The 139,085-nt window shown below is 50.7% G+C and overlaps 7 protein-coding genes and 1 pseudogene across 7 annotated transcripts in view; 6 read left to right on the forward strand and 2 right to left on the reverse strand.

Annotated features, from left to right (window-relative positions):
* LOC129785670 (T-cell activation Rho GTPase-activating protein-like) overlaps window positions 1-16 on the reverse strand; it is a gene marked incomplete at its 3' end in the record, with an annotated part of 4,115 nt that extends 4,099 nt beyond the window's left edge. The window contains exon 1 of the mRNA XM_055818973.1: window positions 1-16. This exon is cut by the window's left edge and continues 103 nt beyond it. Coding sequence (XP_055674948.1) covers window positions 1-16 — 16 coding nt within the window.
* Window positions 17-6,518: 6,502 nt separating this feature from the next.
* On the forward strand, window positions 6,519-11,662 carry LOC129785671 (E3 ubiquitin-protein ligase RBBP6-like). Its single transcript, XM_055818974.1, has 3 exons — window positions 6,519-6,731; window positions 8,961-9,060; window positions 11,605-11,662. Exons 1-3 carry the CDS (start codon window positions 6,566-6,568, stop codon window positions 11,660-11,662), a joined length of 324 nt encoding a protein of 107 aa, XP_055674949.1. The 5' UTR covers window positions 6,519-6,565.
* A 229-nt stretch (window positions 11,663-11,891) lies between these two features.
* Window positions 11,892-19,128, forward strand: LOC129785672 (E3 ubiquitin-protein ligase RBBP6-like). The gene is given in 9 exon segments (XM_055818975.1): window positions 11,892-11,907; window positions 12,867-12,943; window positions 15,139-15,227; window positions 15,336-15,432; window positions 16,244-16,383; window positions 17,297-17,466; window positions 18,251-18,354; window positions 18,804-18,932; window positions 19,084-19,128. Coding segments are annotated over 9 exon segments (867 nt in total).
* Window positions 19,129-24,735: 5,607 nt separating this feature from the next.
* Window positions 24,736-27,402, forward strand: LOC129785673 (E3 ubiquitin-protein ligase RBBP6-like). The gene is made up of 3 exons (XM_055818977.1): window positions 24,736-24,954; window positions 27,185-27,284; window positions 27,393-27,402. The coding sequence occupies exons 1-3, from the start codon at window positions 24,789-24,791 to the stop codon at window positions 27,400-27,402; spliced, it is 276 nt and encodes a 91-aa protein (XP_055674952.1). The 5' UTR covers window positions 24,736-24,788.
* Window positions 27,403-43,524: 16,122 nt separating this feature from the next.
* Window positions 43,525-44,516, forward strand: LOC129785634 (T-cell activation Rho GTPase-activating protein-like; the record flags this gene model as incomplete). Its single annotated transcript, XM_055818576.1, has 4 exons — window positions 43,525-43,584; window positions 43,816-43,977; window positions 44,062-44,171; window positions 44,381-44,516. Coding segments are annotated over 4 exons (468 nt in total), but the record flags the coding sequence as incomplete, so codon positions are not given.
* An 8,926-nt stretch (window positions 44,517-53,442) lies between these two features.
* Window positions 53,443-120,942, forward strand: LOC129785675 (hydrocephalus-inducing protein homolog; annotated as a pseudogene).
* A 5,663-nt stretch (window positions 120,943-126,605) lies between these two features.
* LOC129785623 (T-cell activation Rho GTPase-activating protein-like) lies at window positions 126,606-127,597 on the reverse strand (the record flags this gene model as incomplete). The annotated part of the gene is made up of 4 exons (XM_055818564.1): window positions 126,606-126,741; window positions 126,951-127,060; window positions 127,145-127,306; window positions 127,538-127,597. Coding segments are annotated over 4 exons (468 nt in total), but the record flags the coding sequence as incomplete, so codon positions are not given.
* A 9,796-nt stretch (window positions 127,598-137,393) lies between these two features.
* Window positions 137,394-139,085, forward strand: part of LOC129785677 (E3 ubiquitin-protein ligase RBBP6-like) — a 5,149-nt gene continuing 3,457 nt past the window's right edge. Inside the window, exon 1 of the mRNA XM_055818979.1 lies at window positions 137,394-137,612. Coding sequence (XP_055674954.1) covers window positions 137,447-137,612 — 166 coding nt within the window. The 5' untranslated portion in view covers window positions 137,394-137,446. The remainder of the gene's footprint in view (window positions 137,613-139,085) is intronic.

Here is a 139,085-nt window from a genome sequence, read left to right on the forward strand (position 1 = left end):
GGTAGGCCATGACCATGGCAAAGAAGGGGAAAAGTAGTCAGCTTTTGATGGCCCGTGTCTCGTTTCACTGTTGACCCTAAGCAATGCCTTGCTTCAAATAGAAGCGATTCAGAGAGTTACACACCCGCCCTGTTCAGGAAAAATGCAGGAAATCAGAGACATCTAGCAAATTCTCTTGTGGCTGTTGTACACTGCAGCAAGAAGCAGCGTGGGTCCAGTGGCTAATGCTGGAAGGGGAATTCAGCACTTCTGGGAAAGGGAGATAAAGGCACTCTTGTGGGCCAGGCTGGGATTGGAGAGCCTGGGTGGGTGTCTGGGGTCCCAGCTTTCCCGCAGTGCTGACTGTGGTGCCTGCTGCTTGTTCTTCCCTGCAACGCCGGTTGCATCCACCTGCTGGGGCTGTGCTTGGGAAGGGCTCCGGGGGTGAGCAAGCCCATGGGAGAGGCCTGGGGAGAAGCTCTTCTCCAGAGATCTACCAGAAACTGTCCAGAGCATCCGAGAGGATGCTCTGTATGACAAGGGAAGGTGCCCGTTGGTCCAATGCATGAGAGCCTGCAGGGCTCCCATCAGGGTCCTTTGACCTACGCATCCTCCAGCCAGCAATCCAGGTGCTGGGGGGTCCCATGTAGGTCTCCTGAGGTACCCTTTAGCCCCGGGCAAGGTGTCGTGCCTCAGTGTGTGCTTGCAGGGCATGTTTCCTTCCTGCTGACAAGGGCGGAATTGCAGTTAAATGCCCCTGGGCGATCCCGAGCCAAGCAAACTTTTTTCTATGGGTCACACTGCTTTGCAGTCCATGTGTGTGGTTCAGCTCCTGCATGGGAGCTGAGGACACGAGGTGACCTAGCTCGGAAGCTGGCCACTCTTGCTCCAGGCAACTCCAGTTGCTTGCGTTTTCCTTCAGCTTCCCCAGCCTGATCATCTCCACTGTCACCTCCTCCCTGTCCTACAAGAAGTATCCCTATCCCAGCCATTAGGACAGTGGCACAGCACTCAGAATCCAGATCACTGGTAGAGAAGAAGGACAGAGGAAAAGAGACGTTCTCCTTTGAAAGAAATCCTTCTTTGTCCTCCTTTAGCTACTAGTGGATGAAAAAAAGGGGGACAGAATTTCAGGCCAGCCACAGCACTGGCTTTCAAGCCTGAGCTTGTCATCTCATGGCTGTTCTGGAATGCGGTACAGTGAAAGGAGAGATAGAAATGGCAAATTTTCCCCCTCGGGGCGATCAAATGCTGGCAGAGGTTGCCCAAGGAGGTTGTGCAGTCTCTGTCCTTGGGGATCTTCAAAGGCCAAGGGCACACAGTTCTCAGCAACCTGCTCGAGGCGAGCGTGCTGGAGCAGAGGGCTTGGCCCAGAGGACCTCCACGGGTCCCTTCCAACCCCCCCTCCTGTGTGGCTCTGTGCTTTGCTTTTGCCCTGGCGGAGATCTTCAGGGACTTTGTGCTCCGTTTTGTGTTGCCTTAGGGCTACGATGTGCTGTGGTTTGGGGGCAACAAGGTCAAGTATGTCAGAGGTCAAGCGAGTTAGTGTCAAAGTGTGTTACTGTTATGGACAGAATCTGTGTTTGTTGGCCCTGTGTTCCTGGGGTTATGGCATTTTTATCTTATCTTGTGATCTGTGTGGTTGTTTTTTTTGTGGAGAGTGCCTTTTTTCAGCTATTTTGCCTTTGTGGGGTTTGGATGGGTGCCTTTGGTTTGTGTACGAAGTTTCTTCTCGTTGTTTTTCTGCTGTGCTGGTGGATGGTGGTGTTTTTTCTGTCTTGAAACCATCGTTACTGGTCTAATAGATCTCCTGCAGGTCAGGCAGTGTCACTTCTGGCGTGGTCTGACTATTTTCTGGTGAGCTGGTAGGTAGGTGTGGAGGACTTGTGGTCCCTCCATGGGGAATGACTGCTAGAGGACTAACAGGCAGATCTGTGGAGGGGTGAGAGGACCGCTGGCCCATAAGTAGTGACTGTCAGAGGACTAAGTGTACTTGAACTAACGTGGGCTTCCAAATTCGTGGTTATCTGTCCTGCCTTGTGGAAGAGCCATGGGAAGTCACCAGCCACACGGAAGGACAAGGGGGTTCCCAGGGGTACGTGGTTTCTTGGGTTTTGCTTTTGAGTAAGAAAGTCTTATCTCTACATCAGTGCAACTGTGGACAGTCAATTTTGCTGACTTTAGAAAGCAGGGAGTAGCACTTTTGTGCTGTGCCTCACATGGCTGCCAGGGCAGGGTGAGAAGCAGCAAGAGAATTCCTTCCTGGCACCTTCTCCAGGGGAGCCGTGCTGCACTTGTCAAGGTGAGGCTTTTTTTGGCTCTATATGATTGAAAATGTGAGGGGTTAATTTTCTCACCACAGAAAGCAGGGAGCAGAACTTTAGTGCTGACTCACATGGCTGCCCGGGCAGGGTGAGAAGCAGCAAGAGAATTCCTTTCTGGCATGTTCTCCAGGGGGGCAGGGCTGCACTTTCCCAAGATGATTTTTATTGGCTCTTAACAACTGCAACTCTGAAGGGTCAATGTTCTCACCACAGAAAGCAGGGAGCAGCACTTTTCTGCTGTGCCTCACATGGCTGCGCGGGCACGGTGAGAAACAGCAACAGAATTCCTTCATGACACCTTCTCCAGGGGTGCAGTGCTGCACTTTGACAGGGTGAGCTCTGGTTCTGCATGAGTGCACAAGGTTTTGGTCAGTTTTCTCACCACAGAAAGCAGGGAGCAGAACTCTTGTGCTGTACCTCACATGGCTGCCAGGGCAGGGTGAGAAGCAGCAAGAGAATTCCTGCCTGGAACCCTCTCCAGGGGAGCAGCGCTGCACTTTCCCAAGCCATGTTTTTTGCTTCTGTATGAGTTCTAAAGTGCTGTGTCAATTTTCTCACCACAGAAAGCAGGGAGCAGAACCCTTGCGCTGTGCCTCACATGGCTACCATGCACGGTGGGAAGCAGCAAGAGAATTCCTTCCTGGCACTTTCTCCAGGGGAATTTCCCAGTTCCCGAGAGACTCCTGGCACCAGCTGCAAGGGGGCTCCCAGCCGAAGGGAATTGGGGTGGGAATTGGTGATGTCTCCTTTCCTTAGGCATGTTAACACTTTGGAATAACAATTGGATGCTTCGCTTCTGTTGCTCTTTTATCATATTGCTCACAGTAACTGCTACTGGTTCCTTTTATCATATTGCATGCTATTTTCTTTTATTGTAATATAAGAAACTGCGTTTGATATATTCCATCATTTGATAGATTTGATAGATTTGATTATATTTGATGTAGAGTTCAGCTTTGCTGTGTATCCAGTCAGTCAGCAAAACATAATTTGGCGTAGTCGGCATTGTGTGAAGTAAAACTCTCTCTATTTAAGAAGAAAAAATGTTCCTCGACTTGCTATTGGCAGGTGGGAACCATTGCCTTACGGTGTTTGGGCCAGAGTGGTCTGGTGGTGCTGGGCAGTTGGGCCGTGCCAGGGACAGAGGGACGGGGGCAGGGGAGGGGGCGGGGGGAAGGGGTTTAGGGACGGACGGGTGGGAATGGATGAAGGTGTTTAGGGATGGAGCGGGGTGTGTGGGGGTGGGGCAAGGATGTGTGTTTGTGGGAGTGGGTGTGGGGGGGGTGGGGGGTGGGGGGAGGTGGGTGTGTGTGTATTGATAAACCGGGGGTGGGGGCGTGGGGGGGGTTGAGGGTGTGTGTGTTATTTAGAGAACAGATTGGGGGGCCTGGGGGAAGGGTTTTAGGGACGGACGGGGGGTTAATGGAGGCCTTTAGGGAAGGACCGGGGGGTTGGGGGAAGGATTTTAGGGACGGGCCGAGGGTGGGGGAGGGCTGGACCAGGGTCTGGGGGAAAAGGTTTTAGGGACAGGGCGGGGAGGTGGAGGTGGGGGATGATTTCAGGAACAGCCAGGGTGGAGGAGGGGGTCAAGGGAAGTCTTTCAGGGTTGTTTGGGGGGAAGGATTTTAGGGACGGATGTGGTGTCTGGGCGGACGTTTGATGCCACCGTATAGATTCCACTGTATATACGTTTATGTCCAGGGATTCTGTTAAGGGAAGGCTGCTGGCTCGGCAAAGGGACAAGATGTCTGAGCTCCCCAGTTACCACACTGATTTGGTGTGTTTAGCTCTACGTTAAACACACCTGCGCACAAAGGTTAGGCCAAGCTGACTCTCTAAAGCTGTTAGAAGTGACAAATTAAGGGACCTCTCATCCAGGGAGTCAGCCTTGGGAAGGATGGGGAACAAAGAATGGATGGGGAAAAGATCTCCGTTCTCTTCAGTGATGCAGAAAGAGCCTCTGGGTGAGGACGTTGTGGCCACAGGAGGAGACAAGCCGATAGAGTGCTGCGATCCGCAGAATGTTGGTTGGAAGTCGGGCAGAGGTAATTGTTGTGGGGGGAGATCGCGACCTCTGACTCAGATAGCCCCCCGAGAGAGGGCAAGGCCCCGCTTGGGGAGCATGGGGAGCTAGTAAAAAACCTCAGCAGTGCTGTCTGAGGGTGTGTGCTCATTTGTATTAAAGCAAGAAACTTGTAACCCACCCCGTGCCTGACTGAAAATGCATGTGTAATGCGCTATGAGTGTGCAAGTGCTCTGCTGTCCGTAGTGCGTGCCCTCGAGTAACTGGGTGAGCACGCTCAGAGGAAACATTCCCCCGTGCTCCCAGCACTGCCATAAAGAATGCCTGCCTTCTGAAACTTGCAAGCAAGGCTTAGAGGGTTTCTCTCCATGACCGACTTTATGGCATCATTCCCACCATACTGCAGAAAGCAAATCTTTTATTGTTTGGTGGTGAAAGCAGCTTGGGCAGTGTCACTGATGTGCAGCACTTTTTTAACCTCAGGTCTAAAGTGCCACCGGTCCCACCGTGGGGTACATCCTTCCTCAGGCTTTCACCAAACAGAAAGGATGCATCAAACCCACCCCACAAACACGTCCTGCACTTTTTTTATCTTTCCTGGAACGTGGGGACATGACCCTGCTGGGCCATCAGTGCCACCTGCCTGGGAGCCAAGATGGTGCCTTTGCATTCCAGGCTAGGAACTTACCTTCTTTTTTTCCTTTTCAGTGACTTTAGAGCCATCCTTAGGGAGGCTGGTTAAGCTGGTTTACTGCACAGCTGGTCGCCAGTGGAGGGAAATGGTAAGCTCCGCTGTTGCCTTTGGTGTTTACTTGTTACTGTGTCGCTCATTTGAGTGATCTTCTCATGCCCCGGCAAGCAGAAGCTATCACTCCACTTTAGGCCTTGGTCTAATAGTCATGCAAAGCAATATTGAAAGTCATTCTGAGGTCTGGAACAGGCCCCAATATGCATTTTATAAAAGTGCTTCTTGGCTGCTGTTTCTCTTTGTATGGGGTTTTTTCCCATTTCTCCAGACTGTTGAAGCTCTGAAAGGCACCGATGAGCTGCTCTCCCTCAGTTTGCTCCTTTGCCTTTGGGGAGTGCGGTTCATGTTTTCTTCATGGCTTTGCAGAGGAGAAAATCCATGAGTACACCACCTTGGTTTTTTCACCTAAGCTAATTTCAGAAACTGCCTCCTTTAACTTAAACATGAAACTCTTCTTCACCTCTTTGTGCACTTGTAGAAAAGCAGGGTGGGGTGGGGGGTGGGGGTGTCTTCAGGAAGTGCCTGCAAAAGAGCCTTTGGGAGATCCTGTCCCTTGACTCACATGTGGGGTAGTGAAGAGTCTGAGAAAGTCGTGGGTGTTTTGGTGTTCACCTAAGCAGGTTTTCGTTTTGGTTTTTTTCTTTTTTCTTTTTTATCTTATGTAGCTTATGTCACCAGGTAGTGACAGCCTGGGGATGACAGGAGGGGACAGCAGGCAGTGGCAGTGTGGAGTGTGACCAGAGGGGACAGTAGGCAGGGACAGGCCTGGGGGTTACCGGAGGGGACAGCAGGCAGTGACAGCCTGGGTGGTGACAGGAGGGGACAGCAGGCCATGACAGCCTGGGAGGTGACAGGAGGGGACAGCAGGCCGTGAAAACCTGGGGATGACAGGAGGGGACAGCAGATTGGGACAGCATGGGGGTGACAGGAGGGGACAGCAGGCCATGACAGCCTGCGTGGTGACAGGAGGGGACAGCAGGCCGTGACAGCCTGGGGGGTGACAGGGCACGGGGCAGTGATGTGCCCAGGGCTGTTGGGAGAGCCCCCACAGGCGCAGGGGCTGACAGGTGACGCAGGATGGTGAAGGCCCCAGGGGGTGACAGCAGGGACACCGGAGCCCTGGGGGGTGACAGGGCACGGGGCGGTGACAGGCTGGGGGACAGCAGGGACACCGGCGGCCCAGGCGGGGCTGATGAAGGCCCCTCCCCCAGGGGCGCTGAGTGGCCCCCTGAGCCCCTCTGTCACAATGCGGAGCCGCCTGGGTTGCCATAGCGAGCAGCTTGGCCTGGCAGCGCTGGTGCGAGGAGGGAGCGGAGGCCGAGCCAGGGCCTGTCCCCATCGTCCTCCCACCGGGGCTGCGAGGAGGAGCCGGCGGGCTCAGCCCACGCTGCTGGCCCCGGCCCCTCGGTGGGCCCTGACCTGCTGTGGGGGCCGCGAGGCCAGCTGCTGCGTGAGGTGCCATCGCGGAGCGGGCACCGCCTGGCCCCGGCCATGTCGTGTGTCCACTACAAGTTCTCCTCCAGGCTGAACTCCGATGTGGTCACCTTTCACGGCCCCCACATCTCCCTGCGCGACCTCAGGCGCCAGATCATGGGCCGCGAGAGGCTGAAGGCGACCCACTGCGACCTGCAGGTCACCAACGCCCAGACCATGGAAGGTGCGTGGGGGCGGCGGGCGCGGGGACCGGGGACCGGCCGGCTGGCGATGGCGCAGGCGGCCAGTGAGGCGGTTGGGCCACGGCCGGCAGCGGTGACTTGTGCTGGGGCCTCAGAGCTGCTCTTCCGTGGTTGTGCGCTGGCAGCTGCCGTCAGGGCTGTGTGCGCAGCCAGGCACAGCAGCGTACGGGGCCCGTGTGCGACACCGCGCGTGGAAGGGGTTTGGTTTCTGGGAACCCTTCTAGCTAAAACGATAAGGGAATGTGGGACAATGCCTTGTCATCACAGACCTGCCGGATTTCTTTGAAAGCCGGCAGAGAAGGCTGAACGTGATAGAAAAGGAGTGGGTGGCTAATTTAAAGGGGAAAAAAAAGTGGGTTTGGTGACTGAAATTTGTCTTCAGCTACTTTTACTCCACCGCATTGGAAAAGCGGTGCTTGGCTGCTGCAGAAACTGCTCAGTAGCAACGTTTTGGATCAAGAGTGTATCTGTGAGTGAGAATCTATGCAGACCCTGGAAAGCCATCTTGTAGACGAGTGTTCTGTCTAAAGTGTACTTGGCATTTCTTGCTAATACAGCTTCTTTGCTGCACCATGCTACACATTCATTCAGATGCTATTGAGCATCATTTCTTCATTTCTTTCAAACGGTGCATTTTTGTCGTGGTACTGCGTGTTAAACGGTGTCAGGGGAGTACTGAAGTTTTATGGCAGATCAGTTATGGTGAATATACCTAGAAATGTTCTTAGAGAAACCCTAAGTTCTTTTGAATCTGAGAAATGGTGCTTGATTCTCAGAGACGGTAATGGTTTTGTATTACTTAGTGTGCTGTTTCAGTTTGGTAATCTACCGTCTGGCAAAGCTTGCATGTGATTAAAGACTTTGGATATGACTTGTCAGAAATACAAAGACTTGGAAACCATCTCCATTCCTTAAACATTCAAATTTTATCGGTTGGGGTTTTTTTTCTTTTTTCCTGTGGTTCTGTGACATTCCCACAACAGTCTTGTCGTTACAATGTGTACTCATAGGATTTTTTCCTCTCCCTCTTTGATGTATTAAAACTTAAACAGAATAACATGCCTGCTGCGGTAACTGTAACTTTGGCCCCAGCCTTTCAAGTGGTTGGACCTAAACACGCTGTTTACCTACAGATAGGTAAAGCATGTTCAGGAGAGTATCTGTGAGGAGACTTAACAGCACGGTGTTAGGGGTCTTGGGGGTGTTACAGGATCGCGTGTCATATACAGCAGTAGAGACAGACATGCAGGTAGAGGCAGACGTACAGGTTGTGACACAGATGCTTACTGGAACTTTTGTAAGGGTGTTTTCCCCGTGAAAATGCAAAAATCCCCCAGCGGTTGTCAGAGCAAAGCTAAGGAATACATTTTGGTGTCATTTATGTGTATGCCAGATTTTGGGGTTTTATACATAACCGTGACTTTCCGTTTTTATTGAACAGCATCTACGTGTTTAAAGTCACCTTCAGAAGATGAAGGAAAGAACTAGGCCTGGATGTCCTGCCTAAAGGGGGTTCTTGGAGATCCTCCCTGTGGAGATATGGTAGTGGGTTTTATAACTTTGTGCAGGAGTCCTGACTAAGTGTTGGCATGATCTTGGAAAGACCCTTCAGTGAACCTTGAGTGAAGATGGCCAACTTGTTCAGAGTTTTCCGAGCCGCGTGATCACGGAAATCTCGTAATAGAAGCAATGCTAATAGAAGCTAAAAGTAAACAGGATTTTACACATCACTGGGGGGAAAAAAAAGAGATGGTGGACTCTTTTTGAAGATGGTGGGAAGGCAAAATGGATGGTTGGGATGTGTTTTAAAAGGTGGGAGGCGGGGTGGGGGTGTCCTCTTCCGTGCTCGCTATTATAGAGACATGTTCTAGGGTTTTGTAAGCTAACAGGAGCAAAAGCAATGAAAGTTAGATCAGGAAAGAGCCTCATGTTTTAGCAGACTCTGCTTTAGTGACTTTAGAGACCATTTTGCTGTTGGCATGGAAACGATTCAAAACAAATGGAAAAGATTTTGCTGCTTGTGTTTGACTATCAGACCTGAAGATTTCTGGAAAGGTACCGTGAGTGTGTGGACATGATAAAAGCATGACGCTGTGTGTAAAATGTTGCTTTTCTATCCGTAAAGGGTTCCCTGAAGTGCTATGTCATGACATGTTAATATCACTCTTACGAACTGACTGATGCTTTCTCTGTATTGATGTTGTTTTCAGAATACACAGATGACAATGCCCTGATTCCAAGGCACTCATCGGTAACTGTTAGGAGAGTCCCTGTTAGAGGAGTTAAAGCTACCGGCAAGACAGACCTTGGGTAAGTAGCCATAACGCGTTGTGTTCTGTGGGAGGGGTTTCAGTGCGTTCACCTTCTTTGTGCCTGTTGGGTTACGGAGGCATTCCGGTTGTCTCTTTCTTGTTAAAGCTGCTGTTAAATTGTGTTGTGACAGGGCAGATTTGAATGTATCTGTCCCAAAGCAGACTTAGATTTTTCAGCCCGCTGGGACGTGGCATTCAAAGTCCAACAGTGGTAGCTGTTCAGACGTTTGAATTGGGTTTGTTCTTGGGGTTGGTTTTTCTGAGAGTCAAGTTCTCCATCCTGTTTCCTCTATGCAGAGAGATTCCTTATTTTATGCTTTTGCTTGTATTGCTTTTAGAGTAAACGGAGAGACACATTGCAGTGTGAACTGGTAATTGCTTCCCATCTGCCAGCAGTCCGAGTCCCAGTTTTTGACTGCTTCCTTTGTTTGGGGGCGGGGGGGCAGGGTATTCTTACACCCCAGAGGGGTGGGGGTGGCGGGGCTGCATGCTGTCTCCAGAGGAAAGACTGAGAGTGGCCAGCTGGCAAACCGTGCGAACAAGAAGTTTCATTCTTAAGTGATTCCTATTAGTTTCCTAAAGACAATGCCTGTGTCGGGCAAGAGAAAAAGAGCAACGTCCTAAAGCGTATTGCCTTTTGTGCCAGGACGGTGAAGGAGCAGTTGATCTTTTCCAAGCCTGAAGCTCAGAAAGCAGTTGGGCACATTCCCAAATGTTGGTAGTTACCTTTCTAAGTTTGATTTCACCCTAAGCTGCTCTCTGTGCTCCAGGTATTACTGCTGTATTCCTCAGATTTATGGAGGACAGAGAATCTGATTACAATTGCAGATATTCAAATGTAAGCCTGACTACAGCATTGTTGCTGTCATCGATGTATTCGTCCAGTCCAGTTCTGTATCAGCTGCGTCAGCATGGTTTGAATGGTCATGTTTTCCAGCCTTCTTCAAGACAGACCTCTCCTCCACCATTAGTAGATATTATTGACTTGTGGTTATGCCGTGTCTTTCTAATGTTAGTTCTCAATAAATAAAGTATACCGGCAAGTTTCAGCGTGTCTCAAACAAACAGTACAGCAGCATCCTAGTACCCATGAAGCATCTGCAAGCAAACCCCCCTGAATTTATGTGGCTCTCCTGTAAGCTTTGGGCATATTAGTGCTTTCAGGCACTACCAAGAGTTTCTGGATGCCACAGCACTGTGCTGCTAAGCATGGCCTTGTTTGGGGGGTTAATTTAGATGGGGATGCTTAGTGCTGTCTTGTCAATATAGCCTCCATTTCTGGTTGGATGACGCCCTCTCCTGGTGTTGGAATGCTGCCCTAAAATGAGAGGCTAGGTGCCACTAGCATCAAAGATCCAAGAAGCACCTGCACGTGGGGATAAGGGATGAATGCCGCTGCTCTGCTAAAGTTGCAAATGGATCAGGCAGGTCAGCTTTCTATTCCTTCAGCTGGAACCATTGTGGAAACAACTGGTAGAGCTGTTAATGTTTGGGAATGGTGAATGCATGCTGTCATGGTGGAGAGGCCTTCAGGAATGTGTTAGTCACCTTGTAGTATCTTCCTCAAGGCAAGTGGATGAAGAAACCATGGTGTGGTAATCTAAAGCTTTTCCTCGCGCTTCCTCATCTTCAGGAGGTACGTGGCTGTACTCGCGAGCCTGGTGGTGGTGTAGCAGTGTCAGGAAGTATGAGCCTTTCTATTTGTGCAGGACTTGCACAGCAGCCTTTGGGTTGCCTCTGCTCGTGGGACGCTTTGGATGAGGTATGAGTTGTTTGTTAACTAGATGGGCGGTTGCATGTTTGATTCATGAGTAGCATGCAGGTACAGACCAATGAGTATGTGGAATCTCGGCAAGGGCTTGTGTGTCATAAGTGTTCCCTAAAATATTGTAGCATGTTCAAGATGATCTTAAAGGAAGTTCTGGTAATCAAGACTTTTTTTCTTATTTTTTTAACACAGGCCTCCTCGATCTCAGAAAATCCTAGGAACTGCTTTCAGGTGATGTTTCTACTGCTATTTGTAGTCACTTTAGGCTAAGTATGGTAGGTACCTGAACACAGTGCTTGGGCTTCCACCAAGAAACACTTTTCTACAGACAACTGTTCTCGTTTTGTCAGAGGAGTGTAGAAACCAAAGTGCTCTATCTGGTACCTATTTGTGGTAGTGGGGCTATACAGATTGCCTGAAAGTGCCTTCGTATTTGGATGGCTGACTATTTAAGAACAGAAAAATGTAGCACAGTCTTCACAGTTTTGGTACTTAGAGAGCAGAAAGAAAATATGTGAGGACTTCTTCTTGCACTGCTGTATTCTGTACCTTAGAGTCATTGGGGGCAAAGAAGGAATGGGATTTTGGGTTTTATTTCAGTTGCACTGAATGCACCAGGAGAGCACACTTTATGTATAGAAATAAATTTCCGTATTCATAAGACTACCAGTACACAATGTTTTGATGTTCAGGTTTTATAAACTGTTTTCCCTGCTTTATGTTGGTTACGAGTGCTTTATTTTAAGTTCTGATCATCTTTCTTTCTTCTTCTAGAAGTCGAACTGGGCCAGCGAGTAGAACATCAAAAGAGGTATGTAAAAACACAAGCTGAAACTTTTTGCTACATGCTGCACCTAAGTCTAAGAAATGTAGCCTTGTACTAATTTTTTAATATATATAAAAATATATAAAATATATATGTTTTATATATAATATTTATAATATATATATCTCAAACATATTTTCCAGTGAAACATAGTGTATGCTGTAAATCCAATGTATTTGATTCAGCATAGTGAAAACTGAGCAATGCCAACATTTGCGCGGTTCTAATGTGAATAATGGTATTTGTGCCTAGTAACGCATTGCATTTCGTACTGAATAGGCTAGAATATTTCTTGTGTGACTGTGTGTTGTACCGATAATGTATGCTCATTTTTAGAGCTTGTAGGTTCAAGGTTTGCACCACTGAACTTGGTGCCACTCTTCAGTACGCCACCACTTTGAATTTACATTTGGAAAAGGGGCAGCATTTTTCTTCCGGTCAGAAAACACTGTTGTTCTGCTGCTAAGACATGAATAAGTAACTCGAGGAGACACTTGACTAGTAATGGCCTAGATCTCCACTTGGCCCTTGGGGGGTATGCTACGTGCAACGATGCATTTCAAAATAGCCCTCATAGTACAAACATTACTTTGTGGTGGTGGTTGGTTTTCATCTGTAAGTATAACTGCTTGTTCTTCACTAGAATGGAGTGAGGCATTACATGAGCTCTAGGTCACTGGATCTGATCACTTTGTAAGCTCTTAGGATAACTTAATCTAGAAATTCGTGAACTTGGGGTCTAATTAAAGTAAATGAAAGACAGCGCAAAAACTATACTGCATTCATGAATCATACTTGTGTGCATTTAGTAGATGATGAGCTATTAACTGATTAATTTATAAACTGCACTGACAATGTTTCCTGTAGTGACACTTCCTACTCAAATAAACGGAAATAATTTTTTTAGATCCTTTCGAGCTGCAAATGGACAGCTTCCTTAACCCTCCGTCTTTTAAGCAGTTGTGAGCATTTGACAAGGGTCCCCCTCTGAGGTATTCTGAGCAATAGGTTGATCTCAGGAGGGGTTGGTTGCTTTAGTTTCTTCTCATTAACAACGTAGGCCTACTTAAGCTGTTTAAGGTTTGGACTTTGTTTTGAACAAGTATAAATTCCACTGGCTTGGAGGTGGCTCTTCCAGTGACACTCAGAGGATATAGCGCAGGCTTTCATACAGCAGTAGGGGTGAACTATTGCTCTGTTTTGATTGTAGAACTTGAGTATGTGTTTAATTTTTCTGAATAGATTGGCGACCCTTCCGCACCTCTTTCTCTGGCCCAGCTTATTAAGGTATGCTTAGATGTACTTGCTTGTGAAATCGTGTTAAAAAGAAAGGGGTGGGTGTGGGTGTGTATCCTTGTATTTTCAAACCTTACACTGTGCTCTCTAGCTGGATAACTGCTGTAATATGAGCAAAACATTAATTGTTAATAATTCAGAGTGTTTCTCCTAACTTTAAAATGTTACTTTGATACTATCCTGTAGAGAGTAGTTCCCAGCTTGGGAAGATGGAAGGGGAGCACCTTATTGGCCTCAGTGTAATGCTGCAGTGTTACTCATCTGCGAGACACAAAGAAGCAGCACTTCAGAAGCTGTTTACCATTTTTCATACGTCCCGCTCATTGTTCATTGGAAACTAACACCATTTTTACAGCAGGATTTAATTGGCTGTAAGTCATGGACATTTCTAGGGCCTTTGCAACAGCCGGAACAGACGTGTTTCTGGAACATGGACAATTGCATGGCTGTTTTTGAATTTTTAGTCATTACAGTTACAGATCCATTCTTTGAATGGTGCGGGACTGCTTGAATTGTGGCATACAGATAGAGGACGACGCAACCTAATTTGTTTACATGCAGACTGTGAAAAGTGTGCAAGTGCACCTAATTGTTGATAGGACTGTGCCAGTGTTTATGCGAGGCACATCAGCAGACGTGACCGCCTGAAAGCATATTTTGTAATGGAACTGCTTGTATTTTGTGCTCAGCAACGTGTAACGTTGTCTGGGGAAACACTAGTGATTGCACTTGGTAAAGAGGCGTAGTGCTAGCCACAGAAGTGATTAAAAGCATAGTCTTTAAAGTTACAAAGACTAGAGAAGGCAGGGCCTAACGCAGAGGAGCTAGTTCTTTCCTCTGAAAATGAAGGCCAGAGCTCATGTCCAAGAGAAAGAAATCCTTCCCACTGGGAACGTCTTCCCTCGCTCGCTGCATTTATTTATTTTCTTAATAAATTTAATTGTGTTAATTAACATTTTGCGGCAGGGTGGGGGTGGGGGTGGAGGTGTGTGCAGAATTAGTTTGGGAAGCAGCCACCAAAAGACATTGGTCTCCCTCAGGGCTGTCCCTTGGTTCTGTAAAGTCATGTGAAATTTACTCTAAAATGTGGAAAACTGTCCAAGCTTTTGAGAAATTCAAAGATTTCAGAAATACGGAGATAGGTAACAAAGCAGCTCCGAACTGTTACCCTAGCCTCTTTAGTGCAGGCTGGCACAGGAGGCAATGTGTAGTAAGAACTTTTCTGCTTTGTTATGACTATGTATTGAATGCCATATTTGAATGGTGGTCTGTTCCTAGAAATGTGTTGTGGGTTTTGGATGTGTTTTGTAAACCATTTGGGTTCAGACAAATCAGTCAAGTGTCTATAAAAGTTCTCTGCAAATGTTACTGGAAATGATTTCATAGATGGAGATCTGGATTATGTTCCTGCATATATGGAACAGCTAGATGAAATAACATGTGGAAACTAGTTGGTTGCTTTCGTGAGTGAATGCATGTAAAAAGGAAAACATGAGCAGTTGGTCTGTAGGATAGGTGCTTGAAGTTCCAAATAATTTACAGTCACCCCCTTTGACCCTGCTTGTATCTGGACTAGTGTGTAATAGAAACATTTGAAGAAGTACTGTGTAAAAAAACCCATCTGGCTTCCATAGTTCGTAGATCTAGTTCTGCGTAAGGTTTATATTACAATTTGCGTGTTAAAAGGACAGTGCCAACTGGAAAAAAATTGTAGTTCAGTCACTTCCTATGAAGAAGCGAGTGGCGGTGGGGGAGGGGGCGGAACCGTGCGGTTTGGACTGCCTACAGCACATGATGGTCAGATGTCTGCTGAAAAGAATCTTTTCTCTTGCTGAGGGATTATAGAAAGCTTGATTCCTTTTAATGCTTCTGGGTCTGAAGCTGAATTTCAGCAAGCAAAACCAACTGCCACGACTCTGAAGTTGTGTGTCCTTTTGACACTGCAGAATGTAAATACTGCTACTTGCACACATCTTTCTCAGTTAAATGTACCATGGCTAGCTTCTTTGACTAGTCTGGAGCTTAAAGACCAGCTTCAAAATGCTGGCTGGTGGGCTTTTTTCTACACATAGCTTCAGTCCGCTTGGACAAAACTTGGATTGGCTTCACAAGTCTTTATGTAAGGTACAAAGAGAGCCTATTTGTAGCCTAATGTGTGTGTCAAATAACCATTACCTGTTAAACAGACTGCCAACCTGGCTGAAGCCAATGCTTCCGAAGAGGATAAGATAAAGGCGATGATGATACAGTCCTGCCATGAATACGATCCATCCAAGTAAGTATCAAATGTGATCTTCAAAGGTTATGGAAAAAGTATGGAGATGTTTCTTTTAAGAAGAGAGACACATGCATACCTTTTCCTTTTTTCCCCCAAACCTTCTAGTTACTTGAGGGAACCCTTGGGTCTGCCTCCACCATCATCCAGTTGCTTTTGCTGTGGAAAACCTGGCCACTATGCCAAGAACTGCCCGGTAAATAGGGTAAGATTGGGGCAGGCCTCTGGTGTTACCGAGCTCTTAGGGTTTTTTACCTTGGCATTTATGTGACAAAGACATGAACACTCCCAGTAAGAATTGTTTCTCTCGGGGCGAAATGTTACATGGCAATGTTGCAAAGCCCTCCCAAATTCAAGGGAAACTTGGAATTCTAAATGTGAAACTTTTTTTTTCTCTAGGTCACAGACATTAAAGATGTCCATGGATCTTTCTCAGTGAACTTTCATAGATATTTGTATCTATTTCAATAGTACTGGAAATGTTCCTGGTTCTAACTCTTTCTAATGACAGTTCAAAGTTGTTGGCATTTCCTCTAAAAACAAGAGGTTTCTGTCGACCCCGTCTATTGAGTATCTGTCAGTTTTAACTACAGAAGCCTCTGGCTGAATATTCATGCCGTTTAACATCAGTCCCTGAATGTACGTGCAGGAGGGATGAATTCAGCCTTCCTATATAGATGTGAATGTAAGTTTCCATGGGGGCTGATTTGGAGACCCTGAATTAAGCTCTCACACGTTGCCCAGGGGCTTTGGAGGGGGAACAGGTTTGTGCCTCTGCTCTGAGCGGACGGTGAGCAAAGGGCTGTTTCACCCTGAAGGGTCCTGAAGTTAAGCCAAAGAATGACGACTGGGTTCAAAACTCTGCTCAAACCTGTGGTACGTCCTGGCTATGCTCGTTGGGGAAAGCAGGAGTTTGAGTCGAGCAGCCATTATGTTAGGTAAAAGGAGGGGATTAAAGGCTTTCGCTGCTTAAAATTATCTCTGAAACGTCATTTTAAGTGTGCTGTTCTCAACAGGACAAAAATGTGGAGCCTGTTCGCAGAATTAAAAGGAGCACCGGAATTCCAAGGAGTTTCCTGGTGGAGGTGAAGGATCCCAACACAAAAGGTGCCATGCTGACAAAGGCTGGGAAATACGCGATACCAACTATTAATGCGTAAGTATGGAATTAATCGGACCGACCAAAATGCGAATGAGAGCAACCATGCGTAAATGTCTGAGTGGCAATGCAGCTGAGGTGGCCAGCCTCTAATTACGAGGGAGGAAGCACTACCGTCGTATCTTAACCTTAAAATCTGCGATACTTTCCCATATTGAAATAGAGTAGTCCTACTGTTCATGCCCCGGGAAGCTGGCTGACCTTGGGGTATGCTAAGAACCTGTATTTCTGCAAGGCATTTCAGTAGTGTTTCCAGCTGGCATCATTCTCTCTGAATGCTCATTTTGCTTCTGGTTTATGTTTCAAAGGCTTCTTGCAAAATTTAACAAATAGCCCTTGGACTGAGATTTCCTCCTCCTCTGACTTTTAACAAATCTCATGTGTGAAACGGGCTGAAGTGTTCCTGTTGCTATAAACTAAGAAATTACTGCTGTGTGCTGACAGGAGTGGCTGTTGGAAAGTGCACTCGGTAGCACTTCCCTTTTTCTGTCATGGATCTCCTGTTGTAGAAGCTGTAGCACAGACTTCTTTCATTTACAAAATGAAATTACTTGGGGACGAACTTTACCCTGATCCAGCAATTTGCACTTACCCTCTGGCAAAGGAGAGGTGGGATTCCTTTCCCCTGCTCTCTAGCTGTCAAGCAATTATTTTTCTAGTCTGAGCTCATTTCGTAGTTGATCCAACGGATGGGAGAGTTCTGCAGAAGGAAAAATGTTCCCCCCTCCTTCTTCTTCTGATAGTGTGGCTCTAGAGAAGTCATTTAGCGTAAATGCCTACGTTGTAGAAAGCCAATGTGGAGTGAGAAGACTTCCATCTATTACCTTTGTTTGATAAAATCCAAAGCTTGGAAAATTTTTCCTTTCCCATCTTTCACTTTTTTCTTTTTCCTTCCCCACCTGCCCTCCAGGGAAGCTTATGCTAGAGAGAAAAAGGAAAAGCCACCCTTTTTACCAGAGGAGCCCTCCTCCTCCTCCGCAGACAGGCCTGTTCCAAACGAGTTGTTATGTCCCATTTGTAAAGATCCAGTGACGGATGCAGTGCTTATTCCATGCTGTGGAGCAAGTTATTGTGACGAATGTAAGTGCGTAATGTAATGTAAGGAGTAAACTCCCCTCCCGTGTTTTTTAATCCAAAACACCACATCAGATCTTCTGAAAGCAGGAATAGGAGATCACCTGTGCTACCAGGTCTATTTCATACTTCAGTACGCCCGGAGTAGGAAAGGCCTCTTCTCCGTAATGGGGGGGGGGGGAAAAATCAAACCCAAAGGCCAAAGAGCTTTTTTCCCTTTCTGTGTATCTAGTCAAATCTTCTTCACATGCGGAAGGTCGAGTACGAGAAGAGTGCATAATTGTGCAGGTGAATACAGTATTAGATATGGAATGCACGTAGTTTGTCCACAGCTCTTTCTCTCATACACAACTATAGAGCCAGCTCTGGTGACTGACTCTGCTCCGCCACAAACAGGCAGTCGGGCATTTAATCTACATTCTTTGCCACAGGAGTTGGTTAAACCTTCAAAACTCGAACCGACTCATGGCTTTTTGAGATGTGCTTTGTTCATTAGCCTTGATGTTGGTGGCTTCTTGCTGTACTCGGTAGTAGAAAAAAGACTAGTCCAAACATCAGGACACAGCCCACTCTATGGTCTTCAGCTGTTACAACAGGGAAATGTCAAAACTGTATAGCGATTTGCTGCATACTGGGCATTTTTTACACTAATGACCATTTATAGCTTCATGCTCTCCATTCAAGACCATATCCAGCCATTAATCGTCTGTGTGTTCTTATAATTGATGAGAACCCCAAAGAGTTCCCTACTTTGGCTGAAACCTATTTTGACGCTTCTAATTACACACAGGTATTAGAACAGCTTTACTGGAATCGGAGGAACATACTTGCCCGGCGTGTCATCAGACAGGTGTTTCTCCTGACGCTTTAGTTGCCAACAACTTCCTGCGCCAGGTAACGTGGTGACTTTTTCATCAGCTGTTTGTAAGGTAAGTCTGTTTGTAAAAAGCTGAAAGGGAGGAAATTATTGACATCTCCTTAAAGAAGGATAAACTGAATAAGGCTGCATTTACTTTTCAAATGCATTGTCTGTTGTTACAGAAGCTGACAACTCTTTAGAGATAATCAGGCAAACTCAGGTCAAACTTTTGTCTAAACATGCTTGCCTGCCTCTCAGATTCGCTGTTAACACTGAAGTCCTTTAACTACAGATACTCTGAGCTACCAGTCCTTAATAGCAGTGTTTCATGTGATGTGTTCCTATCTCTGTGTGCTGCTTTACTCTAGGCTTGATAGCATGCACAGGACTATACAAGTCATTTTACCCTGTGGAGGCTTTTCTTCATCTATTGTCATCATAATCTGACACTTTGATCTTTTTGTCCATGTTCTTCTGCCTCTAGGCTGTGAACAACTTCCACAATGGAACCGGCTACACAACAGGGCTCCATAAGGAGATTCAGCAGCAGCAGCAGCGACAGCCGCCGTCACCGCCTGCACGACCACTTGTGACTGTGACACCTGCTGCTCAGGTGACTGCCACCAAACTTTCTAAATCTTCCTCTCTGTCAGTCAGCGGTCTGTTAAGTTTTATTTCAACATATGCTTTTGAAATACAGTATTTATTAGAGCTTATTTTCCAACTGTTTGCATTTATTCACAAGGGCTTTCCGGTTCCTGTAGCAAGACAACCGGCAGTACCATGTCTTCTGGGCCCCCAAGAGCTAAAAATACCCACACCTGGTGAGTGACCGTAACTTTAGAATTTCTTCTAAAAAAATTATCTTCAGATGAACTGAATGGGATTTATTTCTTTTTCCTCTCCCCACTCCAAAAGGTCATCCGATGAGAGCCAGTGCAGTTCGCTCAGCAGGTGGCAGACCAGGCTGGGGACTGTAAGTATTTCACCGAAATTCAGTCTCTGACGACTTGTAACCTGTTAAACCAGGCTGTAACACCTACATTACTTCTACAGTAGCTGATTTATAATGAAATGCGTATGCACAGATAGCTGTGGAGAATACAAGTGGCAATTCATTTTTAAGTGGCTCAACTTGAGTTGGCTCTAACAAAGGGGATCTGTGCTTGCAGTAAAACGATTACAAATAAAACTCCAGTATGTGACCCAAAAGTAGACTCTGAAAAAGAAACGCTTTTGGAGGAAACCGTAAGTATATATCAAAATTAAACATAACGACAGGATGAGGTGCAAAGCCACCCTTTCGAATTACTTACTGGCTGGATAGGGCTGAAGAAACTGATTTCCCAATTGAAGTCAGCCTCCAACATTTGATTCTTAATGACTTAGTGATGGAGCAAATTGTTGGAAGAGTCAGTGCTGTTTTTTTATGACCATTTTGAATTTCTTTAGTCTAGTCATCTCAAATAGCCAAGCTGCTTTCTCTCCGTTGGAGAGAGAGGAATCTCTTTTTGCTGTTATTGCCCTACCAGTTAGTTCTTCCTTTTGGTATGTATTTGTTATGGATAGATTATAAGTGTGCATCGTGTTTATAAAATCTTAAAGATAAATCAAAAGAAAACACAGCAATCCGTCCCAGAGATACCTAAAATTCTCAGGTTCAGTAAGCAAGGAAAGAACAGTTCAGGGACAAGACCAGGCCAAACAGATCATCACGAGGCAACAACCTAGGAAGTTTGTGGGGAAGAACTGAAAGGAAGTTGGAGAGAAGCTTGGTTAATATCTGTGCAGTACTTTGAAGCTCGGAAGTGTGAAGTAGGAAGTGTATCGAGGAGTGGCAGAGGAGCCGTGGGCACCTGGCACCTGGGAGATAGGAGTCTCCTTTAAGCATGGGCAGCCTCTGCCCACAGTCACAAAGCTGAATGTAGGGGGAGAAGCCTGAGGCAACTACTTGGGGTGAGGATGTGGAAGGCAAGTGTGAGGATCCAGAAATGAGGGTAGGCTCAAATGGACAGGAAGCTGCCAGAAAAATGCTCAGGTTGAGAACAAGAAGGGCTCGCCACCGTGCTCCCGCTTCATTCACATTCCTCTTTAAAATCAGGGCAGAGTGTGACAGTGACACGCGGGTTTGGGTTTCTCTGGAAGTTCAAATGGAGGACATCCACGTAGCACACGTACCCAGAGGACTCAGGCCCCGACACTGCCATCATCAACAGCAGCCTCTGTACCTGTGCCTCCACCTCCCTTGCATCCTCCCCCACCCCAGGCGCTTCCTTTCCCGCTGGCGGTACCACCACCACCACTACCTCCTCAGTTTCCACCTGGTCAGCCTCCATCTGCTGGGTATACCCCCGCCCCGCTCCAGAATATCCCCCAGCTCCTGCAAACATGTCATCAGCCAACAGCACGGCCAGCGACTCATTCAAATACCCTCCCAGCGACACCAGCACTTTCTTTATAGAATCACAGGGTCATTTAGGTTTAGTTGGAAGAGACCTTTAAGATCATTGAGTCCAGCAGTTAACCTAAACCTACAAAGTCTGCCATGACAGCAGGTCCCTAAGCGCCACCTCTACATTTCTTTTAATACACCCAGGGATGGTGACCCAACCGCTTCCTTGGGCAGCCTGTTCCAACGCTTGACAAACCTTTTGGTGAAGGAATTTTCCCGAATATCCCATCTCAAGCTCCTGTGGCGCAACTTGAGGCCATTTCCTTTCCTCCTATCAATTGTTACCTGGGAAAAAAAGAGACCGACCCCCACCTCACTACAGCTGCCTCTCAGGTAGTTGCAGGGAGCAGTGAGGTCTCCCCTCAGCCTCCTTTTCCCCAGGTTAACCAACCCCAGTTCCCTCAGCTGCTCCTCACAGGACTTGTGCTCCAGAGCCTTCAGCAGCTTTGTTGCTCTTCTCTGGACACGCTGCAGCACCTCAGTGTCTTTCTTGTAGTGAGGGGCCCAAAACCGAACCCAGTGTTGGAGGTGCAGCCTCACCAGGGCTGAGTACAGAGGGACAATCCCTTCCCTGGTCCTGCTGGCCACCGTATTTCAGGCAGAAGCCAGGATGCCGTTGGCCTCCCTTGTCTAGGGAGGAGTTTTACGGGAACAATGGAGGCTTCAAAAGGAGTAAGTGTTTGGCTCCAGGAAGTTGCACGGGTTTGCGCTTTGGTATTTCGTTAGCACCTTGGACTGCAGTTACACTAAAGTGCATCTGGCAGAAGCAAAAATGGCATCGTGTTTTATCCAACAGACCTTTTCATTGCAGATGGTAAATGTGCAAAACTCAAGCAAGACAAATGGAGTTGTAGAACTTTCCCTGAATCCTGGGGGAATTCTAAACTCGTTTTGCTTGACTAGGATGTTCGTGTTTGGCATTACATGCAGTAAACATTTTCTCATCTTGGCCGTGTTTTGTATTTTGGTGTCTGTTTGGAATAAATATCCAACTATAATTGTAATAATGGTCAAACTGATTTTAACAGGGAAGAGAAAAAGCCCAGACCCGAAGCGTTCACAAACACTTCTTCTATGGAATTGGTGGCACGTGAGGAGTTTCAGGAGGAGCGCAGGCATTCATTTCCCAGGTAATTGCGTTGCATGTCCCTAACGGAGAAGCAGATTGTCTAGAAGAATCAGGAGGAGTTCCAGTCCACCTCTCTATCCTGAGGTGGGTTGGATGGTTCAAGGGACGAGCAGTGATGGGAGCTCCACATGTAGGTCACTAGCTCAAAGATGGCAGGGATTACAGGTGACTGATAGTTATAACTGGGCAGCAGTTGAGAAGGAACGGGTGTCTCTTTTGCCAAAGCTTCTCTGTAGTGACATCCTTCGCCTCCTGACAGCCCTGAGGAGGCTAGAAACTGGACAGGTGTGGATTCCTGTGCCTCCGTGCTCTGACTGTAACTGTTACCTCAAAGCACTTTGGAGGAGATACGTGAGAGGAATTGCCTTTGTTGCCTCTGTCGTCTAATCTCGCACAGACGGATTGCAACCTGGACTGCAAACTGGCGCCTTTTGCTCAGATTCTGCTGACATCCTTAAATTTTTCTTACAAATTAAAAGATCAGACTTGCGTAAGGAAATCTTAAGTTGGAGGAGGAATGAACATACGTGGAATAACTCGTGAAGAAAAATCTAAAGATAGCTGCTGTCTTCTGTCCTTAAAAAGCCCTTGGGCAGGAATCTGAAGAGCTCTCTGTAGTAATGCTGTCAGTATCTTTCCCAGAGTAGTGGCATTCCGTCAGCTTACTGGAGACTGAGTTTAGAAGCTTTTAGCTAGGATTTTTCTTGAAATGCAGTCACCGGCCTTGGTTGGAGCTAGAGGTATGTGCAGAATTTGGCTACCACTGGCTAGAAGTGGGGCATTTTGCATGCTGTACAAATTGCCAAATACGTAGTGAAGTTAAATAGACTAAGCTGGCATTTTCAAATGGAGCTTTACTGCCTCCAGGCTAAACCCTGCTTTCCTGACAGTTGATACTGCGCTGTAGCCATTGAGACTCACTTGTTTTGCATCTTACGGCAACAAGAGTGATTTGCGCTGCAGGTGGATGCTGGGTAGTGAGACATCTGCATGTCCATGTACCAGCAGAGACCAGTAGACACCCCTGAAATCCATCCATAGCTAGGGCAGTCCATGCGATAGAAGTGAGTGGGAACAGACTTACCCTTCCTGCGTGTTTTTACACTACCACAGCAGCAGCCGTTCTGGCTCGTAAGCAGAAACCTTTACACGCCGCCATGCTCTTCGGTTTGCAGCAGCAGTATATCAGCAGCTGAAAGAAGCTTTGACATAAGCGTATGGAGAGGAAAAAAACCCAAACCCAAACAAATTTGGGAGAAAAAAAAATGGTGTGAGTGACTGTTTTGAATTAACTTCATTCATTTCCTTTGTGTTGCGTTTTGTTTTGTAAGGTCCAGGTCTCCCTATGCCAGTTCTTCTCGCTCTAGAAGTTGGCATACCTACTGCAAGTCAAGATCAGGTCCTTCCCACCCTCGCTGCTGCTCTCAATCATCTAGTCATGCCCCCTCTCATTCCTACCCACGATCACCACCATATCCAAGAAGAGGCAGAGAGAAGAGTCGGGGCTGTCATTCTAGGTCAAGGTCACGTGGTTATCCCCGCTCAAGGTCAAGGTCACATGGCTCTCCCCGCTCGTGCTAGCGGACTCACCCTTTCTCTCGTCTTCCCTTAGCTGAACATTTTTGGAAAAAATACTGCAGATACAGAATTTAAATAAAAGCTATTTTATGAAGCATTACAAAAGATGACAGTCAGTGTGCACCGCGCCCGTTGCGACTGGACTGCGCCCTTTTTCCCTCTTGGCACTGGTTCTACCAGAGGAAGCCCCGTCAGACAGAGTGAATAAAAGCCAGTTACAAAAGGAACCATCATTAATACCATGGAGGAGTACAACAAGGACAACACTGCGACACCCCGAGATGTCCCCTCCCTGCGCTGTCCCTGCGGTGCAGGCAGCCAAGTGCCACTCGGCAGAGCCCCAGCATCTCCCCCAGGCTGCCTTGGGACAGGAGGGGACAGCAGGTGGGGACAGCCTGGGTGTGACAAGAGGGGACAGCTGGTAGTAACAGGCCTGGGGGGTGAAGGGAGAGACAGCTGGAGGGGACAGCCTGGTGGGTGACAGGAGGGGACAACTGTTGGGGACAGCCTGGGAGTGACAGGAAGGGTCAGCGGCTGGGGACAGCTTGGGGGTGACAGGAGGGGACAGCAGGCAGTAGCAGCATGGGAGTTGACAGGAGGGGACAGCTGGCCATGACAGCCTGGGGGGTGACAGGAGAGGACAGCAGGCCGTGACAGCCTGGGAGGTGACAGGAGGGGACAGCAGGCCGTGACAGCCTGGGAGGTGACAGGAGGGGACAGCAGGCCGTGACAGCCTGGGGGGTGACAGGAGGGGACAGCAGGCCGTGACAGCCTGGGGGTTACAGGAGGGGACAGCAGGCCGTGACAGCCTGGGGGGTGACAGGGCACGGGGCGGTGATGTGCCCAGGGCTGTTGGGAGAGCCCCCACAGGCGCAAGGGCTGACAGGTGACGCAGGATGGTGAAGGCCCCAGGGGGTGACAGCAGGGACACCGGAGCCCTGGGGGGTGACAGGGCACGGGGCGGTGACAGGCTGGGGGACAGCAGGGACACCGGCGGCCCAGGCGGGGCTGATGAAGGCCCCTCCCCCAGGGGCGCTGAGTGGCCCCCTGAGCCCCTCTGTCACAATGCGGAGCCGCCTGGGTTGCCATAGCGAGCAGCTTGGCCTGGCAGCGCTGGTGCGAGGAGGGAGCGGAGGCCGAGCCAGGGCCTGTCCCCATCGTCCTCCCACCGGGGCTGCGAGGAGGAGCCGGCGGGCTCAGCCCGCGCTGCTGGCCCCAGCCCCTCGGTGGGCCCTGACCTGCTGTGGGGGCCGCGAGGCCAGCTGCTGCGTGAGGTGCCATCGCGGAGCGGGCACCGCCTGGCCCCGGCCATGTCGTGTGTCCACTACAAGTTCTCCTCCAGGCTGAACTCCGATGTGGTCACCTTTCACGGCCCCCACATCTCCCTGCGCGACCTCAGGCGCCAGATCATGGGCCGCGAGAGGCTGAAGGCGACCCACTGCGACCTGCAGGTCACCAACGCCCAGACCATGGAAGGTGCGTGGGGGCGGCGGGCGCGGGGACCGGGGACCGGCCGGCTGGCGATGGCGCAGGCGGCCAGTGAGGCGGTTGGGCCACGGCCGGCAGCGGTGACTTGTGCTGGGGCCTCAGAGCTGCTCTTCCGTGGTTGTGCGCTGGCAGCTGCCGTCAGGGCTGTGTGCGCAGCCAGGCACAGCAGCGTACGGGGTCCGTGTGCGACACCGCGCGTGGAAGGGGTTTGGTTTCTGGGAACCCTTCTAGCTAAAACGATAAGGGAATGTGGGACAATGCCTTGTCATCACAGACCTGCCGGATTTCTTTGAAAGCCGGCAGAGAAGGCTGAACGTGATAGAAAAGGAGTGGGTGGCTAATTTAAAGGGGAAAAAAAAGTGGGTTTGGTGACTGAAATTTGTCTTCAGCTACTTTTACTCCACCGCATTGGAAAAGCGGTGCTTGGCTGCCGCAGAAACTGCTCAGTAGCAACGTTTTGGATCAAGAGTGTATCTGTGAGTGAGAATCTATGCAGACCCTGGAAAGCCATCTTGTAGACGAGTGTTCTGTCTAAAGTATACTTGGCATTTCTTGCTAATACAGCTTCTTTGCTGCACCATGCTACACATTCATTCAGATGCTATTGAGCATCATTTCTTCATTTCTTTCAAACGGTGCATTTTTGTCGTGGTACTGCGTGTTAAACGGTGTCAGGGCAGTACTGAAGTTTTATGGCAGATCAGTTATGGTGAATATACCTAGAAATGTTCTTAGAGAAACCCTAAGTTCTTTTGAATCTGAGAAATGGTGCTTGATTCTCAGAGACGGTAATGGTTTTGTATTACTGAGTGTGCTGTTTCAGTTTGGTAATCTACCGTCTGGCAAAGCTTGCATGTGATTAAAGACTTTGGAATATGACTTGTCAGAAATACAAAGACTTGGAAACCATCTCCATTCCTTAAACATTCAAATTTTATCGGTTGGGGTTTTTTTTCTTTTTTCCTGTGGTTCTGTGACATTCCCACAACAGTCTTGTCGTTACAATGTGTACTCATAGGATTTTTTCCTCTCCCTGTTTGATGTATTAAAACTTAAACAGAATAACATGCCTGCTGCGGTAACTGTAACTTTGGCCCCAGCCTTTCAAGTGGTTGGACCTAAACACGCTGTTTACCTACAGATAGGTAAAGTAGGTTCAGGAGAGTATCTGTGAGGAGACTTAACAGCACGGTGTTAGGGGTCTTGGGGGTGTTACGGGATCGCGTGTCATATACAGCAGTAGAGACAGACATGCAGGTAGAGGCAGACGTACAGGTTGTGACACAGATGCTTACTGGAACTTTTGTAAGGGTGTTTTCCCCGTGAAAATGCAAAAATCCCCCAGCGGTTGTCAGAGCAAAGCTAAGGAATACATTTCGGTGTCATTTATGTGTATGCCAGATTTTGGGGTTTTATACATAACCGTGACTTTCCGTTTTTATTGAACAGCATCTACGTGTTTAAAGTCACCTTCAGAAGATGAAGGAAAGAACTAGGCCTGGATGTCCTGCCTAAAGGGGGTTCTTGGAGATCCTCCCTGTGGAGATATGGTAGTGGGTTTTATAACTTTGTGCAGGAGTCCTGACTAAATGGTGACGTGATCTTGGAAAGACCCTTCAGTGAACCTTGAGTGAAGATGGCCAACTTGTTCAGAGTTTTCCGAGCCGCGTGATCACGGAAATCTCGTAATAGAAGCAATGCTAATAGAAGCTAAAAGTAAACAGGATTTTACACATCACTGGGGGGAAAAAAAAGAGATGGTGGACTCTTTTTGAAGATGGTGGGAAGGCAAAATGGATGGTTGGGATGTGTTTTAAAAGGTGGGAGGCGGCGTGGGGGTGTCCTCTTCCGTGCTCGCTATTATAGAGACATGTTCTAGGGTTTTGTAAGCTAACAGGAGCAAAAGCAATGAAAGTTAGATCAGGAAAGAGCCTCATGTTTTAGCAGACTCTGCTTTAGTGACTTTAGAGACCATTTTGCTGTTGGCATTGAAACGATTCAAAACAAATGGAAAAGATTTTGCTGCTTGTGTTTGACTATCAGACCTGAAGATTTCTGGAAAGGTACCGTGAGTGTGTGGACATGATAAAAGCATGACGCTGTGTGTAAAATGTTGCTTTTCTATCCGTAAAGGGTTCCCTGAAGTGCTATGTCATGACATATTAATATCACTCTTACGAACTGACTGGTGCTTTCTCTGTATTGATGTTGTTTTCAGAATACACAGATGACAATGCCCTGATTCCAAGGCACTCATCGGTAACTGTTAGGAGAGTCCCTGTTAGAGGAGTTAAAGCTACCGGCAAGACAGACCTTGGGTAAGTAGCCATAACGCGTTGTGTTCTTTGGGAGGGGTTTCAGTGTGTTCACCTTCTTTGTGCCTGTTGGGTTACGGAGGCATTCCGGTTGTCTCTTTCTTGTTAAAGCTGCTGTTAAATTGTGTTGTGACAGGGCAGATTTGAATGTATCTGTCCCAAAGCAGACTTAGATTTTTCAGCCCGCTGGGACGTGGCATTCAAAGTCCAACAGTGGTAGCTGTTCAGACGTTTGAATTGGGTTTGTTCTTGGGGTTGGTTTTTCTGAGAGTCAAGTTCTCCATCCTGTTTCCTCTATGCAGAGAGATTCCTTATTTCATGCTTTTGCTTGTATTGCTTTTAGAGTAAACGGAGAGACACATTGCAGTGTGAACTGGTAATTGCTTCCCATCTGCCAGCAGTCCGAGTCCCAGTGTTTGACTGCTTCCTTTGTTTGGGGGCGGGGGGGGCAGGGTATTCTTACACCCCAGAGGGGTGGGGGTGGCGGGGCTGCATGCTGTCTCCAGAGGAAAGACTGAGAGTGGCCAGCTGGCAAACCGTGCAAACAAGAAGTTTCATTCTTAAGTGATTCCTATTAGTTTCCTAAAGACAATGCCTGTGTCGGGCAAGAGAAAAAGAGCAACGTCCTAAAGCGTATTGCCTTTTGTGCCAGGACGGTGAAGGAGCAGTTGATCTTTTCCAAGCCTGAAGCTCAGAAAGCAGTTGAGCACGTTCCCAAATGTTAGTAGTTACCTTTCTAAGTTTGATTTCACCCTAAGCTGCTCTCTGTGCTCCAGGTATTACTGCTGTATTCCTCAGATTTATGGAGGACAGAGATCTGATTACAAATGCAGATATTCAAATGTAAGCCTGACTACAGCATTGTTGCTGTCATCGATGTATTCGTCCAGTCCAGTTCTGTATCAGCTGCGTCAGCATGGTTTGAATGGTCATGTTTTCCAGCCTTCTTCAAGACAGACCTCTCCTCCACCATTAGTAGATATTATTGACTTGTGGTTATGCCGTGTCTTTCTAATGTTAGTTCTCAATAAATAAAGTATACTGGCGAGTTACAGCGTGTCTCTAAGACTTATCTCTAAGACTTAACCTTGAGACATAACCATAAGTCTTAACCTAAAGACCTAACCTTAAGACTTAACCCTAAGACTCAACCCTAAGACCTAATGGGTAGAAGCTCCCGGTCAATCTGGGATCATCACTGGGAACCACGGAACTTGGCCAGCACAAGGTCTGTGAGGTAGCAGGTTAAATGAGGCAGAGGAGAAGCCCACCACTCTGATGAGCTGGGTTCTTGGCACCAAGGTACCTCTGTGACATTTTCACTGTGCTGCAGTGTAAAGACGGCCTGTGATTTTCAAAAACTGAAGATCAGTCTTTAAAATGCAATTCCTTGGACAATAATAACATTGTGTCAGGTAAATACATACACCCCTCACCAACGGAGTTTTGGTTTTTTTCTTTGTACCTTTGCTGCTTCTGCAGAAGCCAGTAGTGCAGAGGGCTGAGGGTACAGCTACACAGAGTGGCTTCTGTTCTGTGAGCTCTAACTAGACGTGCAATGGACAGCCATTAAGATTGGGAAAGCTCACAAAAAGCTTAAAAACAGATAAACCACAACATTTCTTTCTTTTTTATAGAACTCCTTAGACTACTCCTTTTTTTATAAAAATGAGAAATCAGGGGTTAGTCATGCTTTGTATGCTATCTAAAGGCTTTAATCAGCAGTGCCTCCCCTGTCCATGCAGAGGAGGTCATGTCCATCTTTTTTCAGATTTTCTGTAGCTGGAAGAAGTGTTTTTGCCAGCCACCACAGACAAGTTTTCCTAAAAGGCATAATCTGTCCATTTAAGTGTTCCTTCAGCCTGATAATGATTTAAAAACTGTGCCTGCTGGTCTGAACCTGGATTTCATGTTCTAGTTCCCTCCTAACCAAATAAATAGAATGTTCTTTGCTGTAGATGCCCCATTGCAACGGGGTCTTCAGGAAGGGATTCTGCATCCAGCCCATCATAAATAATCACGCAGAATTCCAGAGAATATTTTAAGACCAACACGCTCTGCACTGATATACGTCTTCACCACTGTCATCTACAGTGGTGAAGATGACAATGAGGAGTACAATGAAGAGGAAGAGAACTGTAAACAGTTTTTTTCTCTTTTTTTGCAAGGAAGAAGAATGAGGGGCTTTTCAACTCTTGCAATGCACCGCGTGAACGATTTCTTAGAAAGAGCATTACAATTCTAGGAAAGACTTGTCAACAAGTTTTTTGAAATAGTTTCCTAATCTTCAAAATATTGGAGCTGGTAGTCACCAGCTGTGGCTGACGCACCATTTTCTGACTCCTGTGAAGTGCCTAACTGTCTGTTTCCATAGTGGTATCATTCCCATACCTCCTTTTCCTTAAATAGAGTTTAAAATGGGGTCCACAAATCAGATGATGCGGTCCACAATTCAGATGGCCATCAAAGAGTCTTCAAAATTTCTCAAAATTCAGGTACTTCTTTTCTGGGAAACATACTCTTTGCGACTTTAACAGAACGTGTATGTGTATGTATGTGTAGGTATTTACAAAGAGGCATTTTGTAAAACATTAGTTAAAACGTTGACTGTCTCTCACTTAGAGGTGAGAGATTCCGGGGGAAGGAATGGATTGCACATTCCCAGCGAGTGAAAGCGAGAGAACACCCTGCTCCCGCGCGTTCCCTCCGTAAATGCCTGTGCTAGTTCTCGGGCAGCCCCAAGCTGCTTTTCACATCCCCCCTGCCCTTCAGGCTGGCTGGCAGGGCTGCCGGTTAGCGCTCCCTCACCGCCTTTCAGGCTGAGCACGCCTGTCAACAAGACAAACAGGAGGGCTTTGCTAACCTTAGTATCCTCAGCGGAGACGGGGAAGGAGCACTCGCGTCACCAGCTCTGCTGGCAGGCATCACAGGACAGCAGGTCTGCGCAGAGGTTTTGTGTCGAGCCCTCCCTGGGGACACGCTGATCCCAAAGGTTTCCTTTTGGGTGTCAAAGGGCGATTGTTTTGAAAAGGAGTGCTGAGGATGGTTTTGGAATGATTTAAGATCAACAAAGAGCAGCTTCTGAGTACGTGTTGGACCTGCAGTTCCACTGCACTTGGCAATAGCTGCTGTTAAGGACTCCTTTTCCTGGCCAGGAGCAGAGCTTGTGGGCAGACAAAAGCCAACAGAAAATCCAGTACCAACAGAAAATTCTTAAATCCCTTGCTAAGGGATTATCAAAAGCTTGATTCCTTTGAGTGCTTCCGGGTCTGAAGCTGAATTTCAGCAAGCAAAAGCATCTGCCACAACTCTTAAGTTGTGTGTCCTTTTAATGCTGCAAAACATAACTAATGCTACTTGCATGCATCCCAGTTAAATGTACCGTGGCTAGCTTCTTCAACCAGTCTGGAGCTTAAAGGCCAGCTTCAAAATGCTGGTGGTGTGCTTTTTTCTACACATAGCTTCAGTCCGCTTGGAAGAAAACCGGATTGGTTAAACAAGTCTTTATGTAAGGTACAAAGAGAGCCTATTTGTAGCCTAACATGAGTGTCAAATAATCAGTACCTGTTAAACAGACTGACAACCTGGCTGAAGACAATGCTACCAAAGAGGATAAGGTACAGGCTATGATGGTACAGTCTTGCTGTGAATACAACCCAGTCAAGGAAGTGTCAGGTATGTTCCTTGAAGGTTATGGGAACATTGTAGAGATGTTTGTTTTAAGAAGAGAGATGCATGCATACCTTTTCCTTTTTTTTTTTTTCTTTTTCAAAAAACTTCTAGTTACATGAAAGACCCCTGGGATCCACCTCCACCATAGTACATTTGCTTTCGTTTTGGAAAACCTGGCCACCATAAGGTTAAGTCTTAGGTTGAAGTCTCATTGTTGAGACCTAGGCATAAGTCTTGGAGCTAAGTCTTAATGTTAGAGTCTTAGGGTTAAGTCCTAAGTTTAAGTCTCAGGGTTAATTCTTAAGTTTAAGCCTTACGGATTGAGTCCTAGGGTTAAGTCTTAAGTTTAAGTCTTAAGTTTAGGTCTAGGGGTTAAGCCTTAGGGTCGAGTCTTGGGGATAAGTCTCAGGGTTATGTCTTAGAGTTAAGTCTCAGTGTTAAGTCTTATGGATAAGACTTAGGGTTAATTTGTAGGGTTAAGTTTTAGTGTTAAGCCTTAGGGTTAGATCTTATTGTTAAGCCTTAAGGTTAATTCTTAGGGTTAAGTCTCAGGGTTAAGATTTAGGGTTAAGTCTTAAAGGTTAAATCTCACGGTTAAGTCTCAAGGTTAATTCTTAAGGTTAAATCTTATGGTTAAGTCTTAAGGTTAAAACTTAAGGTTAAATCTTAGGGTTAAGTTTAGGGTTAAGTCTTAGGGATAACTGTTAGGGTTAAGTCTTAGGGCTAAGTCTTAGGGTTAACTATTAGGGTTAAGACACAGGGTTAAGTCCCATGGTTATATCTTAGTGTTAAGTCTTAGGGTTAAATCTTACCTTTAAGTCTCAGGGTTAAGTCTTAAGGTTAAATCTTAATTTAAGTCTTAGTGTAAAGTCTCAGGGTTGAGTCTTAAGGTTAAGTCATAAGGTTAAATCTTAAGGTTAAGTCTTTGGTTTAAGTTTTACGGTTAAGTCATAGGGTTAAGTCTTATACTTTAAATCTCACGGTTAATTCTCAAGGTTAACTCATAAGGTTAAGTCTTAGGGTTAATTCTTGTAGTTAAGTCTGGGGATAAGTCTAAGGGTTAAGTCTCAAGGTTAAGTCAGGTTTAAGTCTCAGTGTTAAGTCTTAGGTTTAAGTTTTAGGGTTAAATATTAAGGTGAAGTCTTAAAGGTAAGTGTTAGTGTTAAGTCTAAGGGTTAAGTCTTAAGGTTAAGTTTTAAATTTAACTCTTAAGGTTAAGTCTTAAGGTTAAATCTTAAGGTTAAGTCTTAGGGTTAAGTCTCAGGGTTAAGTCTTAAGGTTAAATCTTTAAGGTTAACTATTCAGGTTAATACTTACGGTTAAATCTTAAGGTAAAATCTTAAGGACAAGTTTTAGGGTTAAATCTTAGGGTTAACTCTCAGAGTTAAGACTTAACATTAAGTCTTAAGTTTGAGCCTTATGAATAAGTCTTAGGGCTAAGTCTGAACGGTGAGCCTTAGGGTTAAGTCTTAGGGTTCAGTATTAAGATTAAGTCTGAAGGTTAAGTCTTAGGGTTCACTCTTATGGTTCAGTCTTAGGGTTAAGTCTGAAGGCAAAATCCTAAAGGTTAAATCTCAGGGTTAAGTTTTGCGGTTAAGTCATAGGATTACATCTTATGGTAAAGTCTCACGGTTAAGTCTCACGGTTAACTCTTAAGGTTAAGTTTTAGGATTAAGTCTTAGGGATAAGTCTTAGGGTTAAGTCTCAGAGTTAAGTCTCAAGGATAAGTTCCAGGGTTATGTCTTAGGGTTAAGTCTCAGGGTTAAGTCTTAAGATTAAGTCCTAGGCTTAAGTCTTAAGTTTATGTCTTAAGGTTAAGTCTTGGGTTAAGTCATAGGGTTCAGACGTAGGGTTGAGTCTTAAGTTTCATCCTTTAAGGTTAACCCTTCACCTTAATTCTTAAGGTTAAATCTTAAGGTTAAGTTTTAGGGTTAAGTCTTAGGGTTAATTCTCAGGCTTAAGTCTTAAAGTTAAGTCTTAAGGTTGAGCCATAAGTATAAATCATAGGGTTAAGTCTTAAGGTTAAGTCTATAGGGTTAAGTCTTTAGTGTATATCTTATGGATTGAGACTCAGGGTTAAGTCTTTAGGTTAAGTCTTAAGGTTAAGTCTTATGGATGAGTCTTAGGGTTAAGTCAAAAGTTTAATTCTTAAGTTTAAGTGTTAGGGTTAACTCTTAGAGTTAAGTCTTGGGGATAAGTCTTAGGGTTAAGTCTTAAAGTTAAGTCTTAAGGTTGAGTCCTAGGGTTAAAACTTAATGTTAAGTCTTGGGTTCAGTATTAGGGTTAAGTTTTATGGTTAAGTCTTAGGGTTAAGTAGTCTTAAAGGTTATATCTCAGGGTTAAGTCTTAGGGTTAAGTTTTAAGGTTAGATCTTAGGGTTAAATCTTAGGATAGAGCCTTAAGGTTGAGTCTTGAGGTTAAATCTTAAAGATAAGTCTTAGGGTTAATTCTCAGGGTTAAGTCTAAACGTTATATCTTTAAGTTTGAGCCTTAAGGTTAGGTCTTAGGGTTAAATCTTAGGTTTAAGTCTTAAAGGTTGAGTCTTAGGGTTAAGTCTTAGGCATATAGTCTTAGGTCTCAGTCTTAAGGTTAAGTCTTAAATTAAAGTCTTAAGGTTACGTCCTAGGGTTAAGTCTTAGTGTTAAGTCTTAGGGTAAAGTCTTAACATTAAGTTTTAAATTTAAGTCTTAAGGTTAAGTCTCAGGGTTAAGTCTTAGGTTAATACTTAGTGGTAAGTCTTAGGGTTATGTTTTAAGGTTAAGTCTTAGGGTGAAGTCTCGGTGTTGAGTCTTAGGGTTAAGTCCTAAATTTAAGTCTTAGGGTTAAGACTTAAGGTTAAGTCTTAAGGTTGAGTCTTAGGGTTAAGTCTTAGGGTTACTATTATTACCGGGAACAGAGGTGTATTTCTCAAGTTCTTGCAACTTAGTCTTCTGCAAGATTGATCGATAGATAGATAGTCAGACGGACAGAAAAATTACGCAATAGCTGCCGTAAATGGTTCAGAGATTTGTTTCCATCAGGGTAGGGCGCAGAACTTCCTACAGTGGTTATCTACTTCCTCATGCGGCCAAGAACTCCATCGTGTTTGCCATCACTGCTACCAGTTGCTCTGTTCCTTGCTTCTTTGGGCAACTTTGGAGCCTTTGCTGTGGAAACAGGCTGGTGTGATGAAATTTAGCACATAGGAATACTTCATGGTTTGCTGGCTCTTCAGCAGGGGTTTCCTTCCTCCACTCCCTGCCCAGCTCCACCCCTGTTCTCTTCATTCCTCTGTCCCTCTCCTGTCCCTCTCCTGCCACCACACCGCCCCATCTCACCCCCCTCTGCTGCTCGAAATATTAAGGGAACTAGACCTGTATTGAAAAAAGTGGGGTTTCTCTTTCCTCTCCTGAGGATTTACCACCCAGAGCAGGCTCAGGTTCTGATCCTGCCAACTGCTCCCCAGCGCCTGGATGCTTGCTCTGGGAAACAAGGACAGCTGCTCTAATTCTTTTGCAGGCACAATCTTTGCTTAAATTCTAGTTGAAATGAAATAAAGAGCTGTCATCAGTCCCACCTGTGGCACAGAGAGACACCTGTGTTTCATGCACATGTCTGCACAGAAACACACACAGAGGGAAAAAAGCCCAGAACCGCTTTGTGCAAGGAAGTACGTAAACTCTCCCTATCAGCATTGCTGCTTTGAGCAACTGAATTGTTCTACAGTCAACTGACAAGCCGACACGCTGCCCATCAAATGAGAACCAGAATGTATGCCATTTGCAAGATGGGGCAGCAATAAGCTTTCGACCACTTTCCAGCAAGACCATGTCAAGCAAGGTGGTGTATTCATGGATTTTCTCCTCTGCAAAGCCATGAAGAAAACATGAACCGCACTCCCCAAAGGCAAAGGAGCAAACTGAGGGAGAGCAGCTCATCGGCGCCTTTCAGAGCTTCAGCAGTCTGGAGAAATGGGAAAAAACCCCATACAAAGAGAAACAGCAGCCAAGAAGCACTTTTATAAAATGCATATTGGGGCCTGTTCCAGACCTCAGAATGACTTTCAATATTGCTTTGCATGACTATTAGACCAAGGCCTAAAGTGGAGTGATAGCTTCTGCTTGCCGGGGCATGAGAAGATCACTCAAATGAGCGACACAGTAACAAGTAAACACCAAAGGCAACAGCGGAGCTTACCATTTCCCTCCACTGGCGACCAGCTGTGCAGTAAACCAGCTTAACCAGCCTCCCTAAGGATGGCTCTAAAGTCACTGAAAAGGAAAAAAAGAAGGTAAGTTCCTAGCCTGGAATGCAAAGGCACCATCTTGGCTCCCAGGCAGGTGGCACTGATGGCCCAGCAGGGTCATGTCCCCACGTTCCAGGAAAGATAAAAAAAGTGCAGGACGTGTTTGTGGGGTGGGTTTGATGCATCCTTTCCGTTTGGTGAAAGCCTGAGGAAGGATGTACCCCACGGTGGGACCGGTGGCACTTTAGACCTGAGGTTAAAAAAGTGCTGCACATCAGTGACACTGCCCAAGCTGCTTTCACCACCAAACAATAAAAGATTTGCTTTCTGCAGTATGGTGGGAATGATGCCATAAAGTCGGTCATGGAGAGAAACCCTCTAAGCCTTGCTTGCAAGTTTCAGAAGGCAGGCATTCTTTATGGCAGTGCTGGGAGCACGGGGGAATGTTTCCTCTGAGCGTGCTCACCCAGTTACTCGAGGGCACGCACTACGGACAGCAGAGCACTTGCACACTCATAGCGCATTACACATGCATTTTCAGTCAGGCACGGGATGGGTTACAAGTTTCTTGCTTTAATACAAATGAGCACACACCCTCAGACAGCACTGCTGAGGTTTTTTACTAGCTCCCCATGCTCCCCAAGCGGGGCCTTGCCCTCTCTCGGGGGGCTATCTGAGTCAGAGGTCACGATCTCCCCCCACAACAATTACCTCTGCCCGACTTCCAACCAACATTCTGCGGATCGCAGCACTCTATCGGCTTGTCTCCTCCTGTGGCCACAACGTCCTCACCCAGAGGCTCTTTCTGCATCACTGAAGAGAACGGAGATCTTTTCCCCATCCATTCTTTGTTCCCCATCCTTCCCAAGGCTGACTCCCTGGATGAGAGGTCCCTTAATTTGTCACTTCTAACAGCTTTAGAGAGTCAGCTTGGCCTAACCTTTGTGCGCAGGTGTGTTTAACGTAGAGCTAAACACACCAAATCAGTGTGGTAACTGGGGAGCTCAGACATCTTGTCCCTTTGCCGAGCCAGCAGCCTTCCCTTAACAGAATCCCTGGACATAAACGTATATACAGTGGAATCTATACGGTGGCATCAAACGTCCGCCCAGACACCACATCCGTCCCTAAAATCCTTCCCCCCAAACAACCCTGAAAGACTTCCCTTGACCCCCTCCTCCACCCTGGCTGTTCCTGAAATCATCCCCCACCTCCACCTCCCCGCCCTGTCCCTAAAACCTTTTCCCCCAGACCCTGGTCCAGCCCTCCCCCACCCTCGGCCCGTCCCTAAAATCCTTCCCCCAACCCCCCGGTCCTTCCCTAAAGGCCTCCATTAACCCCCCGTCCGTCCCTAAAACCCTTCCCCCAGGCCCCCCAATCTGTTCTCTAAATAACACACACCCCCTCAACCCCCCCCACGCCCCCACCCCCGGTTTATCAATACACACACACCCACCTCCCCCCAACCCCCACCCCCCCCACACCCACTCCCACAAACACACATCCTTGCCCCACCCCCACACACCCCGCTCCATCCCTAAACACCTTCATCCATTCCCACCCGTCCGTCCCTAAACCCCTTCCCCCCGCCCCCTCCCCTGCCCCCGTCCCTCTGTCCCTGGCACGGCCCAACTGCCCAGCACCACCAGACCACTCTGGCCCAAACACCGTAAGGCAATGGTTCCCACCTGCCAATAGCAAGTCGAGGAACATTTTTTCTTCTTACATAGAGAGAGTTTTACTTCACACGATGCCGACTACGCCAAATTATGTTTTGCTGACTGACTGGATACACAGCAAAGCTGAACTCTACATCAAATATAATCAAATCTATCAAATCTATCAAATGATGGAATATATCAAACGCAGTTTCTTATATTACAATAAAAGAAAATAGCATGCAATATGATAAAAGGAACCAGTAGCAGTTACTGTGAGCAATATGATAAAAGAGCAACAGAAGCGAAGCATCCAATTGTTATTCCAAAGTGTTAACATGCCTAAGGAAAGGAGACATCACCAATTCCCACCCCAATTCCCTTCGGCTGGGAGCCCCCTTGCAGCTGGTGCCAGGAGTCTCTCGGGAACTGGGAAATTCCCCTGGAGAAGGTGCCAGGAAGGAATTCTCTTGCTGCTTCCCACCGTGCATGGCATCCATGCGAGGCACAGCGCAAGGGTTCTGCTCCCTGCTTTCTGTGGTGAGAAAATTGACACAGCACTTTAGAACTCATACAGAAGCAAAAAACATGGCTTGGGAAAGTGCAGCGCTGCTCCCCTGGAGAGGGTTCCAGGCAGGAATTCTCTTGCTGCTTCTCACTCTGCCCTGGCAGCCATGTGAGGCACAGCACAAGAGTTCTGCTCCCTGCTTTCTGTGGTGAGAAAATTGACCAAAACCTTGTGCACTCATGCAGAACCAGAGCTCACCCTGTCAAAGTGCAGCACTGTTCCCCTGGAGAAGGTGTCATGAAGGAATTCTGTTGCTGTTTCTCACCGTGCCCGCACAACCATGTGAGGCACAGCAGAAAAGTGCTGCTCCCTGCTTCCTGTGGTGAGAACATTGACCCTTCAGAGTTGCAGTCGTTAAGAGCCAATAAAAATCATCTTGGGAAAGTGCAGCCCTGCCCCCCTGGAGAACATGCCAGAAAGGAATTCTCTTGCTGTTTCTCACCGTGCCTGGCCAGCCATGTGAGGCACAGCACAAAAGTTCTGCTCCCTGCTTTCTGTGGTGAGAAAACTGACCTCTCACATTTGCAATCATGCAGAGCCGAAAAAACCCTTACTATTGGTAAGTGCAGCACAGTTCCCCTGGAGAAGATGCCAGAAAGGAATTCTCTTGCTGCTTCTCACTCTGTCCTTGCAGCCATGTGAGGCACAGCACAAATGTTCTGCTCCCTAATTTCTGTGATCTGAAAATTAACCCCTCACCTTTTCAATCATATAGAGCCAAAAAACCCTCACCTTGTGAAAGTGCAGCACGGCTCCCCTGGAGAAGGTGCCAGGAAGGAATTCTCTTGCTGCTTCTCACCCTGCCCTGGCAGCCATGTGAGGCACAGCACAAAAGTGCTACTCCCTGCTTTCTAAAGTCAGCAAAATTGACTGTCCACAGTTGCACTGATGTAGAGATAAGACTTTCTTACTCAAAAGCAAAACCCAAGAAGCCACGTACCCGTGGGAACCCCCTTGTCCTTCCGTGTGGCTGGTGACTTCCCATGGCTCTTCCACAAGGCAGGACAGATAACCACGAATTTGGAAGCCCACGTTAGTTCAAGTACACTTAGTCCTCTGACAGTCACTACTTATGGGCCAGCGGTCCTCTCACCCCTCCACAGATCTGCCTGTTAGTCGTCTAGCAGTCATTCTCCATGGAGGGACCACAAGTCCTCCACACCTACCTACCAGCTCACCAGAAATGAGTCAGACCACACCAGAAGTGACACTGCCTGACCTGCAGGAGATCTATTAGGCCAGTAACGATGGTTTCAAGACAGAAAAGCCCACCACCATCCACCAGCACAGCAGAAAAACCACCAGAAGAAACATCATACACAAACCAAAGGCACCCATCCAAACCCCACAAAGGCAAAATAGCTGAAAAAAGGCACTCTCCGCAAAAAAAACCCACCACACAGATCACAAGATAAGATAAAAATGCCATAACCCCAGGAACACAGGGCCAACAAACACAGATTCTGTCCATAACAGTAACACACTTTGACACTAACTCGCTTGACCTCTGACATACTTGACCTTGTTGCCCCCAAACCACAGCACATCGTAGCCCTAAGGCAACACAAAACGGAGCACAAAGTCCCTGAAGATCTCCGCCAGGGCAAAAGCAAAGCACAGAGCCACACAGGAGGGGGGGTTGGAAGGGACCCGTGGAGGTCCTCTGGGCCAAGCCCTCTGCTCCAGCACGCTCGCCTCGAGCAGGTTGCTGAGAACTGTGTGCTTGGCCTTTGAAGATCCCCAAGGACAGAGACTGCACAACCTCCTTGGGCAACCTCTGCCAGCATTTGATCGCCCCGAGGGGAAAAATTTGCCATTTCTATCTCTCCTTTCACTGTACTGCATTCCAGAACAGCCATGAGATGACAAGCTCAGGCTTGAAAGCCAGTGCTGTGGCTGGCCTGAAATTCTGTCCCCCTTTTTTTCATCCACTAGTAGCTAAAGGAGGACAAAGAAGGATTTCTTTCAAAGGAGAACGTCTCTTTTCCTCTGTCCTTCTTCTCTACCAGTGATCTGGATTCTGAGTGCTGTGCCACTGTCCTAATGGCTGGGATAGGGATACTTCTTGTAGGACAGGGAGGAGGTGACAGTGGAGATGATCAGGCTGGGGAAGCTGAAGGAAAACGCAAGCAACTGGAGTTGCCTGGAGCAAGAGTGGCCAGCTTCCGAGCTAGGTCACCTCGTGTCCTCCGCTCCTGTGCAGGAGCTGAACCACACACATGGACTGCAAAGCAGTGTGACCCATAGAAAAAAGTTTGCTTGGCTCGGGATCGCCCAGGGGCATTTAACTGCAATTCCGCCCTTGTCAGCAGGAAGGAAACATGCCCTGCAAGCACACACTGAGGCACGACACCTTGCCCGGGGCTAAAGGGTACCTCAGGAGACCTACATGGGACCCCCCAGCACCTGGATTGCTGGCTGGAGGATGGGTAGGTCAAAGGACCCTGATGGGAGCCCTGCAGGCTCTCATGCATTGGACCAACGGGCACCTTCCCTTGTCATACAGAGCATCCTCTCGGATGCTCTGGACAGTTTCTGGTAGATCTCTGGAGAAGAGCTTCTCCCCAGGCCTCTCCCATGGGCTTGCTCACCCCCGGAGCCCTTCCCAAGCACAGCCCCAGCAGGTGGATGCAACCGGCGTTGCAGGGAAGAACAAGCAGCAGGCACCACAGTCAGCACTGCGGGAAAGCTGGGACCCCAGACACCCACCCAGGCTCTCCAATCCCAGCCTGGCCCACAAGAGTGCCTTTATCTCCCTTTCCCAGAAGTGCTGAATTCCCCTTCCAGCATTAGCCACTGGACCCACGCTGCTTCTTGCTGCACTGTACAACAGCCACAAGAGAATTTGCTAGATGTCTCTGATTTCCTGCATTTTTCCTGAACAGGGCGGGTGTGTAACTCTCTGAATCGCTTCTATTTGAAGCAAGGCATTGCTTAGGGTCAACAGTGAAACGAGACACGGGCCATCAAAAGCTGACTACTTTTCCCCTTCTTTGCCATGGTCACGGCCTACCCCACAGACTCGCCCCTGGCCGTGTCGGCCACCGGCTGGGTGAAGGTCATGGCTAACCGGGCAGGGGCTCCTGTGTGGCGCTCATCCAGCCCTGATTGCCAAGGGTGAAGCCTTAGCACCCAGGTGGAATAAAGCCTTCCCAAGCAAGGGTGGTGCTCCAGGGGCACCACAATTCCTGCCGAAGCTCACCACACATTTCATTTCCCTGTGGCGCCTGGCAGGACACGAGCGGCTCTTGACTGCTGCTAGTCCCCCCGTCTTTTGGTAAAAATGGAAGTTTTTCCTCCTGCTGGGCCTGCTCCAGTTCCAGCGCCTTGGGGCCTGAGGCCTGGCACGGCCTGTGTGCCAGAGGCCTTCCGACCGCTAGGCCGGCCTCCACCAAGAGGAGTCTGCCTCAGGCCACAACGGTCATCTCTAGGAAAAACGGCTTCTTTTATCGAGCAGGGCCCTGCCCAAACCCCAGGGCAAAGCGCTGGCCGCAGGCGCAGGGAGGTGGCCCTTGCCCCCTGCCCTGTCCTGCGCGGGGCTCCCCGGGGCGAGGCAGGCCCGGCCATACTGGAGAGGGCCCCAGCCCCGCCCCGCAGGCCCCGCCCACTTTCCGTTGGGCTCAGACCGTTGGTCACGGGGAGCCCACGGCCACCACAGGCAGCAGGGCAGAGCCGTGCTGGCACGCAGCGGCGCTGGCAGGAGGCAGCCTCTGGCCCAGCAGCGCTGCCACAGCACCAGCACCCCGCTTCCCAGCCTCGCCGTCGCCGGCTGGGCCCCCTCCTCGCTGCACGGCCAGGGCCCTCCTCTCCCGGGCAGGATGGGCCAGGCCAGCTGCTGCTGCGGCTCCAGGTGGGCTCCCCCCGGGCTCGGGGACACGCGGGCACAGCTGGGCCACGCAGCACTGGCGTTGCTCATGCCCGCCGCTCTCTGCTCTGCAGGGAGGCTCTCAGCGACGCCGAGCCGGTGCTGAGCGCGGACGTGCGGCTGACCCGGGGCCGCAAGAGGAGCGAGAGGCGCCTGCTCCTCCTCCACGAGGAACTGGTGGTCGCCAAGTTGCGGTAAGACCCTCAGAGCCCAGATCCTTGCCCCCAGCCCCGGCCCAGGGACACCCTGGCACCAGCCCCAGGCCCCGGCCCCTCGGTGCTGGAGGCACCAATGTCCGTCCCAAGGGCAGGTGGGGGACAGGGCTCTGCGCGTGGGGACCCAGCCCAAGGAGCCCCCCTCCAGCTCAGTGCCCGCCTCTGCTCTCTGCAGACATGGCACCAGCCTGCGCCCACAGCTCCGCCTGGCGCTGGACCAGCTGTGGGTGCTCAGCAGCGGGAAGGAGGCTGCGGGGCAGGAGGGACAGGAGGAGGAGGAAGGCACCGATGAGGACAGCACCTCTGTCATCCTCGCCTGGCCCACCAGCTCCTGCATCGCCACTTTTGGGTGAGTCGTGGTCGGGCAGCAGAGGTTCCCAGCCGTGCCCACGCCATCCCATGAACACAGGCCTCTGCCTTGCGTGCAGAGCTGGGCAGGGAGCAGGCAGCTCGCTGGCAGGGAGGGAGGGATGTGGGATGTTTCCCCATCCTGCATCCCCTGGTCACCTTTTGGTCCCCAGAAGGGAAGGGCAAATGCAGCCGCTCAGGCAGGACAGAGCGACCCAGGGCTTGGACAGCGCCTCTGTCCTGCCCCACAGCACAGGGCTGTGCAGGCACCCACCTTTGCCCAGGGCTGGGGGCAGCAGGGCCTGACGCTCTCTCTCCTCTCTATCTGCAGATCCCAGGCACTGAAGGAGCTGTGGGTGGCCACGCTGCTGGGGTAAGCCGGGGGGATGCTCCAGGAGAAGCTGGATGGACGGGGGAACACAGCCCCCAGCTGGGGAAGGTGCCCCCGTGGCTGGGAGCAGCTCTCGGGCACAGCTGCCTGACGAGAGACAAGAGACGGCTTGGGGCTCACCCAGCTCTCTCCCTCTCCCTTCCCGGTGCACAGGACACGAGAAGGACGCACGGGAGCCCGCGTCACCCATCTGACATCCATCAAGCTCCTGGAGAGGGAGCTGAGCCGCCGCCACGCCGTGAGTGTCTCTCTGCTCTGGCCCTGTCCCCAAGCACTGCTCCTGCAGCCGAGCAGCAGAGCCATGGCTGCTCACCTTCTTCCCCTCCTTCTCTCCTGCCCAGTGGAGGACACTGCGCGCCAGGAGCCTGGAGAGGCTGATGGAGGCACAGGCAGAGGTGAGAATGGCTGCCTTGCACCTGCCTCTGGCTGCGCCGGGATGCGCAGGGACTGGGGTGAGCTTGTGCGGGAGGGACAGAGGGTCTGATGGTGCCACTCAGGGAGCAGAGAGTTTTGGGAAGCCAGCAGCACGCCAGCACGTTCTGACTGGTGACACTGGGAGGAACCCTGCCACATGGGGAAGAGAGCCCGGGAGGGCAGAGGGTCCCAGCTCTGCCGCGCTCAGGCTGCTGGTGGCCCTTTCTGCTGCGGGGCTGCTCTCCAAGCACAGCCCGATTCTTGGTTCTTGCAGGCTCATCCCAAGCAAGGGCCTGCGACGGCCCCATCTGCAAACGCAGGGGGACTTTGCCCCGCACCAGGTGAGTTTGGGAAAGCAAGGCAACCTCCTGCAATGCTGTGCTCACTTGTCCCCGAGTGTCGCCATGCAGGTTGGGCAGCCCACGGAAGGATGTCACCTGGACGGACAAGGACAACTGCTGGGCAGTGCCTGCTGGATATGCTTCTGCGGGGACACGGAGCCTCTGCTGCTGCCCGCAGCTTGCAGGAGGGCAGGGCGAAGGCTGGCACAGGCTGACCCCGTGGCACGATGGCTCTCAAGAGCCTCTAAGTCAACACCTCCGAGCCACAGCCGCGGTTCCAGCTGCTGCCTCCCTGCCCATCCTGCCGCACCACACAGCACCGTGCTGCCGGCAGGGCAGCGCAGGGCAGGGCAGGCGCTGGGACCGCTGGCCTGGGGTCTCCATTGGTGGTGTCTTACTCTGTTTTCCTCTGCAGCAGGAGGGAGCAGCAGCGGGAGCAGCACCAGCAGGAGGAGGATGGGGCTGCCCTGGCCCTTCGCCCTGCGGCGCACCCCGGCCGCTGCCCAGGCGCCAGGGCAGGCGGGCTCCAGCTGCAGCAGGGCGCTCTTTGGGCAGCCCCTGGCAGCCCTCTGTGGGGAGGACAACACGCTGCCCCGGCCCATCCAGGTAAGCCAGCCTGGACAGACGGGGTCCCCAGCCCTCCCTCCGGCTGCTCTGGAGAGGGCCTGCGTGTCCCCAGCAGCTGCGGGGACAGGGCACTGGGCTCTGCACCCCCAGAACCTGCTTCTGGTCCCAGACCCTTTGTGGCGCTTAGGCAACCACGTCTGGGGCAGAGCTCTGGTCCTTGCCACCGCTTGGTTCTTCAGCCAAGCAAGTGGCCTCCTGCCTCTCCTGCAGGAGCTGCTGGCTGTCCTGCGCCAGCAAGGACCAGCAACGGAGGGGATATTCCGCAGAGCTGCCGGTGGGACAGAGCTTCGGCAGCTGCGCGAGGCCCTGGACCGCGGCAAGGACATCGACGTAGGAAGCCAGCCTGCGCTGCTGCTGGCCGTCATCTTGAAGGTGAGCACTTCTGACGTGCAGCTGGAGGAGCTCCTGGCTGGCCTGCAGCGTTCAAAGGCTCACCTGCAGCCCTTGGCATTGCAGGACTTCCTGCGAAGCATCCCCACCAAGCTCCTCGTCGTCGACCTCTACGAGGACTGGATGGCAGCCATGGAGAGGGCCAGCAAGCAGGCCAAGGTGGAGGAGCTGAAAGCGTAAGTGTGGGCAGCAGCCTGCCTGGTGAGCAGGGACCGGGAGAGTTCTGGGACCTGCCTGCAAAGGCACGGGCTCCTCAGAAAGCTGTCTTTTCGGGCAGCTGCAAAGCTGTGCAACACGGCCGCTGGCTCCCACCCGCCTGGGGCCAGCTGCGGGGACGGCTGTGGGCACCCTCTGCTTCATCAGCCTTGTCTTCCTCTTCCCTCAGGGTGGCTGACAAGTTGCCTGCGGCCAACCTCCTCCTCCTGAAGCGGCTGATGGCCCTGCTGCAGCACATCGGCCACAACGCAGCCACCAGCAGAATGAGCTGCAGCAACCTGGCCATCTGCGTCGGGCCCAACCTGCTGAGCCCACCCAACGAGGACCTGCTCCCGCTGCAGGCCATGCTGGCGGTGACCGAGAAGGTACGCCCTACCCAGCAGCCAGTGCTGCCTTCCCGGCCCATCGGAGCTTGGCTGTTGCGAGGTCCCTGGCTGCCTCCTCCCTTGGGCCAGTGCTGGTGGGCTGGGTGCCTGGAAGAGCAACCCCCAGCCGCAGCCGCCTGCGCAGACGAAGGGTCAGCAGTGGGAAAGGCTGCTTGACACGTCTGCAGGCACCTGGCTTGAGACCAAGGCTTTCATGTCTGCAGGTGAACGTGCTGGTGGAGTTTCTCATTGAAAACTGCGTGGACATCTTTGGGGAGGAGGTGGCCGGCCTCTCCCCTCCATCAGCCGAGGAGGTGCCAGCACCCATGGACAGGGGCACAGGTAGGAGGCGGGACTGAGGCTTGTCACAGACACTGGGGCTTGGGATGCCAGAAACCTCAACGCTGACGAGACAAGTGGTGTAGGGCTCGGCTGGGCTTTGCTTAGGTGTTCTTGACTTCCAAGAAGTCGCGCTGCTGCACGTGCTTTTGCTTTCCAGAGCTGCGGTGCGAAGAGCAAAGTGGCCCTGCAGGCACAGCAGAGACCCAGCATCCGGCAAAAGCCTTTCTGCATGCAGCCGCCTCTCTGCTGGGCATCGACAGCGGAGCTGGGGGAGACACAGGGGCAGGGCCCAAAGCGGCAGAGGTACGGCAGCTCCACAGACGCTGGGGCAACGTGTCTCAGGTGGGACAGTAATTTCCCGGGAGGCCAAGCAGCCGCTGGGCCTCCTCCTGGCAGCCGCTCTCTTGTGCCTTTGGGGTTCCTCCTCTCCCCCCAGAGTGGTGCGTGCTAAGGAAAACTGGAAAGGCTGTTTCTGGAACGCACTTCATGAAGTATGATCTGCTTCATCAAACAAAACATACCTACAAAATACCCACAAAAGGACAGAAAGGAGTAGCTGCCACCTTGAGAGGGCTTTTGCTCAAATCCTACTCCGTCGCAGCTTCATCAAGTCTAGGCTGCGTTGGCTGGACTGTGCAAAATGTGCACGATGCAAACCAGCATCTCCTCTGTAGAGCTCATACAGCAATTTGGCAGTCAGGCCCTCACTACCCCAGGCTGTCACTTGCCACCCGTTACCTCCCAAGTTTCTGGTTTAGGCACCTCCAGATTTGCCTCCAGGCACCCCCGAGGGCACGGCAGAGTCCCTGGCACGCCTGCCACAACTGACCAGCCTGCCCCAGGAAACCAGGTAGGAAGAGCTCCCCTTGCCTGACCTGAGAGCTCGCTGCAGGGGCTTGGGGCTTTCCCCATCTCATCACGCTGTGGGATGGAAAGGTTTGCAGGCTCCCACCAGGAGAAGGAAAAGTCAAGGAAAAGGAAGAGAAAAGAAGCCTGGGCAGAGGAGAGGGACAGCCAAGCACAAATAAAAAGGAGAAGAGAGGAAATGACTTTGTGGACCCAAACCTGAGAAAATGCAGGAAGGTGCAGCACGTCAGGAAGGCCAGGTGCGTACCACGCGCTGCTGCCCATCTTTCCCAGCCCTGAACACGGCCCTAAGTCAGCCCAGCTGGCTGGCAAGGGCCGGCGAGGGCTGGTGCTGAGCAGGGTTTGGGATGAGCCCCACGGCAGCTCCCCGGGGGCTCCCCGTCGAGCCCTGCTGCGCGGCACAGGGGCACTGTCAGCATCCCTGCGCACGCACAGCTCCCTAGGGACATCACCCCTGGGGAGAAGGCACCGGAGCCGGCCTCGAGTGGAGGCCAGCAAGAGCTGTCCCTTCTGGGCCATGAGGAATTCCTCGGAAACAGCGTCCCCCAAAGAGGGGGGAACCAAATCCTGCCTCTTCCTGCCTCTGGGGGCTTATCAGAGCTTTCTGACTCTGTCGTTGCAGGTGCCGACTGATTTTCACCGGCTGAACCGCTGTGACTCCTGGGCCCCTGCAGCTGCTGTTGACAATAAAAGAATCTTTTCCCTCTCCTGACTGTGTCTGCCATAGGGTCTTGTGGAGTGGGGAGCGCTTGTGCTGGGGTGGACCCTCGGGGAGGAGATTGGGATGGTCCCTTGCCCCAGCACCCTTTCCAGCGGGCATTGGGGCTGAGCTGAGGGGCTTTAGGAGGAAAAGCAAAGCACAGAGCCACACAGGAGGGGGGGTTGGAAGGGACCCGTGGAGGTCTCTGGGCCAAGCCCTCTGCTCCAGCACGCTCGCCTCGAGCAGGTTGCTGAGAACTGTGTGCCCTTGGCCTTTGAAGATCCCCAAGGACAGAGACTGCACAACCTCCTTGGGCAACCTCTGCCAGCATTTGACCGCCCTGGGGGGAAAAATTTGCCATTTCAGTCTCTCCTTTCACTGTACCACATTCCAGAACAGCCATGACATGACCAGCTCAGGCTTGAAACCAAGTGCTGTGGCCAGCCTTCAGGGCCAGCAGGGACCGGGGGCGAGGGGAAGTGTTTTAGGGACGGACCGTGGGGGCCGGAGGGAGGGATTTGAGGGACGGACGCCGAGGAAGGCCTCATCCCTGCAGCGATGGCTCAGGCCCAGGGCAGGGCTCTTCTCTGGGTGCCACGGGGTCGATTGCAAAGGACCAGGCCGCCCCACGCAGGGAGCAGGTGCGTGCCGGGGTGCCAGGGGCCCTGCCTGGCTGTTCCCAGCCCAGCCCCGGCTGGGGCCAGCCCTGCGCTGCAGCCCTGGGGCCGAGGCGCAAGGAGCCGGGCATTGCTGAGGGTGCTGCACCCTGCCGGGCCCCGCCGCCGGCTGCCGGCTGCCCTGGGCTGCCCCTCGCTCTCCCCAGCTCTGCCTGCTGCCAGCGCCGGGGGCACCGCCACGGGGCCTGCCCCCTGCCCACAGCTGCCCTGACCCACAGCTGCAGCTGTACGTGGTGCCCACATCGCACAGCTGGGGCGGGGGTGGCAGGTCTCTCTGGGGGCAGCCTGGGACTGGGGGCAAAGCCAAGCCCATCCCTCGCTTGTGATCTTTGTCCCCAGGGAGAGCCAGTGCAGACGTGTGCTGCGCTGGGGAGTGTCCCGCGGGGAGGTGACGGCCGACTGCAGAGCAGCACTGAGACCCGCGCGACAGCAACGGCAGCCGGTGGCCGCAGAGCAGCCCAGGGGAGCTGGTTCCCTCGACGGGCCCCAAAGCAGCCTTCCTCAGCCCCTGTTTTTGGTGACATGTGGAGCAGCGCAGGGATGTCTCTCAGGCTTCCAGGCCTGAGGAGGCTTTCCTCCTCAGGGGCACTGTCAGAAATCCTGCTCCCAGGATTAAAGCGCCCCTCCCCCCATGGATCCGAGGCTGTGTGTCCAGCCCCCTGGAGCTGGGTACAGGTGCCCTGAGCGGTCTCTCAGGGAGGATGGGGCCACCTGCCTGGTGGCTCTGACACAGAAATGATGAGCTGAAGCCCTGTGGTGGTGGAGGGCTGGCTCAAAGCCTCCGAGTGCCTCAGCCTCTCTGCCCAGGAGCGTTTATCTCAGGCCCTTTTCCAGGGTGTGAAGACGCATGGCGGTGTTGTCCTGCTGCCTCCATCTTGTTCTCTCTTGAAGGTTGTGATACTTGAGGTCAGGGAGCACCTGAAAGCCCTGGCGGAGATCTCCAGGGACTTTGTGTTCCATTTTGTGTTGCCTTAGGGCTACAGTGTGCTGGGGTTTGGCGGCAACAAGGTTATGGTATGCCAGAGGTCAAGCGAGTTAGTGTCAAAGTGTGTTATTGTTATGGACAGAATCTGTGTTTGTTGGCCCTGCGTTCCTGGGGTTATGGCATTTTTATCTTATCTTGTGATCTATGTGGTGGTTTTTTTTGTGGAGAGTGCCTTTTTCAGCTTTTTTTTCCTTTGTACAGTACGGATGGGTGCCTTTGGTTTGTGTACGAAGTTTCTTCTGGTGGTTTTTCTGCTGTGCTGGTGGATGGTGGTGTTTTTTCTGTCTTGAAACCATCGTTACTGGTCTAATAGATCTCCTGCAGGTCAGGCAGTGTCACTTCTGGCGTGGTCTGACTCATTTCTGGTGAGCTGGTGGGTAGGTGTGGAGGACTTGTGGTCCCTCCATGGAGAATGACTGCTAGAGGACTAACAGGCAGATCTGTGGAGGGGTGAGAGGACCGCTGGCCCATAAGTAGTGACTGTCAGAGGACTAAGTGTACTTGAACTAACGTGGGCTTCCAAATTCGTGGTTATCTGTCCTGCCTTGTGGAAGAGCCATGGGAAGTCACCAGCCACACGGAAGGACAAGGGGGTTCCCAGGGGTACGTGGTTTCCTGGGTTTTGCTTTTGAGTAAGAAAGTCTTATCTCTACATCAGTGCAACTGTGGACAGTCAATTTTGCTGACTTTAGAAAGCAGGGAGCAGCACTTTTGTGCTGTGCCTCACATGGCTGCCAGGGCAGGGTGAGAAGCAGCAAGAGAATTCCTTCCTGGCACCTTCTCCAGGGGAGCCGTGCTGCACTTTCACAAGGTGAGCCCTGGTTCTGCATGAGTGCAGAAGGTTTTGGTCAATTTTCTCACCACAGAAAGCAGGGAGCAGAACTTTAGGGCTGACTCACATGGCTGCCCGGGCAGGGTGAGAAGCAGCAAGAGAATTCCTTTCTGGCATGTTCTCCAGGGGGGCAGGGCTGCACTTTCCCAAGATGATTTTTATTGGCTCTTAACGACTGCAACTCTGAAGGGTCAATGTTCTCACCACAGAAAGCAGGGAGCAGCACTTTTCTGCTGGGACTCACATGGCTGCCCGGGCAGGGTGAGAAGCAGCAAGAGAATTCCTGCCTGGCACCTTCTCCAGGGAGCCGTGCTGCACTTTGCTGAGGTGAGCTCTGGTTCTGCATGAGTGCACAAGGTTTTGGTCAATTTTCTCACCACAGAAAGCGGGGAGCAGAACTTTTGTGCTGTGCCTCACATGGCTGCCAGGGCAGGGTGAGAAGCAGCAAGAGAATTCCTTCCTGGCACCTTCTCCAGGGGAGCACTGCTGCACTTTCCCAAGATATATTTTTTCTTTTGGCTCTGCAGGAGTGCAAAAACTTTGGTTCCATTTTCTCATCACAGAAAGCAGGGAGAAGAACTTTTGTGCTGTTCCTCACATGGCTGCAAGTGCAGGGTAGAGAACAGCAAGAGAATTTTTTCCTGGTACCTTCTTTATGGGAGGAGTGCTGTACTTTCCCAAGGTGATTTTTTGGGCTTTTAACCATTGCAATTCTGAAGGATCAATTTTATCACCACAGAAAGCAGAGATCAGAACATTTGTGCTGTGCCTCACATGGCTGCCCGGGCAGGGTGAGAAGCAGCAAGAGAATTCCTGCCTGGCATCTTCTCCAGGTAAGCAGCGCTGCGCTTTAAGGTGATTATTTTTTTTTTCTGTGCATGATTGCCACTGAAAAGAGGTCAGTTTTCTCACCACAGGAAGCAGGGAGCAGCACTTTTGTGCTGTGCCTCACATGGCTGCCACAGCAGGGCGAGAAGCAGCAAGAGAATTCCTGCCTGGCACCTTCTCCAGGGGGGCAGTGCTGCACTTTCCCAAGATATATTTTTTTCTTTTGGCTCTACAGGAGTGCAAAAACATTGGTTCCATTTTCTCACCACAGAAAGCAGGGAGCAGAACTTTTGTGCTGTGCCTCGCATGGCTGCCAGGGCAGGGTGAGAACAGCAAGAAAATTTTGTCCTGGTACCTTCTTTATGGGAGGAGTGCTGCACTTTCCCAAGGTGCCTTTTTTGGGCTCTTAACGGTTGCAGCTTTGAAGGGTCAGTTTTGCTCACCACAGGAAGCAGGGAGCAGAACTTTTGTGCTGTGCCTCACATGGCTGCCAGGGCAGGGTGAGAAGCAGCAAAAGAATTCCTTCCCGGCACCTTCTCCAGGGGGGAACAGTGCTGCACTTATGTCAAGGTCAGCTCTGGTTCTGCATGAGTGCAAAATTTTGGGGTCAATTTTATCACCACGCAAAGCAGGGAGCAGAACTTGAGTGCTGTGCCTCACATGGCTGCCAGGGCAGGGTGAGAAGCAGCAAGAGAATTCCTGCCTGGCACCTTCTCCAGGGGGACAGTGCAGCACTTTGCCAAGGTGACTCTTTGGGGCCCTGCATGATTGCCAATGTAAAGGCGTCCAGTTTCTCACCACAGAGAGAAGGGTGCCGAACTTTTCTGCTGTGCCTGACGTGGCTGCAAGGACATAGTGAGAAGATCCCAGGTAGGAATTCTCTTGCTGTTTCCCACCGTGCCCTGGCAGCCATGAGAGGAACAGCACAAAAGTTCAGCTCCATGCATTCTGTTCTGAGAAATTTGACCTCTCATACTTGGAATCATTCACAGAACAAAAAAATCACCTTGGGAAAGCGCAGCGCTGCTCCCCTGGAGAAGATGCTAGGAAGGAATTGTTTTGCTGTTTCTCACCGTGCCCTGGCAGCCATGTGAGGTACAGCACAAAAGTTCTGCTCCCTGCTTTCTGTGGTGAGAAAACAGACCCCTCACATTTGAAATCATGCAGAGCCAAAAAACCTCACCTTGGCAAAGTGCAGCGCTGCTCCCCTGGAGAAGGTGCCAGGCAGGAATTCTCTTGCTGCTTCTCACCCTGCCCTGGCAGCCATGTGAGGCACAGCACAAAAGCAGAGCAGTACATAGTAGTAGGTACTGGAGTAAAGGGAGCGTGGGGGAGGGGGCTGGAGCTTGGCACCCTGCTCTGGCACATGTGGGTTTCCTGAGACACGTCAGGAATTGTACCCCAGCCCTGGGTATATTTCCTCATTGCTTTTCTGAGGTGATGGTAGCTGTTGTGTCCTGGCGCAGCTGGTTCCCCTGCCCAGGGTTGGGGCGTTCATGCTCTGAACCCACAGTCGAGGTGCCCGAGCCGTCTGTGCCCTGAGCCTGGAGCAGAGGGGCAGTTGCAGTCTGTCCTTAATTTCTGGGGGGGGTGAAGGGCTCTCTGAGGTGGGAAGATGGAGCTCCCCGTGCAGCAGCCAGGGGTGGTGGCTGGAGGTGGGCTGTGTTGCGGTTGCTGTTTTGTCCTGCCCCCGCAGGAGAATGTGGCTGCTTTCTTAGTTCTGCTGCTTTCCTCCTAATGCAGGAGGCTGGTCCCTGCAGGCTCCAGGGAAGTGGGGCTGTGGAAGTGCCTAACTCTGGGGCTAGAGGGTAGGGGAAGCTGCTGGACTGGTATGGGGGCATGCAGACTGGAAGCCCTCTGGAAATAACTGGTGTGGGCATGATGAGCAGGATTAGTTTCAAGTGAAGTGAAATTATAGTTAGAAAATTGAAAGAAATAATCCAGTTACTCTCAAGACCCAGTAATAAAGCACTGATACCCAGATTAGTGTTGTATCATCCCCATTAGATTTCTCTCTTAACGAATAGTTATTTCTGGCTTTCAATCCGAGCTCCAGCTGCAGCATGCCCTTGTGTCCGTAGGACCGTGCTGTTCTCTCATGTTCCCGGCAAGGACAAAAGGAAATGGCAACCCTGTTGTTCCCTGAAACTATGAAGGGCCTGGTACCGTGAACATGCGCAATGCTGTAGCTGTTTCGGGAGTAATGAGCTGAAAGTATTGCCTCGTTTGCAGGATGTGGGTCAAACTTGAGGGGAAGGGAATGGTGGTCTTTGCATAGAATGGTGTCTAGCTGTGTACAGCAAGTCCACATGAAGAAAAACGATGTGGAACAGGAGGAAGCAGGAGGGGGTAGGATCTGTGATTTTTTACTTATTGTCCGGATGTAAAATAATTTTAGGGTAGAGCTGGGTTTGAGGCCACTGGTCTTTCAAGTCCCAGAAAAAAAAGAGGTGGGGACATCCATCTGTTCCTTGGTCCAGTTAGCCAGAAAGGGAGGGGAAACGATTTCTCGTCCAAAGTAGTGCTTAGTAAATGCTGTACATACTCACCTTTGACTTTTGTCGGTGCTTGAGACCCACTTTCTGGGGGTGTTTTCTTTCCCTTTCTTGCACACCCACTTTTTGAGAGACAGATGGGGAGGTTGTCAGCAGGCTGGTGATAGAAGAAGGATGGCCCATGGACCTGTTAAGCCACGCTGCCTGCAGGATAAGGATGCTTGAGAGGAACTGCCATTAGGATAGCCTGAAGTGGCCAAGCTGTCACATCTGTTGTATTTCTATTTGAGCTAATTGCTCATGCGACTTTAATGGTTTCATGCTTTTATTTCTGCTGCTACAGCTTTTCATGCCTGTAGGGAGCCTAGAGTTTGGGTGTTAGTAAGTGAAAAAAATAAGGCCCTCATTCTCCATGGAGAAAGGCTCTTGGGCATGGTAATTTCATGCCTGGAAGGAGTCATATTTGCTGGATAAGTTTTGTAACCTAACCAAATTAGCTTTGAGAAACCATAGTTGTTAATCAGAGTGTTGAACTCTATGGTCCCTTAGTTAAAAACATCACCAAGCTCCTTGCACAAAGGATGGGCGTTTGGTTTGCAAAGTAGGAGAGCAGTCTGATTTTGATGCTTGGGGCAGCAGCGATCCCTGGGTGTAAGGTTGTTCATAATAGTCTGAGCACTTAGTAGGGTCAGGCACAAAGTCACATCGGGTCAGCTGTTTTTGCAAAATGAAGCAGTGAAGTGACATTGTTCCCACCAAAAAACTTTTAAAGAGTAATAAAGGACAGTTTGGGTATTAATAGAGATTTGGATAATAATTCCAGCAAATAGTTCCAAAATACATGGAAGAGGGGGAGAAGATGAGAAGTGGCAGCAGTCTTTGACGTGTGTTTGTGGCTTGTGGGACTGCGCCCACAGCAAAAGGCTGTTTTGGAGTGTTTGTTCTGGGCTTTTACTTCTATCAGTCTTAACTCTGCCACTGAAATATGGTCTAGTTATGAAACAGGGTGGGGATGCCGGCTGCTCTCCAGTTATGAAGGAGCCACAGCCCGGAGACACAGCTGTCTCCTTTGGGTCTGCCATGGAAGGGGATGCTGGGTTTTCCAAGTCCCGTTGCTGTTCCTTGCAGGTCAACTGAGGCATGGCCACTGGAAAGCCCCGCTGGTTCACGGGGTCCTCCAGGATGGCTGGTAGATTCCCGAGCCAAGTGGTAGTGCCTCGTAAGCCGAAGCTAGCCAGAGGGACAGAGAAGCCTGCAACTGTAAGTACCTGCTGCGGCCAGGTAGGAGCTGTGTAAGGCTGGAAACTGCCCCCGCGTCCTTCCTCTACCTGCCCCTCCTGTTGTCTGGCAGCACTGTGAAGCTGGACACCACCTCCCCGTCTCTCTGCTGCCATGCTTCTGTCGGAGGTGGTGACCATGGTGCGGTAGGGGATGGACTGTGTGCTGCTTCAGGGGAAGTCCAGAGTTGTGTCTGGATGTGCCACTGGAGCCATTTAAATGAACGTGCCGGGCATTGCACCGGAATAGCTGAAGCGTGAGCGTGTGCTTCTCTCCGCCCCCTTTGTGTGGGCAGTAACGTTTTGTCACCTCGGGATGCTTGCCAGCGCTGCTCTGACCATACCTGCCCTCCAGGCAGCTGGGCACGTGGTGGGCTGCTCAAACTCTGCTTGAAGGTTTCGAGAGGTATGGCTGGTCCCAGATGGAACAGGTTCCAAAACAGTTGTTCTGTCCCGTATCCCGTGTGGAGCACAGATCCAGCGCTGCAGACAGCAGCGGAGTCAGGGCAATTCCTCCTCCCCATCCTCAGACAGCCCTTTGCTGACCAGAGCTCACTTGGCTGAAGATGACCTGGTGCTGAAGCTCTGTCGAGGAGATACCTTTGCATACTTCTGTGGAGGGGTCTCGGAGGCCCAAACAGAGAAAACAAGTGCTAATTCAAAAGAGATAACTAAAACTTGGAGCCATTCCTCTCCACCTCAGTCTTGGCACAACACTGATTTTCTGCTTTCCTGACTCACCCAGCAGTGACATCTCCACATGTGTGGTGGTTGTGAGCGTTGTGCAAGGGTGGAGTTAAGGGATTTCTGGTAACTCCTCCCAACCTTTTTCAAAGGTCACTGGCTCACTCCGGCCAAACTGGAAAGGAAACAAATGCCCGAAGAGCAAAACCCCCAACATGTCACATCAAATCACGAAGGAGAAGCTAACGGGACAAAGCTACTTGTTTGGAGCATGTGTATTGCACTCTCTATCATTAATTTACTAATGGTAAATATTTCAACAGGTAGTTATGGGACTTCCAGGACTATCCTAGCGGCTATGATCACAAATCATTCATCGGTGGCTCTTGAAGAAGAAAAGCCTTTCTGAATAAAGGCAGTTCTGTAGCTCTTGCTGGTGTTTTGCATTTCAGCTGACTCCCTCTGCCCTCCTGAAGGAGATGTCTCTTACCACCAAGCAGAGGCTGGCCAGCACTCGGGAGATGCGTCGACCCCAGATTATCCAGATTCTAGACATGAGCGAAGCCTCCCATCGTAAGGTAGCCTTTTCTTGCCCTTTTCCTTGCTGTTTGATGTGACGTTTGAAGAGAGCGCGTGCTTGTGACAGGCTTGCCTCCAGCTTATCTAAATGCCTTGGTGACTAAGTCCTGTTGTTGTTTCAGACTGCTGCCGGTGTGGAGTTCCTTCTGCTGGGGGAAAGGTAAAACATTTTTCCCCAGTGAGATGTTGAAGTCCTGACCTGCGCTAAGCCCATATAAACAACCTCTGTTGAAGTTGGTGGCTTTTGCTGGAGATGAGCTACTGCGGCTAAAGCATGATACTGGGGGAAGGCTGGGGCGGGCCACAAGGATGCAAGCTTGCAATTTCCCACCTTCCTGCTGAAATAGCCAGCCCTTGGTTTGGTGTAGTCTCTGTCGAACACTTGGGGTCATAGGATGCCCTCAGTGGTGGCAGCGTTGGCCTTTGAGGGCTGAGGGCCTACGGTAACTACTCAAGGTGTAGCTAAAGCAATTGCATGAATGCTTTGGGTTGGAACAACGAGTGGGACCCGTACAGGGTGTTAGATTTTTCAGGCTGCCGGGTACACAGGGGAATGGCCCTGGGCAGAGGGGAGTGGGTGTGCTTTATCTGGATCAGTGTTTATTTACACGTGTGTTTAAAGCTGCTTTTCTTACAGATCTGCTTAGTATAACACACGTTCCAAAGGGGTAGATGACTGAGGTAGGCTGTTGAGTGGAAAACTGCCAGCGAGAGACCTGTAGCAAATTGGTTAAGGATTGCCCTAGACAGCGCGTGAGGTTGGGAACGCCTCGGACGAGCGCACACAGAACTGGCCGTGTGCTGTGGCCGCTGGCTTCAGCACGACCCTGACTCCTGTGGAGAAGCAGGAGACGTGCCTGTGTCTTGTGAGTGTGAAGAGTTCAGCTGGAAGGGGGGAGGCAGAGCAGGGAGGAGTTTTCTCAAAGTAACGCCTCGGCGCTGTAAGCATTTGCTGTTTCTGTATGTTTTCAGACCTGCTTCTGTAGTGGTATTAAAGAAAATGGCAATAATAGAATATAATGAAGCATCCATTTAAAGCTCGTGGGAAAAGGAGATGCCAAGTCCAGCTTTACTCAGATTGCCCAGTGATGCTGGGAAAGTACCTGGAACTTACCACCTCATCTGTCGCTTTCTTAACAGCGGTGTTCCTTTCTGGCCTGTCTTCTCTTCTTCCTGGTTTCTGGGCTGTGTGTCAAAAAAGAGATTTGAGGATGTGTTGGGCTCGGTCTCTGTGTCTCAAAGTAAAGATGATCCCCAAGTTGTTTCCCATGGGGTCTCCTGTAAATTCTTGGCTTTCCCTTGCTCCACGAGTGCTTACAGCTCTTGCAGTGAGTGCTCTGGAGCTGTGTGACCGTGTTAGCCCAGGGCTCTGCCGGAGGTAAGTGCTGCCTTGCCTGTTGGAGAAGGCGACCTGGAGAAACACCTGCCAAAAGAGCTGCTCGCTTGAGCCTGCTCTAGTGTGGCCCAGAAACTTTTGATCTGCTCAGAACACAGGTGGGTGAGCTTCTGTTCCCCTAGCGTGAGCTGGGCAGGCGTACTCACCAAGGAACTGTCCTTCGCTGGAGGCCAGTGTTGTATTCTCTCACCGATGAGTCTTTCTCCCCGCGGCTGAAACTCTCTGCTCTCTTTTGCATCTCCAGTTCTCGGCAGTTGCCCTGGAACAGAGCTTGTTCCGGCCTTTCCCATCAGAGGTGGTATTTCAGAGCTACGTCCCCGATGAGGTCTATGAAGTGCCACTGATTCTGAGGAACGTGGACAAGGTAAGTGCTGGGATGTGGAAGTTTAACCCTGTGCTGGAACTGGAGAGCAGTGTCATCCGTGCGGTGCACAGCACAGCCAGTCGCCTGCTGCAGCACAGCGCATCCAGAATAAAACGTCTCACCGCCTTTATTTTGCAAGACGGTGGAAATCTTGCCATGCTGACGTTTCTCCCCCTGGTTTTGGCTGTGTGTTGGTGGTACCTAGCTGAAAGGAGCTTTTCTGGTCAGCACCTTTCCCCGTGGAAGCCCTGCACGGGTGGGAATGTTGGGGGCTGTACAGTTCTTCCCTGCCCTCGTGCTTTCCCTCGCGTGTGCACCGCGTCCTGGTGGCTCCGTGGTTAATCTCAGTTTCCACAGGGCACCTCTGCCTCTGGGTGAGCTGCACAGAGAGCTGAATGGGCTGTCAGAGCTCGGGGTGGGGTCTTCTCCACTTTATGCTGGAGTAAGTTATAATTAGTGGTAACAGCGCTTCAGGAAAGGTGTTTTGAAACAGCAGTGGAAGCAGGCTGATTTAGCAGCAGCAGCGGGAGGCCTTTAGGTGCCCCTTCAGGCTCCTGCTAAGCTTAATTGGGTTCTGCTCAGGTTTTCCTGAGACAACGTGATGCTCTGCTTCCCCTTTGGAGAGCCACGGCCTGTTTGGAGTAAAGTGCCCTCAAAGGTCTCCACCTTTACTTGAAAAAAACGATCATTTTGAGACTTCCCAAGAAAGTTGAGAATGGAAAAGTTGAAAAATGTCAGCAGTTTTGTTCCACTGTCAGGAGGGAAATTGGGACCTTTTGAACTTCAGCTGGGGAAACGTTTGCTGGAATGAGGCATGTGCCAAGGGCAAGCTGGTGGGAAAAGGCAGGAGGGAGGAAAGGAGCTGAGCTTGGTGTTCTCTCCCTGCGCACTTTCATACACGCAGGGGTTTCTCTTGATACGTAGCAGTAAGTGCACGGGCAGTAGAGACAGGTCAGAAAGAGGGGTGTAATTAAGGATACTCTTCTGTAATGAAGAGGAAGGGGTATGCGTGAGGGCAGGGTGGGATGGGAAGATGGAAGTGTGCACAAGAGACGGTGAATTCGCCTCCTTTCCAAATTTCCCTGTTGGGGAGGGCAAACAGGTGGACAACAAAAAAAAGCTGTCGAGGCATACTGCAGGTGGAAGAACAGCAAGTCCAAGTATCTCCTGAGATAACAGGTTGTGACAGGGATGTGGGTGAAAATGGAAGACCCTTTGGCAAGGAAGGATGCGGGTGTGCTCCCTCAGTTATTCCGGGAGAGTACTGCACCATTCCTGGTCTGGCATTTAACTTGGGAACATTGATAAGATGCAGCATGTGTGCCTGCACCCGGGGGATGCCACTGGTGTGATCTGCGCTGAATTTTGGGCAGTCTTTGCTGTAGGTATCCTCGTCCCTGATTAAAATGTGCCTCAGTCCTCACTTTCTCTCTTCCTACTCTCTGCTTCATTCCCACTGAGTCTTTGGCTTCACCTGCTCCATTATCCATGCAGCACTTCAAAATGTTTATCTTTGCCAAGTACCAGCCAACAGGCAAACAGTTAATTTGCTCTATTCATGCTTCCTCAAGTGGAAAAGATCATCTGCATTAACATTTCTGCCATTCCCAGTAAATGATAATAAACTTGTACTGTGTAAAGCTGCACCTTGGGATTTACGTGCCCTGTGAAGGGGGAGGCAATGTGTGAACTGTGGTTTTTTTCCCAAAACAATGTAGTTTTGAAGCTAGTTAGAGCTCAACCACTGGAGAGCATGGGTGTAAAAGTAAGATAAGCTCCAGGAAAATCTTTGGTATGTTTTAAATACAGAAAGACAGAGAGGATAATCCTGCGAGGGTGTTATATTCTAAATTGGTTGGCTTTTGGCGATGTCCTGGAGAAAAGCAACGTTGTGCTCCGTCTCAAGTTTTTCGTGCCAGTTTCCCACATTCCTCTGAATCATACTGAGTTACACTGCATGGTAGCCTGAAGTTGTCTGCCCCATAAAAATCCAGCTGACAGCAAAATGTATTCCGCATAGAGGCTCTGTAATCATGCAACTACAGAAGTGCTGTACTATATACTTCCTGCTCTTACCTGTGTTGTAAAATTGCTTTTCTATTTTCAGGCTGTTCCTCAGCACCCTCAGATGTTCTGGGTGGCTTTTGCTGAAGGTCTGAGCCACACGTGCTCCCCTTCTAAGGGACATGGTGACCAAAATGCCTGTCTGCACTGTGAAGTTGGCTCCTGGAACTCGCCGCCCCAGGACATTGCTGGGTTCCAAGGGCGTTTGGAGAGTTCAGGACTGCCTTGGCCACGGGTTACCAGGCTCGGGTGGGTGGTGCAGAGTGAGCCTCCATTTTTTCCAAGCCTCATGTGGGGTTGTTGTTGATCCGTGAAGCTGCCCACCAGTCCAAATCACCTGCTTCAGACTTTGAGATTTGGCGCTCAGGGGTTGCTCTCTGTGTGCTAGGAAAATGCCTGTGTGCTGTCTGTGTGCTGGTGGTGCCCCAGAGGGCAGAACCGTGCAGCAGGGTGCCTGCAGGGACTGCTGGGGGTGGGCAGGGGTCCCCAGGGATCTGGCTTGCCTGCGCTGGCAGCTGCCTGGCTACAGTCACAGGCAGCAGGAGCCTCCGGAGAGCAGAGGTTGGCTTTTAATAATGAAACCACCGCCAGGCAGTGCCAGTCATGTATCTCGGGGCAGAAAATGCCTTTGAAGCCCCTAGTTGATAGGCACAGCCTGGGGGGTCGCCTGGCTTTCCATCACTTGGCCAGGTTGCTGGCTCTCATCCTCTGCATCAGCCTTTCCTTGTAGCATATTGTGCTTCTCCCTTGCTTCTTTCCAGCTCCCTTTGGTTTTTCCCAGCCATCTCTCTGTTTCTGGGGTTGTCTCTTTGTCTTCCTGTGTTTCCTCCTTTTGCTCTTCATTTGCTGCTTTTATTCCCAGTAAGGCCACAGTATCTGTGGTCCCCTCTTGCTGGTCTGCCTACATGACTGTAGCACCGCAGCTTGACTGCCCCGCTCAAACCCAGCACGTTAAAGTGAATTTCTTCCTTCCGCCAGGATTAACACGTACTGTTTGGCGTTCAGATAATACATGCCCCTTCTAGGGGCATGTCTGCCTGGATGTGTACGGGCAGAAGCCAGCAGATTCTCTGGGCTTATTGAATACACGGGTGACTTGATTCAGATATTATACCGCCGTGCTGCTGGTGTCTTCCCTGCTTGGCCCTTCCTTCATCGCCCTGCTGCCTCTGGCCTCGAGCTGTTTTGCCCAGGCAGAAGGGATTAATGTTCACTCTTATGTGTTACGTGTATGTACCTCCAGAGCTAAAAGTGCTTTGTGAAGGTGGTATCACCAGGCCTCTTCTCCCCCTGTTTCCACAAGCTGCAAGATCATACTTTCCTCTCTTTTCTGCAGGTTCCTGGGCTGGTGAAGGTCATCTTGGAGAGCTCACCTTATTTCAAGCTGATCAGCCACCATGCTGTGTGCCGCAAGGTACTGCCTGGCATGCTTGCGACTTTCCGCATCGTTTTCTCCCCTGATGAGAACAAGGTGAGACTGGAGGTCCCGAGAGGTGTGTGCCTTCAGTGGGAGGTGAACCTGCGGGGCTGGGTTCAGAACAGGGCATCTGCTGTGGGTTTTGAGGCACTGTCCTGGTTTCGGTGGCATTGCACTGGATCTGCAGCTGGGGGAAACTTTTCCTGTGGTGAAGATGATGCTGTCATAGGCTGGAGGCTCTTCTATGCTTCAGACTGTGATTATCCTTTGGTGCTGGAACGTTTAATGCCATGTCTGTTGGCTTCAGGGATAAGAGTGCACTGTGTGGTGGGGTGGCCTCTCATGGTGTTGGTTTCTAGTATCTGACTATTGCTGCATAATTACGGGTTTGCTCTGATAATTATAAATACAAAAGCCTGTTTGCATAAATACAAACCTGTTGTTTGGAGGACCCAAAGCTGAGCCTGATCAGAGTGAGGACCACCACCTTTGAAAACTGGAGTTGCTTCTTGAATGCATATCGTGTTGGCCGCAGTAGTGAGACGGCGGAACGTTCTGTCTGAAGCCGGCACTTTTCTTGCACACCGGTCATAGCCCATGCCGTGCTGCGAGGTTTGCTCTAGGCTGTGGTCAGGCAGCCTGCAGCTGGTCACATCCTGGCTGGCAGCACCATGCGATGCCACCGCAGCAGGGACTGACGAGCTGTGCGTTCCCTCCCTGTGCTTTCCTGGGCGTTTTCAGGGGAAGGCGCACGTGGGACAGTAGGGAAATGGCAGGGAGGGGTGCTGATAAGGTGTTTAGCCATTGCACCTCTCTACTCGATGTTAGGGGCTTAATTATGATGGAAAACGCTAGGGGAATGGCTAGATCCAGAGAGCTTTCCCCTTTCCCGTCTGGCAACCAGTTCCCTGCCTCACCCTGGGCTGGAGCGAAGGTGATGCTTTTTCATACCCTCTGTGTTCCAGCCTTGCCGCTGTGCTGCCCCTGAGGATACTTGCCCGCCTGTGCTCCAGCTGTGATTCTAGGGGAGAAGATGCGCTGTGCTCGTGGCAGGGAGCCAGCCTGGCCCAGACACGCTGAGCTCCAGATGTCTTTAACCAGCAGGAGGCTGGTGTGCTGCAGAGGACTGAGGCATCTGGAGCGCACACAGGAGTGAAGGGGCAGGTAGCATCTGCAGGCAGAGTGTTAGCCTGGAGCCTTTGGGCAGTCACGCTGGTGTGGCTGTGCCTGCGTGCATGGGGCTGTGGTTGCTGTGTCAGCTGGCACCTATTCCCTGCCCCGTGTGCCATGCTTTTGCTCGGAGGTTGGAACATCGGTGCTGTGGCCCTGGCAAGTCTGGCACTGTGCCGTGATGTGAAGGGGCGGCGGTGTTACCTGGAGGCTTGTTAACGCAAAAGGGTTTAGTACCTGGCATGGAAGGGAGGAAGCCCTGCAGGGGAACACAGACAGACAGGCTGACTCTTTACACCAGCACTCTGCTGCCTCTTGGCACAGTTCTTTGCGTGACTTTGTGGGTGATGCAAGGTGAGGGGGTCGCTCTGAGCCAGCTGGTGTTTCTGTGCCAGGCCAGAGGTGCAGGCTCTCTTTGGGCACAGCTGTTCTCTCATCTTCCGTTTGCTGCTTAGATGTAGTTGAACACCCTGTCCTATCCTCAAACAGCATGGCTGTAGCAAACTAGAGAGGAAATGCCCTGTGGTGCCTGGCTCCCCATGCTTGTGAAATGATCTGTTGCTTTGCGGAGGGACTGAGAAATTGTTTTACGTCATTCGTATGGAAGGTTAAAATGATGTTGGCTTAGGGCAGTTCTCCATACTGCCCAAGTGACATAAGAGCTTAATCCCACCGAGGTAGGCTTTGCAGGGGACACTGCTTCCTTTAAAATGTGATTGACTAGTATTCATGAGCATTCATTTTTGGGATGGAAGTAAATCGGTTCCCATGAAGGGCAAAGAGCTGCTCTTCAACTACAGAGAAGCAGCAGAGCAACACATGAACATCACCCCAAATAGAAGTAGGGTGAGGTAACTCCCAGGACCACTCATGTCCAGTACTTTGTCCCTTGTCTTGCCCTTGAACTGGTGAGTGTGTGGCATTAGGGAGCTGTGCCAGCGAGGTCCTCTGCACAGCTCGAGCGACACCCTGGCGGTTTCTGCCGACCTGGGTTTTGTGCTCCTTGCAGGGCATTGGGAGAGGGATGTGGGCTGCTTGGTGAGGAGCACATGGGGACTCTACAGCAGAACCAGAATGTTGTATAAATCGAACTTTTTGTCTCGTACTTGATGGAGTGTGAGTCAGGAAAGTGCCGGAGTGCTGTCGCTCAGCTAGAAATGCATCAGTAGCATGGTCAGGATGTGCAGAGCACCTTGAAAAGCCCTTAGCCAAGAGGCAGGCTTTGGGAGATGGTTCTGTAAAGCCACCTGTGTTGGGCTTGCAGTTGCTTCCCTGCAGAGTATCTGTGTGTTAGTTGTGGAAGGCTCAGGAGTGCTGCCTTTGAATAACTCCTACATCTCTGATACTGCATGATCCACAGGGACTGTGGGTAACCCAGTGAAGTGGGGTCTGGGTCTTCCTGATGAGGAGCCGGTTTGTGTCATTCTCTTGCTTTGAATCTGTTCTTCCCTGGAGTAAGTCTGACTTCAGTGAAGTCACTCCTGATTGAAAGGAGTAAAATTGTGCCTCAGCCCTAAGTAATAGGGCCATGTGAGTTGTTAGTGGCTGAAATGCCACGTAGCCCTTTCTTGGAAAATGAGCAGTTTCCTACTGTCTCGCAGTCATTTGGGAATGTGCCACGTGGTCAGACTGTCAGAAAAGGAATAGCTGACGCGCCTCTTGGTTTATTGGCACTTGCGTTATAAATGAACTGCTAATTTTTCTGCTGGGCAACATTTCCAGTTTGTTACTCTTGCTGCTTCTGATTTGCACGTTTCTGTTTTATGGCTCCATTGTACAGCGTGGGTGTTCTCGTGCCAGCCCCTGTTCCCGTGTGTTCTTGCGTTATGGTCTGACGGCCTCTGCTGAACTGGAAACCATTGTGGCACTGACCGGCAGATAAACAACAGACAGAAATACTTCCATTTGTGCGTCCTTCAGGCTTATTAGTAGTTTATTGTAAAGGAAGAAGGAAGCAAGAAGCACATAAAAACATAGCAGAGCTTATTCTGTGTTGTCCTCTTGCTCTTTTCACTGTAGCAGTGCACTGTTTTCAGGCAGTGCAAGTTCAGTCTGTGAGGTTTGTGAAATTCATTGCTGATGCTCAGTGGAGACTGAATTAATGCACATTGATTACTCTGAAATATGACAGGACGGTGAGTTATTGCATGACTGAAATGAAGTCCTTTAAAATTCAGCCCAGCCCTGCTAGATGTTTTGTTGTGCACAGAAGCTATTCCAAGAATACTTTTAAGATGACTCTTGTGAGGAGGAAAGGGGCAGAAGACCAAGGCAAATGGCGCGGCGCCACAGGAACCTGAAGCCAAGTGACTCATTTCAAAGACTCCTGCGAACCGGCGGCTGAGGGGGGCAGGCGCAGGGGCACCCCCTCTGCTGCGAACGGATCTTCATCCTCTGGTCTCTCCTCTGTTGTCACGGCCCTTATTTTCCAGCCTTTTTTTATATCAGGGTTTCAGCGGGAGCTTTCCCTGCTTGGCTTGCTGTGTTACCTCATGCTACAAGGATCTTTTCTTTGCAAGTTGGCTGCTGCAAGGAATTCAGTGAAGCATTTGGGATAGGTTATGCAGGGAAACTGACATCTGAGTTTGGGGTTCTGGGTAGTTAGGCTTGATATTGCTGCGACAGTAATTCCTGTTAGCCTGAGTTTACAAAGAGCCTGAAACAACACCCAAGACGAGCAGCTGCTTCAGTCTCAGTGGGTGCCAGTTCAGACGCCAGTGGTGATACCTGGAAGGCCAGAGCTTGTAATTTACTGCTTGTCACAGGGGAGCACGAGAAGGGGAGCCATCGTACAACTGTCTGTATCTTCCGTGAAACTGAGAGGGGAGTTGTATGCAGGATGAAGTCGTGTTTTCATGAAAACCTATAGCCTGAAGCTGTGTCTAAACACAGCAAACTTTAAAGCATAGATGGGATGCAACCCCTCTGTCATCCAGGCACGTTTATTTAGAAACCTGGTCTTAAACAGTCTGCTAAGGGTTTGCAGTTGCGAAGCAGAACAACATTTTGAACTGGTCTCAACTGTGCCCCTAGGCTGCAAGCAAGTGCGTAGCAGGGTTAGTGCCCTGGTAACACGAGGCAGTGCTGAAGTAGAGGCTTTGCAACCTGTTGCCCCCAAGGGAGGGCAATTCAGCTTTCAAAAGCTTAAGGGACCATGGGTTCACAGTGGCACAAACAGCCAGCTTCTGCCTAGCACCCCTCTTGCCTTGGGTTTCCCCCTGTTTGGGCTGGCGCTGCATTCAGCCTGGTGCAAGGTCCCACGTTGGTGGGGTGGTAGAGCGTGGCTGAAGGGTCAGCCCGCTCTGAAGTGCTGAGTCAAGCCTTGCACGGGATGCCATGTCCCACGGTGTCCCTGGAGAGGGGGCTTGGAGCATAATGTGCATCTGCATGAATGGCGAGAGGCATCTTTCTCTCTCAAGGTCGTGGTTGTCTCTGTGAAACCAAATCCTTGTTGCTTTAGCCTTGCCCTCAGGTCCCTGGAGAAATCCCTTGTGCATTGCTGTGCAGGTGGTCCCAGCGCCCCTCACCAGCAACGGAGCTGGGAAGGCTGCCTGTGCTTGCTTTTGGGGGGGATTTATTTCTTGGGCTCTTAATTGCATTGCTGTTGATCCATTTGCTCCTTAGCAATGACAACACCTTGACAATTACTTCCTTTTACTTGCTCCAAGTAGCTCCAGTTGTTGAAGTTCCTTTTTTCTTTATCCTCCTGCTGATCTGAACTAGCATCCTCCTCTGCCTACCTGGCACCTGGAAGAGGGAGCTAAGTAAATATGGCATGCCAAGACTTAATAAGGCAGGTAGCTTTCAATTGGCTTTGCAATGCCTTTGTTACAGTAGTGTGGCCAAAAGAACAACAACAACAAAAGCAAATAACATTCTTCATTTGCTAATGAGTTTCTGAGGATCGAAACAGTGCAGGACGTGAAGTAGCCAGATAATAGGTGCTTTAAATTCATATGGGCTGCCCATAGCTTTTATTTTAGAGGGCTTAGGCTGCAAGATTGAGTACAAAATTGCTAACTCAGAACGACTTGCTGAAGATGAAACGCTTTCCTGAAATGCGGTATTAAATCATGCAGGTTGCTTGCTGCAGTTCCCTTCCTAGTATTTTACCTTCCAAATAGGAAAAGCAAAAGCCCTTCTGCAGTTTCTAGGGTGAATATTTGAGATGTCTAGAAAAGGAGATTATTCTTTTTGTCTTGGATGGGGCAGCATCTGTATTGACAAGCTTAAACCCCAGCTGAGCAGGTGGTAGGCGAGGTGCTGGGTGGTGGGTGAGGCGCTGGCTGTCAGCGCTTGCGTTAGAGCAATAGGTGCGTGTCTGTGCCTGGGCTGGCTGCCTTAGGGCCCTTCCAGGAGGGGATGGGGACAGGAGCAGGAAATCCCAGCTGTGGCGGAGGCTGGATCGGTTCTGCTGAAGGGAGTTTGCTGCTGTATGCAATTCCTAAATCATTAAAATCCTAAAGCGCTTGCTGCTTCAACAGTGATAAAAATATCAAATTAATTAAAAGCACTGAGGAAAAAATCAGGGCAGCCAGTGAGTGACGAGAAGCAGAGTTTTTATCAGCTCATCCATAAGAGCGCTGCTGGGGGTAATGGCTCCTGGCCCTATGGCAGCAGATTTACCACTGATTTCAGTGGGGGCAAGGTGATAGTTCCAGCGCAGCGATGCCACGCCATACATCTGGAGACTGCTCTGCTCATCTCTACAGTAACATGGTTTTGGTAATTTGATTTGCCTTCCTGCTGCTAAACGCCAGACAGCCGGGGCGCGGGGGGGATTGCCTGGCTCTGTTCTGCAGAAGGCAGTGGCTGGGACTGCACAGCCGGCTTTGCTCTGGTGGGGTGTCTGAGTGTCCCCCGTGTGCAGCTCCCGATGCCGCCTGCCTGGGGTGGGTGTGCTAACCAGGCACGCCGTCACTTACTCCTCTAGAACAGACCTTACAGAGGGGTGTGATTACGGCATCAGCCAGAGCTGTCTCCTGTGCCCCCTGAGGCTGGGTGAGATGTAAAGGGAAACGGAGTTCAGACACAGGAAGAACTAACACCCTTTAATTCTAGCGCAGAGGTGGCATAGGCTGCTGAGGGCAGGGGTGCAACTGTTAGCGCTTTTAGGTACTTGTGAAACCTCTCGCAAAAACAGTTTGGGTCTGGAGCTGAGCCAGCTCTGGTGTGGGGAGATGGATCAGGTGGCTTTTGAAGGGTGCGTGTCCCCAGCCTTGGCCCTATAACGCTGTGAGAAGGGGCAGGAAATACAGCCGTACCCTGCACTGCCCTGACGCTGCCGCAATTACCGTGTCCAGCTTGTGAAGTATTTCACCGAAGACTGACCATTGACTATGCATGTGGTGAAGTCCTTTTGAAAGTGTACCTGAGCATCCCCTGCCAAGCTTCAACGAGGTCGCCGCGTTGCTGGCACTGGAGTTAGTGCTGTGGCACAGCTGGGTTCTCAGTGGTGCTTCCAATAGTCTGCAGTGGCGATCGAAGCAGGTTGCGTTAGTGCTGTGATCCCTTGCATGAAGAGACTGTTCTGGTGTCTCGGAATCAAAGCATCAGATAATTGTGGTGCTGCCAGCTTGCTGCAAAAGCAGGTGAATCAATGGGGTTGTTTCTCCTTTGCAAGTTAACGACCCTGTGCAAGTCATGCTACTGGAATGAAAGCTCATGAAGGTAAAAAGTACTGTTGCGTTACTGAATGATACTGCTACAGCCATAGAAAACAGCAGTTTTCCTTCTGCCGTGGGGAAAGTACTAAAAGCATTGTGCTGAGATTGTTTCTTTCCCCGCAGGATTATTTCCACGAGCTCATCTGCGTCACAGAAAGGGGAGAAGTTTGTTGTGCCTCTCCGAGCTATAGGTGCCCGAGCTATCCTGGCCTTCCCCGACCAGGTGAACTTCTCAGCCTGTCCAGTCAAGTACAGCACCCAGAAAACACTGCTGGTTCGCAACATCGGTAACGGGGCGGCCCGCTACTGCATCAGCCCTCAGAGGTAGGGAGCTCATCTCTTTTTGTGCAAAACACTGTTGTGTGATAATACAGTTGGTAAACAGCGACAAAAAGGAGCCAGAGCGTGTGAGCTGCTGTACTGCTGCCGTGGCTGGAAATGGGCAGGGCACGTGGGGTTTGCTGTTGATTATAGTGTTTGAAGCATGGCGCAGCCTCTGCTAAAACTCTGCAAGCTGCAGAGTGGAGTTTTATAGTGCAACGGTGTCTTCAGTGCACAGTCGTGCAAGACTGATTCTGTTAGATTGAACGAGCAAATGTAGGAAGGCAGCTGGACTGCCCTCGGGCTGTGTAAGATCCTGCGTGGCAGACGACAGCTCTAGGAGCTCAGTTCCTGAAGACCAAAGGCAGTGTTAAGAAATGGGCAAGCTCTGAGCTGGTGGAAGAGACATTTAAGAATTTATCATCAGCTTTACCAGCAGTTTGTCTATAGTAGCAAGTGCAATCAGAGATGATAGATCAAAGCAACTGGTATTGAGACCCTGACAAAAACCCTGTGGGGTCCAGAACCTGGTTTTCCAGTAGGTTTGATCTGGTCCCTGGGATCCACTATTCTTCATTAGAATGAGCTCTTAAGTGGAGATGAGCTGGCAGCGGCTTCAAACCTGCACTTTAGCCCCAAAGCAGAATGCCGATGGGCGCACAGGCAAAAGGTGCAGCAAATGCCTGGTGCGTGGGTTGGGAGCCTTTTCTAGAGCTTTGTCTCTCTCAGATCTCCTGGAAAGTGCTCTAGCATGCTGTAGTAGCTACCAGCAACCCCCTTGATCTTCAGTACCTTCTGAAGTGGTTATGTGGCCCTATTGACCCAATATACCCATTCCCTGGGAGGCCACAAGCACGTGGCATTTCGGCAGTCTCCTGGTCAAGCGCCTGATGTGTGCTGTGTCGTGGACAGCCTGTACTGTTCCTCTTGGTCTGAGAAGACAGTCACTGGTTTTCCAGTTTGCTGAACTGGAGAGGGTAATGCGTTTTGGAAACTGCACCTGCAAGGAAACCACTTCAGCTGGCTGGTAGTTAGCTCCGTGTTGCTTGGTCCCAGAGGTTTTGGTGTAGGAGCTGAGGTCCAGAATGCAGCAAAGACGTGCCGTCTGCCTTAGTGCACCTGAGTTGCTTCGGTTTCTTCCCCAGGAAAACAGGGGTCAAGAGAAGGCTCTTTGCTCTTTCTCCTGGGAAATGCGAAGGTCCAAGAGGCTTCTACCAAAGCCTGGCAAGGCTGTTGAAGCAGGCTTCCAGGATGCTGTTCAAGCAGGCTGCTTCTTTTCACTGTGGAAATACATAGGCAGGAACTTGTAAATCCCTGTACAGCTTCCCTCTGGGATTTCCAGATCTACTTGTCACCACCAAAACAAGTACCCAGTCGTGTGTAGCATCTCTTGGCAATGTCCTTGCCAACTGTTCTATCGCGTGATACGGCGTACGTTGAATCCTGCTTGATATGGATTTTATGCTGAACTTCACCAATTGAATGTTTCAGTCCTGATTTGCAACAAAGGGATGGGAAGCGTTACGAAAGCTTTATTTCAAACTACACAAGAAAGTACAATTCTGAATAACTGGATTGCGTGTGCGCGGAGATCAAAAGCTGGTAAGATTTCCCATGTCAGCCAAAGGCATCAGTCATCTCTTCCATTTCGTTATGAACTTTTGAAAGCCAGTCTGAAATTTCAAACTGATGATCTTTGAATATAAGCAGCGTTTTATTCTAATTAGGTCGCCCCCACTTTCATTCAGATTTCTTTTTTAAATACTCTGAGGTTCCTGTCTTTCTGCTCTTTTATTTTTTTTTGCTTTAAGTGTTCAGCGAAATGTCATAACGAATTCCTCATTGGGAACTTTCTTAAAGGTTGAGTTCCTCTAATGCCTGTGTGTCTACCATCTGCCTATATATATGCACAGATGTATAAGAAATAATATGAGAAATTCGGGGAACATGTGAAACGGAATTGGGCTGCTGGAGAAGATAAAATCCTAGAATAACTTTGGAAGAGACCTCTGGAGATCATGTGAGCAAACACAGTGCTCAGAGCAAGACCAGTGTCAAAGTTTGATCAGGTGTGCACTCAACACGAAAAGTAAGACCAAGTGATACCAGCCTTCGTCTTTCCTTCTCAAGGCTGTGCAAAGCCATTTATCCCAGCATCTCCCTGTATGTGCTGTGCTCCAGCCCCTAAGCTCCTCTTCTGTAGAAAGGCTTTCGTGCCCACCAGCCTGCACTGCCAGGGATTCTTCCATCCCAAATACAGGTTTTTGCATTTTCCATCCCTCGGCTGCATGCGGTTCTGCTGTGTCCCCTGAATAGCAGCCCAGCCCTCCAGTATCTCGACTGTACTCCCCCAAGCTTGTATCCTCCACTCAAAATCCGAGTGCTCCCCACTCTTGACCAGGTCACCACGTCCCCTTGCAGCCTGGGAGCAGAACAACCACGTTCTCCCTGTGCGATGAGGCCATGGTGTGCCAGGAGTGGTTTCTCCAGCCAGTGCTGGGGACTGCGCTGGGTGACAGTGGGTTCCCTGCTGCTTGTGCTGTGAGAAGTTGCTCAGGTGCCTGCCCCGAGGTCCCAGGTGAGCTCAGTGGCTCCAGCAGCCCCAGCAGAAAAGAACTGGCCTCCCAGCTGGCATGACAAGTTGGCTGGAGAGTCTCACCAATACACTGCTCCACAGGCGAGTAGGTCATTAGCTGTTAATTGTCTTTGAACAACTCTACTTACAGAGGCTTTCGCGGGAGAGACCGTTTTCCTCCTCATGTCAGGGGATTAATTTCCCTGCGTTAGAGGCTGTGACCAAGGCTGCATCATTATTAACGACAGGGGAAGTTTTTAGTTTAATGTCATTGCATTCTTTTGAATGACTCCCGTAATGATTGTTCAGCATCACAAACACTTAAACCTGTGCTTTGGACATTAATGCGTGGTGTTTCCTGTCCTGGAGAGCTTAATGTGTAGATACGAGACGCAGTATTTAAGAGTTATGGCATAGGTGGTAGGAGTGCCAGCCTTACAGACTTACATTCAGGACTGTTTTAGTCTCTTCCTATTTAGTGGAGAACTGAAGCAGCTTTAGTGTGTGCTTAACTTTTGCTGAGTACGGATGTAGTGTTGTGTTAAAGCCAACATCAATATCACATAATAGTTTTGTGTGCCGCTATGTGTAAGCATGCGTGCACGTGAGAGGGGGAGGAGGCTTAGTGGAGTAGAAGGGAATGAGAGATCAAAGTTTGTGGACCATCAGCTGGCCTCTGTGTCCTTCATTCTCTCTCTGCACAACTGAGACTTCTTAGTTGCTGCAACTTCTGTCTTCTGGCCTGGGCGAATTCAGGCTCTTGCCCCTTTGCAAGGCAGCTGCAGGCACCACAGTTTCCTAGTCCAGTGCGCCGCTCGTATCACTTCTCTCTGCCTCCTTTCTCAAAATTCCCTTGGCATCAAGCGTAACCTACCAGCTTTCACCTTCAGTGCATTTTTCAGCCCATCTCCAATGCTAACCTTTCCTCTCGGTCAGTACTGCGAGCTCTGCTCTTGCAGCGGGTCACTTCATAAGGACATTCCTTGCCTCTTACAACTTTATCTAAGGACTCGTGTGGTGTATTTTACTCCACGGCAGAGCTCTCAAATGAATCCACGGAGCCAATTCAGCATCCTTCTGCTGTTGCTTGTTCAGAACTCTCCCTTGCCGTGGTATCTACCAGAAAACATGGACACGTTTTGACTCCTCTTTCGTAAAGGGTGTGTGTGTGTGTGTGTGTGTGGGAACCCTGACACCAAAGCACTCCCCATTATGCAGCTTGGCTCTGTGCCTGTCCTCCCCCTGCATGCCCATACCCAGCTGTTCACTGCATAGTGTAGTAATAAAAAAAATAATAATAGTATAAATATAGAAAGTCTTTTCCTGCCGTTCTCATTGTTAAGGCTGGTTAGTGAGTTTCTTCTCCACGGCATTCACGGAGATAAATGTCATTCCAGTACATTTCAGTTGAAAATGGTGCCTGGAAGCAGATCTCAGCGCAGCACTGCCTTTTCCTGACGTTACACTGTGCTATGCTGTGCTATGGGTTAGAGAGGATCTGTCTGAGAAGGTCCATTTAGGAATGTCCCATCAAGCTCTGGAAGCTCAGGAAATGATCCTACATGGCACAGTGCCAGGAGCCGCCTTGCATCCCTCCCTGCAGTACCCATTATACTACATGGAGGTGTGGGGCTGGAGAGTTACCATGGGATGTACAGGGATGTGACAACAGAGCCTACGTGCAGGGAAAGAGGGAAAGAGAGAGCTTGTGAGATGCTGGCTCTGTGCAGGATTTTTTCAGTATGGAGATGGAGTCTTGGATGCTTTGACCTAACAGACTGTGTTTACTGGAGTGGTTACAGTGCTCGACTTTGGCTTTTATACCATTACCAAAACATTACGTATGCCAAGATTAAGTGATCTTTGGGGTTTTTTTCCTGCAATAGGTCTTAGTTGACAGAGGGGGCAATTCAATCACCAGTAATTTTACTGTCGGTCTTGGGGTTGGAGGCAGCTTTTAATGAAATCAATTCTCACAAACTCAGATGATTTTATAATGCAAATTAAGGCACCAGAGGAGTAAAGGGGTTTTGGTTGTAGAAGAGAAACATACCATGGGACGAAGTATGTTGCAGCCTCGTTGCACGCTGCACTGACTAAACGTATGGTTCCCGGAGGAAAGGCAGCGCGGTAGTCGCGAAAGCTGAGCCACAGAACTGTCAGCGTTGTTCACTTGTCAGTTGGTTGCTAAATTGTCAGGAGTATTTTGCCCGTGGTATCCTCATGGGATTTAACTTTTGCCCAGCTTGGGGAGCTGATGCCTGGTGAAAGCAAGCAAGATGTAAACGCCAAGACAGGTCACAATGAAATTGCTTACTAATCTGGTGTTGTTCCCTTTCTGAAGGGCAATTACGGGCAAGATCTCAGCAGGTTCTGCTGGGAAGGTCTCCCTCAGATTGGTGCGGCTAGATGAGTTTATACAAGCTGGGGATTGCAAGGCACCGTTGGGAGATCTGGACCTGTGAAAGTTTAGATGTTGTACAACAAAGCAAACGTACAAATGGACGTAGTTGAAAAGCATGTCAGAAGAAGAGCTATTAATAAACCTCCAAACCTTATCTTTCCTGTTTTGTCAGGAGCAGTAGTTATTCATTACAAGGGTAGATCTAACAGGACAAGAATTACCGTAAAGAACAGCTCACAATTAATGGCTAAAAGGCCAAAGTTTAGCCTGCCAGCTTCATCTGTTGGCAGTGGTTTCCGTGTGGCTATTAGTGTGTCAGGGACGTTTCCTTAGCACCTCTTATCTGTAGGCTGCAGGGAACAGCTTAGTGATGTGGACTGAAGTTCAGAGTTCAGGTGAAGCATGGACCTTACATCCCTCTGGGTCTTGGAGAAGCAGGTCTACGTGAGGGATACCAAGCTCCTGCTACAGCAGGAACCAAGTTGTCCTGTGGGTACAGCGTGGGGTGGGAGGCAGGAGGTGCGGTGTCTGACTTGTGCTCTGTTTCTCAGTCCTGAGAATGAGTCCTGACCTCGGTGGGATCCTCTTCTCTGGTAATTTGAAGATGTGAAGGTATCTACTTTCTCGGGCATCCCCTGAAGTCATCCTCAGGAGTGTCATTCCCATCCCAGCTATCTGAGGGCAGGGGTATGCAGACATGGGGATGGAGTAGGAAGGGCATGGGATGGGAGGTAGTGCTGAAGTGTGGCCCTTAACCGGCAGCTTTTCTGTTCTGGCAATGTTTCTGGTAAAAACAACAAACTAAAAGAGGTGGGGGGGAATTTTTCTGTGCCTTTCCCACAGCAGGCAGTGATCCCCGCCAAGCACCAGCAGAGCCCTGCCCAGTATAACCAGGCACAACCCCCAGCGCAGGTGCAGGGCCATGTAGAGCAGCCCGGTTCTGAGGCTGGCGGCGCCTTGGCTTTCCTCCTCCCTCTCAAAAGCCTCAGGTCCAGCACGTGAACATTGCGGGCCCAATGCTTCCCCATTAGTCACTGGCGATGTTCTTGCTAGTCGTGATGGGAGCAGGTCAGGCCCCCAATTGCATCAGTGTCTCCTTAATGAGCAGGAACTCCAGCAGTTTCATCAGCTGTCGCTGCTTCCATGAGCGAAGCTCAGCTTGCGCATGGCTCCATTTTTTCTCATTATTTCTGTGGGCTGCACTCCCCAATCACTGTAAAACTCTGCAGAAAATATTTTTAAGGTGACAAATTGACCACCAGCAAAGCACTAAATCCAATAACTTTTGCTTTCTAAGTGAGGCTGTACAAGAGCCGCAAAGCCCAGCTGCTGTTGTGCAGAAACATGTTGCATCTGACTTTTCCCTGAGCATTAAAGGACTGAATTATGTGTCTGTCAGCTGAGAGCTGTTTACCTGGCGACAAATCATAATTGCTCTTGTTAAATCTAAAGTACACCGACACATTTTCATACTATTTCCCACACATTGCACAGAATTTCTCTAGTAGGCCAAGCAAACAGTTACCAAGCCTGGATTACAACCCAGAGCCCCAGACTGCATTGCTTGTGAATACGCAGAAAACCTCCTGTTGAAGGTGCCTTGATATGCTCCTGCTAGCGGTGCTTCATTTAGCTAGAGATTTAATTGTTCAGGCTGTAAATGGGATACTCCTTTTGTGTCTTGTTTTCTTGTTTCTGTATCACTCTAATCTGCCTTTGCACTCGTACAGATTTTTCTTTGCTTAGAACAGCTTTCATTGAAATGCTGATAAAATGTGCCCTTTCTGAGGCAAACCCAGGATGCTTTCAAGGTAAAAAAAAAAAAAAAGAAAGATAGATTAATTCTGCCAATTAAAGTCTAATTATTCTCCGGTCATTCAAGAATAAACTTCTGTTCTCCCTGTCTGATTTCCAGGCTGTAATCTCACTGGGACAGGTATTGCCTTGACATTTGCATCTCTTGAGGTTTATAGGTGGCAGGAAAAGACGGATTCCTGAGGAACTCAGTGTCAAGTTGTGCATGCAAATAACTCTTGCCATCTCCGTGCCCTTCAAAAACCCTCCTCCGATCGTATCGCTAGCAGTCAGACTCTTGAGCCTTGCTGCAGAAAACTGGATGCAGGGTATGGGGGAGACGAGGTCATTTTATAGCTTAGGATCTTCTGAGTGCTGGAGCTCTTCAGGAGTTGGGTCGGGTGGCTCAGTTCCTGGCCCTGTATGTTCTCTTTTTCTGCTGCTGACTGTGGTTTCTTGGCCCCTTGCTAATACAGGTGAGCTGGAGTGAGCTGGACGGCAGAAGGAACGTAGTCCCCAAAGGTCCCACAATAATCCTGATGTGCCTCTCCGTGTTGCAGCCCTTTCTCTGTTGATCCCTCCATTGGGACTCTTGGGATTGGCGATGCCATGCAAGTAACGGTGGACTTCCACCCAGAGAAGACTGGTGATTATTCCAGGCCCCTGACAGTTCACTATGACACAGGTAAGGTCTGGGCACTGCATGGTGCCCAGTCTCTGCGTCCTTCAAAACAGAGACCTTTCAAAGCAGAAAAATGTTAAGCTTGCTTTGCAGACTACTTCTAAAACCTTTTCTTTCAAAACCTCTGTATGTTTCGGTGCTTAAGTGAGCAGGTAAGGGGCAAAGGCTGCGTGTGCCCTCGTTCTGTGTGGCTGTGTGCCGGTCTCTCCCTGGGGGATGCTGGTGTCGGCTGGGTGCTCTCCACCCAGCACCCCCCATGACTGCCATCTGCCATCATTCCCTGTTGTCCCGGTCACCTTAATTGCCTCTCCAGGTGTATCTCCCCTGTCCCGGCTTTGCCTCAAAGAAAAGTGACAAATAGTTGGTGTTTAGGGGGCTTTTAAAGTGCATCCCCTCAAGCAGGAATGAGGTTTTTTGGAATCGGGTTTTGCTGGGAGTTGCTGAGTCGGAGGCGGGAGGAACCTTGATTCTCCGTTACGGTGTGCATATGCACGTGTGAAGCTTCATTCCTTGGCGGTGCTATGTTTGAAGCGCGACGTGGGAATGCGTGCCTCTGTCAGACTCGCTCCAATGCCGCTGTCTCTTACACATCTGTCCCCTGCACTGCTTCTACGTTGTTTTGCCGCAGAGCCTTGTTCTTTCTTTTTGCCTTCTCCCACAGCTCACGACATCAGGACTAATGCAGCCAGGACTTGAGGGCTCTTGGGATTTGGCAGGAAGAGCTCGCTGCCTCCCGAGATAGGTGTAACATTTATATTAGGCTAGGAGAAGCTGAGGTCAGGCCACAGAAACACCATCAGCTTTACGCTTCACTGAAGAGTAAGCGGGGAATATCTTTAGGAAAAGGCGCCATGTTAGAATGCTTCTGTCGGCCTTGGCTCAGCAGGGGTATGTTGTGGTGCCGAACGAGGCGCTTCCTCAGTTGCGTGAAGGCACTTGGCGTGTGTTTCCTCTCGCCTGAGAGGGAGGTTTGGTTTGTCCCTGTTCCTCAGCGTTGGTCCTTGGAAGTGTGGTGTCCTAACCGAGGGGATACTGTGTGCTGCTTTAGCCCGGCAAAGAGCATTTTAGTTGTCTTGGGTTTGTGGAAGTTACAAATGCTCCTGTATCTTCCAAACACTTATGTAGCCTCACGACTTATTTCAGCTTTGTCTAATGTTTTCCAGTTATTGACATATTCACGGAGAATGGTTGATGCTCACTCAGAGGAGCTTATTGTTTTGGGTAACAGTTTCTAGGACGGGTGACTGAAATATCAGCTAGGGAAGCACAAAAACGTGCCTTATTTGTATGCCTATACAGAATCTATAGGATAAAATTCAGAGGGCTAGAATTTCTCTGGGGCAGATGAGCAGTGACAGTGGAGATTAGGGCCGTAGGGTTTATACTTTGTGACGGAACAGAGTGAGCGAATAATTAGGGCCAGGATCTTCGTGGCTTGCTTTGAAAAACCTGAGAGTCTTGTTCTTACTGAAACAGCTGGTTCCCCCATAGTCAATCTTTGCAAAAGTGATTTGTGTGGGTAGGCCACGGGGATAAACTCTCTGCTGGCTCTGAGAGGGGTGTTTTCCCAGGAACACGTGCAGCTCCCTGGGAGATGAACCCAGGATTTCATTCCTGCCTGCCAGTACAATGTTGCAGTTATTTTGAAATAAACTACGAATTGCGAAGGAGAGCAAGGGGATAATGAAGGGATTATCTCTCTAGCTTTGAAGCGTACAGGTAAGTGAAAGGCTGCTGAGATGAATTGCTAAAGTGAAGCAGAAACGTGTAATCAATCAGTCTTTCGAGGTGTGGTGCAGAGCTTATTGCAGGAGTAGTGCAGAGCACCAGACAGCGTTCCCTGACCTCGCGTGGCGAGCCCTGGCTAATGTGTCCGGCACCACGGCAGGCTCCCTGTGACGCGCGTACAGAAAGCAGCCGGGTTGCTCTTTCAGAGCCACCAACAGAGTGTTTATTAAGAAACAGAAGTGCTAAGAGCAAAACAGCAGTTTAAGGTGTTGGGAGGCGTTTCCCTCGCTTGGCTGTGTATCAGTACTGACTTGCTCGCAGGCAGCAGTCGTTCTCAATGGATCACACCCTTCTTAGGGTGACTTACGCAGGATCAGGTGAACATTGCTTAAATTTCTGCTGAAGCTGGGTCAGATCTGTCCCTAGCATTGCTTAAGCAAGCATGGAGCTCTTCCATGTGAACAAGTCACAATTTTTCCCTTAGCGTATGATTTGGTTGATTTAAATTGTGTGTCTTTTGGGCTGGTTAGGAGCACAGGTACTGTCCCCTGGATAGACTGTGTGTGTGGTGGCGGTTCTGTTGCTCCAAATTTATGGATGAGTGTGGAGAAAATGTTTGCTGCTATGAGCGTAATGATTTACAATGAAAACTTGTCCTTCAGTGCTTTACATGCCTAAACTCCTCCTTTTCGCCTGTGTACATGTGTCTGGGTGTGAAAAATCCCAGCTCGTACTGAAATGAGGGTGACTTGGGATGTTCTGGGCTCCAGCATATCCCTGTCCAGCACCTTAACATCAGATTATGGTACTTGAAAGGGTTTCTGAAACCTGCATGCGAAGCACTCGTACAGCTTTGGAAAAGGTTTCAATACCACTGAAAGTCCTGTCGGTCACTTGGCCTTTCCCAGATGACGTTCAGCCCACCCTGTGTGGACCGTGTGGATGTGGGAAAATAAGTTTATGGAGGTAAGTCCTAGTCTCAACCAATCCAGTATTCATGAAGTTTCAATATTCTTTCAGCTGTCAAGTCCTGCTCAAGTGAGATGATGCCCAAGCTGCTTGCCCTGAGTGCTGCTGATTGTACACCAAACCCAGCTTGCTGCAGTAACAACATTTATTGCAACCTGGCAGCGTAGCACCAGCTTGGTGTGGGAAGGTGAGCTTTGCTCAGGGACACGTGGCTGAGGAGATGCATGACGGGTTCCCAGAGGTGTGCCAGAGGTGCAAAGCAAATCCACCAGTCCAATGCCATCCAAAACAATAACGTCTACGGCAGGTGCTCCATGCAGGTGAAGAAGGCTGCCAGAGACAGGAGGTGCCGGCGAGATGCTTGGAGTTGTGGAAGGAGAATTGCTTCTCTACTCAGAGCTCCCTAAATGCTGACTCACATTAGGCTCCTGTCTCCAACGAGTACTAGTATAGTATGATGGGTGGTCTTCAAGGTGTAGGACCAGATCCTGTGCCTGTATGTGGGTGCCTCCAGTGCCCACTGGCCCTTGTGGCAAGGTGCTACAACACGCTTCTAGCCCAGGGGATCTGTGGTGCGGTATTGAAATTCCTCTGTGCAGTTTTTCCCCATCGGTTGCTGCATCCCTTGGCATCTCTTTGTCAGCACAGAAAACTTCAGTAATTAGCAAAGCACCACAGAGCTTGTGCGTGGCTGACGGACGCTATGTATTGAGATGCTTTTATTGCTGTCAGTAATAAAAGTAGTGATGCGGATGGCTCTCTTTCAGTAGCTCTGTGAGTCTAATGCAGAAGCAAAAGCCTGGGGCAGGATCTCACCCTCTTTGAGGGGGGAGATCAGAACCCATACCCATAGGAGTATTTTAGGAGACAGCACACCCAAGAGGAGGCAGCCCTCAAGCAGAACTGCCTATTCCATTACTCTTCTGTCTCCCCTTGGTTCAGAGCCCCAAAAAGCGGTTTCCCCAGAAGAGAGGTAACGTGTGTGGCTCAGGAGTAGTTCTCGGTGTTTTTGGTCCTGCTGGAAGCCTCCAGCCTTGTGCTAAAAGCCTGCTGAGGAACCGTCTAGGTGTTTGGCAGATGAATACCCTGTTTTCCCTCAACTTCCCACACAGCTTTCAGGAGGGCTGACAGCTGCTGAGCAGGAGCTGTGCTAAAGCAAATCTTGGCTTGTTTGCTGTGGATGGCAGACCCAGGCTCAGAGCATCCTTTGTGGTTCTGCACGCCCAGGGCACAGATGGGGGAGTTCAGCCTCGGCTCCTCAATTGCTTACTTCAAGGGCAGGTAGAAAGTGCGAGCAGGGTCTGATTCTGGCTCCGTGGTTGTTAATCAGAGTGAGTTTTCCTGCGCTGGCTCAGTTCCTGTCCCCGTAGGAAGTGGGTGAAGTCATGTCTCCCCTCCTGAGCCCTGGGCAGCAAAACTTGCTCTGTGCCAGATTCAGGTTATTCCTATATGGCAGGAGAGAGCAGCTAAACAGACTTCTTCAGTGCAGCACGCTGGGAGCTGGAGACGATGTGGAGCAGAGCTTGCCTTGCCCTGGGTCAGGGAGGGGTCTGGCTGCCTTGTTCCCCCGCCGCTGAGCTTTGCTGCCTGGCCCTGGAAGCAGGGGGTCCCCAGCACCGTTTCCTCCCCATTGCTGCTTGCTAGGCGTGGGGCAAATGCCAGCAGCCTCGTAGAATCATAGAATGATGGAGGTTGGAAAAGACCTTGAAGATGACCAAGTCCAACTTAACCCCGGATTGCCAAGCCCACCACTAAACTGTGTCCCGAAGCACCACATCTGTGTGTTTGTCAAACGCGTCAGGGGTGGTGATTCCAGCCTGCAGCGTGGAGAAGCAAGCCCTGCCGGAGCCGTCTCCTCCCTGGCAGGCTCCCGCCAGCCCCCCAGTCCCGAAGGCTGGCCAGCAGCTGCTGCTTAGGCTGCCCGCACGCGGGGGGCTGCTGCAGGGGGGTTTGGTACTGAGCACCGGAGAGCTACTGGGATGTGTGGTTTGGGTTGGTCAGTAAGCGTGATGAGCTGGCCTCAGATCTTCCCCTTCCTCTAAGCCAGCACCAACACTTGCACGATAGACAAGATCTCCTTAGGGCAACGTAAGCATAAAAAATAATAACAAAAGAATTTCTTGGGTAGATCTGGAAGAACTGGCTGGGGATCACTGTATTTAGTGCGGCAGCAATGCTCAGGGTGGCAGGGGATGTCAGAAGAGGATCTGGGTCTTCTGCCCTACGCAGGACGGCCTGAGCCACTGCCCTGAGGTGCCTCTGCCCTTCTCGGTCTAACCACAGGCAGCTTCTCTGTGCTGCAGCAGCCTCTGGAGCTGTGAGTGATAACCGCCAGCTTGAGAAAGCACCGAGGTTTCATCACAAATGGGGGAAGATGAGGCATGAGATCACAGGAAAAATCAAGGCATATGAAACACGATTAATTAGGGAGCTGATGTGGAGCTCTTCAGTCACCTGTGGCACGACAGAGAGTTTGGTGTGGTGTGTTAGAGCCATTTGGGTTTGGTGAAGATGACGGTAACTACAGAACCGGGTGTGCTCGGCTGGCAGCAGGGCAAGCACAGCCTGTGCATCGCGGCCGCGGTGGGAAACTGTGGTAGGGGCTGCATCGCGTTGCAAATGGGCCGAGGGGAATTGTCAGGGGCGCTGCTGACTGCTCAGCTCCTGCACAGATCAGCATGGGGTTCCCAGCCGGGAATGTCGGTGTGTTGGGGTGCTGAATCCCTTTCTTCAGCTGAAATTGATGCTGGGCTTAGCTGGATCAGCTTACGTTGGTAAATGAGGCCACCTCTGCAAGGGCTTGGCGGTGTGTTAGTGGCCACTGTACACACGCAGGAAGCTCATTAAATCCCAGCCCTACGTGTTTATTGATGTTTGAGGCTGAACACCTGTGGGCATCTCAGCTACTCGCAAGAGTAAAACATTACCTTGCTGTGATATTAGTCTGTGGTTTTGTGTAGACTTTGGAGAAGACAACCACCTCTGCATGCCTCTCTTCTCTTTCCTTTAAGAACCCCCTTTCTACCGAAGGTCCTGTCATCTTGCCAGGCTGGCACTGCCATCAGTAGCTTCCAGGAACTTGTTTGAAAACAAAATGAAAATCCTATTGGCTTAGCCTCTAGATCAAGCCTTTGTCTTTTCTCTCTGCAAACCCACGGATGGATGTGGATAGGCAGCAGGGTTTAGCTGAAGTTCAGCCCTTGCTGTGTTGCGTTTCACGTTCCTGAGATCACTCAGATTGCTGAGCCCTTGCGGTTTGTACTGACTCCAGCCAGAGCAGAGGAGGCTCAGGACTTGCCAAAAGTCTCAGTTTTGGCTGTTTTGTTCATCCCCAGAAGCAGACTTCCATGTGACGCCGCCTATCCCATTCTTAGCCTGTGAAGGATATCTGGAGAATGTAGTTTTCATCTCTTTGCAGGGCATCCTGGACTGCAGCTTGTCTCTTCTATCATCAGTGGAAATCACTAGTATGTTCTTAGGTGCCATGAACCCTGGATGCGTTTTGGGGCAGAACTGACCATTCATTAGTCTCCTTTCCTGGTGGATCAATCAACGTCTGCTGAGAAGCAGAAGAGTAGCTTGAAGGGTGATTGATATATGAAGTGGCGTATTAAGCATGTCTTTGCCAGGCAATCAGAATGAAGGTTCCTGCCCTGTTTTTCCCCATGGGCCAAAAGCAGTGTTTCAGTGATCAGCAACCCCAGCGTATCATGGCTGTAGTACCAATAATGATTATATATAGCCCACGGCATCCTGGATATGCGGCAGCGCTGTCTTGTGTTATCCAACAGTTTCATTGTCCTTTCAGTCCATTCTGCGAGGCTCCGTCACACTGGGCAGCACAAAGGCTCTGTGCTGGCTCCCAGATATTCCTGCGCTGGAGTATTTCATCCTGTAAGAAAGCCAACAGCCCTTCCTAAGCACGGTGCGGAGGAGGTAATGGGGAATCCTTTGGGTGCTCCATTACAGGAGGATGCACAACAAGGAGCCTGGTGGAAAGCAAGGTGACTCCTAAGTGCAGGAGAGCCGTCTGAAGAGCCTGCGACCTGTCCCGTAGACGCTGTGGCTGGTCATTGCTCTCCATCTGCCTTTTCCTGCCCATCTGTTGTCTCACGGTGGCTTGCAGTGCTCTGGGGTAGCAGATCCTTTCCTTGCGATGGGCTGCATGGGCTCAGAGGGGGCGTTGCTGGGGGCTTTAGCTGTTGACAGCATCAGCTGTGGCAGCAGTGATGATTAGGGTGCCCTGAGCTTTGTTGTAGCCTGGGCAATGGTCCTGTAGAAACCCCTGTGCTGGCAGCAGTTATTTAATGGTGAGGTTTATAAACAAGCTGCTCCTAGGGCTGGAGTAACTAGCACGATGGTTTTAATGATGTCTGAAGGTAGCTCATGAGCACTGCCTCAGAGAAGCACTTAAAAATGACTGTCGCTGCCCTGTGTTTTGCTCTAGTGCTGGAAATACGAGCGTGGGGACTGACAGGTGGCCTTTGTCAGAGACCCAGCACACTTTGTAGGTGATGCCATTAGCTTCCTGACAGCAAAACAGCTCAGAGCAGCGCTCCTGGCTCTGACCGAGGTAGCTCTGTGGGAGGTGCAGCCAAAAGCATATGGTGGGGAGGGCTGGATCCCGCCGCAGGGGACTCCTCTTGCTTTCCAGAGATCGTTAGCCTGGTGAAGTGACTCCCTTCTCCGGTGGTGAAGTGGTACCAGCAGACCTTTGCATGCTGTTTGAAAAACCAGAATATGCTGGCGATGGTGAGGCAGTTGGGTATCGTGATAGTAGCAGGAGCAAAAGAACTGCTCAAAGGGTCGATGTGGAGGTACAATGACACTTCTGAGTGAAGAGCTCGGCTTTCGTTGCTTGCTTGTATTTTCAGTGAAAAAGCAGCAGGACCTGTCTCTTTTAGAAGAGGTGAGAGCCAGGCGTAGTTTTCTGACAAACTGGGCAAATTAACTTAAACTTGCTTTCCCTGTTACCCAAATATTCTGAACCTGACTGTCATGCACTCCTAAAAAGGTTTAAAATCCAAATTCAGCGAGGAGGGAGTTACAGGGATAGAGGGAGAATATTACGGTGAGGACGAAAGGCAGCAGAGTGCTGTTTTGTTTCTCTTCAGTCTAATCCATCTGGCTACCAGCTTCCTAATATTTAGAGCAGTAATCGATGGGGGAAGGTACTGGCTGTTGAATGCTGGGAACGCATTCTTCATAAAACCTGAAATTTGTTTTGAAATCTTGTTCAAGGGTTTGCTTAATATTCGGAAAGATATTTTAGCTCTTCTGTAAATTCCCTCTCCTCCTGCACAACAGGCCCCCCAGAGGATGACCCAGTGCTGGGTTTCTTACTTTCAGATAGTTAAAAGTTACCATGATGTGCTAAGATACCGGTGGCCATAGCCATGCAGATGGATGCTGGAATAAAACACGGTGGTGTTCCCGCTGTCTCAGAGAGCATCGCTCAGGAGTGCACAGCGCAAAGCACCTGCTCTACTGCTGTGTAAGAAGCCTCTCTTTTGATTTCAAGTTCAGGTGTTGCTTTGTTCAGGTTGCAGAGTGAGCTGTGTCCTGCTGTCTCTGGGAAATACGTCAAAAGCGTGTAAGAATGAGAGAGCTGACAGCCTGTAATAAGATCATCGTGTTGTGTAAGTAACGATAGGGCAGGTACGTCTGGATTCAGTAAATGTGCTTTCATGGCAGCAAAGCATCCCAAAGCGCAGACCCACGGACATTACCCCATCAGGTGAAATACCTAGGGCTACATTGCTGGTACAGTACAGAGATTGTTTTGTTGTTGTTTTTTTCTTTTCCTCCAGACTTATATATTAAACCATCAAGAGTCTTAAATAAATGTCACATCTGATTTGGCACCCAGGCCATGAAGCCTGCAGCTGCCCTGGGCCAACCCTGACAGCTCTGCTGTGTCAGTTTATCTGCCTGGCAGAAAGACCTGCTGCTCCCTCCTGACTCGCTGGCGTCTGCACGCTCTCGTCTGTACCGGGAGGTTTGTGGGTTTACACAGTCAGCACGATGCCAGATCCTTCTCTCTGTGGTAGAAGGTGCTCCGGCAAAGCCCTCCAGCCTTCAGAAGCGTCCTCGGTGCCTGCAGCTGGGAGTGTAAGTGCTCTCCAGGAGAGCAGCGGTAGGGGATGCTTAGCAAAGCGTGTAGAAGCAGGCAGTGCATATGCTTTCTCCCTCGTGGGCCTTGGAGGCAGCATTTTTCTGTGCTGGAGGCTTTATTCACGTCTTTGTTTAATCGCTTCTGATGGTTTTACCTTCCAAGCCTTTGTCCAGTTGCTTTGTGGATTTATAGCGATGAGCGCCTGTAGGCACCTATGGCAGTACGTTCCAAAGGAAGGAATATTCCTTGGAAAAGTACTAGTACTACTTTTCTCTAATTTTGACTAATACCATTTCAGGCCCTCAGGTTCCTGTTTTACAACAAATTGTGACAACTTTTTCCTCGTTCACTTTTTCCCAGGCCATTCATACTTCTACAAACCTACCTATCTCCTGTGTGGTTTCTAGGTTGAGGAATCCTGTTCAGTCTTCGTATAGAAGCTGCTCTGTACTTCGGAGAAGGGCAGAAAGAACGATTAAATTTCAAAGGCTTCAGGTTGGTTTTTAAGATCAGAACTATACCCATTATTTCAAGACCCACCTGGCCATGGGTTTAGACAGGGAGATCATGATAGTTTTCGTGGAGTTCATTTTGCAGTACTTTGTTGTCTTGTAGAGCATTTTTCATGTCATGTTTCCATGAACCCGAGTTGTACATGCTCAAAGCACTGTGCATGTCTCCCATTTCTTGGGTCCTGCTTCCTCTGCTTGCCAACGTACGCCGAGGATTCAGCGGAGGGGGGAGGCAGTGCTTATAAAGCACACCTGCCTCTGTAACGCTTCTGAACCTCAGTTATTTTTCTACGCTAAGTTGTCCGTTCCAGAAAGCAGGCTGTCCAGTCATTGGAGACGTCGCTGTTTCTCTCGCAACATAACTCATCTCTGGCCACGAATCCCTCCCACTCCTCCTGGGCTCCCTTAAGAGCAGAGAAGTTGAGGTTATACAGGCACGAAGGCTGAACTCTCCATGTGTGGAGGTGAGGGAATGGCTGCAGAGATCTGTTTGAAGGGTGATTCATTCCCAACCTCCCTCCAAGAGAGGGGCTCTCTTTCTCCTGGCACGGCTGTGATTCGCCGCATTGTGTCTGCCTTAGGGTTTAAGGAGTCCGTGTAGGACACCGCCAGCTCTCCCCCGTGCTGTTGCGTGGCCGCCTTGGAAAGGCAGGTCCATCCCCTGGCTGCCTTGCTGTAACCCGTGCAGCGAGGAGAAGGCTCTGCCTCGGCAGGGGGATGCTCTCCAGGGATGGCCGGGTCGCTGCCCTTCTCAGCTGGGGCTGGCTCTGAGGCTTTAAACACGCTCCACAGAAGTGCCATTTCGACGGAGAATGTCTCGTGTTTGTGGTTTGCTTCTCACCTGGAAACCCTCACCTGCAACAGGCAGAGTAGGCTCGGTGCTCAAGTTTGAGATGGTTGACTCCCAGGAGTTGCTTGGTTGGGAAGAATGAAGGTTTGGAAGCTCTGGCAGTGAGGGACGCTTTGGTGGGGGTCTCTTCTGGAGGGTGAAGTGCTGGCGGGTGCTCCAGCAAGACTCCAGGCGTTAATCGGCTGCTGTGTGCAGCCAGGGGCTCTCTCCTCTTCGGTCTGAGGTGGAAAGCAAAGGCGTGCTCGCTCGGGTTGTGGGACAGCTTGGGAATACTCGGTGCAGACTTGCACGCTCAGGCACAGGCACCGACAGGCTCCAGGCAGAAGAAATGGGCTTGCAGGGCTGTGATGGGCAGGTTGGCGTGGGCCGTGCCCCACCAGTCTCGTTCCGACCTGTCTGCACAGACACACAGCAAGTGAGGGTGCTGCTGCTCCAACACAGTGAAGTTCTCATCTGCGTCCCATCCTGCCGTGGGCTGTCACTTTGCTTGCCTCCCTCTTCTGCCTGCATGCCCCAGGCACCTTGGCTTGTTGGCAACAAGGGATCAGGAGAGACACAACCCCGGTGGCGTGCTTGCAGGAGACTCTGGGCGAGCCGTGACCGAGGTGGGACTCCTGAGAGTCACCTGAACGACTCAGATGCAGAATTCCCTGGGACCCGAGTGGGATGGCAACCCAAAGGCCACCTGGGCACATCTGAAAAAGTCCCCCTGTAGACAGGGTCACCTTGGGGATAAATCTTCACAAGCCCACCCAGAAATAAGGTGCTTAAGGTGGTGTCCAGGACATCCTCGTGCTGTACACATGCAGCTATCAGGCTGTGATAAGGGTATTGATCTGTGGAACTGCTAATACAGCTAAAGGCTGTGACACTTCTGTTCCCTGTGGCTTCCTCTCTTCCTTGTACTCCCATCAGCAAGGGCGATGAGCAAAGTCTCGCTTTTGCTTTGTTCCAGGTGAAGATATTCACACAAGCCTTCATGGAGCCGCTGAAGATGTCAACATCAGGCTAGACAGGAACTCCTTGGCAGCTGGGAAGACCTACATCACGCTGTCAAACCACAGATCCGTGGTCATCCACAATCGGAGTAAAGTCATAGCCCACTCCAGTGGAAGGCTTTTGTTAGTCAAGAAGGGGAGGATCAGGAGAACCTGAGGTTCGTTGGGAAGATTCGTTTCAGTAAGACAGGCTGCCCAAGGGTAAAACTAACGTACGGCCTCAGAGGGATGTTGGTGCTTTTTTGAATGGCGTAGGACAAGTAAACCATCCACGACACCAGGGTGTCCCCCCCTGGGCTTCAGGGTAATGGAGCTCAGTGCTTCCCATTCCGGTTCCATCCATGTTCCAGCTCATGTTTTGGGGAGGAAAGGTTGCATTTCCTCGGAGAGCAAATTCCCGTCTGTGGGAGCCCTAAGTCAGTGAGGCCAGGTCCCTGGGCTCGCAGAGGGTCTGTGAGGCTGAGGAAGGTGTCGGCACTCCTTACCTGGGACCCGCGTTGAGCGGTAGCACCTAACAGCTGCAGGCAGCGTACCTGTTGTGATATTCACTGCAGTTTCTTCCCCTCCAGCTTTGATAAGATGGCAACCTTCTTCAGCCTTCTTGTCCAGTAGTGCGCAGGGCAGGGTGCTTTGCTGGCCCCGAACGTTGAGGCCATCCGGCTGTAGGATGCTGAATTGCCTTGCGCTGTCCCGGCTTCCAGCACAACGAGGTATCCCTGCCCCTTCTCCGGGGCTCGGAGAGTTCGGAGGTGGAGGGTTCTGCGGGGAAGGCAGGGCAGCACAGGACTTGGAAGTGCCTTTGGGCGTCAGCACCTGTGTCTTCGTGGTGCTGAGAGGTGGGGCAGGCTCTCCACAGGGTGTCTCTGAAGCTTTGAAATTCCGTTTGGGGCAGCAGGGAAACACTTCTAGCCCAAGGGGATGCACTGGAAGTGACACTTAGAAGCTGGGGTGATTTAGGGAGTCCTTGTGTGCCTTCTCAGAGTTGAATGGCTGTAGGTGTATAGGAGTTAGTCTGAACCCAGAGCTGGTCAGGAAACTGCCTTCAGCTGGAGAACTTTTTGAGGGCTTCTGAGCAAATAAAGTTCAGTGTAATTAGGTCAGAAATGCCTTGAAGGCCAAAACTAGTTTTCCACTCTTCTCTGTTTTTAATTGCGCAGTGTGTGACTTCTGTGCAAGATCAGTGTGTTAACAGAAAAAGTCTCATGACCTTCTCTTAGTACGTCCCTGCGCCATTCTTTTAGCATCTCTTCCCACCTGCCTATCTCAGATGGGACCCTGAGTGATCCTCTCTCCCCTCAGAAGCAACCAGGTTTCCCCACAGTTAACTTCAACCCATTTTTTTCCAATGGCACTTGATCTTATGCCAGCTCGTGTTCTGTACTCTGAGCAGAGTGCTTTGTTCTTCCTTACTTGCAGTCTTAGGGGTGGTCATAGCTCCGAGGCCACTGTCCTGCTGTAGCAGAAGCTTTTGAGATGTCAGAGCAGAGAGGACTTGTACAATGGGAGGAGGCAGTTCAGCACCCTGCGCTTGGCTGTCACCCCAAAAGACCTGGATCATCACAAGGTCTACCCAGGGGTTTGCTCTGTCTCCCTCCTGCAGGACTTTCTGGGATTCAACAATGGAATTATTGTCTGTTGATGAAGGCTTAGTTGAGGGCTGCTCATCTCGGTGCCTGGAAGCCCCCCTCATGCACAGCGCTGTAGGTCAGCCGTGGAAAAACATTTCTCATGACACTCCACAGGGAGCAAGCCAAAGAAAGTATTTTTGGCACTGGTGACAGCATTTGCCCGAGGCTCTGTCTGCGTGCTGCTAGTAATGTCCATGGCTGTGTTTCCTTTCTAAATGTATTGGAATTTAGCTGGGTGGTGATTGCGGTCCTGTTTATACCACGTTGCCCTGATGTGCTGTGTATGGAGCCTTCCCCTCATCCCCCTCGAGTAGTCACCTGCTGGTCCTTGGTGGCCAGGGGACTGGAGCGTGAAGGGGGCACATCCACGTGCCAGCTGGGAAGCAAGTGCTCTGCAGCAGTGCTCCCTTCTCACCTCTCGGTTGCGAGCTTTAAACACTAGAATGATTGCTGCTACAACTACCGAGTGAGGGAGAGGTGACCTGTGTCAAAGCTCTGTGGAGAAGGCCAAAAAGAGAAAAATGTTGAAGTGGTTCAAGGCTGGATGTAAGGGTTTGCATTCAGAGATGCTGGTCCTGCCTTCGTTATTGGGTGATGCTAGGCAAAGTCCCTTCACCTCTCGGGGCCTCTGTCTTCATGCATATAAACCCATTAATTTCACTGAAGTGATGCAATGCCTGAAAGTCCGTGAGTTGGCTTTTCAAATGCTCTGGGGTCCTCTGCTGGATGGCAGTGTAGGCAGTGGAGCAGATCTAGTTTGCTTATCCCTGCCAGTCCAAAAGGGAAGGTAAAAAAGAGTGATGCTGGTAACCTGCAGCTGAATCCCAGCTGCTCTCCCCTTGCCAGCGAAGCACTGCAGTGTGTGCTCCTTCATCTTCATCCATCTCCCCGAGCACTTCTACGGGAGGAAAAGCCATCTGAGGGTGTTGGTGGGTTGTCCATTAGTCGTGGCAGTAGCTTTGAGCCAGGAGGCTCTCCTGAGGGCTGCTAGCTTTCAAAAACCTCCTCTTAGCTCGCGAGTGTGGCGTAAAACTACCTGCCGTGCCAGCGAACAAGTGATAACCTGATCTGCTTGGGACCCCGTGGCTTGGGGTCAGCCCCTTGCTGAGCTGCTCCTGCTGTTCCTCCCCCCGTGCGTGGCTGCTCCTGCGCTTACACGACAGTCTCTGCAAATATGTTGTTTATTAAATGATCTGCTTGGTTTGTGTCTCCCCATGGCTGCAGGCGCTGTCGCAGGCTGCAGAAGCAGGAGGAGAATGAGAGGGATTCTTTTCTCAAGCAGCGCGCAGTGGACCCCGTGCTCCAAGAACGCCTTTCCCTTCTCTCCCGTGCCTTCCAGAACCAGAGGGCAAAGGTGCGAGAAGGCTCTATGCTTTTCTCCAGTGATATTTTTGCCATTGAGCCGGTGGTAAGTGATAGCTGAGAACCTCTCTTCCTCCTCCTCCTCCTCCCTCAATGAGGTCACTTGGCAGATACCCGCGTCAGCGTCTTGATGTGCCGAGAGGGAAGACATGAGGTTTCTAGTGAGGCTGGGAGAGGTTGTTGCAAAAAGCGTTTCTAAACAGTGAGCTCCTGGCAGGCGGCGAGAGCCTGCCTAAAGCTGAGCTCTGCTGCAAGGGCTATAAATTAAGGGCACTTCATAAGTGTCCTTACAGTGTTCAGGGGTACTGATTATTATATATAAGGGCAGGCCTTACACGTAGCGTATGGGGATTAACCATGGGCATTAGTTCACCTATTGAAGAATGAAAAGGTCCTCTATGGAAAGGAGGCCAAGTTCAGCCCGTTTAATCACGGAAAGACCAATCCCTTCATATAATCTGGATTTATACCATGTGTGACTCTCCCTCCCAGCATCGTCTGTGAGCCTGCACGCAAGGCTGGCAGCTTTAAACGAACTTTTTGAGTTTCATTGCAGACTTGGAGAAAACTTTTTGCTTTTGCGTTTGCGCAATCAAAACCTCATGTCCTTCAACGAAACAGAGCCCTGACTCTGAGTATTTGCATGGTCTGAGATGAAGAATGCCTGCTGCCTGAGCAATGCAAAATCCCTTCTCATCCTGTTGCAAACGCTAGAATAATCTGAGCCTCTTCTTTCTTTTGTAGTAGGTGAAACGATTATTTTTTTTTTAAGGAAGGGGATCTTGTTCTCTTCTTGGTTACTCCCATAGCCCGAATGAGGCTGAGAGCCCCCCATGTGAGCACAGCTGCAGTTTCACACCACTGCAGCTGAGAGCAGCATGATGGGACCAAGAGCCTGTGTCAGAGCAGCGGGGGTATTGCAGAGAGCGGGAGCCGATCGCCTGAGCTGTGCCAGCTGGTTTTGGAGCATGTCCCAGGGCTCCTGCTTCATTACAACTGGGCTAGGTCTCCATAACGAGCTTAACCTGCTCTTGGGCTCCTGAAGTGCATTAGGGTGAGGTCCAGCAGCCTGGCTGCCCGCTGAGTCCTGGTGCTCCGTGTAGCGCTGTACGGACCCAGAGTGTAGCCTGGCCTCAAGTCTCGAGTGGAAACCTTTCCTGAATGGCTGTGTTGATGTTACAGTTGGCTTAGGACTGGGTGTAAGTGGGATACTACAGGAGTCGTTCCCCTCCTGGCTGGTTCAGCATTATCAGTCTTTAGATTTCCATTAATTCCATGATTTATGGAACAATGGGTTTCACATTCATAGTTTTGCTGATGTCTGTCTTCCCCCCTGGCGTACGGGTGTCTTCACATCAAATGTTAGTCTTTTTTCCTATCAAATGTAAAATCTAAAAATCCACTGCTGCTGACTTCCACAACCTTCTCCCCAGTGAGAGTCCCGTAACTTCTAGCGTGGACAGAGACCCTTCTTGCAGCGCCGTGTAAATCTGCTGGAGGGGCCCCACCAGAGCTGGGACCTTGCTGCCTCGGACCTTCTGGCCAAAAGCGGCGGCTGCTCTTCCCACCTATCACCTGTGGTGCCTGGGAGCACCCTATAGAAAGAATCAAACCCTTGGAACAAGTGGCTGGAGGTTCCCAGAGGTTAGGAGGCCGCTGGAGGGACGATAGCCTTGGAAAGGCTCTCTGGGCAGGGTGGCTTTGCAGGGTTTGTGCAGCAGCTTTGCTGTGTAAGCGGGCCGTTAGCTGCCAGGGGTTGCTCTCAGTGGAAGCTGCAGCAGGCTGTTTCAGCCTGTATAAGGTTAACTTGCTGATGAAAATAATAAGAGAAAAGAGGAGGAGCGGTTTTGCAGTCAGCCTGTGACCATGAACGTTTTGAGCAGCCGTCCAAGCCTGTGGGAAACAAGCTGTTCTGTAACTCTGACTTCCTGAGTGCGTCTCAAAGTTGATTTATTTTTGCAAAGACGCATGGTATGTCAGCAGAAGCATCTGTGGTAGAAGCCCAGGTGGCTCTCAAAGGACAAAGTCCTTGCTTTTTGCTGCACCTTCCCCACCACAGCTTAGCTGTAAGTCACAGTACAGACACGTGGGAGCTGACTCCTTGGAAATGGAAACCAGAGGAAAGGGAGGAAAAGGATTTGTAATCATTGCTCTTACCTTGACAAGTCATCACTGTCTTGTCATTGCCTGGTAGCAACTCCTCAGTGCCACGTGTCAGCTCTGAGCCGATGGAGGTGGTCTTCAAGATGTGCAGGTTACGCAAGTGCTACTGCTGTTGGTGCAGAGGTTGGGCCAGGAGATAACAGCGATATTTGTTCCTGCAAACGTCCACCTCAGCTGAGGTGCCCAGCTGGTCCCCATCCAAATGAGAGGGGACTGCAGAGCACTTTGGTTTTTGGCAGAAGGCGCCATCTCCAGTGGGAGCTATGGTCCATCCCTCCGCTCGCTGTGGGTTCGGTTATTGATGGGAAGGGGCAGATACTGGCTTTGGCGCTGCCTTTTCCCTGAGTGCCCTGAACTAACAGGATGCACTTTGGGGAGTCACTTCAGTACTTGTGTTGCCAGCTCTGCCTTTGGGGGTTTTGGTGTGCTTTGAGCAGTGATTTCCTTTCCATGGATCACCTTCTCCCTCCACCAAACAAAGCAGGCCGACAGTTGGTTGTGCCCCACTTTCCAAGACCAGCTTTTTCCTTTTCAGGCTGGTGGAGGTTGAGGAGATTTGCATTATTTAGGGGCTGAGGAAGGGGAAATAGGATCTGCATCTATTTATGGTTGGTCTCCTTATTGAGGTCACTTCTGTAGCGGTGAGTCATGGTGTGCCGTCCCCTCGGGTATCACGTTGGCATATGCTGTAGCAAAGCCAGGGCACAACAGCAGGAGTTTTTGTGCTGGATCATCATACATCCACCGTCTGTATTTTATGCCACCTGCCAGCTGCAGCCTGCCTGAGGCTGACATTAAGCCAGCAGTGTTGCAATATCGTGTTCACAGCACTGCATAGTTGCATTTCTGTCCTGGCAAGCATCCACGGTAGTTTTCCATGATCTGACTCAACTGCCATCTTACGGAGAATATGCTAGCCGCGGCAGACCGCTGGCTCCTGCCGTGTCCTAGGGCTGGTACGCCTATGTAGCAGTAGCCCGCAAGGGTGAGTAGTGAAGTGTATCCTTTTAACCAGCAATTCTTTCTTCCCCGTGGGGTAGCAGGAATGTGAGGAACCTTTCCAACAGCCTATTTTCATTTCCCAGGAGAAATAGGTCACAATATTTTCCAGTTTTATGGTCTGACATACAGCAGTAATGAAGGGAGAAATGACAAAGGTTTCCCAAAACAGTCATGTCCTTCACAATTTTTTTTTTAGCCACAGAATAGTAGAATAATGTGTAACTGATGATTTCTTCTTGCCCTCTCCCTTTGAGTCAAACAGTCTGGCGTGCAGCTTCACTGACAATACAGGGAAGCTGATTGTGGACGTACTGCCTGAAGTTTCTGTCCAAATACATTGAATCCTGGAGAATGGTGATTTCATGTCAGAAGCTCAAGAGGTTTGAGTCTGTTAACTGCTGGTGCAGGTTTTCTTGGGAGTGAGGATATGAGTGCAAGGCTCCATCAGTAATGCTGCGTTAGGATTGTTGCAGAGAGCTGTGCGGGTGCATATGAATGGATGGGTTGTGTTGCTCGTCCGTAGGCTTGTCTCCTCTGATGCCTTAGAGCAGTCTCATCTGACTGTGCCTTGGGATCCAGCAGCACCCTGGATGTAGGGAGATATGTCCCTTACCAGGATCTTACTGCACCACTGACTGGCTTCCTGGAGCATGGCAGGACATCTGGTGAGTTATACAGCGTACAGAGAGATGCCAGCAACACTGCAGCAATCACCGTGGTCTCGGTGGTGTTGGGCAAATCATCCCGCTGGGGCCTCGGCCGCTGGGAATAACACCTGCAGGGACCCATTGCCACTCCCTCGCTGTTTGAAGATTTACGCTTGCAGGGTTCTCCCAGGTTCTTGCTGAAGCTGGATTTTTTTTGTGCAGCGGAAGTTCACCATTTTGGTGTTCGGTTTGGGTTATTTTGAGCCAGGATCACATTCTAGTGTCAGAGAAATGCCACGTGGGCACTGACCCAGCTCCGGTTCCGCTTCCGACAGCAGCGGTGATGCAGGAACGGGAGGAGGCCAGGACAACTAGGGCTTTGTGTCATGGGCAATGTCTCATACCCCCTGTGGAGACCTGCAGGCAGCTGGAGCAGATTGCAAAGCCCTGATATTCCTCTTCTGCCAGTTGTTGCCTGCAAGCAGAGGGAGGCTTGGACAGTGAGCCCTGGCCGGGGTAGCCAGCCCTGACGGGACCTTGCCTTTGTTTGTGAGCTGGTTTACAGATCTCTTCTGCAATGATGAAGGCAGGCATGGTTTTCTTTCTTTCTATCTTTGTAACTAAGAATGGAAAAATCCATTTGACTTGCTAAATCTCTTCTGATCTGAGAAGACGTGTTCACATGGCTGTAGTGACACAGGGATATAAGGGAAGGTTTGGAGGGAAACCGTATCTTTTCTTTAGGTCAGCTGGCACTTCTGAAGAGATCCTTGATATGCCGAAGCCAGCCAGTTTAGTTCCTTTATTATAGCCCTAATTAAAAAAAAAAAAAAAAAAGGCAAGCCTTTACCGGGTGCTAGTAAAGGTAAGGGACTTAATTTTTTTCACAGCTGCTTCCAAAGTCTTACACATTTTGTAAGTGTTGTTTGCTCCTTGCTCATCATTGATGCTCTAAATAAAGGCTTACAGGGCTGTGGTTGAAAACAAGAAATGTAACGTTTGAAGGTAAATGGTTTGTTGTCTCCTGTCTTAGGAGGGAGATGTCTGGCCAAATTCTTCAGTTGAAATTTACGTGATCTTCAAACCCCGAGAAGCCAGAGTGTATCAACAGTCTGCTGCGACATCTCAGGTACAGCTCCTTTCTCCTCCTCCTGCTACCCACAGCAAAGGCGAGGCACAAATACTCTTCCAGCCCAGTTGGTTCCCACGGAATTCCTAGGAAGAGCCGGTGGTCAGCAGGGCAGTGCCAGCACCTTCCTGCTGTCCCTGTGGCTCCCAGCTGGTCTGTGCAGAGCCAGGGCTTAGCGCGCCTGGCTCCGACCGCTGATCCCAGAGCAGCCAAAGCAGCGAGCTTTCATACCATGCATTCGTTGTGCTGCAAGGTGTTTGTAAAGGCAGAGAGGTACTCGCAGAAGAGCTTTGGTGGACGAGCACTAAGCCCCTATAGACCTCCAGGATGAGCCTTTATTACGTGGATGCACCATCGGGCTCCTGAGGCGGTAGGAGCTGAGTGAAACGTGCTCCCTGCCCCTGGGTCACCTCCCGCTCTCCAGGCGCTGCCAGACCGTAGTGGCTGAGCCCTGCTGAGCACAGGGTGTCTGTGAACGTGCCACACGTGTGCTGCTGTCCCTGCGTGGGAATCGTCACCTCGTGGCTCAAGTCTATGCTTCATCTGGGTCGCGTGTTACAGGGCTCGCTGTCCTCAGCAGGGTGAGCACCCTCCCCAGAAGTCAGAGTGCGAGCAGCCTGCTAGACAAGCTTTATGCTCCTCCCGGCTGCCAGAAGTGCTGTCAGGTCTTTTTCTGGGAGCGGTTATCACTGACCCACCGAGTTATGCCGCCTTTGCCCTTACAGAGGTGATGGCCTTGCTGTGCTGGCACGGGGCAGGGAATGCTTGCAGCAAGCTCCGTGGTTCAGGTTACCTTGTCCTTCCTCTCCGTCCGTGTGGTGCTGCTTGAGGTGTTTTTCAGGAGTGGGAGGTCCCTGTCAGATTTCCATCCAGGGAACGCTCTGGTTTTCCCCATCTAAGAGGAAGGAGGTGCGAGGCCCGTGGTCCCCAGCAGCCAGGCTCCCGTTCTGGAGGGTGCTGAGATCACTAACCCAGCTGCTTCGAGCCATTCCTTACTGCTCCAAGCTGACAGATACAAAGGCCATGAAACAGCTTTTTATTGATACGGTAATTGCGCAGGGTTTACTTGGCAAATGCCACCTACAGTAATTAACCAGGGCTCGTGTTAACAAACCGCCTTCCTGGCCGCCAGCTGCAGTTGTTAGAGCTGTGGAAGGAAAGGGTTGATTTAAAAAGTTGCTCCCAAGGGAATCCTGGCTCAGCGCTGTGCTCCTGGCCCTGGGATTTTTGCTGTGGTGGTGGGGCTGTCCATCACTTTGCTGCAGGGATCTCCAGGGGTTGTGCCTGGAGAGCTTTTGTTGTTGTTGTGGCAGAGAAATAGGAAAATTACTTACATGCAACCTGGGAGTTACAGGAAACAGAGCTGGGCAAGCGATCGGTGTTTAGAAAGAGGAGCCTGCTCTGGAAAAACCCTCGTGGTCCCTCAGGAGATCTGAACTCTTCCATGGGCCCCTTGGGAGAGGACCTCAAGGAGGTCACCTACCCCCCATCCCTCACAAAACAGAGCTGAGCCGCTGTATCGTCAGGGTGGAGACTGTCCCAGGGTGCAAAAAGAGTTTAAAGAAGAAACCCGTGATCTTTAACTAGGGAGTCATTAATTTTGCTTCTTGACGACTCTGAGCAGTGTGACTGCCTTCCTCGTGCATTTGCATGCCAGTCACAGATCCCTTTGGAGGACGATTTGCAGACAGCGTGTGCCCCTTGCAGGGAATATTTAGAAGCTTTGCCCTAGTGCAGCACTGTGAAATTGCAGTTGGATCTCGAGCCCCACGGGGAAGTGGCTGGCCTCCATGTGTGTTTTTGCAGTTGCCTCCATAAATCGCTTAGCCGAACGCTTCTGGACCAGGTGATTTACAGAACTCATCAGCACTGTGCAACTTGCAAAGCCAGCGGTTAAGAATGGTTTGAAATTTGTTTTGTTTAAGCTCAAAATGAACTTTCTTAGTTATTCATGCAAATAAAGCCATGGCTCTTGAGTGCTGGAAGGAAGCACGTGGTGGGGGGGCTCAATCACCTAAAATTCTTTTTTTGTTGTTTTTTTCTGGATATGGAAATGTACTGGGTTACATCTGATTTCTTCCAAAACCCATTTCTAAGCCGCTTTTGCAGGGAGAAGCAAAATCCTAAGTGCTGATCCCTCCTTCACTTGCCGTGTCCTATATCGTGTAAAACTGGATCTCTGTGTTGATGTGGTTGGTTGAGAATCACGTTCAAAACCAAGCTCAAAACCTGGGGACGTTCCGTGGGCAAAAAAACGAGTGCCAGAAAGCAGCAGAAGTTAGGGACTTGGGAAACAGTTCTGTGCTGTTGGGCCACCCACACCCCTGTTTCTTTGAATGCCGAGCTGTAATCCCTCCATGATGTGCCAAGGTGTTAACCCGACTGAGATCCGAATTCTCACTCCACAGAACCAGGTGTGGCTTTGGGACTGAGGACAAGGAGGCTGCGGCCCCTCCATGCCCTGGTCCATGTGCTCTGGGACATGCTGTGGTGGGAGCATCACACGGTCCCAGCCTGGGGCACCCAGGCCTTGGCCAGCGGCTGGGTGCTCCTGGAAGCCCCAGCTGCTAGCGAGGAGCGGGACATACTCTCTTTTTTCTTTCTTTTTCTCTCGGCTGTCCTGAATGGTCTGTATTTTACTCTGCTCCTCCTCCTTTCAGGAGAGCACTCTCTGAGGTTCACCTGGAAGGAGAGAGCGTAAAACTCCCAGGGTTTCCTAAAGTTCCAGCATCAATGTAGGGGCAGAAGAAAGGATAGCTTCCGCAGACCTTCCAGGAGAGGCTGAGGGCCTGCTGCAGAAGGGAAAGAATGGCCACTGATTTTTTTTGATGATAGTGGCCGTGGGGCATGCCTCACCCATGATTATGGGCAAAACTTGTCCCTTGGAAATCTTTGTCATTTCCTAAGAGCTTTGATGGTTTAGAACGTCAAGTTTTTAATGAAAATTAGGCCACATGTGATGCAAGATGGAAAAATCTTCTGAACAGCGAGCACCCAGTACTGCCTCTTTTCGGGTGTCTGTGCAATAGAAGTACACAGCCCTCTGATGCGTGCCTGAGCTGTGAAGTGTAACTCATCTCTGCTGTCAGCTGGGCTTCGGCTGGATCCACTGAAAAACCGCTGAATTCAGCACAAGCTCCCTAGCTCTTCCTTTCTGGCTTTGGACGTGATCAAACATCCCCGTGCCACGGTTGCAAGCCCAAAGTCAGGGATCACTGAAAAGGCTGTTCCAGGAGGGTTTTTTCCGAGTTGTGATCTAGTCACACGTGGGCTGCTCTTTGCAATAAGAAGTTGGTTTGGACATTCTGGAATGACTAAGCAGCAGACTTTTATAAAAAAAGAAATCAACTTTCAGTCCCTAAGCTTTAGTTAATGGTGGGTGTCACACAAAAGGAGCTCAAAGGATAGAGGAATAGTTTTGCACAAAAGCCACAGTGACGGTTGTGTACAACTTCTGGGGCTACCTTCTGCTCCTTGTGCTACTCGCTTTCCGTACAAGAGTAGAATGGGATGGCAGTGTTACCGAAATCTCGGAATGAAGAACTTACCGACACCAATGTGATGTAGATAAGCAGACATTTCTTTATGGACGGCCGGGTGCGTGAGTGAGTCCCCTCACGATCGACGCACACCATGGTTCAAAATCATACACCTTGTATAGAACTCATTCATACATATTCATTAAATATCCATGCATAATCGTAAGATTTCCCATAAATCATTAACATACTCTCCTCTCGTACCCGATTCTGCGCAGTAAAGGTTAGAAAGGTCCGGAAATGGGTCTGGGGTACGATTTGGGTAGGTGGTATGTGAGTCGGTGGTCTCGATCTCCCCCTGCCAGAATTACCTGCCACTTGAGGTAACTGTTTCTTGGCCGGCAGCTATGGGTTGCTTCACTCGACTCTTCCCAGTTCACATAAATTCTCATTTTGACATTTTAGTACATCCTCCTAGGTTACATATAAACAATCATCTCAAATCTTAAGTCTGTTATCTAAGTTCTAAACATTCCTACTAGGTGATTCTGACCAATTCCTCCGGCCTTGGTACGGGGCTGTACAGAGGGTTTTCTATAGCCGCTTTTTACTATAACTATAAGTTTCATTAAAATATATTTTCTTATCCTCTTATATTTCTATTACATGATTGATTTTATAAAATCAAATAATCAATCAAATAAAGTCAATCTTAACTTATTAGCAAATCTATAACATTTCCCCATCCTCTTATATTTCTATTACATGATTGATTTTATAAAATCAAATAATCAATCAAATAAAGTCAATCAATCTTAACTTATTAGCAAATCTATAACATTTCCCCCCTTTGAAAGTGTTGAAAATCATTATTTCAATACTTTCACATTATTTACATATCATTTGTTTCAACATATTTTGGTGGTGGGCTATACCTTGGTGGACTGGTTGGTACTTCTCTCATGATCATACGATTGATTGCAATTCTATTGGTAAACTGCTTCTTCAAACATGCATATACCAACATGATCATCAAAAGGACAATCAGTAACAGAAACAAAGTTTTGATTAGGGATTGTATCCAAGAGCTCAAGTTCCTTCCTAATTTGTTAAAAATTTTCCCTAACCAGTCTTCTGACATATCTTCTTGAATTGATTCTGTTTCTTTTTCAATTTTATCTAATAAATCCAAATCATGTTCGACATCTTGTGTGACGTTTGAAATGGGGATGCAACAGTGGTCCAGCTTATCTTTGAGATATCCACATACTCCATGTTCTTTAAGTAGGAGCATATCTAGTGCCATTCTATTTTGTAAAGTCATTCTAGAGGTCGCCTGTAATTGTATATTCAGTTCCTTAAACCCCTTTTTGGTAACGTTTGCTAATTTTTCCACTTGACCAGTTAACTTACAAAGCCATGCTCTGTTTCTATATGATGCTATAGGATTTAAAAGTGATTCAATTGCCCAGCCAATTTTCACTCCTGTAGATGGTTCATTCCAAGTATCATCATTTGTCTCAGATCTCTTTGTTCGTTTCAGTTCTAAATTTTCTAGAGATCCTCTAAACGGTGATTTCTTCCAAATCGGACACAATGTTGGCACGCCTAAAGTTATTTGTTTCACTTTACCATCTAATGGTAGATGAGTTGTCCAGGTTCCATCACTCAATGCCCAAATTAAATGTCCTGGACTTTGAATAGTAGATTTTCTACAACTAAACATAATTCCTCTTCTGGGTATATAGGCGCTAGATAGATTGAGAGTATTCTTAAGACCTCGACAAAAACAACCATATTTTAAAGCGGCAGCCAAAGGAGGGATTCTTTGAATTATTAAGTCTGCATTGCTACAATCATACACTTTTTCACATTTCCACCATGGCACTATTTTATTCTCCTTTTCTCCCAATGAAGTTGATCTATCATTGACCCAGGGTAATACTGAAAACACTTTTCCATCCCAGGTAAAACACCAAGGAGTTTTTGCCATATACTGAAAATGGGAATATAAGGTCATAGGCCAAACCGAATCCCAAACTATTTCCTTTTCCTGTAGGGTTCGATTCTTTTTCTCACATTTTGTCTCGGTTATCCATACACTGGTGTTTGTTGTAGCCATTTTAGGCTAGTAACACCATCCCTTGTTCCCTAAATCTCCATATAATCCCGGTTTAGCTACAAATCATCCTTTACATTCCCAAATGGTTGAATATACTGGTGATTCTTCCCCAACTTTAACCTTTTGCAATTCCCAAGTTTCCCTAGGTTCTTGTTTACAATCCATTGTCTCATTTTCATATTCTAATTTGGTCAGATTCATGGTTAAGATTCCCCATGGAATAGATTCACCTACTGCCCTCGGTATTGGTAAACAAGCAGTGATCTGCATAACATTTTGTAAATTGGCAAATCCTTTAATCAATCCTACCATCAAATTTTCCTCAGCCGTTTGTTTGGGAATTTCAATCACTTGTTCTGTCTCTATTTGTCTTTCATTCCTGTCCACCAAGTCAGCCCATGATCCTGCCAACACTACCAACCCAAATGGAATCCAAAGAACGATCATAACCTGATATGAAAAATTAGACATTTTTCAAAGTCAAATTTAAAGTCTTTGGGTCACGGTTGATAATCTTCCATGGAATAGGTGCTTTCTTCACTCGAGTATAATGGATCCAAGCATCCGATTCTGCTATCTTGAGAGCCGTAAAAGTGGTTAACAGTACTTGGAAAGGTGCTTTCCAACGTTCCTGTAAAGGTTCAGAGGTCCAGGTCTTCACATAGACATAATCTCCTGGTTGGAAATCATGCACTGAATTTTCCAGGGATAAAGGTCTATTCCAAATTACTGCACTCCGAATTGCAGCCGGAGTTTTTCCTAGAGAAAGCAAATAGTTATATACATCCTGCTTTCCTTTTACATGTACGTTTGGATTTGGTTCTGGAGACTCATATGGTTTTCCATATAATAATTCATAAGGACTGAGTGAGGTTCCACTCTTTGGCTGTACCCTGATACGTAATAATACCAATGGAAGCGCCTGAGGCCACTTTAGACTGGTTTCTTGACAAATTTTACTTATTTGTCGTTTCAAAGTTTGATTCATCCTTTCCACTTTCCCACTAGATTGGGGTCTCCAAGATAAATGTAGGTCACAATTAATACCCAATACTTTGCTAACACTTTGGACTACTTCAGCAACAAAGTGTGGACCTCTGTCAGAAGAAATTCCAATAGGAACTCCAAATCTCGGAATTATTTCTTGTAATAACCACTTCACCACTTCTTTTGCTTGTGTAGTGCGACAGGGAAGGGCTTCTGGCCATCCTGTAAAAGTATCAACCCCTACCAGGATGTACCGGTACCCATTTTGTCTGGGCAGCTCTGAAAAATCTACTTGCCAATCATCTCCAGGTTCTACACCAGATTTCAGTCTACCCATTTGAACCTTTTTCTTAATCATTGGATTATTTTTCAAACATACTTCACACTTTGCAGTTACCATTTTAGCTATTCCCAACATCTTAACTGATATTACTTGTTTTCGTAAAGATGTTACTAAGGCTTCTGCTCCCCAGTGACATTCCTGATGTCTCGTTTGAATTATCTCTCTCATCACAAGAGGTGGAATTACTACCTGTCCATTAGGAGTTACCCACCATCCCGCTAAGTTTTTCTTAGCATTTAATAACGGACTCAATTTGTCATCTTCCTCTGAATATCTCGGGTTTTCCCTAGGAAGGGTTACTGTTTTAGAAGGAATTATTGCCATTTGCAATGCTTGTTTCTTTGCTACCTTTTTTGCTGTTCTATCAGCTAAATTATTCCCAGCTATTATTTTTGTATTCCCAATCTGGTGTGCCTTACAGTGCATGATTGCTACTTGATCTGGCTTTTGAACTGCTTGCAATAATCATAAAATTTCTGTTTGATGCTTAATGTTTGATCCTTGAGAGGACAATAACCCCCTCTCTTTCCACAAAGCTCCATGGACATGCGCTACCCCAAAGGCATATTTTGAACCAGTCCAGATACTTACTTTCTTGTCTTTGCTTACCTCTAAGGCTCGAATTAAAGCGATGAGTTCCGCCTTTTGGGCTGATGTGGTACTCGCCAATGCTCCTGCTTCTATAACTGTAGTCTCTGTTGTTACCGCATATCCGGCGTATCGGACTCCTTGTTCCATGAAGCTGCTTCCATCACTATACAGTTCCCAGTCTGGTCTCTCCAATGGCACATCCTTCAGATCTTCACGACTGGAATAAACATACTCGATGGCAGCCAAGCAATCATGTTCCAGTCGTCCTTCTTCCTGTATGGAACTTAAAAATACTGCAGGATTTACCAGGTTAGTTGTCTTTAGAATCACATCATCCTGTTCAGTCAGTACTACCTGGTACTTCATCATTTGGCTGGGAGACAGCCAGTGTCCCCCCTTCTGTTCTAGGACAGTTATCACCATGTGTGGGACATAGACTGTTATTGTTCTTCCCAAAGTCCATTTCCGAGCTTCTTGTATGAGCATCACTGTTGCTGCCACTGCTCGAAGGCAGTTTGGCCACCCTCTACTCACTGTGTCCAGTTGTCTAGAGAAATATCCGACTGGTCGTTTCCAGCTTCCTATCTTCTGAGTTAACACTCCCAGTGCAAGGTGTTGCCTTTCATGTACAAACAGCTGGAAATCTTTGGTTAGATCCGGCAGTCCCAAGGCAGGTGCAGACATTAAGGCACGTTTCAACTCTACAAAAGCCTTTTGTTGTTGTGGGCCCCATACAAAGGGAGAGTTCTTTTGGGCCTCGTACAGCGGTTTAGCTATTAGCCCATAGTTCATGATCCAAAGGCGACACCACCCAGTCATTCCCAAAAATGCTCTGAGTTCATGAATATTTCTCGGCTCAGGTATACCACAAATAGCTTCTTTGCGATCTTTTCCTAATTGTCGTTGTCCTTTTGAAATCTCAAAGCCCAGATATATCACAGTCTGGCAGGCTGTCTGGGCTTTCTTCCTGGACACTTTGTATCCATTTAGTCCCAGGAAATTCAAGAGGTCGATAGTCACCTGTATACAGGTAAGTCTTTCTTCTGTAGCAATCAATATGTCATCCACATATTGTAAAAGTAAATGCCCAGGTCTTGATTTATCCTGTTTCCACATTTCAAGTTCCTTTGCTAATTGATTTCCAAAGATAGTTGGACTGTTTTTAAATCCTTGGGGTAATCTAGTCCATGTCAACTGCATCTTTCGCCCGGTTTGAGGATTTTCCCATTCAAAAGCAAACAGTTTTCTGCTTTCTTTTTCCAAAGGTATACAAAAGAAAGCATCTTTTAAATCAAGCACTGTAAACCGTTGATAAGTGTCCCTCAATGCTGTTAACAGTGTATAAGGATTTGCTACTACAGGATAAATATCCTTAACTAGTTGATTTACTGCTCTCAAATCTTGTACCAGCCTATATTCACCCGAGGGTTTTCTGACTGGTAAGATAGGAGTATTATACTCAGATTCACATTCTTCCAAAATGTTATACTCCAAAAATTTATCACTCAATTTCTTCAATTCCTGTCTCACTTCCGGTTTGATTGGATATTGTTTAATTCTCACTGTTCCTGCGCCTTCCTTCAAATCTATTTTAACAGGCTCTGCTAGCTTCGATTTACCAGGAATATCTGTTTCCCATACAGTAGGGATCACTGCCAAATCCACCTCCGGTGGAATTTCTTGTTCCTTTACTCTTTCTTGTAGCATCAAGGTTTCTCCCGTTTTTGACTCGGGTATTTTCAAGAAAAGTTCTCCTTCATCAAAAACAATTTGTGCATTTAATTTAGACAACAAATCTCTTCCTAACAAGGGTATCGGACATTCTGGTACATACAAAAATTCATGTGTAATTATCTTATTTCCAAATTTCAAATCTAGGTGTTGTAGGAATGGCCTGGTTTTCTTCTTTCCCTGTTGCTCCTATTATATTGGCTGGTTTTGTTCCTATTTTTCCTTTACATGTATTTAATACCGAAAATGTCACTCCTGTATCTACTAAAAATTTAACTTCTTTATCTCCCAGCTAAATTTTAACCAGAGGTTCAGCTGGGTTCCCTCCGGTCCCCTTCAGTCGTCTAAAATCATTATCTTGGCAAGGTCGTGAGAAACACTCTTGTTTCTAGGGCAATCCTTTTTCCAATGTCCTTCCTCTCTACACAAAGCACACTGATTTACTCCTAAGGGGGTATTAAATTTCCGATGGCCACAGTGCATACAACCTCCCCTCCCATTAAATCCTCGTCCTCTTCCTCTGCCCCTTCCTCTGTCTACCGTTCCTGTCATTACTGCCAATAAATCTGTTCTCCTTGATTTTCTTTCTTCTCTTTCTCTGTTGTTATATACCCTCCATGCGACTTCCAGCATTGTATTCAAACTCCTTGAATTCTCTCCCTCCAGTTTCTGGAGTTTTTTCCTTATATCTGGTGCCGATTGCCCCATAAAAATCAAAGCCAGTTGCATTTGTGCTGCCTCTGTTTCCACTCTCAAATCAGTATATTTTCTGGCAGCTTCCTTTAATCGTTCCCAAAATGCTGAGGGAGATTCATTTTTATCTTGTCTTACTTCATATAATTTAGACCAATTCAGAGATTTAGGCATGGCATGTCTAATCCCATATAAAACCCATTTCTGATACCGTCTCAGTCTTTCTCTATGTGTTACATTATTTGGATCCCACTGCGGATCCCCAGATGGAAAATTCTGTTCTATTGTTCCACCTGTAATTCCACTCATCACATCCAACTCTGCCTGAGCTTTACCAGCTTTTAATACCATTTGCTTCTCTGTATCATCTAACACATTATCCAGGATCACCTGTAAATCATTCCAGTCTGGATTCTGTGTTCTAGTTATAGTATCTGCCACCTTGCCCACTTTTTCAGGATCTTCTCTATAATTTCCTGCTGCCTGCTTCCAAGTCATCAAATCCATAGCTGTAAAAGGTACTTTCACATAGACCGGTCCATCACTACCAGCTCCCCGTCGCAGGGGAGCTATAGTCTGTGTCTGTTGCCGAGTTCTCCGTGAAACAGGAGTATGAATTACAATCTCCGATAATCTCTCTTCCACATCTCCTGTTCCACTGCTATCCGGTTCAATCGCCTGTTCTCGTGCCCTAGATTCTCGACCCTGATTCCTTTCTCTCCTAAGAGGGGATATATCTAATTCTGGTCCATCATCACTCTCAGTAACAATCTTTTTCTTTAAACAACCTTTCCCGATCTCACAAGTTGAGCAACTGCAGAATGGTATTATAATTCAGTGTTCCATTTATGGGCCACTTTTCCTGATTTTCCAATGTATACAGAGGCCACCAATTATTACAATACTCAATCATCTGGCTTTTTGGCAAATCCTCATATAAATCTCCCCAATGTGCCAATAAACATCCCAATGGAGAATTTTTCGGGATTTTATCATTTACAGCAAGATTACGCATGCTTTTACTTTTAAACAACCGAGTTAACTTAGATGCCATGGTATAATCACTCACAGTACAATACACAATTATTCAACTCTGTCTCCCCGATCCGCGGATCCACGCTCCACACTCGCTTTCGTGCTTAATTGCACGTCTCACCCTTACAGCCACACTCACACTTTTCCACAATTGTTACTTTAAACAAAGACATAAAACACAATATTATACACTTCTTAATTTTCTTCTCGATACACAGACACAATAAACAATTCTGTATCAGAAGAAAAACCCCTCCTAACTTCTTGTTAGAGGCACTACCTTAGAGAACACTAGAGCATGTAGGTTCTCTTGTTTCCACTTTTGTCCAACCCTGCAATAGCTTTCGCTTATGTCTTACGGGCAGGCGCCTAGGCTTCCTCTTCCACAAGGATCCTTATAGTCCAAGCCTGCGCAGCTTTCACCGCGTCTGACAGGCAGACTTACTCAGTGGGACTCAAACCCACTGGTGGGTCTCCAACCCACTCCTTACCATACACTTATTATAGTGGGACTCCTACCCACTTACTACAATTACAAGAAGAAGTGTCTTACCAAAATCCAGGGAACGTCGCGAAGAGCCTTACGGATCGGGGATCGATGGGTATCCCCGAGAAATCCTCGGTGCCGGCTGGAACCGATCAGGTCCCCGACTCCTCCGGTCTCCTTCCGCGAGGTCCCATCTGGGTCGCCAAAACTGTTACCGAAATCTCGGAATGAAGAACTTACCGACACCAATGTGATGTAGATAAGCAGACATTTCTTTATGGACGGCCGGGTGCGTGAGTGAGTCCCCTCACGATCGACGCACACCATGGTTCAAAATCATACACCTTATATAGAACTCATTCATACATATTCATTAAATATCCATGCATAATCGTAAGATTTCCCATAAATCATTAACATACTCTCGTACCCGATTCTGGGCAGTAAAGGTTAGAAAGGTCCGGAAATGGGTCTGGGGTACGATTTGGGTAGGTGGTATGTGAGTCGGTGGTCTCGATCTCCCCCTGCCGGAATTACCTGCCACTTGAGGTAACTGTTTCTTGGCCGGCAGCTATGGGTTGCTTCACTCGACTCTTCCCAGTTCACATAAATTCTCATTTTGACATTTTAGTACATCCTCCTAGGTTACATATAAACAATCATCTCAAATCTTAAGTCTGTTATCTAAGTTCTAAACATTCCTACTAGGTGATTCTGACCAATTCCTCCGGCCTTGGTACGGGGCTGTACAGAGGGTTTTTTATAGCCGCTTTTTACTATAACTATAAGTTTCATTAAAATATATTTTCTTATCCTCTTATATTTCTATTACATGATTGATTTTATAAAATCAAATAATCAATCAAATAAAGTCAATCAATCTTAACTTATTAGCAAATCTATAACAGCAGGGGGACCTAAGCCAAAATCTGAGCTAGAATTCAGGCACTTTAGGCTGCTCCAGTGGTTCAAGAAAGGCTTCAGACTGAAAGATCCTGCACTATGCCATCTTAGCAGACTTAAGGAAGAAACTCAGCATCCTGGAGTTCAGCTGTAAGCCTTGTGGTCTCAGTTGCCTTTGCAGCAAGGGGTATGTGTGTTAGCAGTACACTTAGAGCTTATCTGGTTTCAGTAGCGAGGAGGCTGGTTTTCCGTAACTGCTCAGTATGCTTCAGGTGGGGCGTCTTTACAAAGCTGAGCTCTTGGTTTGATGGTGGGAACAGGTGAGTGCTGCTCTCTGGAGACCGTAAAGCCCCGTCTTAACAAGGCGCTGCTGCAGGCGGTGAGCCCTGGAGCACCCCGGTACGGAGCCCTACGTTAGGCGCAGGTGGTGGCTGAGATGCTCTGCCTGCTTGAGGCAGCGCTCGGGTGCGCGTGTCGCTGTCAGCAGGCTGCTGGGGTATCGCTGTCAGCAGGCTGCTCTGCCTTGCTTGGGCTCATACTTCTCAGCTCCTGTGCGGTCGTCTCCGATTGCAGCGATACAGACAGCAGATTTTTCTCTCCGGCTCTGTTTTGTGAGCTTTGTGCCTTCTCTGAATGGATTTCAAAGCTCGTTTAAGTGCATGGGAAGGAATTCAGAAATCATGTTTTATACGCAGCATCACTTTCTGAGGGTGCAAACTGATTGCTAAGTTACAAACCAGCCCAAGGGCTCCGTCAGAAGTTAGAAACCAGCCGCAAAGTTGATCTGCTGAGGGAAGAGAAGGGTCCCGTATCTTCTCGCGGAGCATCTAGTGCTGGTGCCACCCAGCCCGGAGTCGGGGACTGGCTCTGAGGCTGCCTGGAAAATCCAGGCGAACCGAAGGAATTCTGTACTGACATGGCAACCTCTCCCCAGGCCGTGAGACCAGGCTGCCCCTGCGCATCAAAGGGAGCGGCATAGGGCCCCAGCTGCGCTTCAGCTTTGACCAGCTGGACATCGGGAAGGTTTTTGTTGCATCAGCCCCCAGCTACGAGGTGAGCAGTGGGGCTTGCTGGGGTTGGGGTGGATCCTGATGGCCCCTGGGGCAGCAGTGAGCTTTGTGCACCTGCTGGATTTCTGGCAACACAGGCAGTTATGTGCACGCATTATTTGATGTAAGTTAAATGTGGGAGTTTTTGCAGAATCTGGATAGTTTTGATGGGGTCTGAAAGGTGTGTATGTTGTCCACAAAGCCCCGATCCCTGCGTTTTGGCAACCTCCCTTTGAGACCAGCTGGGAGGCTTCATGCAGAAAATCCAGCCCTTGACACATGATAGCAACACCGGGTCAAAAAGGTCAGGATCCAGAGGCTTTTGTTTCAGCCCTAGATGCACTGCGCCCTGGTACCCTGGCGGTTAAAAAGCAGCTGGAACAAAGGGGTTGTGTTCCGACTCGAGTCCGTTGCAAACACCTTTCAGTGAAGCGCAACTTGCTGGATCCTGGCGCCGGAGGGAAGCCGGGCAGCCTCCCCGCGCAGAGCTGCCCGCGCAGGTACCGGGAGCGCTGTCCCTGCTGACCAGCCTCCTGCCACCCTTCAGACCTGGTGCCCCTCTGGCTCTATGAACAGAGCAGGGCAGTTCTGGAAATGAAGCAAAGGAGCTTTCTGGGTATTTGCCTCCCCCCGCCGATGGTGGCAAGTTTTCTCAAAAAAAAACCAACCAAAAAAACCCCCAAGATACAGCAACTGGAGGCGGTAGAAAATCAGGCAGTACATCGTGCCAGACATTTTCAAAAGCTTGACTGTTGCAGGGAAGGACACGTTAAGGTGTTTTCTTGCCAAAATATTGTGCACTGTATGTATGCATTTTTTAATGCTGATTCTTTATTGATTCTATATATATCAATGTGTTGGTTTCATTACTGGAGAAAATGTGAATAAGTAGATGATACTCCAAGTGCTGTATTAAGTAGCCAGACTGGAGGTAAACTTCAGTGTAGGATCCCTAAGTGCAATTTGTAATTAAGGTGTAAAACATATGAGTAGTTTCCAAGTTACCAGTGCAGAATTTGAATACAGGAATGTTTTCAACAGCAGCTGCAAAATTAAAAAAACAAGGGCTGTACCTCTGCTTCTGTCTCAGTTTTTCTGACAGGTTTTGCGAGGACAAAAGTTAGGGAAAATAACTGCCAAGCAGGTAGATAAGTCCACAGAAATGGCCGGATTTCACCTGCAGCCTTCGGAAACTGTAGAGCTTTGCTTTGGGTAGGTTTGGTGACCACCAGTGTGCTGATACTCACAGGCAGGTGTGGGCATTTCTTGCTGAATCTCAGCAAATGCTGCAGGATTGTGTAGCTTGTTGGAGCAGTAAATAATGGTAAATTAGTAGATGATGGCTGTGAATATTTATGAAAGAGATTCTTTAGAGCAGGTGGAGCTGCTATGCCCCTCCCTCTCATCCTTTCTTGACATGTCTGGTTGAGCAAAGACAAAGAGACTCTCAGATCAAAGAAAAGAACAAAATGCGCCTCACTGACGTACCCTAGCAGAGTCGGGGAGTGCTGCTGAAGCTGGTTATGGGGCTGTCCCAAGGTATTTTCTACATCCAGTAAACTTGCTGGCTGTGACGGGAGCTGAATGTGTTTTGCCCTTGGCAGGACTGGGCTCATCTGGAGCGGGAGCAGTTAGGTGACGATTCGCTGTAATGCTGCGACCGCCCTTTGCTGCTCTTTGGGGCAGGTCTGCATCGCCTTGGTGATGCTGAGCACATCCTCAGCCCTGCAAGTCCAAGCGGACTGCTCTGTGTCAGTGGAATAAACCCAGAGTGACTCTGTTTATGTGAAGTTATCACTGGGGTTTTTTGCATGCAAAAACCCAAAGGCAGAAACTGTCCTGTTGTGTTTTCTTTGGCTTCAGCCAAGCAGCAGCACACAGCATCTTCTGCCTTTTGTAGAAGTTTAATTAGAAAACAAATCAGCCTTCTGTAAGGAAAGAAGATTCCTCATGTATTTCCATTTTGCTTTCTTGCTGCTGCAGGTGATCCTGTTTAACAAAGGAGTCATTGATGCCCCCTCCAAGTTGGTCCTTCCGGCGACCGCTCTGGGCTCCTGCTTCTCCTTTCTCCCCCAGGAGGGCATCGTTTTACCAGATGTCCTCCAAGTCATCCAGATCTCCTTCAGTTCCACCGCCCTGGGGCAGTTCACAGAAGGATTCCGGTTCAGTGCGGATGGGTCCCCTGAGCCCGTGACCTTGACCGTCAGGTGAGGAGGGTTACAGGAGCCTGGGGGGTGCCTCCACAGTAATTCCCACTGCAGACTCCTCTCCTCGAGATGGCATCTGCCTCCTTGCTTTCTGTCTTGCCTTTGTTCCAAGGACCCCTGTCCAGCCCTTATCTCTCATTCTCCAGCCCCACAACTCAAGCTGTTTGTTTCAAATGCTTTTGAGATGCCCACCCACCGGGGCAAGCCGAGCCTCCCTCTTCAGGGGGGGTTGTGCACTGGATTTAGTTCTCCAGGGAGGGAAAAACTCCCAGTTCTTTTGAGTGGAGGTGAGCTGGCTGGTGGGACACGGGGCTGCAGAGGAAGGAACAGCGGTGGGAGTGCAGGTGGTTCCTCTCCTACCTTGTGCTCCTTCCTGCTCTGCGAGGACCCCGATCTCCCTTCAGAAGCACTATTGGAAGATGTGGCTGTTGCCATAAAGACTGCCCTCTTCCCCCGTTCTCTTGCAAGCTGCGCTGTTACCGGCTGTAGCGCACAGGGCTCTGGGCTGGCTGCTTGGCCAAGCCCTCTGGGCAGTCCTTCAGGTCTGACTTCCTTGAGCACAGCTCCTGTGTGCTCAGCAGAAACGGCAGTTATTTCCCCCCTCGCTGCAAGGCTCACCCTTGGCAGTTTCCCAGTGTGAGACCCAGTTGTGGCTGGTTTGGAGGCAGTTTTCTATTGTCTTTTGGCAAGTGCTATTACGGAAAGCATGTCTGCTCCCTTTGCTCCATCCAGAGTAGGATGCTGGGGCTTGGCAGGTTAAGTCTGATTACGTGAGGTCCTTGGAGAGGGAACCTCATTGCCAGAAGGGATTTGCTACCTAACTTGTTCTCAGGAACGGATTCAGCTCCAGGAATCGAGAATTAGCATGGGATTGAAACTCCTGAAAGTCAGATTTTGAGTGCTTTTTGATTGTGCAGTCAGAAGATGCCCAAACCATAGGTGATCACTCTTTGCTTGGAAACAGACCTGACGAGGTCCTGAACGCTTGTTCTTTTGCTCTTTAGAAAGGGATGCTGGAACTGGGACACCACGGGTGAGTGCAGGTCCCTCCTGCGGGAGGCTGGGGTCTGTTCATGTGTACGAGAGACCCGGTGGCAGTCCTGTGAATAAAACTAGGAGGCACGGGTCACTGTGCTCCTTGATCTGTATTTGTTTTTTTCACCAAGAGGCAGAGCTGGCATTGATTGGCATCAACCATGAAATTAATGAATGTTGTGCAGCTTCAAGTGCTGATTTCAGTGGATGTTGGTGAGTTTGGGAGTTTGGAACCTCTCTGAATTTAGGGATGGGCGGGCTGGTGTGGTGGCTTCAGGACACTCATGTTTGGTGGTGCAAACAGTCTTGCTCTTGGATGTGTCAGCCGGTGCACTGGTGACAAGCTGATACTTTCCTCCAAGATTCCGCCATCCACTGTGTAGAACTTGTGCTGCGTTTCTCAGTAGATGTCTGGGGCTCCTGTGGATTCGTGCCTCAAAATCCTGCACGCATAATGGTAGTGTGGAATAAGGTCTGAGGAAGATGTCCATATAGGCCATGGAAAGGCCAGTTCCAGCAAAGAGATACCAAAGCAGGGAACCTGTGGCTGAGAGGGCTAGTTACAATGAACCTGCTTCTGCATGGACAGCTCTGCCCGTCACATGACAGGTGGGGAAACTGAGGCACAGAGCCATCACTTGTTCAGGGTCCTTCACTGGGCCAGCAGCAACCTGGGGGTGTACCCTGCCTGCCCTGGTGCCCTGAGCCACCTCAGCAGCTGCCACCTGCTGACCACGTTGCTTTGGCTGCCCCTGTGCACAGGGATGCTGTGCCGAGCGCAGGGGTGACGGGTTGATTTGAAACCCACCGTGCTGCTGAGACCAGCTTCTATCCGTCCCGGTGGTAACGAAAGCCGAACACTTTGCAGCTCTTTTTAACCAAGCCAGTTCCTCCTCTGCCTTTGTCCTTACAGGGGCTGTGTCATCGGACCGACTTTCCCTTTCCATGTACCTTCCCTCCATTCGGCGACGTCTCCTTTGGTGAGTGTGCCCTGGGCTTGGACCGCTGGTGGGGAGGTCTGTGCCTTACTGAAATGAAGCGCTTTGGGAGCGTCTGTCGCTTGTGTTCCTCCACAGCAGCCTTCAGGGTGTTAGAACCAGGGCTGCCGCTTGCTCAGGTGGTGTTTTGCTGCCGTGAGATCAAACAGGACCAAAGGAATAGAAAGTCAGTATTTTCCTGGTGCCCTCAGAGCCTGCTCAGCCCCAGCCTCCCAATCCTTGGCGGCAGAATGATGGTGAAAGCCCTTGTCCCAGAAGGGCCCAGGGGATGGGGCTGCAGGAGAAGGGCGTTGGAGCCACACGCTAGCCTGTGGCTGCTCAGGGTGAACGTTCCTGTTGCAAGGTGAGGACACCACTTACCCACTTGACCTTTAGTGTGAGCTGTTTGTGCTGTGAGGGCTCCTCGTTATCACCTGCCCGGTAATAAGCCCAGGCAGTAGCTCGGCATTGGTTTGGGCAGTGATGTCTCCAGAGATGTGGGCTCCTTCTCCTTCCCCAGCCGAAGCACTGCTCCACTGACGGAGCCGGTGGCTGAGCACCCAGAGCATCTCCACTGAAATGCAGATTCTGATTCTCCATCTCGAGTCTCAGAGAAAAGGCTTTGTACTGAGATGATCTAAAGTTTACATGTGAAATCAATTGGGGATTGATTGAAGGGCCATGATCATTCTGTGCCCAGGATGCCTCTGTGGTTTCATGCGGTTCGTGGACTTTCTAGGAAATCTCAATACTTTCCCTGAGCCACTTCCCCCTCTCCCTGCATCACCACTCGGCCACTTCTCTGCTTCCTTTTGAATAAATAGACCCACAAGAAACGCACCGGCAGAAATGCGGTTGTGTAATAGGAGATTCCTCCTACTTTAATCTGATTTCATTAACAAGGCCTTTTCAGCTGAAGGCAGCTATTGTATTTTTGCTTCTTGTCACTGTGCTGCTGGCTGTTGTCTGCATCTGGTGACTTCGGTCCCATTTGGGGCTGTGCAGTGGGTCAGTCGGTGCATGTCCTTTCTGTGCCCCACCCCCGCCTCCCTGCCGGAGTAATTGCTGGCGGTGGGCAATGGTCACTGCTGCTGGGCACAGAGGAACTATCTGCTGTGTCTGCAGGTGGTTTTCCTCCCTGTCTTTATTCAAATAGCACTTGGTAAGCAGGGCATGGGAGGTGTCTTCTGGCAGAGCTGGTGTCCGCTCCAGACCAAGCTGCGGGCTGGTGTCCTGCCTCTGCAGAACAGCCACCCCCTCACCCAGTGTGGTTGTACCACTGGTTTTCCGTTGTGGAAAGCAAGTGTCAGAGCTGAAGTGATGTCAGGCTTTGTGGGCAGTAATCAAAGGCAGTGTGGATGTGATGTCCCCGTTTGTTAGGTAAGGTGAGACACAGTTCCTGCTCATTTCTAAGGAAGCATCAGGTTTGCCTGCAGTGAGGTGGGCCGAGTTGTCATGTGCTCAGTCTGGTTGCCCAGAAACAGGAGATGCCTTAAGGGTCCTGCCTAGAGAAACTGCATTAGAGTGCAACGCATCATGTTGTAGTGCCCGGTCTCATCCTTTCTTTTCCTTACATGACAATGCCCTACTTTCATATATTGAAAACTGGGGGAATGTTCGTGGAGTTAATGGGGGATTTTACAGACTGAATTTTCAGAATAAATGCTCTGTCTGGGTGCACACTGATCAGTGAGAAAGAGTTGGGGCTGGTTTGGGGGCAGGTGAGAGAGCTCCTCACAGGTAGAGACAGCTCTTCAGCACCAACGGCACTGCCCATTGCCAAGGAAGCAAGCTGTGCCATCCATGGAAAAAGCAACTTCAGTCACAACTCACTCCTCCCTGAGCTTCTCCATTACCTCTCATTCACACTGAAAAGAGATAAACAACAAGCACCGGTCTATCCTAACAGGAGAGTCACACCAGGAATCACGGGATAGCCGGGGACTTGACTGATATTTGTCTCACCTTCCCAGGCTTTCCTCGCACCCTGCCGTGTCGCCTGACTAACACCTCCTTGGTTCCCATGACTTTCAACCTTCGCATCCCTGGCGAAGGCTCAGGACAGCGCAGCGTCACCAGTTTTGCTCAGATATCAGACAACACTTGCCCGTCCTGGAGAAAGGGAGCCCAACATCACATCAAGCCAACTGAATTCACCATAATGCCCTGCAAGGGGACCATCCGCTCCCAAGGAGCCCTGGGTATCCAGGTATGGCACGAGCCCGGCCATACGTGCTTCAGCAGGTGGAGCTGAAGCTTCACTGGTGCGCAGGAGGGCTGTAGTGCTGCTGGCTTTGGGCATAACGCAAGTAAGAGATCGGTGTTCGTGTTAGGTTTTTGTGAGCTGGGGTACTCTGGGGCGGAGCACCGTTTTGTTTCCAAAGTTGTAAGCCAAGGATCATGTACCCTACGGTCAAGCACAGAAGCCACGCGTGTGTGTCTGAGCTGCTTAGAGCAATTTGATTTAAAGCGGGCCGAGGAAGGATGGGGACAGAAGGTGACTGTTAAAAGAAAGATGTCATTGCATAAAGCAGTTTGCTATTCTTCCCGGTCTTATCTTTCCTCTCGTGTGGAGCAGAATGGTTGCATCCACTGCAGCGAGGACTGGAAAAGCTCCAGCAGCCGTGAGCTGCACAGCTGCTGCTGGGCCACGTTTTGCCCTCGGCTTCCCACTGTAAAGCTGGACTCATTCTGTGAAAGTCAACAGATTTCCTCTGGATTTATGCTGTTGTAGTCGAGAGTAAAAATTGGTCCCAGTGGCAAGTAGAACATGAATTGTGCTTTAATTTAGCTCACATATGCCCTGGTATGCAAGGCGTACTTAATAAATCGGATATCGCCAGAAGAGTTTTGTTACTCGGAAAGACAGTGGTCTACACGTGGACCAGCAGGAGAACTAAGGCAAAATACTGCTCCCTTTCCTGAGCGTGGGTGAGAGCCAGAGGACACCACGCGTGGCTGATGGCTTCTGGCAGTGATTAAGTATCTGACGCTCTTCTCCTCTACCAGGTCACCCTGTGTTCCAGCACGGTGAGGCGATACGAGCTGGCGCTGGTGGTGGGCGTGGATGGTGTTGGCCAGGAGGTGTTGGCGTGCCTCTCACAGCCAGGTACCGGCGCTTTCCTTGCAGCTGGCCACCTTTCCCCGCGTACCCATGCCCAGCACGCTGCCTGGCGTGGGGTGTCCTGGCTTCAGCTCCAAATGAGAAATGTTGCTTAACGAGCTAGTTCTGCCCAGCTCGCTGTGAGCACAGCCGTGCTTTGAAAGCAGCCCATGTTGAGAGGCACCTGTGCTCAGTGCTCAGGGCCATGCCTCTGTCTTTTTTTTTTTTGGTTTATTTTATTTTTAAGGGAGCAGTGATTATATTCACTATTGGCCTGTTGTCTGGGACTTGAGGAGTAATGAATCTCCAAAGGACTGCCCCTGCTTCTCCCTGCAAGCGGTGGGCTTGTGCTGGGTTGGCCCAAAATGCAGCATTTGTTTGGAAGGCGGCGAGCAGCCTGCTGAAAGCTGGGGTCTGGCTCAGTTAATGAAGGCGTGTGCAAATGGGAAAGGGGCTTACGGCAGGAGTGGTGAGGGGAAACTAGTCCTTGGTGTGGCAGGTGAGCTCAGGTTTCTCTGGTTCTCTTGAGCATGAACGTTCCCAGACTTAAGCCAAAAGCTGCAGCCACGTTCAATGCCGTTGCGCCGCAGCGGGTGCCAGTTTAATGACGAGAGGGACGCAGTTCGCTGGTGCTGTTCCCTCTCCCCGGCAGAGTCACCCACTGGGTGCCTGGGCTGCAATTTTGTAAAACGAGTGGGAATGGGAAGAGTCAGTGTGTGGGCTGGTGTGTGGAGGACCCAGGCAGCTGCAGGAGCTGGGAGAGGCTGGTCACCCACTGCGAGAGGCAGGCGGTGCTGGTGCCCTCCATCGCGGGGGCAAGCGGCTGAGGTTTCAGGCAGGGCGAGAGCGGTACGGGAGAGGAGGGAGTTGCTTTTACTGAGATGCGGGAGTCTTGTTTTCCTTGAGCTTTGGGGAGCGCTGGTCCTCAGCGGGAAGGCTCCCGCAGAGCTCGTGCCTTGCTGGGACTGCGGGAGGGTCCTTGCCGGCCTCCTGGGGCAAGGGAGGGGCAAAGCTTGATGAGAGAGCACTGGGGCAGGGCACTGGGCAGCCTCTGCCACGGGAGTCTGGGGCTGCCCCTCCTTTACAAGAGGCTGTTGAGTAAGAAGTTAGAGGTGATCGATTGCCGTAGAGGTAGGAAATGTCTATCTGGCAGAGACAAATGCGTTGTGTCTGTTTCATGCTGTTTGGGGAGTAAACAACTTCTACGTTCTCTCAGTGTCTCTAATTCCCTTTGGTCATCTCTTCACCCGGATGTGTCGTTCCTCCGCTGCACGTGCTCAGCCCTGTTCTGACATTTGGACGGTGCTTTCTGAAGTTCCCTTGCGAGTGGATGCTGACCCTTGTGAACGACAGCGATCTTCCAGGCTGCTATGGAGTCCTTCCTCAGGCTTGGCGTCGTGTTCGCCTCCTGCCCTCAAACGTCGTTATCGAGGGGTTTATTAGGAAAGAAACGGGGTTTGGATAAGACCTTGCTGTTTTATATTCAAACCTAAAGTTTTGGAGAGAACGGGAAGCTACCTGAATATGAACTTCAGGAGCGGTTTGAACTCTTCAGGAAGCAGTTTCGGTTCTAGTCTTTGGGGTGCTTTCATGCAGGAGAACTTGGAGGGTTGTGAAAAGCTGCTGCAAGGAGGCCGCCAGCACCGGAGTGGGCGTTTGTGAGTGCAGCAGCTTTTGGACCCTGTGAGGATGCTAATTAGGCCCATATAAATCTTGCTCCTTGTGTTGCGCCTTTCTGCTTTCTCCTAGGGATTTTTAAAAATGTGGGTGAATTGCCGTTGTGGTAGATGTTAAGGAGCTTGGAGTTTCCTCAGAGGACACTCTGAAGTTGTCTTTGATTCTGTCCCTTATAGGAGCACAAGGAGGATGCTGCTGTGTGGTACTGCAGCCCTGTGCCGTGTGGGATTATCCAGCCTCACAGCTTGGTGGAGATCCCGTTGACGCTGGAAGCCCAGGCGATAGGAAGGCAGGACACTGTGGCTAGTGTCTCAGTGTTTGGGAATGAAAGATCCCCGCTGGTGAGTGCTAGGCGAGATGCGTGCCTTTGTGTGACTCATCTTGGTGGGCATAAAGTGTACAGGGGTTCTGCCAGGGAAAAGGAGAACGTGACAATACGTGGCTGGTGCGGACACGGAAAGAAGGGATTCATGGCATAAGTAGCAGCTAATGCCTAGAGAAGGGTGGTGTCCTCTTAGGTGGAAATCTAAGTGTCTGAGATGGTGTTTAATTACGGACGTGTGAGGCGGGATAACAAGCCCAGTCTGAAACCCAGAGCAATTCCTGGGTCTCTCGCTCTCCTGCGTTACGAGATGAGCAGCAACCGCTGCTTCATTAGAACTCTTGTTCGGGAGCGCACGGGGACATCGCTGAATACCACTAAAGCAAGAGCGGTGTAAGAGACCGTGCTGAAATGATGATTTCTGTAAAGCTGGATTTAAGCTTTCCTGAAAGTCAGGTCCATCCCGCCTGAGAAATATCCATCATATCTCTTTGCCAAAAGCCCCAGCCAAAGACGCATGAGACTCCACACTGCTTGCATCTGGAGCACAAGCTTTTTTTTCTTTTCTTTTTTTTTCCCTACCAAGCTTGAAAAGGGGTGAGGCAAAGCATTCCTGGACTAAAGGCTCCTACAGGACATTTGCATTCAGGCATATACAGCAGCAACAACAAAGTGTAGGCAAGAGAATGTTGTATCTGGTGTCCTGGCTTCCACTGGCTGAAATCGAGAACAAATTTAGTTAATTAAACTTTAATTTAAAAGGATACTAACTTTTGAAGCAGCTGTTTTAAAATGTCTTGTCCTCTCCCTGAGCACGGAAGGGGATATCAGAGGATTCCCGAGAACGTGAAGCTTTCTGTAACAGAAAGGAAGGCTGACATTTTGAAAACAATTGCAGGGATATAAACTTTTTATAAACCAAATTGAAACGATGATGCCAAATCCCCTGGATGCCACTGATCATCTCAACCCTGGCTGCTGGGGGTGTGCATGTAAACCAGTCAACAGCAAGGCCAGGCAATGCAGGCTTTGCAGGGAAGTCTCAAGTTTGACAAAACAGTTGCTTGCAAACAGAAGGCATGCTTCCCCGAAAGAGGAGGGTTTCTCCCCACTGGAATAACCAGTTGTTTAAATGTCAGCTGGATTTTGAACTACAGGTACCTTGAAAAGCTTTTACGCTTGGGCCAACAATTTATAAATTGAAAGTTGACCTTACCTTAATCTTTTCTGTTTGGACGTGAACGTGTCAATGTTTTGCCCAAAGGGCGAGCATTTCAGCTGGAGAAGCGTAGCTGTGCCTAAAGAAAGGACTAGATGCGTTGCATTTTCTATAGGTCTGTCTTCTGGTTGCAGTGCAGTTCCAGTAGTTCCCTGGTAGCTGACGCACCCAAAGCTTTCTGGGCTGGCAGAAGAGCTGGCTGTCTTGTTACGTGTCCTGCGCTGGTGGCAGATCCTACCCGTACGGCTGCAAGTCTGACCTTGGGAATCGCTGCAGTGTGTTCCAGTAGAACTTCAAAGCTCGTTCTTGCCTTAGGCTGGGGTGCCCAGTGTCGATGCCTGGTCTTTACCACCGTTTCAGGCAGAACGTGGTACAGATCTTTCATCCAGGCTGTGCAGAGTCCCTCCACAGCTCCGTTGTCGGGTATTTTGTTTGCAGGTGAACGCGTGCCAGCTCCAGTCTGGCGTGTGTCATCTGCATGAAGGAGCTGGTAAATCCCAGCGCTGGCGTTACTGGTGGCAGAGCTGCCATCGCTTGTTGCTGCCTTTCCCTGTGCCATGTTGCCTGTAACGCTGTTGCATGGCATTTTCCTTGTCCCTTTTAGAACCCTGTAGATGAAGGGGTAGCGTTTCTGAAGCCCTCTCCTTGGTGGTGAGGATGCGTGGTGTTAGTACACAGGCTGACAGAAGGCAGCTCTCCTGGGCATCCTCCAGATGTTGTTCCGCTCATCCCCAAAGGGCTCTGCCCTGCCTTTGCTGCTGCTGTCCCGCTGTCACCGGGAAGCTGAGCTGGCTGGCGAGGCGCAGCTCTTCCCTGCAGCTCCTCCTTCCCGGGAGCTTTGGGCAGCATCGCCCAGACATGCATCATCGTGCATGGCTTCAGTTCCTTATTTTGGAGGCCCCAGCCTTGGTAGGTGAGGTTTTTGGCTCTTAGTTGCACGCAGCCTTGTCAAGGGATGAGCATTTCTGGATGCTGCTGCTTCTGGCTGAGTTGGGCTGGTGATTCTGACAGCGGTCAATACCACTTCCTTGAGCCAGACATCATTAAAGGTTTTACATCGTGGAAGCTGGTTTCTTTTTCGGTTAAATCGTACTCTGTGCCCTCCAGTGAATCATACGGCGTCTGGTCAGTGTTGGGAGTTCTATGCATTCAGATCCTGTTGAAGTGTTGAGGTGTTTGGAACCAGTGAAATCCACCGCAAGAGTGGACAAATTCTCGTTGTTTTTAATGATGTGGGAAGGTGGTTTAGCAAAGGGATCTGTGTTCCTCCTCCAGTAGTCTGTGCCAGTTCTGCAAGGAGAAAGCTTTTGGTTGTGACCGTCGAGAAAAAACACCACTTGAATGATGTAATGAATAATTAATGCCTGTTATTCATGCCATACCAGGAATACACATAAGCACACATCAGAGGCCATAACTTGCACGATCTCTGCTCTGAAGAGCCTGCTTCGCTTCTGGCTTGTGCTGGTTTTCAGAGGTGCATTTTTGGGAATGTCAGAGAAGTAACTGTCCAAGTGTCGCTGTGCAGCAGCAGCGGTCAGGGAGGTTTGGGGCAAGGCTGAGCGGCAGAAGGAGCGGGAGCAGGCACAAGGCAGAGAAAGGAGAGCTAACTGTGGAGGAGGTCTGGAAAGGAGAGCGTGGGACCCAGGGTTTCTCTGTCCCCTGAGAACGGGAGCTTGTGGCTTTCAGATGGGGTCACTCCCGAGCCTGCACTTGCCCCAGGCCTTCTGTTTCAGCCTTGCAACACTGAAAACTTCCAACAGCCGTACTTATCGCCCAGTCGAGGAGGACACTTAGAGCTGTCTCATATTTTTTAACTTCCCCTGCTTTTCTTTTTTCTTTCCTACCTGCTTCCTGGAGCAGAATGTGTCTTTAGTGAGCATTGGAGAAGAACGGGTTGTCTACGTGCATCTGAGTGAGATAAATTCCAGCAGTATTGAAGTCCTACAAGATGCGTCCAAAACTCTCCACCTCTCCAATCAGGCTGTCATCCCTGCTTCCTTCTGTGTAGAGATGGTAAGTATCTGTGGGGCTATTTCCCAATGAAAATTGACTGGTCTGTAGCAGCCTGTGGCCTGATTTTTACATGCAACGTTCCCATATTGCTGTCTCGGAGAGAAAGCAAGATATTCCGTCCCAACGCAGCGAGAGGAGCCTGGCTCTGGGGGCAGTGTTAGCTGGGGCACCCCTCAGTAAAACAGACAGCTTGCATAGATGTTTGTGCAGAAATGAGTCTGGATCATCTTTACAAGTTTTCCCTCTGTTTTCTGGGTGGTATTTAACGGAGAGTCGTGTCTTTGGAGCTCTGAGATCAAGAGGCCCCTGTGGCCCTTTGCTCCTGGAAGGGCATGGATTTCCCGACGCTTTCCCCATTAGGTCTGCGTTTGCTTTGTGTCAGACTGCTGTTTGTGACAGAGTCTGGGGTGTGAAGTTTGTCCTCAGCCTGCCTGTGGTGAGGTGAGTTTCACACCTGCTGGGGGCCCAACCAGCTGTGGTGTTGCACAAAAATATAACGGTAAGGGTTGTGTAGCTACAGAGCGTGTGGGCTCCGTCGCGTTGCAGAGCATCTCCGGAGGCCAGCCGCAGGGAAAGGCCGTGGAACTGATGGAGGCTGCAGCTGACAAGCTGCGTGTCAGGAGGAGGTTGGGTCGCTGCCCTGGGGGGGGGCAGGGCTGGTGCAGCCAGGGAGGGCTCCCGTGCAGACGCTGGGTGGGATGTGCCGCTCACTGGAGGTGGGATCTGTGAGGGGCTTAAAAACAGGGTTGGGAGGAGGTTTGTTCTGCTCCACGCTAGGTGGGCTGGATTTGTGGAGCTGGTTCACCCAGGCCTGGCTCTGTGGGCTTGGTTGGGTCTGCGGGTAAAGCATCAGGCAGCGTGCGAGAGGCCAGGCTCAGCCTCCTGGGCCAAGGGGGAGGGGGGCGAATTTCCTCCTTGCTGCTTTTCCAGCTGTTTGGGGGACAACAGTAACCTCCAAGTGGGGGAGGGATTCCCAGGGCAGCTTTCTTTGAATCCACCATGAAAACCCGCTTTCCATCTGTGGCGAGAGCAAGCCACCAGGGATGGCTGGTACTGGTGTTGAAATGATGGGTTTGCATGCCTGTCGCAGGCAGTGACCCGCAGAGCTGTTCGGGTCCTGCTGTCCCGGTGCAATGCCTCCCTCCTCCCCGGGCAGCTCGCGGTGTAGCCGGGGGGCTTGCAGGGTACATCTGCCCCTCCGTTGCCTCAGGGCCCTAACCCATGGGACTGGGCAATAAAGCCTGTCGTGCTTCACCGCCATCTCTGCCAGTCCTGGGGCTGATCAGTCACTAGAGCAGTAACACGAGGCGGCTCAGGGACGGTTTCTTTCCCTGCAATAAAGACGGGCTCTGCTTGAGCAGTGGCTTGGACCAGATGATCTCCAGAGGTCTCGCCAGCCCCAGCCGCTCTGTGACTGTGTGTGTGATGATCCCCCCTGCTGACTCCACGGGGCCGAGTTCCCCCATGGTGAGCATCTCTGCTTTTCAGGGCAGCTGCTGCTCTCATGGAGACGTGCCAGGAGGCAGGTCCTGGGAACCTGCTCCATCAGCCGCTTCACCAAAGGCTCTTCAGACAGACTCCGGGCACGGTGCTGCTGAGGCTGCCTGATGGGAGCAGCGCGGGCGTGGGCGAGATGTGCCCGAGCTGCGCCCTGGCCCTCAGCAGCTGCCTGCTCTGCCGCTCTTTTGCTGCCCCAGTTGAAGTTTTGCCCTTGGCTGCCTTACGCTGCCTGGCAGCTCCTTGACGGGAAGCAGAGGGGACTGAATAATTGTGGAGATAAAGCCTGAGATGCAGTCGGGTGTCAGGGTGACGCGCACGTGTCCACCTGAGAGCGGAGCAGGCTGGGCTGTGCCTTAGCCCAGCTGATGGGTGACACGGGCATCCTTCATTCCCCCGTGTCCCTGAACCCAAGCCTTGTGTCCTGTAAAGCGCCAAAGCCGCTGCTCTGATTCCTGCTTGGAGGTTGCTGCAGGGTGGTGAGCCGTCATTTCCCTGTCTCCCATTTGTTGGCCAGTCTGCAAACGGTGGCTGTGAGGCTCAGAGATCATGGTCTCCAATTGAAAGGGCGAGTTATCGACTGAAATTTTCACAGGAGCGTTGCATCGGGAATGTTATGCAGACTGACGGACAGCTTGACAAACTGAATGAGGTTAATTGAAGGGGCGGCAACAGGGCAAACGAAAGGCTGGTGTCTTGTTTGAAACAGAAAAGGAAAATGCTGTAATGCAGGTGGCCGTGCTGCCACCCCGGTGGTACTCTTAACCCTCGAGTGATAATTGCTCTTCCTGTTAAGGCAAGCTTGCTGCTGGCTTTGTGGGAGACAAGATCATTACCTGAGCAAGCCAGCATGATTTGTGGTGAACTTCACTTTGGGAAAGTGACTTCAGGAATTCCTTGCAGTCCCCCTCAGGCACCAGCTTCCCTGTACCCCTCTCCTCTCTGCTGGGTGAGTTGTGTCTGTTCTATTCTCAGTTGCAGGGAGCAGCAGGGAGGGAGTATCTCTGCCACCAGAAGAAAATAAGTAAAAACCCGCCAAATCTGTGTGTTGAGACGGGGCTTTTTGGGTTGGAAGAGGGGTGTAGGGACTGCATACCTGCGTCCTCGGTTGGCTTATCCCTGCTTGCCAGGGTGTCTGCAGATCTGCGACCCTTGGGACCAGTGTGTCGTCCTGTGCTCACACTGTCAAATCCTGTGTCTGTCGGGTGTGCTTTTCCCTGTCAGATTGCTTTCCCAGCTGCCAGGCAGCCCAGCGTGTTAGGGAATCCTCTGGATCCAGCAAGGGGAGGATTTGTGTCTGTCTTGGGTAAAAAAAGACTGGAGGAATGAGTCAACATGAAGGAGCTGTTGCAGCTTAGCTGGGGGCTGATGTAACCTGCTGACAAAAGTGGCTGTTTCTCCTCCTTGCTCCATTGTCATCTTCTTTTCCTGCCTCCCTAAGTGCCTGATTTTTGCCGTATTGACAAGTGCCAAAGGCTTGTTATGGACTGATGGAAGTGTTTGCTCTCCCTGCAGAAAGGAAAAAGCATCATTCTTAGGTCATTTCCTACTTGTTCTTTGTCATGCTGTCTTCTCGGAGATGTTTTATGTGGCTGCTAAGGCTGACATCTCTTGGCACCACAGAAGGCAGCTGCATGTCACGTCTCTGTGATCAGGAAAGAAGAGACAGGCCTAGGGTGTAAGTTTTCTTAATCAGTGGCAGCTTTTTTCTGCCTGCATAACCCCCGTGCTGGGTCTGTTATGTGCTGCCACAGGGCGCAAATGGTTTCCCAGCGCCTTGTAACGAGGGAGGAGGCAGAAGACCTTCCTTGGGATTTCCTCTTCTCATGACAGTCGTAATGCGGGGTCCTGTCTCCTTCAGCCTGGTCCCTGACCTCCCTGATCCAGAGCCCTGTGCTCCAGGTGAAGCTCGCTGCTGCCTGGTTTCCAGCAGCGGTCGTACAGCCAGCTGCATCGTCTTCAGGAGGGTGCCTGGTGGCTCAGTGCAGATCCCCTTCGGCGTTCCCAGGGATGCGCTGCTGTCACATTCAACTGGAGCTGACCTTGCAGAAGAGACCAAGTTTTGTTTGTTTTTTAAAAAAAGAAAAAAAGCTGTAACTATTTGTCTTGTCACTGGGATTCACTGCAGATAACTGATTTTTCAGGCAATGTATAAAGGCTCTTGGTCAGGTGTGGTGTAAGCAAGGGCAGAACACGCAGTTCCCATTCCCATACTGGCTTCTCCCCTCTAGCACACAATTTTTTTCATTTACTAATTTAATTGTTTATTACCTCAAGCCTTTGGCGACACTGCCTTTATTAACAAAACGGCCATATGGAGAGACAGCAAAACACGGAGGAGATAAACTTAAAAACAGTGCCGATGAGGGGATGCTGCTTTAGTGATTCTGTTCCTTGTTCTGGCTGACGGGCAATTCTGTTGCTCTCTGAGCAAACCGTGCAGGCTGGGGGCAGTGAAGGCTTTGAAGAGCATGTCAGCATTGACTGCAGTTCTCCCCAGCTGCTCTCACTGAAGTCGGAGCAGACTTGAATTGGCAAGAGGGTGGTTTTTAAATCTACTGCAAATTACCACCCCCACCCCCACCCCTGCCCCCCAAAGCAGCTGAATAATTAGCCAGCGGGTCAGTGTTTGCTCCTAGTGAGACAGAGGCAGACAGTGCTGTGCCCTTCAAATGGTATCTGCAGTGCTATTTAGAAATTAGGGTTAAATGAACCTTCCAGGGTACGGGCAGCGCTAGCCCTGCATATGTGGCCTCTTCCAAGGTGAGCAGAACTTTTGAAGATGCGTAGGCTTAACTCTTTCCAGAGCTGTCCCACCAGAGCCTCATGGTGCTCCAACAGCTGACCTTTAGAATTAAACCCTTGGTTTGGGTTTAAAGGCTGTGTTGCTTATACAGCAGTACCAGTTTCTGATTTCCACCCAGTTTGGTTTTGCCAGAGCTGTAGGGAGCTTGTCATGTCGTGGCTGTTCTGGAATGTGGTACAGTGAAAGGAGAGACTGAAATGGCAAATTTTTCCCCCCAGGGCGATCAAATGCTGGCAGAGGTTGCCCAAGGAGGTTGTGCAGTCTCTGTCCTTGGGGATCTTCAAAGGCCAAGGGCACACAGTTCTCAGCAACCTGCTCGAGGCGAGCGTGCTGGAGCAGAGGGCTTGGCCCAGAGGACCTCCACGGGTCCCTTCCAACCCCCCCTCCTGTGTGGCTCTGTGCTTTGCTTTTCCTCCTAAAGCCCCTCAGCTCAGCCCCGATGCCCGCTGGAAAGGGTGCTGGGGCAAGGGACCATCCCAATCTCCTCCCCGAGGGTCCACCCCAGCACAAGCGCTCCCCACTCCACAAGACCCTATGGCAGACACAGTCAGGAGAGGGAAAAGATTCTTTTATTGTCAACAGCAGCTGCAGGGGCCCAGGAGTCACAGCGGTTCAGCCGGTGAAAATCAGTCGGCACCTGCAACGACAGAGTCAGAAAGCTCTGATAAGCCCCCAGAGGCAGGAAGAGGCAGGATTTGGTTCCCCCCTCTTTGGGGGACGCTGTTTCCGAGGAATTCCTCATGGCCCAGAAGGGACAGCTCTTGCTGGCCTCCACTCGAGGCCGGCTCCGGTGCCTTCTCCCCAGGGGTGATGTCCCTAGGGAGCTGTGCGTGCGCAGGGATGCTGACAGTGCCCCTGTGCCGCGCAGCAGGGCTCGACGGGGAGCCCCCGGGGAGCTGCCGTGGGGCTCATCCCAAACCCTGCTCAGCACCAGCCCTCGCCGGCCCTTGCCAGCCAGCTGGGAAGAGTTAGGGCCGTGTTCAGGGCTGGGAAAGATGGGCAGCAGCGCGTGGTACGCACCTGGCCTTCCTGACGTGCTGCACCTTCCTGCATTTTCTCAGGTTTGGGTCCACAAAATCGCTTCCTCTCTTCTCCTTTTTATTTGTGCTTGGCTGTCCCTCTCCTCTGCCCAGGCTTCTTTTCTCTTCCTTTTCCTTGACTTTTCCTTCTCCTGGTGGGAGCCTGCAAACCTTTCCATCCCACAGCGTGATGAGATGGGGAAAGCCCCAAGCCCCTGCAGCGAGCTCTCAGGTCAGGCAAGGGGAGCTCTTCCTACCTGGTTTCCTGGGGCAGGCTGGTCAGTTGTGGCAGGCGTGCCAGGGACTCTGCCGTGCCCTCGGGGGTGCCTGGAGGCAAATCTGGAGGTGCCTAAACCAGAAACTTGGGAGGTAACGGGTGGCAAGTGACAGCCTGGGGTAGTGAGGGCCTGACTGCCAAATTGCTGTATGAGCTCTACAGAGGAGATGCTGGTTTGCATCGTGCACATTTTGCACAGTCCAGCCAACGCAGCCTAGACTTGATGAAGCTGCGACGGAGTAGGATTTGAGCAAAAGCCCTCTCAAGGTGGCAGCTACTCCTTTCTGTCCTTTTGTGGGTATTTTGTAGGTATGTTTTGTTTGATGAAGCAGATCATACTTCATGAAGTGCGTTCCAGAAACAGCCTTTCCAGTTTTCCTTAGCACGCACCACTCTGGGGGGAGAGGAGGAACCCCAAAGGCACAAGAGAGCGGCTGCCAGGAGGAGGCCCAGCGGCTGCTTGGCCTCCTGGGAAATTACTGTCCCACCTGAGACACGTTGCCCCAGCGTCTGTGGAGCTGCCGTACCTCTGCCGCTTTGGGCCCTGCCCCTGTGTCTCCCCCAGCTCCGCTGTCGATGCCCAGCAGAGAGGCGGCTGCATGCAGAAAGGCTTTTGCCGGATGCTGGGTCTCTGCTGTGCCTGCAGGGCCACTTTGCTCTTCGCACCGCAGCTCTGGAAAGCAAAAGCACGTGCAGCAGCGCGACTTCTTGGAAGTCAAGAACACCTAAGCAAAGCCCAGCCGAGCCCTACACCACTTGTCTCGTCAGCGTTGAGGTTTCTGGCATCCCAAGCCCCAGTGTCTGTGACAAGCCTCAGTCCCGCCTCCTACCTGTGCCCCTGTCCATGGGTGCTGGCACCTCCTCGGCTGATGGAGGGGAGAGGCCGGCCACCTCCTCCCCAAAGATGTCCCCGCAGTTTTCAATGAGGAACTCCACCAGCACGTTCACCTGCAGACATCAAAGCCTTGGTCTCAAGCCAGGTGCCTGCAGACGTGTCAAGCAGCCTTTCCCACTGCTGACCCTTCGCCTGCGCAGGCGGCTGCGGCTGGGGGTTGCTCTTCCAGGCACCCAGCCCACCAGCACTGGCCCAAGGGAGGAGGCAGCCAGGGACCTCGCAACAGCCAAGCTCCGATGGGCCGGGAAGGCAGCACTGGCTGCTGGGTAGGGCGTACCTTCTCGGTCACCGCCAGCATGGCCTGCAGCGGGAGCAGGTCCTCGTTGGGTGGGCTCAGCAGGTTGGGCCCGACGCAGATGGCCAGGTTGCTGCAGCTCATTCTGCTGGTGGCTGCGTTGTGGCCGATGTGCTGCAGCAGGGCCATCAGCCGCTTCAGGAGGAGGAGGTTGGCCGCAGGCAACTTGTCAGCCACCCTGAGGGAAGAGGAAGACAAGGCTGATGAAGCAGAGGGTGCCCACAGCTGTCCCCGCAGCTGGCCCCAGGCGGGTGGGAGCCAGCGGCCGTGTTGCACAGCTTTGCAGCTGCCCGAAAAGACAGCTTTCTGAGGAGCCCGTGCCTTTGCAGGCAGGTCCCAGAACTCTCCCGGTCCCTGCTCACCAGGCAGGCTGCTGCCCACACTTACGCTTTCAGCTCCTCCACCTTGGCCTGCTTGCTGGCCCTCTCCATGGCTGCCATCCAGTCCTCGTAGAGGTCGACGACGAGGAGCTTGGTGGGGATGCTTCGCAGGAAGTCCTGCAATGCCAAGGGCTGCAGGTGAGCCTTTGAACGCTGCAGGCCAGCCAGGAGCTCCTCCAGCTGCACGTCAGAAGTGCTCACCTTCAAGATGACGGCCAGCAGCAGCGCAGGCTGGCTTCCTACGTCGATGTCCTTGCCGCGGTCCAGGGCCTCGCGCAGCTGCCGAAGTTCTGTCCCACCGGCAGCTCTGCGGAATATCCCCTCCGTTGCTGGTCCTTGCTGGCGCAGGACAGCCAGCAGCTCCTGCAGGAGAGGCAGGAGGCCACTTGCTTGGCTGAAGAACCAAGCGGTGGCAAGGACCAGAGCTCTGCCCCAGACGTGGTTGCCTAAGCGCCACAAAGGGTCTGGGACCAGAAGCAGGTTCTGGGGGTGCAGAGCCCAGTGCCCTGTCCCCGCAGCTGCTGGGGACACGCAGGCCCTCTCCAGAGCAGCCGGAGGGAGGGCTGGGGACCCCGTCTGTCCAGGCTGGCTTACCTGGATGGGCCGGGGCAGCGTGTTGTCCTCCCCACAGAGGGCTGCCAGGGGCTGCCCAAAGAGCGCCCTGCTGCAGCTGGAGCCCGCCTGCCCTGGCGCCTGGGCAGCGGCCGGGGTGCGCCGCAGGGCGAAGGGCCAGGGCAGCCCCATCCTCCTCCTGCTGGTGCTGCTCCCGCTGCTGCTCCCTCCTGCTGCAGAGGAAAACAGAGTAAGACACCACCAATGGAGACCCCAGGCCAGCGGTCCCAGCGCCTGCCCTGCCCTGCGCTGCCCTGCCGGCAGCACGGTGCTGTGTGGTGCGGCAGGATGGGCAGGGAGGCAGCAGCTGGAACCGCGGCTGTGGCTCGGAGGTGTTGACTTAGAGGCTCTTGAGAGCCATCGTGCCACGGGGTCAGCCTGTGCCAGCCTTCGCCCTGCCCTCCTGCAAGCTGCGGGCAGCAGCAGAGGCTCCGTGTCCCCGCAGAAGCATATCCAGCAGGCACTGCCCAGCAGTTGTCCTTGTCCGTCCAGGTGACATCCTTCCGTGGGCTGCCCAACCTGCATGGCGACACTCGGGACAAGTGAGCACAGCATTGCAGGAGGTTGCCTTGCTTTCCCAAACTCACCTGGTGCGGGGCAAAGTCCCCCTGCGTTTGCAGATGGGGCCGTCGCAGGCCCTTGCTTGGGATGAGCCTGCAAGAACCAAGAATCGGGCTGTGCTTGGAGAGCAGCCCCGCAGCAGAAAGGGCCACCAGCAGCCTGAGCGCGGCAGAGCTGGGACCCTCTGCCCTCCCGGGCTCTCTTCCCCATGTGGCAGGGTTCCTCCCAGTGTCACCAGTCAGAACGTGCTGGCGTGCTGCTGGCTTCCCAAAACTCTCTGCTCCCTGAGTGGCACCATCAGACCCTCTGTCCCTCCCGCACAAGCTCACCCCAGTCCCTGCGCATCCCGGCGCAGCCAGAGGCAGGTGCAAGGCAGCCATTCTCACCTCTGCCTGTGCCTCCATCAGCCTCTCCAGGCTCCTGGCGCGCAGTGTCCTCCACTGGGCAGGAGAGAAGGAGGGGAAGAAGGTGAGCAGCCATGGCTCTGCTGCTCGGCTGCAGGAGCAGTGCTTGGGGACAGGGCCCAGAGCAGAGAGACACTCACGGCGTGGCGGCGGCTCAGCTCCCTCTCCAGGAGCTTGATGGATGTCAGATGGGTGACGCGGGCTCCCGTGCGTCCTTCTGGTGTCCTGTGCACCGGGAAGGGAGAGGGAGAGAGCTGGGTGAGCCCCAAGCCATCTCTTGTCTCTCGTCAGGCAGCTGTGCCCGAGAGCTGCTCGCAGCCACGGGGGCACCTTCCCCAGCTGGGGGCTGTGTTCCCCCATCCATCCAGCTTCTCCTGGAGCATCCCCCCGGCTTACCCCAGCAGCGTGGCCACCCACAGCTCCTTCAGTGCCTGGGATCTGCAGATAGAGAGGAGAGAGAGCGTCAGGCCCTGCTGCCCCCAGCCCTGGGCAAAGGTGGGTGCCTGCACAGCCCTGTGCTGTGGGGCAGGACAGAGGCGCTGTCCAAGCCCTGGGTCGCTCTGTCCTGCCTGAGCGGCTGCATTTGCCCTTCCCTTCTGGGGACCAAAAGGTGACCAGGGGATGCAGGATGGGGAAACATCCCACATCCCTCCTCCCTGCCAGCGAGCTGCCTGCTCCCTGCCCAGCTCTGCACGCAAGGCAGAGGCCTGTGTTCATGGGATGGCGTGGGCACGGCTGGGAACCTCTGCTGCCCGACCACGACTCACCCAAAAGTGGCGATGCAGGAGCCGGTGGGCCAGGCGAGGATGACAGAGGTGCTGTCCTCATCGGTGCCTTCCTCCTCCTCCTGTCCCTCCTGCCCCGCAGCCTCCTTCCCGCTGCTGAGCACCCACAGCTGGTCCAGCGCCAGGCGGAGCTGTGGGCGCAGGCTGGTGCCATGTCTGCAGAGAGCAGAGGCGGGCACTGAGCTGGAGGGGGGCTCCTTGGGCTGGGTCCCCACGCGCAGAGCCCTGTCCCCCACCTGCCCTTGGGACGGACATTGGTGCCTCCAGCACCGAGGGGCCGGGGCCTGGGGCTGGTGCCAGGGTGTCCCTGGGCCGGGGCTGGGGGCAAGGATCTGGGCTCTGAGGGTCTTACCGCAACTTGGCGACCACCAGTTCCTCGTGGAGGAGGAGCAGGCGCCTCTCGCTCCTCTTGCGGCCCCGGGTCAGCCGCACGTCCGCGCTCAGCACCGGCTCGGCGTCGCTGAGAGCCTCCCTGCAGAGCAGAGAGCGGCGGGCATGAGCAACGCCAGTGCTGCGTGGCCCAGCTGTGCCCGCGTGTCCCCGAGCCCGGGGGGAGCCCACCTGGAGCCGCAGCAGCAGCTGGCCTGGCCCATCCTGCCCGGGAGAGGAGGGCCCTGGCCGTGCAGCGAGGAGGGGGCCCAGCCGGCGACGGCGAGGCTGGGAAGCGGGGTGCTGGTGCTGTGGCAGCGCTGCTGGGCCAGAGGCTGCCTCCTGCCAGCGCCGCTGCGTGCCAGCACGGCTCTGCCCTGCTGCCTGTGGTGGCCGTGGGCTCCCCGTGACCAACGGTCTGAGCCCAACGGAAAGTGGGCGGGGCCTGCGGGGCGGGGCTGGGGCCCTCTCCAGTATGGCCGGGCCTGCCTCGCCCCGGGGAGCCCCGCGCAGGACAGGGCAGGGGGCAAGGGCCACCTCCCTGCGCCTGCGGCCAGCGCTTTGCCCTGGGGTTTGGACAGGGCCCTGCTCGATAAAAGAAGCCGTTTTTCCTAGAGGTGACCGTTGTGGCCTGAGGCAGACTCCTCTTGGTGGAGGCCGGCCTAGCGGTCGGAAGGCCTCTGGCACACAGGCCGTGCCAGGCCTCAGGCCCCAAGGCGCTGGAACTGGAGCAGGCCCAGCAGGAGGAAAAACTTCCATTTTTACCAAAAGACGGGGGGACTAGCAGCAGTCAAGAGCCGCTCGTGTCCTGCCAGGCGCCACAGGGAAATGAAATGTGTGGTGAGCTTCGGCAGGAATTGTGGTGCCCCTGGAGCACCACCCTTGCTTGGGAAGGCTTTATCCCACCTGGGTGCTAAGGCTTCACCCTTGGCAATCAGGGCTGGATGAGCGCCACACAGGAGCCCCTGCCCGGTTAGCCATGACCTTCACCCAGCCGGTGGCCGACACGGCCAGGGGCGAGTCTGTGGGGTAGGCCGTGACCATGGCAAAGAAGGGGAAAAGTAGTCAGCTTTTGATGGCCCGTGTCTCGTTTCACTGTTGACCCTAAGCAATGCCTTGCTTCAAACAGAAGTGATTCAGAGAGTTACACACCCGCCCTGTTCAGGAAAAATGCAGGAAATCAGAGACATCTAGCAAATTCTCTTGTGGCTGTTGTACAGTGCAGCAAGAAGCAGCGTGGGTCCAGTGGCTAATGCTGGAAGGGGAATTCAGCACTTCTGGGAAAGGGAGATAAAGGCACTCTTGTGGGCCAGGCTGGGATTGGAGAGCCTGGGTGGGTGTCTGGGGTCCCAGCTTTCCCGCAGTGCTGACTGTGGTGCCTGCTGCTTGTTCTTCCCTGCAACGCCGGCTGCATCCACCTGCTGGGGCTGTGCTTGGGAAGGGCTCCGGGGGTGAGCAAGCCCATGGGAGAGGCCTGGGGAGAAGCTCTTCTCCAGAGATCTACCAGAAACTGTCCAGAGCATCCGAGAGGATGCTCTGTATGACAAGGGAAGGTGCCCGTTGGTCCAATGCATGAGAGCCTGCAGGGCTCCCATCAGGGTCCTTTGACCTACCCATCCTCCAGCCAGCAATCCAGGTGCTGGGGGGTCCCATGTAGGTCTCCTGAGGTACCCTTTAGCCCCGGGCAAGGTGTCATGCCTCAGTGTGTGCTTGCAGGGCATGTTTCCTTCCTGCTGACAAGGGCGGAATTGCAGTTAAATGCCCCTGGGCGATCCCGAGCCAAGCAAACTTTTTTCTATGGGTCACACTGCTTTGCAGTCCATGTGTTGGTTCAGCTCCTGCATGGGAGCTGAGGACACGAGGTGACCTAGCTCGGAAGCTGGCCACTCTTGCTCCAGGCAACTCCAGTTGCTTGCGTTTTCCTTCAGCTTCCCCAGCCTGATCATCTCCACTGTCACCTCCTCCCTGTCCTACAAGAAGTATCCCTATCCCAGCCATTAGGACAGTGGCACAGCACTCAGAATCCAGATCACTGGTAGAGAAGAAGGACAGAGGAAAAGAGAAGTTCTCCTTTGAAAGAAATCCTTCTTTGTCCTCCTTTAGCTACTAGTGGATGAAAAAAAGGGGGACAGAATTTCAGGCCAGCCACAGCACTGGCTTTCAAGCCTGAGCTTGTCATGTCATGGCTGTTCTGGAATGCGGTACAGTGAAAGGAGAGATAGAAATGGCAAATTTTCCCCCTCGGGGCGATCAAATGCTGGCAGAGGTTGCCCAAGGAGGTTGTGCAGTCTCTGTCCTTGGGGATCTTCAAAGGCCAAGCACACAGTTCTCAGCCACCTGCTCGAGGCGAGCGTGCTGGAGCAGAGGGCTTGGCCCAGAGGACCTCCACAGGTCCCTTCCAACCCCCCCTCCTGTGTGGCTCTGTGCTTTGCTTTTGCCCTGGCGGAGATCTTCAGGGACTTTGTGCTCCGTTTTGTGTTGCCTTAGGGCTACGATGTGCTGTGGTTTGGGGGCAACAAGGTCAAGTATGTCAGAGGTCAAGCGAGTTAGTGTCAAAGTGTGTTATTGTTATGGACAGAATCTGTGTTTGTTCGCCCTGTGTTCCTGGGGTTATGGCATTTTTATCTTATCTTGTGATCTGTGTGGTGGGTTTTTTTTGCGGAGAGTGCCTTTTTTCAGCTATTTTGCCTTTGTGGGGTTTGGATGGGTGCCTTTGGTTTGTGTATGATGTTTCTTCTGGTTGTTTTTCTGCTGTGCTGGTGGATGGTGGTGGGCTTTTCTGTCTTGAAACCATCGTTACTGGTCTAATAGATCTCCTGCAGGTCAGGCAGTGTCACTTCTGGCGTGGTCTGACTATTTTCTGGTGAGCTGGTGGGTAGGTGTGGAGGACTTGTGGTCCCTCCATGGAGAATGACTGCTAGAGGACTAACAGGCAGATCTGTGGAGGGGTGAGAGGACCGCTGGCCCATAAGTAGTGACTGTCAGAGGACTAAGTGTACTTGAACTAACGTGGGCTTCCAAATTCGTGGTTATCTGTCCTGCCTTGTGGAAGAGCCATGGGAAGTCACCAGCCACACGGAAGGACAAGGGGGTTCCCACGGGGACGTGGCTTCTTGGGTTTTGCTTTTGAGTAAGAAAGTCTTGTCTCAACATGAGTACAACTGTGAACGGTCAATTTTGCTAACTTTAGAAATTAGGGAGCAGCACTTTTGTGCTGTGCCTCACATGGCTGCCAGGGCAGGGTGAGAAACAGCAAGAGAATTCCTTCCTGTCACTTCTCCAGGGGAGCCGTGCTGCACTTGTCAAGGTGAGGGTTTTTTGGCTCTATATGATTGAAAAGGTGAGGGGTTAATTTTCTCACCACAGAAATTAGGGAGCAGAACATTTGTGCTGTGCCTCACATGGCTGCCAGGGCAGGGCGAGAAGCAGCAAGAGAATTCCTTTCTGGCATCTTCTCCAGGGCAGCCGTGCTGCACTTACCCATAGTGAGGGTTTTTTTGGCTCTTCATGATTGCAAATGTGAGAGGTCCATTTTCTCACCACAGAACGCAGGGAGCAAAACTTTTGTTTTGCCTCACATGGCTGCCCGGGCACGGTGAGAAACAGCAAGAGAATTCCTTCATGGCCCCTTCTCCAGGGGAGCAGTGCTGCACTTTGACAGGGTGAGCTCTGGTTCTGCATGAGTGCACAAGGTTTTGGTCAATTTTCTCACCACAGGAAGCAGGGAGCAGAACTTTTGTGCTGTGCCTCACATGGCTGCCAGGGCAGGGTGAGAAGCAGCAAGAGAATTCCTGCCTGGAACCCTCTCCAGGGGAGCAGCGCTGCACTTGGACAAGGTGACTTTTTTTGGGTTCTGCACCATTTCAAAAGTGATGGTTCTGTTTTCTGACCACAGAAAGCAGGGAGCAGAAATTTTCTTTTGTGCCTCACATGGCTGCCCGGGCACGGTGAGAAGCAGCAAGAGAATTCCTGCCTGGCACCTTCTCCAGGGAGCACTGCTGCACTTTGTCAAGGTGAGTTTTTTGGGCTGTGCATTATTGCCACTGAAAAGAGGTCAGTTTTCTCAGCACAGAAAGCAGGGAGCAGCACATTTGTGCTGTGAATCACATGGTTGTGCGGGCACGGTGAGAAACAGCAACAGAATTCCTTCATGACACCTTCTCCAGGGGAGCAGTGCTGCACTTTGACAGGGTGAGCTCTGGTTCTGCATGAGTGCACAAGGTTTTGGTCAATTTTTTCACCACAGAAAGCAGGGAGCAGAACCCTTGCGCTGTGCCTCACATGGCTACCATGCACGGTGGGAAGCAGCAAGAGAATTCCTTCCTGGCACCTTCTCCAGGGGAATTTCCCAGTTCCCGAGAGACTCCTGGCACCAGCTGCAAGGGGGCTCCCAGCCGAAGGGAATTGGGGTGGGAATTGGTGATGTCTCCTTTCCTTAGGCATGTTAACACTTTGGAATAACAATTGGATGCTTCGCTTCTGTTGCTCTTTTATCATATTGCTCACAGTAACTGCTACTGGTTCCTTTTATCATATTGCATGCTATTTTCTTTTATTGTAATACAAGAAACTGCATTTGATATATTCCATCATTTGATAGATTTGATAGATTTGATTATATTTGATGTAGAGTTCAGCTTTGCTGTGTATCCAGTCAGTCAGCAAAACATAATTTGGCGTAGTCGGCATCGTGTGAAGTAAAACTCTCTCTATTTAAGAAGAAAAAATGTTCCTCGACTTGCTATTGGCAGGTGGGAACCATTGCCTTACGGTGTTTGGGGCAGAGTGGTCTGGTGGTGCTGGGCAGTTGGGCCGTGCCAGGGACAGAGGGACGGGGGCAGGGGAGGGGGCGGGGGGAAGGGGTTTAGGGACGGACGGGTGGGAATGGATGAAGGTGTTTAGGGATGGAGCGGGGTGTGTGGGGGTGGGGCAAGGATGTGTGTTTGTGGGAGTGGGTGTGGGGGGGGGTGGGGGTTGGGGGGAGGTGGGTGTGTGTGTATTGATAAACCGGGGGTGGGGGCGTGGGGGGGGTTGAGGGTGTGTGTGTTATTTAGAGAACAGATTGGGGGGCCTGGGGGAAGGGTTTTAGGGACGGACGGGGGGTTAATGGAGGCCTTTAGGGAAGGACCGGGGGGTTGGGGGAAGGATTTTAGGGACGGGCCGAGGGTGGGGGAGGGCTGGACCAGGGTCTGGGGGAAAAGGTTTTAGGGACAGGGCGGGGAGGTGGAGGTGGGGGATGATTTCAGGAACAGCCAGGGTGGAGGAGGGGGTCAAGGGAAGTCTTTCAGGGTTGTTTGGGGGGAAGGATTTTAGGGACGGATGTGGTGTCTGGGCGGACGTTTGATGCCACCGTATAGATTCCACTGTATATACGTTTATGTCCAGGGATTCTGTTAAGGGAAGGCTGCTGGCTCGGCAAAGGGACAAGATGTCTGAGCTCCCCAGTTACCACACTGATTTGGTGTTTAGCTCTACGTTAAACACACCTGCGCACAAAGGTTAGGCCAAGCTGACTCTCTAAAGCTGTTAGAAGTGACAAATTAAGGGACCTCTCATCCAGGGAGTCAGCCTTGGGAAGGATGGGGAACAAAGAATGGATGGGGAAAAGATCTCCGTTCTCTTCAGTGATGCAGAAAGAGCCTCTGGGTGAGGACGTTGTGGCCACAGGAGGAGACAAGCCGATAGAGTGCTGCGATCCGCAGAATGTTGGTTGGAAGTCGGGCAGAGGTAATTGTTGTGGGGGGAGATCGCGACCTCTGACTCAGATAGCCCCCCGAGAGAGGGCAAGGCCCCGCTTGGGGAGCACGGGGAGCTAGTAAAAAACCTCAGCAGTGCTGTCTGAGGGTGTGTGCTCATTTGTATTAAAGCAAGAAACTTGCAACCCATCCCGTGCCTGACTGAAAATGCATGTGTAATGCGCTATGAGTGTGCAAGTGCTCTGCTGTCCGTAGTGCATGCCCTCGAGTAACTGGGTGAGCACGCTCAGAGGAAACATTCCCCCGTGCTCCCAGCACTGCCATAAAGAATGCCTGCCTTCTGAAACTTGCAAGCAAGGCTTAGAGGGTTTCTCTCCATGACCGACTTTATGGCATCATTCCCACCATACTGGAGAAAGCAAATCTTTTATTGTTTGGTGGTGAAAGCAGCTTGGGCAGTGTCACTGATGTGCAGCACTTTTTTAACCTCAGGTCTAAAGTGCCACCGGTCCCACCGTGGGGTACATCCTTCCTCAGGCTTTCACCAAACGGAAAGGATGCATCAAACCCACCCCACAAACACGTCCTGCACTTTTTTAATCTTTCCTGGAACGTGGGGACATGACCCTGCTGGGCCATCAGTGCCACCTGCCTGGGAGCCAAGATGGTGCCTTTGCATTCCAGGCTAGGAACTTACCTTCTTTTTTTCCTTTTCAGTGACTTTAGAGCCATCCTTAGGGAGGCTGGTTAAGCTCCGCTGTTGCCTTTGGTGTTTACTTGTTACTGTGTCGCTCATTTGAGTGATCTTCTCATGCCCCGGCAAGCAGAAGCTATCACTCCACTTTAGGCCTTGGTCTAATAGTCATGCAAAGCAATATTGAAAGTCATTCTGAGGTCTGGAACAGGCCCCAATATGCATTTTATAAAAGTGCTTCTTGGCTGCTGTTTCTCTTTGTATGGGTTTTTTTTCCCATTTCCCCAGACTGCTGAAGCTCTGAAAGGCGCCGATGAGCTGCTCTCCCTCAGTTTGCTCCTTTGCCTTTGGGGACTGCGGTTCATGTTTTCTTCATGGCTTTGCAGAGGAGAAAATCCATGAGTACACCACCTTGGTTTTTTCACCTAAGCTAATTTCAGAAACTGCCTCCTTTAACTTAAACATGAAACTCTTCTTCACCTCTTTGTGCACTTGTAGAAAAGCAGGGTGGGGTGGGGGGTGGGGGTGTCTTCAGGAAGTGCCTGCAAAAGAGCCTTTGGGAGATCCTGTCCCTTGACTCACATGTGGGGTAGTGAAGAGTCTGAGAAAGTCATGGGTGTTTTGGTGTTCACCTAAGCAGGTTTTCGTTTTGGTTTTTTTCTTTTTTCTTTTTTATCTTATGTAGCTTATGTCACCAGGTAGTGACAGCCTGGGGATGACAGGAGGGGACAGCAGGCAGTGGCAGTGTGGAGTGTGACCAGAGGGGACAGTAGGCAGGGACAGGCCTGGGGGTTACCGGAGGGGACAGCAGGCAGTGACAGCCTGGGTGGTGACAGGAGGGGACAGCAGGCCATGACAGCCTGGGAGGTGACAGGAGGGGACAGCAGGCCGTGAAAACCTGGGGATGACAGGAGGGGACAGCAGATTGGGACAGCCTGGGGGTGACAGGAGGGGACAGCAGGCCGTGACAGCCTGGGGGGTGACAGGAGGGGACAGCAGGCCGTGACAGCCTGGGGGGTGACAGGGCACGGGGCGGTGACAGGCTGGGGGACAGCAGGGACACCGGCGGCCCAGGCGGGGCTGATGAAGGCCCCTCCCCCAGGGGCGCTGAGTGGCCCCCTGAGCCCCTCTGTCACAATGCGGAGCCGCCTGGGTTGCCATAGCGAGCAGCTTGGCCTGGCAGCGCTGGTGCGAGGAGGGAGCGGAGGCCGAGCCAGGGCCTGTCCCCATCGTCCTCCCACCGGGGCTGCGAGGAGGAGCCGGCGGGCTCAGCCCGCGCTGCTGGCCCCAGCCCCTCGGTGGGCCCTGACCTGCTGTGGGGGCCGCGAGGCCAGCTGCTGCGTGAGGTGCCATCGCGGAGCGGGCACCGCCTGGCCCCGGCCATGTCGTGTGTCCACTACAAGTTCTCCTCCAGGCTGAACTCCGATGTGGTCACCTTTCACGGCCCCCACATCTCCCTGCGCGACCTCAGGCGCCAGATCATGGGCCGCGAGAGGCTGAAGGCGACCCACTGCGACCTGCAGGTCACCAACGCCCAGACCATGGAAGGTGCGTGGGGGCGGCGGGCGCGGGGACCGGGGACCGGCCGGCTGGCGATGGCGCAGGCGGCCAGTGAGGCGGTTGGGCCACGGCCGGCAGCGGTGACTTGTGCTGGGGCCTCAGAGCTGCTCTTCCGTGGTTGTGCGCTGGCAGCTGCCGTCAGGGCTGTGTGCGCAGCCAGGCACAGCAGCGTACGGGGCCCGTGTGCGACACCGCGCGTGGAAGGGGTTTGGTTTCTGGGAACCCTTCTAGCTAAAACGATAAGGGAATGTGGGACAATGCCTTGTCATCACAGACCTGCCAGATTTCTTTGAAAGCCGGCAGAGAAGGCTGAACGTGATAGAAAAGGAGTGGGTGGCTAATTTAAAGGGGAAAAAAAAGTGGGTTTGGTGACTGAAATTTGTCTTCAGCTACTTTTACTCCACCGCATTGGAAAAGCGGTGCTTGGCTGCCGCAGAAACTGCTCAGTAGCAACGTTTTGGATCAAGAGTGTATCTGTGAGTGAGAATCTATGCAGACCCTGGAAAGCCATCTTGTAGACGAGTGTTCTGTCTAAAGTGTACTTGGCATTTCTTGCTAATACAGCTTCTTTGCTGCACCATGCTACACATTCATTCAGATGCTATTGAGCATCATTTCTTCATTTCTTTCAAACGGTGCATTTTTGTCGTGGTACTGCGTGTTAAACGGTGTCAGGGCAGTACTGAAGTTTTATGGCAGATCAGTTATGGTGAATATACCTAGAAATGTTCTTAGAGAAACCCTAAGTTCTTTTGAATCTGAGAAATGGTGCTTGATTCTCAGAGACGGTAATGGTTTTGTATTACTTAGTGTGCTGTTTCAGTTTGGTAATCTACCGTCTGGCAAAGCTTGCATGTGATTAAAGACTTTGGAATATGACTTGTCAGAAATACAAAGACTTGGAAACCATCTCCATTCCTTAAACATTCAAATTTTATCGGTTGGGGTTTTTTTTCTTTTTTCCTGTGGTTCTGTGACATTCCCACAACAGTCTTGTCGTTACAATGTGTACTCATAGGATTTTTTCCTCTCCCTGTTTGATGTATTAAAACTTAAACAGAATAACATGCCTGCTGCGGTAACTGTAACTTTGGCCCCAGCCTTTCAAGTGGTTGGACCTAAACACGCTGTTTACCTACAGATAGGTAAAGCATGTTCAGGAGAGTATCTGTGAGGAGACTTAACAGCACGGTGTTAGGGGTCTTGGGGGTGTTACGGGATCGCGTGTCATATACAGCAGTAGAGACAGACATGCAGGTAGAGGCAGACGTACAGGTTGTGACACAGATGCTTACTGGAACTTTTGTAAGGGTGTTTTCCCCGTGAAAATGCAAAAATCCCCCAGCGGTTGTCAGAGCAAAGCTAAGGAATACATTTTGGTGTCATTTATGTGTATGCCAGATTTTGGGGTTTTATACATAACCGTGACTTTCCGTTTTTATTGAACAGCATCTACGTGCT

This window comes from Falco peregrinus, chromosome 14, assembly GCF_023634155.1.
Source record: "Falco peregrinus isolate bFalPer1 chromosome 14, bFalPer1.pri, whole genome shotgun sequence".
Lineage (NCBI taxonomy): Eukaryota > Metazoa > Chordata > Aves > Falconiformes > Falconidae > Falco > Falco peregrinus.

What these genes read in the sequence shown, in the direction of transcription:
- LOC129785671 (XM_055818974.1), top strand. Translation starts at nt 6,566, where the DNA reads ATGTCGTGTGTCCACTACAAGTTCTCCTCCAGGCTGAACTCCGATGTG. An exon ending in CAACGCCCAGACCATGGAAG is followed by an intron (nt 6,732 to 8,960) that starts GTGCGTGGGGGC and finishes TGTTGTTTTCAG; the next exon opens with AATACACAGATGACAATGCC. An exon ending in ACCGGCAAGACAGACCTTGG is followed by an intron (nt 9,061 to 11,604) that starts GTAAGTAGCCAT and finishes TTCTTCTTCTAG; the next exon opens with AAGTCGAACTGGGCCAGCGA.
- LOC129785673 (XM_055818977.1), top strand. Translation starts at nt 24,789, where the DNA reads ATGTCGTGTGTCCACTACAAGTTCTCCTCCAGGCTGAACTCCGATGTG. An exon ending in CAACGCCCAGACCATGGAAG is followed by an intron (nt 24,955 to 27,184) that starts GTGCGTGGGGGC and finishes TGTTGTTTTCAG; the next exon opens with AATACACAGATGACAATGCC.